This window comes from Peromyscus leucopus, chromosome 23 (assembly GCF_004664715.2).
Source record: "Peromyscus leucopus breed LL Stock chromosome 23, UCI_PerLeu_2.1, whole genome shotgun sequence".
NCBI lineage: Eukaryota > Metazoa > Chordata > Mammalia > Rodentia > Cricetidae > Peromyscus > Peromyscus leucopus.
Genome location: NC_051082.1, coordinates 11,347,976 through 11,490,007, shown reverse-complemented (window position 1 = coordinate 11,490,007; position 142,032 = coordinate 11,347,976). Strand labels below are relative to the sequence as shown.

General features: G+C 55.3%; 1 protein-coding gene across 1 annotated transcript; it reads right to left on the bottom strand.

Moving 5' to 3' along the window:
- Positions 1-35,597: 35,597 nt before the first annotated feature.
- On the bottom strand, positions 35,598-122,088 carry Rbm19 (RNA binding motif protein 19). Its single transcript, XM_028878789.2, has 24 exons — positions 121,935-122,088; positions 118,882-119,064; positions 117,842-117,961; positions 117,628-117,666; positions 117,299-117,497; positions 115,461-115,717; positions 114,037-114,117; positions 113,354-113,432; positions 111,609-111,680; positions 110,615-110,815; positions 108,331-108,461; positions 107,185-107,303; positions 106,736-106,832; positions 105,731-105,841; positions 104,940-105,140; positions 103,740-103,860; positions 97,389-97,558; positions 97,147-97,207; positions 94,875-94,954; positions 93,095-93,150; positions 92,402-92,518; positions 60,516-60,621; positions 49,508-49,628; positions 35,598-36,835 (listed from the first exon to the last, which is right to left on the bottom strand). The coding sequence occupies exons 1-24, from the start codon at positions 121,968-121,970 to the stop codon at positions 36,735-36,737; spliced, it is 2,859 nt and encodes a 952-aa protein (XP_028734622.1). The 5' UTR covers positions 121,971-122,088; the 3' UTR covers positions 35,598-36,734.
- Between the last annotated feature and the right edge of the window lie 19,944 nt (positions 122,089-142,032).

Sequence of the window (142,032 nt, the reverse complement as noted above, 5' to 3'; positions counted from 1 at the left end):
TCTCTGTAGACCACATACCCTTGATGGGGCTGGTTCCACTCCCAGGTGCTGGGACAGGAAGGGACCCAATGCATTCCTGCTGCCCCCCACCCCTCAGCCACACGACCCAAGATGAGCCAATCAGAGCTGACGGCACCTGGAGCTTTTGCTGACTTTACTGGGTTAGGGCTGTTCTCCTCTTTCGCTTTGATTAATGCCACCTGGATGTGAGGCGGGTGGGGGTTCCAGCTCCTCCAGTGAATGAGAAGACAACCATATGAACAAAGCCACTCCAGGAAAGCACGCTGCTGCTTTAGAGCCTGGACCCAGCAGGATCCCCTGAAGTGCAGCTAGTTGTCGGAAAGACTATGAACTTTTCAGCCAATGAGGAAACACATCGTTTTTGCTCAAGCTGCTTTGTCCCAGGCATCAATTACTATGGAAGCACTGTCTTAGCTGGAGTTCACCTGGAAGCAGAGCTTGAGACAAGGATCGGGTGTCGAGGACTAACCTGTCAGCTAAAAGCTTGTTGCTGGGTTTATCGCTACACTCTTGGAGAGTCTCTGGAACCTGCTGTGGAATGCAGAGGTTTCCAGAATTGTCTATGGACATCCACACACCACAACACTGCTCACTGGCTGGTGCCCACCCCTGCTTGAAGCGTTGGTCTCGGGATGATATGCCATTCCACCCAGTGATGCCCATAGCAGGCATCACTAATCAATCATGACATCCTTGCTCACTAAGTCTGGGCAGGCTGAAGCATCTTTTCTTAACAAGATGGTCTGTGTAGATGTAGCCAATATAGTAGGCTCAGTGAGGGCCAAAAGGCTCTATAATCACTATAGCTACATCCTGTATATGAACTGGCCATCCCATTTATTGATCACCTACTGTTTATGCCAGGAAGAGGTCTGAAAAAAATGCAACAGCAAGCTGCCTGAACATAACAACACAGGTTGTTCTTGGGAGCCTCATAGAACTCTGAGCAGAAGTGGGAGACGGGAGGAATGTGTGAGCCAAGACAGAGGTCACAATCATCCACGCACACATCAGGAGTTATTCTCCGAGCACTCAGTATGTCTGCATACTGGAGCTAAAGCCCTTACTACACCAGATGCGATGTCTCTCTTCACAGATGTCACAGTGTCCTGGGGAAGGAGACACCAAGCATGCGTTCCGATAAACATCAGGCATACAGATGGTGAAGGAGATGGTGGGCGCTGGGAGGAGGCTGAGACAGGAACTTCTGGCCATCTCTCCCATAGCAGCAATGCCCTTTCTCATAAATATCTTCCATCTGGTGCCTAGATTCTTCCAGCAGAGTGTGTGTGTGTGTGTGTGTGTGTGTGTGTGTGTGTGTGTGTGTGTGTCTGGAGGTCAGAGGACAACGACTCTTCTAGCTTACATGGGTTCTGGGGATTGAACTTGGGTCATCTGGTAAGTGTGTGCCAAGCACTTTACATACAGAGCCATCACATCATCCCATATACTGAGACAGGGTTTCTCTGTGTAGTTTTGGTGCCTGTAATGGATCTTGCTCTGTAGATCAGGTTGGCCTCGGAACTCACAGAGATCCGCCTGGCTCTGCCTCCCGAGTGCTGGGATTAAAGGTGTGCGCCACCACCGCCCTTATTTTTTTGAGGCAGGGGCTCTCGCTGGAACCTGGGGCTCACAAATTAGGCTAGGCTGGTTGGCCAGCAGGCTCCAGGATCATCCTGTCTCTGCTGCCTGGGGGCTGAGATTACAAGTACACACCACCATGTCTGGCTTTTCACAGTGGTTCTGGGGATTTGAACTCCGGTCCTCAAGCTTGCATGGCAAACACTTTTCAAGTCATCTCCTTGACTTGCTAAGCAAATCTTTTTTTTTTTTTTTTTTTTTGTTTGGTTTTTCAAGACAGGGTTTCTTTGTGTAGTTTTGGTGCCTGTCCTGGATGTCACTTTGTAGACCAGGCTGGCCTCGAACTCACAGAGATCCACTTGACTCTGCCTCCTGAATGCTGGGATTAAAGGCGTGCACCACCACCTCCCGAGCAAATCATTTTTAAGATATTTCTTGGAAGAACACTTTTAAATTTTTTATTTTGTTTAGTGTGCATGATTGTTGCATGTCTGTGCACCACTTTGTGCAGATACCCATGGAGACCAGAAGGGAGATATATATATATATATATATATATATATATATATATATATTATATATATAATATATATATATCAATCATGGACCTGGAGTCACAGCCGGTTGTGAGCTGCCATGTGGGTGCTGGAAATGGAGTTCATGTCCTTTGTAAGAGCAGCCCATGCTCTTAACCACTGAGCCATCTCTTTAGGTCCAGTCAGGTCATTTTAATCCTGGTGGTGTATGTTTTCCTCTCACACGGGTACCAGCCTGACCATCCCATCATGGTTCCCATTCAGTCATTCAGTCTCCCTGACCATGTTAGCTCTTCTTCCTGTGTCCATTAAGCATCCATTGAGCACCTGCTGTGTATCCGAGTGTGGCTGTATCCTTTGCGCAGACGGTAGGTACCCTGTCTTACACCATGGTGACCGAGGGAGCGGTTCCCCCCCTCCCCACCCCAATCCACGTGAGAGGATTACGAGTGTCATGAGAAGTTGCAGGTCATTTGCAGAGTTTGTGGGTTCAAAGCCCATCGTGGGCAGGCAGGAGGCACATGGAAGTGAAGAGTGATGTGAGGTAACAGGGCACAGTGGGGACCGGTGTAAACCAGAGACCTCGTGCTTTGTTGGAAAGGGTGACCACTCTTCATGTTCGGCACATGGCTGCCATGAGAAATAAGGGTCGCAGGCAGAGGGCTACCTATCATTAAAAAAAAGAACCCAGAGATTAAATATTAATATTTCCGTGGTATCTTTCGGTTTCTAAAGGCCAGCAAATAAATCACGTGCACGCACGCACACACACACACACACACACACACACACACATCTAGATGGTGGAGGGGGGACTTGACTGACTACACACAAACAGGCAGTAGCTCACACATCTTGCTTTATTTTTATTAATTTATTAATTTATGTCTTTGTTTATGTTTTTTGAGAAGTCTCGCTATGTAGCCCTGGTTGGCTCAAAAATCTCTCTGTCAACCAGACTGGCTTCGAATCTGCGGTAACACTCCTGCCTCTGCCTCTTGAGTGCTGGGGGGTTTACAGACATGTGTCCCTCTGCCTGGTCACTTCTTCTTTGAGAAACGGGGAAACGGAGGCTCCAGTTCGGCCAAGAGGTTGGTTTAAGGTTTTACCGGGCACTTCGGATGACTGAAACCGAGGTGCCTCCCTTCAGGGTCTCCCCTCCACCCCCACCCCCATGATGTTGCTGGGAGTCTCAGGCCTGGGTCTTTCCCTGCTGGGGGGCCAGAGAGAGGGAGGTGGAGGCTGAGTGTGCCCCTAGTGCAGATGCCTCAGCTTCCGGGGGTGCTTTCAGAGGCTGGGAAGTGATGATGGGGTAGTCGGTTCTGCTCTCCCCTGACTGACTCCGCGTCTCCTGGACCCTCTCTGTCTCCTTCCCTCGCCCCTCCCCTCCCTCCTATCCCGTCTTCTCTCTTCTCTATTTCTTCTCTCCTCTTCCTTCTCTCTCTCCCTTTCTTTTTTCTCTCCTCTCTTCCCTTTTCCCTCTCACCTTCTGCCCACCTTTCCCCACATCTCTCAGTCTCTCCCATCCCCTTCCCTCTCTTCCTCCCCTCGCACCCCTGGGTCCCCCCAGGCCTCCCCTCCCCTGCCCTTCTTGTCCCCGAGGCCACCGCGGAAAGGTTACAGTAAACGGGAATGAAGCCCAGGGCAAAAGTAATCAACCCGGACGACCTCACTGGGCTCCACCGCCGGCACCAGGACCCGCGCCCCTCCCCCTGCCCGCCCGCCCCTCCCCCCCCCAGGCCCCCTTGCTGACAAAAGGCCTATCTTCTCTCTGCCTAAATGATTTAAATTCTAATCAAACATCATTTATAGTACATCTCGAAGCCGTCTCCTGGGAGCTGCTCCCACATGAGTCGTTGCCATGGCAACCGGGGGGTCTTGTTTCAGAAATGTCAGATTGCGTTATTGTCTTCACACTCCTCTGATAACCTGGTCTCTCTCTCTCTCTCTCTCTCTCTCTCCTCTCTCTCTCTCTCTCTCTCTCATCACCATACCCAACATTGCATTTCTCCCGGTGAGACCCTTTCCCAGGACCTCCCCCCAAGTCTAGCCTGCAGCCCCCCCAGAGGAGAGCTGCTAGCCATGCCATCCCCACCTCTCCCCAGGCCTGGGGCTCCCCGCTCCAGGAGGAGGTCTCCGCCCTCATCTTCCGCACACGCGCTCCCCTCCAGGGGCCAGAGTGCTCCGTGTCATTTTATTTTACTAGATAGGAAAATGAGACATAGATTTTTCTGGGTGATGCGGTGTGAAGTTCTAATCTGCCCCTTGCAGACTTCTCTCCCTTTGTGGAGAGGGAAGTGTGCTGGGAGGGAGGGAGCCCCTAAAGGAGGCAGAGCTGGGACATGGGGGGGGGGGCGGCGGGTGTGGTCATTCATGCGTGTGCGGGGAGTGTGTACACATGTGGGTGCGCATGCACATATATACCTGTGTGTGCATGTGTATTTGCTCGTGTGTGTGTGTGTGTGTGTGTGTGTATGTGTGTGTGTGTCACAGGAGGTGCTGTCCCCACCCTGGCTGTTGGTGCCTACCTGTCCCTGGCCTCCCATTTGCCCATGATGTCTCATTCAGTCCCAACTCTTCCATGTCCTGCTTCACCCTGAAAATGGCCCCGAGAGACATCCCAAAATCCAGTCTCCCCACCATTCCATAGTCGGGTCAGCCGAGGTTTGAGGAGCCACAGAGGCAGCTTGTGCATGGTCCCTGGTCACAAAAGGACCCAAAAGTGGCACTGGAGCCTGCATGTGTCTCTGCCAGGCCACTCAGCAGACTGGCAAGATGTAGGGTGCGGGCGGAAGCCACGCTGTCTCCCAAAGGGAGCACGACCAAGGCCCAGGCTGAAGGCTTTGACCACAGGGACAAGGTCCTTCAAGCCTGGACTTCTAGAAGAGCTCTTACCCCCATCTTGCTGATGGAAAAACCAAGGTTCAGACAGAGATACAAGGAACCCAAGTTTGTGGTCTCAGTAAATGGCAGAGCCAAGGAGCCTGAGAGGCTGTAAGGTATAAATTCCCATTCTCCTGTCTCCCAGGATGGGCGGGATGGCTCAATCTGTCTTTGACCCTGAGAGACAGTGTCCTCATCAAGAGGGAAGAGCTGCTCCAAAGTTAGATTCAGTACCCCTTCTCCCTTTTGTTATAGGTGGGGAAACTGAGTCCCAGAGAGGGTGGGGAACTTGAGGCAGATCTGAGTGATAGGAGACTTCTGTGTGTTATGGAGCCAGCAGGCCAGAGTCCCAGCTCTGTCCTTCACTGGCTAGAGACCCTGAGCTCAGTACATGACCTGCTGGAGCCTTAGTTTCCTCCAAGTATAAAACAGGCACCAAAATGATAGGAAATGAGATTGCTTAATGGTTAATCATGTATGGTAGCTGTAGGTGTCTGGCTCAGGGCAGCCTGGGACAAGACTCCGAGGTTGAGAATGGTGTGGCCAGCATGAGCATCCACTGTGACCCAGATGTCTGCCCTACCCCCCGCCACTGTGGCTCCTTTTTTTCAGGCCCTGCCTCTGGCCATGTGGTGACCCCTGAGGAACCTCCGGTATTGGCCTCACTGGCCCTCAGCCTGTGGGATCAGATCTGCCAGAGACTCTGGCCTTCTCCAGTCCTCTGAGGGTATCAGAGACTTCCCACACTCCCACCACGCCTGGCACCTCGGCCACCCCAGATCCAGGAGCAGATGAATCGAGATGGGGGTGTACTGCCCTGGACCAAGTGGGCAATATGGTCATGGGTACAGGAAACTCAGTCACTTTTCTTTTTTCTATTAAACTCATTTTTAAGGCTTTGTCTGTGAGTACGCTGTATGTTGAACGCATCCCCACCCGCCTGCCCTTCCCTCTCCCCCTCCCTCCCCCCATAAGTCCCCCTTGTCCCCCCCCCCAGACAGTCTTACTTCAACTTTAAAATATACATTCACTCATGATTTTATGTGTCTATAAAATCTAGGAGCCAGAAATGGGAGAGAGGACATATTTGTCTTTCTGAGACAGGCTAAATTCTCTTCATAGGATCACATTTAGTTGTAGCCGTTTTTTTCTGTGAATGATGTAACTTGGTTCTTTATGGTTGGAAAAACATTCATGTAGGAATGCACAGAACCCCACTTGGAGTGAGGGACCCCTACATCCTCACTTGGCCTCAAGAAGAGTGTTTCTCACTGCCTATCTCCCTCGGAACGAGCTCCGTGCCCCTCAGTGTCCCGGTGTCTCTGTCTCTGAGCGTGTGACTGACCCTCAGGGCCAGGATACGGCAGGATAGACATGGAGAGACAGAGACGCAGTGGCTGTCCTGCCCTCCAGTGTGAGCGTGTTTGTCCAGGGCGAGGGCATTGATCGCCACCCCGGCTGCCTCTGATAAATCCCGGCCGTGGTAATGAACCTTCCCGCTCCGCACTGGAAAAGCACACACCAGCCCTGGCCCCAGCGGTTAATATTTAACTGAATAAGGGCCATAAATATGGAAAATGGTGCTTTTAATTAAATAAGCAGCTTTTAAAAGGGCCCTTGGGCTGGAGAGGCTTTTGTTTAAATATGATTGATTTGACGAGTCCTGTCCCTCTCTCTCGCCCAGGCTCCTTCGCTCATCAACTCCTGGCCCCCACAGCCCTCAGAGCAAGTGGGTGGGGCAGGGCTCTGTCCTGCTGCAGGGAGACGGCTAAAGTGTGTGTGGGAGGGCTGGGGTCCAAGACTCTGATGCCCTGCCCTCAGCTCCCTGGCAGAGATGTACTCCATCTGCCTACGGTAAGGTGCTAGCAGGCTGGCTGACTCCACCCTTGGGTACAGGGTCTCATGAAAGCTGCACCCCCAGCTCATGACCATTAGTGGTCCAGTTGGGGGTCGTTCCCTCTGTGCCTCAGTTCCCTCATCTGTGACATGAGGACCGTGGCAGTACCTACTTCGCAGGGCCAAGCCCTGGGAGATCATTCTTACAAGCAAAGCCAGGTCTGCACAGGGCCTTCTTTATAGTCTTGGGAACCCCCCCCCCAATGGTAGTTGGCTCACCCAAGGAGTTGGGGTTTTCAACTTCCGGCTTGGAAGGAGAATCCAGCTGTGAGGGGCTGTGTTAGCTCCAAGCTGCCTTTAACTCCCAAAATTTTTCAACAAAGAAGTATTAGACCCTGTTATCCAAGTGTCTAATATTTATAATAGGTATCTGCATGTTGCATTCCAAACAAGGGACCAAACAGCCTGGAGTAGCCCCGAGGGGTCCCGAGAACTAAGGTTAGAGCCAGGCTCTGCCACCGATGTCCCTAGCTTATATACCATGCTTTAAGTCCCAAGCCCCTCTGGACTGGACTCCCTGCTTTGGTCCTGACTCCTCAAGAGCTGAGGAAATGTTACCTCTTTAAATATAACTCAGACATCTTCCATGACCCAAGGTGCAGGGAAGAAAGGAAGAAGCTGCCAGGCGGTGGTGGCGCATACCTTTAATCCCAGCACTCGGGAGTCAGAGCCAGGTGGATCTCTGTGAGTTCGAGGCCAGCCTGGTCTACAGAGCGAGATCTAGTACAGCCAGGGCTACACAGAGAGACCTCCATCTCGAAAAACAAAAACAAAACAAACAAGTAAGAAACAAAAGAAAGAAGACTAATAGCGACCACAAGGCTTCCCGATTCATCCAGTCGCCCCACCTTGCATGTCTCCCCACCCACCATGTCCTTCAGGAAGCATGTCCTGCTTGTTACGGTGCAGCTTCGGCTGCCTCTCCAGCGCTGACCTCGCAGAGTGACCTCTGGTCCTGGGGATTGAACTCAGGTCATCGAGCTCAGTGGCAAATGCCGTTACCCATTAGAACACTAACTGAATAGACCGGGTCTCCTATAGGTGGTGACATTTTCAGGCTCTGGAGAGAAGAGTTGTACCTGGCGGTGCTAGAGACGAAGGGAAACTGAGGTAGAGAAGACACGGGTGCTGGCAGTCACCCCGAAGCACGTCATTTACACGCAGAAGCGTGTCATTTACTGCATTTTCTGTTTTAAAGCAGCCATCATTTTAACTCCCCAAATGCCCAACTCCCAGTCATCCACTTTTTAATAAAAAGTTATGAGCATGAGTGTCTGTCTACCTGCGTGTATGTCTGTGTGCCACTAATGTGTAGTGCGCACAGAGGCCCGAAGAGGGTGTTGGAACCCCTGGAACGTGAGTTACAGATGGCTGTGTGCTGCCACATGGGTGCTGGGAACTGAACATTGTGTGTGTGTGTGTGTGTGTGTGTGCGCGCGTGTGTGCGCGCACGCTCCTGTGTGTTGAATGCATGTGATTGTGTGGATGTGCACACACGTGTGAACGCCAAAGCAAGAAGCCATTGCTCTCCACCTTGTTACCCAGAAACACGGCCTCTCAGCCCCAAGCTCGTATTTTTGGCTAGGCTAGCTGGCTCTTGGGGTCCCCCTGTCTCTGCCCTTTAGTGCTGGGATCACAGGCATGCATGGCCGTGCCTGGCTTTTTAGACAGGTCTAGGCTTTGAACTCATGTCCTCGGGTCCACACGCACTCTTACCCACTGAGCCATCTCCCCAGGCCTTCTGATATTTTGAGACAGGATCATATGTATCCCAGGCTGGCCTTGGGCATGCTGTGGCTAAGGCTGACCTTGAATTTCAGATCCTCCTGACTGCTGAGATTACAGGTGGGCTTCACTGTACCCAGTTTACAGTCTGTGGCTCTGGGGCAGAAATGTGTCCCTTATTCCCAGGGATGGGTGTTCTGGTGCAGGGAGGAGTCTGTGACTTGAGTATTTATTCCTACCAGGTCCTATTCCAAGCGTTTTTTAGTTTTACCACAAGCCCATAAAGAAGTGCCCATGGGGCCGGGCGGTGGTGGCGCACGCCTTTAATCCCAGCACTCGGGAGGCAGAGGCAATCGGATCTCTGTGAGTTCGAGGCCAGCCTGGGCTACCAAGTGAGTTCCAGGAAAAGGCGCAAAGCTACGCAGAGAAACCCTGTCTCGAAGAAAAAAAAAAGTGCCCATGGTCAGTTCCAGTTAGCAGCTGAGAAGACAAGGCCCAGAGATGGTCAGCAACTGGTTCAAAGTCACACAGCAGCAGCAAGCAGCAGAGGCAGGGTGAAACTCAAGCAGTCTGGATCCTGAACTGTTGCTTTGAACCTTGGTCCCCCCTCCTCTTTTTCAATGCCTCCTCTTCCTACTTCAGAACCATCCGTGAGCCCAGGTATGTTCACAGGCTGCAGCTTTGGCTCAGCACCAACCAGAGGCAGAGCGTCTGAAGCAGAAACAGAGGCGGAAAGGGACCAAGATCACAGAGAAGTCTGGAAGAGCCGGCGAGCCGAGGACCCTGACTCCTCCACGGCTACATTCACGGCAACCCTTGCCTTGGGCGGATGTGCAGTGCCCAACACCACAGGGCAGGATGTAGTTCATGTCCCCGGCATCGGAGGGCTAGGCACTGGTCAGTAAAACTCCCCCCAACCCCCAAACCCCCACCCCCCACATCAGTTGCCATAGCAACCCCTTCTGGGCATCACCCCCGGTTCCTGAGCTCAGGGTTGGGGGGCAGGCAGGGCTGAGGCTGGTAGAGCTTGCGGTGGAGATGCAGAGATACCAGTGCCCAGTCCCTGGGGAGGTGCAGCAGACAGGGCACCCCTTCCTTGTGCCCTAGAATAACTGGGGACAATTGTCCTGACCTGTCCCTCCTCCACACAGCAGCCACTGGCCCATCCAGGCTGCCCTTCCACTCAGTCCCGGCTCCGTCCACTCCATCCACCATCAGGCCCAGGAACACCGGAAATCAGAGAAGCAGGGAGCAAAGGTCAGGGGGAGGCCAACTCGTTCTGGTGACAAAGAGGATTATGAATCCCCGGCTCTTGGAGCTGAGGGCTAGGGCCGAAATCAGCCTGTGATCCCAAGCGAGAGGAGGTCAGAGGTCACCAGCTGGCCCCTTTGTGTGTCAATATTAACACAAGAGTCACCTAATTGGGGTGGGTCAGTCAGCAGACTCCGTCCGGAAGCACATCAGAAGAGAGGGTCTGATGCCTCCCCCCCCCCACCCCCCCCCTCCCGCACACCGCATGACATAAGCTGGTTCCCGCCTCGCTCTAATATTGCTTCTAATGCTGCCATGCTATGATCCCCAGAAGGGGCAGCCACGGCAGCCGCATGCTTCGAGTGCCTGTAAATAAATTCCGGCTTGGTGGCTGCTCCTTAATACATTAAGCTGTCTCGGCTCACTCCCCCCCCCCACCTTATATGTCTGTCACATTCCATTGTGGCCTCACCCTGCAGCCCAGGAAACGAGGTACAGAAGGGTGAGCCGGGGGTCCGGCGTCAACACAGCTGGAACAGAGGTTTGGGGTTGGGCCCAGACAGCCTGCCTCCTGATGCATCTCTCTCTTCTCAGTGTGGAAAGCTCAGAGTGGGTGCAGAGTCACACAGCAGGTGAGTGGCAGAACTGAGCGGCAAAGGCAGACACTTCTGCCCCAGAGCCTGCAGCCTGCAGCAGTCCTGAATCTACCATTTACGTACGCATGCATGTATATATGTATGTATGTGTGTATCTATCTATCTATCTCTCTATCATCTATCTATTTACCTACCTATCATCTCTCTATCTCTCTCTCTCTCTCTATCTATCTATCTATCTATCTATCTATCTATCTATCTATCTATCTATCTATCTTTGAGATAGGATCCTATGTAGTCCAGGCTATCCTTGAACTCAACATCTGTCCGTCTGTCTGTCTATCTGTCTGTCTGTCTGTCTTTGAGACAGGGTCTCATGTAGTACAGACTATCCTTGAACTCAGAATGTAACTGAGGATGAACTTGAACTTCTGATCCTCTTGTCCCACTGGGACCACAGGCATGTGCCCTCACTCTGGCTTTGGGAGACGCTGGGAACAGACCGAGGGTTTGTTGTTTACCTGACAGGCACATCCTCAGCTCCCTCTGTGTATTGTTTTAGATTCATTGCTATTTTATTGTATGAGTGTTTTTCATGCTGCTACGGAACTAGACCTCCAGCCCCACCTCCTTTACTTTTCTTTTTAAGACGAGGTCCCACTAAGTTGCCCAGGCAGGCCTTGAACTTGTGAACCCCAGCTACATGTAGCTGCTAACACAAGCCTGGCTAGCAGAAGAAATCTTTACTCCCTAAGTTGTTTATGTCACAGCAGTGAAAAAGTCTGCCACATGCACACTGCGCTTTATCACACCCCCATCAAAAGACTCCCTTCAGGCTGGAGGGAGGGCTCAGCAATTAAGAGCACTGACTGTCCTTTGAAAGGACTTGGTTCAATTCCCAGCACCCACATGGTGGCTCACAACCATCTGTAACTGTAGTCCCATGGGTTCCAATGCCCTGTTCTGGTGTGCAAATGTACATACAGACAAAACCCATATATGTGTATATATATATATATAATAAAATATATAGATACATATATAACATAAACAATATATATATACATATTACATATGTGTATATATACACATATTACATATATTACATAAATAAATAAATCTCAAAAATAAAAAAAGATTCCCTTCACCATGCAGTCACCTGTTACCCTGACCCACTAGGCAGGGGCAGGACTACAGAACAGAACAGAAGCCATCTTGTCTTCAGCCACTTCCGCAGACTGTTCCCAGTGCTCTCAAAGGCTGCCACAGTGCCTGCTCTTTCCGGTTCTGTCTTCAGGGACTATAACAGCGCACCCAAGGTTGGGCACCTTATAAAGAAAAGAGGTTATTGAGTTTCCAGTACTGTTGGCACCAGAGCATGATGCCGGCTTGGCTCTGTGAGGGCCTCTTGGTGGATGGTGTCAGATGGGGGAATGTGGGAGGTGCTGAGAGACAGTGACCACGGCCACCAGTCTACCTCATGACCTCATGACCTCCCTTAGAGCCCACATCTTAAAGGTCTCACCTCCTGGTACAGCTATGTTAAGATTCACCGTGTGTGTGTGTGTGTGTGTGTGTGTGTGTGTGTGTGTGTGTGTGTATGGGGCAGTCAGATTCAAACCAGAGTGGGGTGTACAGGCCTCTCAGCCCAGCTGCTCGGAGACTGGGGCTAGCCTGGGCTACCTATTGGGACTCTCTCAAGAGAATACAACAAAAAGCAGCTGTCGTGGTTGGGGAACGTGGAGGAGAAAAGTGAGGATGTGGCAAAGCCAGTCACGTGGCAGAGCTGGGATTTGAACTCAGGCCCATGTCTACCTCCGAAGAACTATGACCTTCTGGCTGCTTGCAGCCTGTTTTGTTATACGTTGCTGGTTGTTGTTGTTCTTCTTCTTCTGATCATTTATTTACTTGTGTGAGTGTGTGCACATTCATAGAGCAGAGGACAAGTTGCAGGGGCGGGTTCTGGGGATCGAAATCATCTCCTCAGGGTCAGCAGCAAGAACTATCTTCCCAGTCCCATAGCTGATACCCCGCAGATCAGTTCTGAAGTGGTTCTGGGTCTGCAGGGCTGGGCATTTTCGTAACTGTAAGAGCTGACACTTCCTCCAGCCCCTGCCTCGGGCATGCCACCTGCCTCCCCTGCCTCAGACCCATTTTGTGGTGTAGTGGACAAACCGTGGCTTTCACAAGTTACTACTGAACACCTAACGACCTCTGTGTAAGAGTGTCACACAGTTCTTGTCAGAGTCCAGGCTGGCGGAAGCCTGTGGGATGATGGGGAGGTAGGGTGGGTGGAGAGGGAAGGATTTGGGAAATAGGTGGCTCTTAGGCCAGCCTTAGCCTGGTCCTCCCCGCCCCCCAGCCACACCCACCACTCAGAGTCAGGGGCTGGCATTTTGGACCCTGTGCTATCCAGGCAGTGGCTGCCTGGAGCAGTGGGGGTAGCTCAACCAGTGATCATTCATTCACACAGCCTGGACTTCACCAAAGCCCAAGAGCCTACAGAAACAGTTACAGCACAGTAGAGTGTGTGTGTGTGTGTGTGTGTGTGTGTGTGTGTGTGTGTGTGTGCATGTGTGTGATGGGTAGGGCCACCAGGGCATCCCCCACACCTGCCCTATGCCTGTGCACCTCAGCCATGGGATTTAATCTCCTGTTCCAACGGGGCTCTTCATGTCCAAGTCTAGAGACATCCCTGGCTCAGTTGCACAAGGCCCTGGGTTCGATGCCCAGTACTGCCTAAACCTGGAGTTATGGTGCACATCTGTGATCTCAGCCCCCAGAAGGTGAAGGCAGGAAGATTAGACGTTTGAGGTTATCCTCAGCTACAGAGGGAGTTCAGGGCCAACCTGGGCTACGTGAGACCCTGTCTCAATCTGGAGGTTCTTCCAAACCAAACACTTCCTGTGACCCTGTAGGCAGACATACTCATTTAGCATGTAGGGAGACCAGGAATGGGGGGGGGAGCTGCCACTCTCGGGGATTTGGAGACTATAAAGGCCACCTCTGCTCCCCAAGCTTGAGCAGCCCCTCCAGTTTTGCTGCTCTGGGACTTCAAGGTCAGTGGAGACGCGGAGCCCACCAGCAGCAGTGGTCAGGAGCGGGGAGATCACGAGGCTAACGGCCTGGGCATTAGCTGACATTTGGTTTCACGCTCTCTGGGAAGTGCTAATTACTCTCCTGGAAAGTCGGACTTCACTACACTTGGATTTTATGGACTGCTTTGGGGTTGCCATTTCCATGTGACTTCCCAAGACCACGGTGGCCCTGCCTCTTCCCGCACTCCTGGTGGCAGAGGCTTTGTGCCAAGAAAGCCGAGCTTTCCACTTCTGTGACGGGCGCTGTGTCTGGGCGGCCGGGAAAGCAGGACCTGGAGGAAGGCTCCTCGGCATACCCTTGCTCCGTCTGCCTTGAGGGGTCTGGCAATCCTGTGGCAGGAGGGGAAACTGAGGCGGGAAACGAGCCGTGGGACAGAGAGGTTCGAGCACAGGCTGCTATGAACTTGGAGTCTGGCTGACAGGCAGTCTCGGATAAACCTGCCATGTGTCCTCAGCCACACAGCCACACAGGAGCTTTGTCTGTCTGGACGACGATGGAACGAGCTAAGGACGGCGTGTGGACACAGTGACAACCCCAGGGTCATTTCAGGCCGCACTGTATGTCCTCCCCTTCCCAGGCTCTTCTGTCCTCCACCCAACTCCAGTCTGCCTTCAGTTCCCAAGCCTTTCCCCCAAACAGCCCCATTCCTAAGATGCTGTTCCATCCTACATGCGGCCTGAGTCCCGAGGCCAGGATCTCTGTCAGGGGGCAGACAAGGGAGTGAGTGACTTCTGGAGAAAATGGAGCATTCCCGTGCATACCACGGAAGTCATGTGGTAGAGAGCAACGAGGAGCTGTGTGGCCAAGGGTCCCGCACCCCACTTTATAAAAGAGGAGGTTCAGAGGGTCTGTGTTGATGGATGAATCAACGTGTGCAAAGAGCTGAGGCATTGCAAGCTCTGGGCTCGCGAGCAGCAGCCGGCTAACACCCTTGGGGGACCCTCAAAGTGGCCCGTATTTAACACAGTCCTTGCTCCCTGGGAGTCCATGGATGATGCGTGAGGACAAAGACACCCACTCCGTATGGAAGTGTAGTAACGGGAAAAGGAGCACCTACTGTGTGCAAGGCTCAGCTCTAGGTATTTTGTTCAGTCTTCTGAGTCACACTGTCGGTGGGTCTCACAACCCCCTGGTACAACGGAGGCTCAGAGACCTTAGGTCATTTGCCCCAAGCCACACAGGAGACAGGTTCGAATCCCAGCAAATTCAGCCCTGCGCTGGTTCATTTGTTCTTCTGTCCCGAGGGGAAGGGGGTGGGTGGGTGGGTGGGGTGGTAGGGGTGGAGTCTTGGAAAGAGACAGGATATGGGCAGCTGGAGGCTCTGCTCTGGAATGTGGGGCCCTGTGGACAGCAGCAACCCCGACGGAGTCCACAGAAACTTCTTAGTGGCCCGACCTGGGGTGGACTGAACAGAGCTTTGTGTCCCGCGAGAAGATGCCTCCTGGGGGCCCTGGCTTCCGCCCCGCTCCTGCTGTCCTGAATTCCAGAGGCATTCAGGTCCCCGCCAGACCCTGCAGACAGTGACATTTTACACGGTTCCCCTGTGGTCAGCGCTGGGCAGTGATAACAGGATTAGGCTGCCAGGCAGATCACTTAATTAAACTTTGGAAAAGCTGCGGCTGGGCGCTCTGGCTTCATCGCAGCTGGAGAGGAGGGGGTGGCGCCTGGAGGGGCCAGGTGCAGACCCCACCCATCACCTTCGGCCTCACTTCCAGCCTCTGGGGGCCGAGGGCCTGGCATGTGTGATACAGGGAGGACCAGACTCCGCCCCTCCCTGCCTGTCATCTGCCCCTTGTCCATCCGCAGCAGTAGCTAGGGAGAGCCCTGCGGGATCCCAAGTGGTGGTGGCATTCCATTGGCACGTTAAAGCCCCTCCCACTAAAGGGTGGAGTCTGTTTCCCACCCCTTGAGTCTGAGTCCCTCCCACCAAAGGGCAGAATCAGTTTCCCTGCCCTTGACCCGTCCACTGAGTCTAATTAGCCGCTGTTGATGCTGGGCTTTTCCCACTGCAGAGAAGGATCTATGTGTCGGGTCCTGGCTAAGCTGGCCACGTGACCTGATGTGGCCAACAGAACGTGGGGAAGGCCGATGCGCTCCTCTGAGCTCCAGGGCTTCTGGTTCCCACTCTGAGAGTAAGCAAGGACTCGACCCGCTGAAGCCACCTTCCCCACAGCGGAGGCCATGCTAGAAGCAGCTGTCAGCCTGTTGATGCTTAAATCTGAGAGAGAAGCCAGCCTAGATCCACAGAGCGACCCAGCAACCCATCACTGACCAGAGACGCCCCGAGTGAAGGGTCAAAACCAGGAGACTTGTGTTATATAAGGCTTATGGTCTGAAGCCATAGAGCACTGGGGATGTTTATTTCCCAGCAGCGTTTGCTGACTGCTATATCCTACCCTCAGCTTACCTATGAAATCCACCCTCACCTAGTCCTCTCCTTTATTGCCTCGCTTGTCCCTGGTCCTCCCAACTCTCCCATCAGGAACATGTCAGGCTCTCAAAAAACGTGTGTCCTGAACGAACAGATCAACGAACACACACAGCCCCTCCTCGTGCGTATGGGGGAGAGCGTTTAGGGAAGAAATAATGAAGAAGTGAGAGACCAGGGCTGTGCGGGAAGGTGTGTGATGCATAGGACATTACACTGGGTGAAGAGAGCAGAGAGAGGCATTTCAGGGACAGGGAACAGCAGGCGCCAAGGCCCTGCAGAAAGAGGCTGCATGGCAATCAGTAAATGAAGAAAAGCCAGAAGGAACGTGCGTTCATTCTTTTCTTTCTTTCCAAGTGGCAAGGGGGTGCTGACAACCCCTGGCAGGGATATATAGCCTGAGAAGATGGCTCAGTCACCAAAGTGTCTACCATGAAAGCGTGAGGACCTCAGTTCAACTCCCAGAAGCCATCTGGGAAGAAGTCAGACATCATGGCTGGTGCGTATAACTCCAGCACTGGGGAAACAGAGATAACCAGATCCTGGGGCTTCCCGGCAGCTAGTCTAAGCCTAATTGGTGAGTTCCAGGCCAGTGATCGTCCAAACCAACCAAACAAAAGGCCAAAGTGACTGGGTGTGGTGGCACACTCTTTTAATGCCTGCACTCGGGAGACAAAGGCAGGCAGGTCTCTGTGAGTTCAAGGTCAGCCTGGTCTACACAGTGAGTTCCAGCCGGACATGGCTCCCTTGTCTCCAAAACAAATGATGGGACAAAAAAAACCAAGGTGAACAGTTCTTAGAGAATGACGTCCAAGACTGACCTCTGATTTCTCTCAGTGTGAGACCCCGTCACTGTCATCTAGGCACAAATTTTCTTAAAAGGGCTAGTGGAACGCTGCATGGGGCCAGTAACTACTAAATTCCCATCCTACCAGGCTTCTAGGCTAAATCTCATACCAGGACAAGAATTTCATACTTTATCCCAGACCCCAGTTCACACACACATACAGACACAAAGACACACAGAGAGACACATATAGACACACAGACACTATCCTGGATGAAAATTAGATTTTCTTTCAAAGGTGACTGATTTAATGGCTGCCTGAAGTAGGCAAGATTGATTAGGTTGATTAGTAATGTCTGCTCTGGCACAGGCACAGCACTTGCATAATGTGTACTGTATGTTTGCCCTGTTGCTGTAGGTACTGCTCTGGTTCTTAAAGATTTCAAGCCTGTACTTGAACCATCTCTTGAAGGCTGGCTCCAAACTGACCAGCTAGGTAAAGACATTTCCACCAGAGAAAATTTCAAGGAACAAGTTTTGGAAAAGGGCCCAGAGATGATGTGAGAACTGTAGGGAGTAACATCAGGTATGCACTTTGAGAAATGACAGGACATCCAGGGTTGGCCCGAGGATGTGGCTCCACCCCAGATACAGATGCACAAGCCCATCAGCAGGTGAACTGGGCTCCCTGCAGCTCAGGTCTGGGGGTGTGTCTTCATACAGGATGGTTCCTGGGTTTGATAGAGTCTGCAGCTTGTTTTCAGTTGACCTTCCACAGAGTTCTCTGGTTAATCTCAAACCATGTTCCATCTGTGTCTTTCAGAGAGGCTCTAGAACCTGGGCTTAGCACTTGCTGGGCCTTTCACAAACACTTTCCCAGGTCCTCCCAGTAACTCTGGTAAACCTTACAAGCCATTCTGTGCAGACGGGGAAACTGAGGTTGATGGAGAGAAACTGGTTTGTCCAGTTCACATCCTGGCGGTGGAGCCAAGACTCAAGCTGGATGTGTTGGATTCTGGAATGTTCTCCCCTGCTCGGAACGTTTGTGAACTTTTTCAGGCATGAGAAATCGAGGCTCCTGGGAGCTCACAGGGTTGGCTTGGTGGGGAGGGTGGGGAGAGGATTTGATTGAGCTCTTATTGTTTTGTGATGTGATGTGTGTGTGTGTGTGTGTGTGTGTGTGTGTGTGTGCACTCATGTGTGTGAATGTGGGTTTTCTATGCCACAGTGTGCATGGGGGGGGTCAAAGGACAACGTTGGTGTTAGTTCCCATTTCCACTCTGTTTGAGGGGGATCCTTTGTCCTCCTCGGCACTTGCCAGGTGAGGGGGGGCCTATGAGCACAGGACTCCTCCAGCCTCCCCCTAGAACACTAGGCATCAATTTTTATGTGGGTTCTAGGAATTTGAATTCTCCAGGTCCCCGGGCTCCCACAGCAAGCACCTTGCCCACCAAGCCATCTGCCTGGCCCCATGATATTGTGTAGCGGGGGATGTGTGTGTGTGTAGTGGCGTGTGTGGTGGGGTGTGGTGTGTGTGCGTATGTGCGTGGGGGCGGTGTGTGTATGTGTGTGGTGTGTGTGGTGTATGTGGTGTGGTGTGCGTGTGTGTGGTGGTGGTGTGTGTGCGTGTGTGTGTGTGTGGTGTTTATGTGTGGGCACATGCATATGGAGGTCGGAGGACAACCTTGGGCGTCTGTCTCCAGGCACCTTCCACTTTTTATTTGAGACAGGGTCTCTCATTGGCCTGGGACTTCATCATATATCCAGGCAGCCTGGACCATGACTTCCAGGGATTGGCCTATCTCTTTCTTCCCGCCCCCTCGCCGCCAAGACATCAGACTCATGCCACAAGCCCGCTTTCTTTTATGTGACTCCTGGGGATCCGAATTCAGGTCCTCACATTTGCCAAGCGCCTTATGGACTGAGTCATCAGCCAGCCCCGATTACTGGTGTTGTCATTTTGCCACTGAGCAGGTACAGCGTGCCAGACGCACTAAACCCGTGAGCTGGGTGGCGTTGATACAGTTCTACGCTCTGAGGCGAACCTGAGGTCCAGCCAAGCTGTGACGTTCTTGCATTCCCGAGGACAGCTCTGGGATTCGGCTCTGGCGCCTTCAGGTCCTCAGCCTGCAGGTCTCATGTCTAGCGGCGGCCACCCACGCAGTGCCCTCCCACACCATGCCACCCCACAGCAGGAGGGGCTCGGGCAGCCAGGAAGCCCATTTCCTCAGAAGGGAAACTAAGTCTGCCTGTGGGATAACAAGCCACGGGGACTGGATCCTGCCTCCCACTGCTTCATGCCGGCTCCCTCTGCTCCCCTCTCCCTCGGAGGCTCACCACCCCCCATCCCCGACGCACACCCCAGGGAGAGACGAGGAGGACAGTGATGGATTCTGGCTGGGCCTCATTTTCTCCCTCCCTCCCTACTTCCCCTGCAGACGGATGACAAGCGAGAACGCCTGTGACCCGAAGAAATTATCTCCCTTTTCCTTTGCCGCATCATTTTCTGCCCTCGCGTCTGGACAAGCCTGGGTGATTTTTAGCTACAAAAAAAAAAAAAAAAAAAGAGGGGGGAAATTATCATTCAGGGGAAAAAAAAAATAGAAGTAGGCTCCGAGCTCTCTACTAGACAGGCTGTCTCGGGGCGAAAATGAGAATCTCCCATCGTGTGAACTCAGGGGGATGCAGTGGGGGTGTTCACACTTGCAGATGGCGCCGAGCACCCTGGGGGGGGGGCTAGGCCTGCGCCTACAGCGGCTTCCAGTGGTTAGAGGCACCTGCAGATTTTTCTGGGGGCGCCATATGTGGGTGCACACATGGCAGGCTTGGGGAAAGGCCACAGTCCTGAACCTCCAGTCACACCCCCAGGATGACTGAGTTCTCCATTCTACTACACCCCAAAACTTTGCCTAAGCCTGGGGCTTTCTGGAAAATTCTCTTCTCTCTCTACCCCCACCCCCCCGACACACACACACAGTGCCATATTCACGGGTTCCATGCAGCAAGTCAGCAGGCAAAAATGGTACTGCCTGGATATATAGACCAGGCTGGTCTTGAACTCATGACCCTCTCCTGCTTCAGTCCCCCGAGTGCTGGAAGGACAGGTGCACATCACCACATCTGGTGCCAACACTGTGGTTTTAAAAATGCTCCTGTACACACACACACACACACACACACACACACACACACACACACACACACACCTCAGCCGGCCACTTACCGTCTGCCCTGAGGCAACTTTGAAAGTGATGCTTATGGCGTTTTTTAGACTCGATGGCTTAACAGGGAGAATGGCAGGCAGGAAAGGAGATGACCCTGTGGGGAGGTGAGTGAGTGGAGGGGTACATAAAGGCTTTGTGAGGGGTGGGAGAGCCAGCCAGGAGTCGGGGGTGGGGGGCGGGGTGGTGGGGGGGAAGGCTCCTGGCTGGGTGGCAAGGATGGTGAGTTCTCCTCCCACTGCCGAGAACAGCTTGCCTCTTGGCTCCCTGTAGGCCGTTCCAACCTGGACGCTTAGCCTTTCATTCGTCTGCTTGAGTTGGAAGCGTCTGACTTGAGGCGTGGGGGGCGGTGGTGGTTTGAAGAAGAATGGCCCCATAGGCTCTTATATCAGAATCCTTAGTCATCAGAGAGTGGAATACTTGAGAAGGATTAGGAAGTGTGGCCTTGCTGGACACTGGCGCGGGGGGTGGGGGTGGGGGGGGTGGGGGCGGGGGAGGGCGTGTTGAGGTTTCAGAAGCCCAAGCCAGCCCCTGGGGCTTTCTCTCTCTTCCAGCTGCCTACAGATGCAGGACTCTCAGCTCCTTCTCCAGCACCTCATCTGCCCGAGTGTCGCCATACTCCCCTCCCTGATAAGAATGAACTAACCTCTGAAAGAGCAAGCCAGCCCTCACTAAGTGTTTCCCTTTAGAAGAGTTGCCGGGGTCCACAGCAACAGAAACCCTGACTAAAGACGCCTGGCCTCAGCACCAAGGCTTCTCTTTCCTGACGCCAGGTCCTGCCCACCTGCCCACCTCTTTCTTGAGGTTTCTTGGTAGTAGAAGTGACCCCAGCATTTAATTATTTCTGAGATTTTTGTGCCTCCTCGTAGGGAGAGAGAGGGAGGAGGCTTACCCTTGGGGAGAAGTCTCAGGATCCAGAACAGTTTGGGGACGGAGGACTTCATAGAGAGCCGTAGGCTGTCTCATGTGAGCAGGGACTCTGGGCTGCAAGGGGTGTGGCACAAGCCGGTCATCCCAGCCCGCAGGAGACGGAGGAAGAAGGGTTGTGAGTTCTGGTCCAGCCTGGGCTGCATAGTGAGACCCTGTCTGGGAACAGAAAATATAACACTCAAAACCAGCAAAATAACGAGTGGTCATTCTCCATCTCGGTCACCCCATAAACTTATGTGAGGAGATGCGGTGGGTACCAGCATCCAGCGCACGGGCTTCTCAATCTCAAGGGCGAGGCTGAACTGGGAGTTTGGAAGAGGCCCTCCAGGTGGTGCTGCTGAGTCAGTACCTGTTTCTAGACTGGGTGGCACATCCAGATGTCTATCTGCGTCCATCCTGGTTTTGAAGCTGAACACATTATATAAGGTGCACTGTTTATTATTTATTTTTTTTATGGCCTCTGTCTCAATTAGGGTTTCTATGGCTTCGAGGAAACACCATGACCAAAAAAGCAAGTTGGGGAGGAAAGGGCTTATTTGGCTTACACTTCCATATCATTGTTCATCCCCGAAGGACGTCAGGATGGGAACTCAAGCAGGGCAGGAACCTGGAGGCACGGAGCTGATGCAGAGGCCATGGAGGGGTGCTGCTCACAGGCTTGCTCAGCCTGCTTTCTTATAGAACCCAGGACCTCCAGCTCAGGGATGGCTGGTGGCCCTGCCCACCCTGGATGGCCTGGGATGGCTCACAGTGGGCTGGGTCCTCTCCCATTGATTACTAATTGAGAAAATGCCTCACAGCTGGATCTCATGGAGGCATTTCCTCAGCTGAGGCTCCTTCCTCTCTGATGACTCCAGCTCGTGTCCAGTTGACACAGAACCAGCCAATACAGTCTCTCTATGTAGCCTAGGCTGGCCTGATCCTGCCTCAGTTTCCAAAGGGCTGTGTGCTACTACCTGTTCTTTATGATGATGTGCCCGCCCCCCAGCCTGCCCGAGACCCTGTGGGGTATTAGACCCAGCAGGATGGAGCACCATGATGCTAGATCTTCCAACCCGAGCTATACATAGTGGAAAGACAGAAGTGATTTCTGCAAATAGTCCTCTGACCTAAGCATAGCTGTGTCTCATAATAAATAAATAGAATGTAATATAACTATTGAAAGAGAGACTTGGAACTTTAAATGGCTATCACAGCTTCCTTGGTAGAAGCAGGGGCATGTGCTTGGACATGGGCATAAGAGCACACACACACACACACACACACACACACACACACACACACACACACCACTCCAAATAAAGTAGGTATGAGGTAGGAGGACCTTTCGATGTAGACTTGGTGTTACAAGCCCATGATGATCTAACCATGGGGAGGGATTTGACTGCCACTTACACACAGCACCCATGGGTGTCTTTCAAATAGGCTGGGACACAAACCTCCCAGCCCTGCCCAGCCAGAGAGGGTCTCAGGGCCTACGGGAAGGTCACTCACCATGGTTGACCCTGGGTCACCCTGGCAGCTCCCACCCCCTACCCTTGACAGCCCCTTCTGAGAGACTGCCTCTTGGTCAAGGTCATTCCTAGTGAGGCCTGCAGGGTAGGCACAGCACCCAGAGTATTTGCTAGCTGCTGCTGCCTCCGGCGTGGACACCTCTTTCTGCTCATCTTCTTCATACAGTGCATCTCTCTCTCTCTCTCTCTCTCTCTCTCTCTCTCTCTCTCTCTCTCTCTCTCTCTCTCCCCTGGGGTGGATTTCACTCATCCGTGTCCTCAAAGCTCCTTCAAGCATAGGGTCTGTGGCTCTGGGGGACCTGGCTCTTCAGGGTGCTTGGCCATCCCTGCCCTGTGGACCCCGAGTGTGACCACCTGGTGTTCTTGGTAAAGGAGGTGAGATAGCAGCTGGGAGGTCCCAGGTCCCGCTGCCTCCTCCACAAGCCTCCTTGTGCTCCTTACTCCATGCTAGAATATTCTGGTCTGGAGCCATGAGAGAAGTGAGGGGGCAGAAACGGAAGTGAGGCCAGGCCTCTACTAGGAAGGTGTCCTGCGGAACTCCCTCCAAGGCTCCCTGGGTCAAACTCACGGGTCCCCTGCATCTCCCTCCTCCATGGACCACCTTGGGCCATGAGCCTTGTGTGGTGACCGCACTGCGTCCATAGTCACAACGGCCTCTGGGCAGGCTCCTGGCAAGCCCTGCTTGGCTTCTGGGGTCCTCCAGCGAGGGCGTACTCACACCTGGCCCCGCCAGCCAGATGCCTGCTGGTCACCGAGCACTATGAAAGCACAGGTTACAAGTCTTCAGCCCCCCCCCCCAGGAATCCCGTGGAGGGGGCCAGGGCAGATCCAGAGAGCATCATCTTCCTCTAGGAGACAAGAGGGGACCCTCCAGCCCAGTGGAGCCCACAGAGAGAGGAAGGCGGGGTTCTCCCCTCTCCAGCAACGCGCTGCCGTTATCAAAGAGGGAATTTGAATAAGGAGTAGCAGTGCCCCACCTCCACCCCACGGTTTCCAGGCGACACGGTGTCTGTTGCGGTTCGCTGTCATACAAACCCTGTCCCCGTAAGACAGCGGGTCCCACGGGGACGAGGGGCGAGGTGGAATATTTTATCAGCCGTGTACATGTGTAAGAAAAAACAGGCCTGAAAAGCCAAGCCTCGTTCTCCTGAGAAGGGGCAAGTGGGAGGGGTGGTGGGGTGGGAGGGGATTTATTTCCACCCCAGGTACAGGCTCCCCACACTGAGAAGGGTCACCAGGGAAGATGGCCACTTGGAGGCCATCTGGGAACAAGGGTTAAAAGGCATTTTAGGGATATATAATATATACATGTATATATACGTGTGTGTGTGTGTGTGTGTGTGTGTGTGTGTGTGTGTGTGTGTGTGTGTATTCATATATAAAAGGTGAAAAGGGAAAGTGAACATTTCAAAGCAGAGGCCGGGTGTGGTGGTGTGTTCCTGCAACCCCAGCTCTGGGGAAGCTGACGCAGGAGAATTGCCACAAGTTCAAGGCCAGCCTGACCTACAGAGGGAATTCCAAGGTAGTCAAGAATACAAAGTAAGACCTTGTCAAAAGAGAGGAGAAGAGAGGACAGGGGAGGGGAGGGGAGGAGAGAAGAGAGAGAGAGAGAGAGAGAGAGAGAGAGAGAGAGAGAGAGAGAGAGAGAGAGAGAGAGAGAGTTAAAAGAAAAGAAAGAGCAGAAGGGAGGGAGGAAGGAATGAGAAAGAAAGATTTGAAAGCCGCGAAATATTGGGAGGGAGACTCTTCTGAGACAGGCCATTTTCTCCATCATTGAACATTACTCGAGTTTGGTCTGGGCAGAGCCTGACCACGTAGCCCAGGCTGTCTTTGAACACTCCTCTTGTTCCAGCCTCCCAAGTGCTGAGACAATGGGCGTGCACCACTGAACCCCATCTTCACGTGAAGACTTCTTCCAGGTCTTTGGGATCCTGGATGAGGGAGTCTAAGTGGGGGCGGTCTGGCTTCTGCTGGGTGGCGGACCCGAGTCCATCCTGTAACACAGGGGACAGTGATCTAAGCAGTGTGGCCTCCCTTGGGGTTAGAGAAAGCAGGGTCGGCCTCAGGGTCACTGCGGGAGCATGAGTCGGTAGGTTGTGCCACCCGCTAAGCTGGGCACCATCCTCCAAGGGCCTCAAGAGCTAGGGAAGAGGTCACCTTGAGAAACGCTTGCTCTGCTGGCTTGCCCTGTGAAGGCGACCACCCTGCAGGTTGCCACCTGCCGAGTGGTGAGCAGATCGGCCACTCACACACTCATCGCCCTGTGTCCCCAAGGAGCCTGGTCCATCACCACCCTGCCCGTTAGGCTAGCCAGGCTGGGTAGGAGGAGACAGGAGCTCATAGCATGGTTACAGATCAGATCTGGGAGGCCGGAGGGTCGCCACACACCCCTCACTGATCTGGGCATTCTCGGGGTGAGCCCCCCTGCCCATCTAGGAGCTGGTGAGAGCTAAGGAAAAAAAAATAAGTGAAGTCAGGAGGGTAGGAGAGAAGGGAGGAGTGGGGAACCCATCTGGGCCAGGCTGCACGTTGAAATTGCCCCGCATTAAAAATTCAGCGGCCAGAGAAGTTTCCAGGGATTTGTAGTAATTAGATGACAGAATGCTGGCGAACCTCAGGCTTGCCAAAGATGTTACTCAGGGGTCAAAGACTCCACACTTTCGGCGGGGTAATTTGTAAGTGTCAATCACTCGCAGCCATCAGAGAGAAGCCGATCTGAGGGTTGCATTCTAACGAAGCTACCGCAGCCGGACCCAGGCCTGTGACACTTGCTCAGGGCCCGCAGTGGTGGCTGCCCTGCGGGGACTCAAACCCAGGCCTTCAACTTGTCCTGAGTTTCCCTCCTTGGTGGAGAGATTCCTGACAAGCTGGTACCACCCGAGAGCGAGGCACAAGCTCTTGGTGTCTGGATCAGGGTGGCCACTTGGTGTCAAGGATATATATATATATATATATAGCTTTGCACCCGTGAGCTGTGTGACGGTCTTCAGGCCTCAGTGTTCCCATCTTTGAAGTGGGGGCAAGAGGTACACGATGAAAAAAGACCCTACACACACACACACACACACACACACACACACACACACATCCGTCCACTCCCCATCTGTGCACCTGGGTTGGGCACCATGGTGTCAGTAGTGACCACGGGAGCAGACACTGTCTTTATGGGACACGAGAGAGGAGGAAGAATGAATGGGCAGTAAATTACAGTATGTGTGAGGTTGGTAGGTGCTCGGAGACAGTGACCCAGTTGGAGTTATAGGGTATGGGGACCATGCTTCCCATTCTGCAGGGTGGGACTCCCTTGGAGGCACACTGGAGCGGAGGGTCTTTGACAGATGTACAGTGAGGCTAAGTCCAAGCTGTGTGTGGGGGTGAGGGGGGCCATCAAGATGACCCCATGGCTAAGACGGAGTAGAGAATCAGGCTGGGTGGGGCTCAGTGGCAGAGCATGGGGTCTGTCAGCCAGGAGGCCCTGGGTTCCATCCTCAGCATGTTAGTTCTCATGAGGCTGGAGGATGAGGGGCAGGGTTGGCAGGGACGGCGTAGACTGAGTGTCTTTGAGGATGTGAGATTCCAAGAGACAGGACCTGTCGAAGCCTAGCTTGGATGCCCAGGGCCAGCGCTACGAGCCCTGAGTGGAGCGGGGTGTGGATGGCAGGACCAGGAATTACTCCACTGTGATCTGACTGGTCCAGCAGGTGTGAGCCAGCGGGTGTGAGCCAGCAGAGGCAGGAATGCTCTGTGGCTACACCAGTCCACCGTGAAGCTACAAAGCGACCCAGAGAGACCGAATGAAAAGTCAGTGCCGTCCATCACTCCCTCACACCTGACACAGCATCTTCGAGAAAGAGCACTAGATGTGGAGTCCAGCAGATCTGACCCTGCCCTTCCTAAGCTGTGTGACCCTGGGCAAAGCTATATACCTCTCTGAGCCTATGAACCTCATAGAAGAGTCAAGGACAGGTAGGCTGTGGGCATCAAGGCCTCTGGGGTCACAGGGTCACAGGGTTAGCCTCACTGGGTTACCTGAGCATCCCAACAATGCAAGAATTAGGAGACCAAACGCGAGTTTAGAAAAATGAACCAAAATGCTTTCAAAGACAAGGGACCGGAGCCCATGTTTCCGGCCTGTGTCTCACTGGGCAACATGGCTGTTCTCCAGCGGGCTCCACGGTCTGCTGTTTAGTGGCTTCATCCTGTCTCTGGGGATGAGTCAGGGTGAGCCCCTGTACATTCCTTTCCCTCAACCCTTCCTGACTGTTCGGCCATTTGTCCTGGGGGAGGGGCGGGGCGGAGAGAGTGGGGGGGGGGAGGTGGCTTGATTACCTCTTCCCCAGGCCTGGGTCTCCATCCCAGCCTCTGCTGTGGGTCCAGCCAGGCCGAGAAACCACTCAAGGGGAAAATGAGAAACTGCGGGGTTTCACGGGTGGCAGCGGCCAGGCCTGCCGAGCAAGGCCTCTCCAGCTGCTAGCTGGATAGACAGACAGACATGGGTGTGTGTGTGGGGGGGACCAGAGGCTTCAGACTAGAGGCAGAGGCGCTTGCGGTCCCCACCATATTCCCAAGGCACGGAGGCCACAGGTTCATTGCAGGTGCAGATAAAAGCAAGCCGTGGTGGCCAGCTGGGCACTGCTGGTTCCTTTAGTGAGTGCCTGCTGTGTTCCTGTGGGTCCCCGAGACGCTTCACCTTTGTCTGTACTCATAGAGCCCAAAGAGGTCAGAGTTGCCACCATCCCACATCGGTGAGGCCATCATGCACAGCCTCATGGGAAAGCCTGGCCCTGCAGCGCCCTCCCCTTGCTCTGACCTCCAGGGTGTCTCCCAGCCCAATGCAATGGTTTCACTTTGAGAAAGTCCGTCTTCCGGCGCCCACTGGAACATGGCGGGGACTTTGCTTTCTGTCTCCTCTACGCTGCGTCTCAGAGCTGGGTCACGTCAATAAATCCCCCCGTTTTTTGAGCCTGCTTTGGTTCCCACCATGCTCTGTGAGGACTCGCAGGTGGGACATCCATGCTGCTGCTGGAGATAGCTTTCATCCCCGCAATGGGGGGCTGGGGCCACCGACCCAGACCGCACCCCGATAGATGAAAGACTGGTTCCATCATTTCTGCCTAGCGAAGCCATACCCTTCCCTGTGTACACTAGGAAAGAAGGTTCTAGCTCCCAGAGCCTCGCCCCTGCTTTCCCAAATGGGCAGGGTGTCATTCCTGGGTCTGTAAGGTGCCAGACAGAAGCTGTCTGGGGCGGGGAGGAGGGAAGTACACAGTGGAAAATATAACTGTTGTCTGCTCCCAACTCCGGCTGACTTGCGAGCTGTGTGGTCTCTGGCAAGTCCCCTAGCCTCTCTGTTTTCTGATGCGTCACTGGAGCTGAGGATAAAACCATGTATAGCGCCTGTTTATGGGGTGCTGTTTATGAAAAGGGTTGACATGTATGTACACAGTGATGACGTCACGTAAGGATGTGGAAGAGCCTTGTCTCTAGTGGGAGAGGTGGAGGGAGGTGGCGTCATCCAGTGCCTATGATGTGCCGGGGGCTTTAGATGTCTCATCCTCGTGTCTGGAGCCTGCCCTACACGTGGAGACTTGGTTCAGAGAGGTTTGGTGACACACATAACTTGGGGGTTACCTCAATCAGGCTCAGTCAGTCTAGGGGGGAGGTGTTTCTGACCCCATTTACATCATAACAAACTGAGGCACGTGATAACCCAGTAACTTTCCTAGGGTCAGAGTTTTGTAAGCAACAGGACTAAACCTCTAGTGAATCAGATCACAGAGTCTCCAAGGGTCCTGGTTTTGGTGAGAATCTGGGGTTCCAGGGTCACAGGAAGTGCTCAGAGCAGTTTGAGGGTGGGTAACCCTCAGGGACCTGGGCTCTGACAGCACCCTCCCAAGGCCTTGCCCTCCTCCCTTGGTGAAGGTCCTGCCTGCTGGAACAGCCTGCCCAGATGACCCAACTCTTTCTCAGGGACACAAGTGGATGCCATAACTGTGGCCAGGGGCCTTGGAGTCAGTGGCCCTGGCTTTCAGTTAGGGAAGAGGTGACCTGGGGAGTCTCCCCCATGACTGATGCTAACTGGATGCTGGGAACATGGCCTCGGTTCAGTCTCCAAAATACCACACACACACACACACACACACACACACACACACACACACACACACACATACACACACACACCCATACACACACACACCACACACACACCCACACCACACACCACACACACCACACACACACACCTGGAAGGCCACAGCCCCACCCCCTCCCCAGCACAGACCCAGTTCCTCACATCTCTAGCTATGGATGCTCTAGGCTGGGGCCCCCAGCCTGCTGCCTGTGAGGGACACCCACTCCTCAGGCTTCCCGGCGGCCCCCTACCTACCCCTGCCTACAGCTCGGCTGTCTGGCTTTCCAATTCCGGCCGTATCATGCCCACACCTGCCCGCCGCCGCTGTAGCTCTGCTTCCCCAGGCCCGGGTTGGGGTGAAAGCATGGCTTATTAGCCAATCTGGACTCCTCTTTCTGTGAATTACTTGGCCTGATTGATATTCATGAGCCCACACGTCTGAGGCCTCAGCCAGCTGCCACGTGACTGCTCCTGGCCTGCAGGATGACAGGGGGATCCGCGCATCCCTGAAACACTGCCACAGTCCTCAGATGGGGGACAGTGGTGTCTTGGGAGCGGTCCCTGGCTGACGACAGCGTACTATCTCTGCAGTGGCCAGGACCTGGGGGGTGGGGCCGCACCAGGGCTTCCAGCCAGAATGACCAAGAGGGCTGGGCAGCCATGGCCTCTCCCATCAGTGGCCCCTCTTTCCCTGCTTTAGAGGTGGCTCAGCCCTCCCACCCTATCCAGGTCTTCTACTGTTCTTTTCCTTTTACTGGGGATCAGGGCTGGAATTCAGAATCAACGATCCACCACGGAGCTGGCCTCCCCCATTGTGCATGCTTGCTACACTGTCCTGGCACATGCCACACAGGTGTCATCTGTCACTTAGTTCCCTAGTCTCCGGGGATGAGGACACGGGGAATCTGGACTTCTTCCCCTGGCTTACTGTCCACTGCCTAGTTTTGGGCAGCGATCAGCAAAACTCTGCAGAAGAGACGGCTGCCATGTTTCCCTTGGACCTGATAACTTGGTTCTGGCTTGATAAACATCCTCTGGGTCCTTGGAACCATCTGGAAGGAGTGGTCCTCTCCCTGTCTTCAAGTGTGGGAGCAGCGGCAGATCTGGGGGACCTTCTTATCAGAGTCTAGGCAGTGTGGGGATTCCAGCCTGCACTGTGGTGTGTGGTGTGTGGTGTGTGGTATGTGGCCCTTAACTCCACAACCTGAGGATGGGGATTCTTGGGTGTGGCCTCCTCTTGAGAGAGAGGATGACGCTTGCTCCAGAAACTGACACTCTCCCGGTCAGAATAAAAGAAAACACTGGACAGAAAACAAACAAAAACAAACCCACAAAACCCGAAAATCAACACCAACTGCCTCTGCCCTAGCATCCACGACCCTGTGAACTTTGGGAGCCAGTGGGTACAGGGCAGAGGCCAGCAGATGCTCACCTAGCAGGGCGACCAGGAGGCAGATCTGAGACTGTTTTTTCAGACCCAGCCTGCTGGGAGATGCTGGCTCCTCAAGGGTCCCCCCCCCCAGAAACGAGGCCACAGCATCAGGGAGACAGGCAAAGTGGGGGCCCTCTGTCTCTGAGTCGGGCTCCAGAGTGAGGGCGGCCAGGCCTGGGGGAATCGCAAGAAAAAAAAAAAAATCAGAACGCAGAGAAATGAGGCCACATCCCAGACGAAGCTTTTTTAAATTCAAAGCTTTCCCTGGGGGGGATTCGGGTCTAAAAGGACAAGTCTGGGGGAATAAGATGAACTGGATCTGGCTGGTGGGGTCCCTGGGCACCTTCCAACCAGGGATGGGCACCATTTGCAACCCTTAGCTGCCCGGGGGAGCCAAGAGCAAGGGCTCTGTTTACGGGCCACCCTGGTAGGGATGATGGCCCCCCTTCCCATGAACTGCCAAGGGAAGACAGAACCCAGGTCTTGCCAGTGGAGAGCATTAGCTGGAAAGTCCACCCACACCCCAGGGGCTTGAGGAGCACCCACTGGGTCCTTACCAATGCTCCTGCTTCTAAAGTTGAGAGATAAGCCACTTGCCTAGCCAACACCTTCCTGGGCGGGGCAGGGCAAGCCTCAGATTGGTAAGTAAGAAATCTGCCTTGGTACCAGCAGAAGGCCGTGGGGGCCCCTGAGACGGCAGGAGCAAGAAGACACCATCTTTGTCCTACAAAGGGCTCACAGCCAGATGATGGGGTCCCCAGACCATGGTGTGGCGAGGGGTCAGGTGAGGTGGTCGGGGACAATGAACACTGCTCTGAAGTGGTGTCTACATGTGAAGGGCAGACGGGTTGCAACTGGGGAAGGGTGGGCGTGAACAGGGGAGCCACAGAGTGGGTCTGGTTCTAGGGCAGTGACCAAGGAGAGACATAGGCAAAAGGTGCTCTAAAATGTGTGGGAGACTGAGGGCACTCGTGACCTCAATGTTCGTGTCTTTCCTCCCCCATATCCACGCCCGCCTGTGGACACAGCCCTTTCCACTGACTCTGAAATCTTTTCTTTTTGAAGTAATGCTGGAGATTGAACCTAGAGCCCTGTGCATTTGAGGCAAGCACTCTGCCGCTGAGTTCTCTCCCCGGGCCCCTCCTGCTGACTCTGGGTCTTCCCCTGGGACTTATGGGCAACAGCAAACTCGACCCGAGAGGTTTTAAAGCAAGCTCTTGCGTTCTGACTTCCCCCCTGGCTGGCCTGCTGGAGGGACCGGGTCACCCCGAGTCAGCTCAGACAAGCAATGAGGCCTGACATGGGGAAGAGGCCAGGCAAGATCTGCAGCGCCAGCTAATGAACCCGCAGCCAAAGGCAGAGGCACGTAAGATGAACCTGAGATAAGGACAGGCACCCGCAGCCCTCCACTACACGCTGTGTCTTGAGCCACTGGGCTTGGTGATCTCTATGCATTTTCGTGGCAGTGGCTAAGTGGTTCAGGAAGGGGCGCAGAGCTGATGTTGTCGGGGATCCATAGGGGACTAGACTTCTCTAGAAAAAGCTCTCACTATGCATCCTCCATGTCAACTTGGCAGGATTTGGACTCTCATGGGAGACACACGTTGGGTGTTTCTGGGAGGGTGTAGTTGAGGTATAGCTGAGGCTCAACACCCTCCAACCCTGGCCAAGGCTCGCCACCTGTGTGAGCCTCAGTTTCCTCATCCATCAAGTGGGGAAACAGCCTCATTTCTTCAGGTGGCTGTGAAGGCCACTTGGCTTGTAAGGCCTGGCCCAGATATGGTGACCTGAAGGCGGTCTTGCCATTAATTGAACAGCCCCACGCCCATGGAACACCTACCTTCCTTCCTCTGAGGAACTATTTTGGGAAGCTGGGAAACATCCAGCCAACTATGAGGTGGGACCCGAGAGGAATGTTCATCACAAGTGGCTTGGCTCATCTCTGCAGCCTCAGTTTCCCCCCATGTGACAGTTCTCGCCTATGATTCCAGTGAGTCACTCTGTGCACTGCAGATGTCCAGGGAGGTGGTGATTTCAGCCGGAGTTGTGGGAAAGGGAGGACTCTCGAGTGCTCCCAGGAGGAGGCAGGAGCTGCGCTGTGTGCATCTGCACAGACGGATGTGTTTGTTGTTGGCTTGAGCCCAGGGCAGGGACGCCACGGCCCGAGCGGATCACTGTCAGGAAGGACGCGATTAAGGGGAAGTGGGGTCTATTAAGGAAGCCAGAGGCAAAGGCATCCTGGGTGCCTGGCGATGCTATAATGAACTTGTAGATCCTTTTATTTTGTCACTCATGGGGACGACCTCAGCCCAGGGCTTCTAGGAAGTGGGGGAGCCTGCCAGGTGTGCAGGACGAGAACACTGTCTTTGCACTGGGGGGTGGGATAACAACAGAAGAGGATTTTATAGTGCGTGTGTGTTGGGGACCTTTTCCCAGCTCTCGGCATGTCACGACTTACGAATCTGTACTGGCTAATTTTATGTCACTGTGACACAAGCTAGAGTCATCTGAGAGGTGGGGAACCCCAACAGAGAAAATGCCTCCGTTTGATGGGGTGGTAGGCAAGCCTGTAGAGCATTTTCTTAATTAGTGATTGATGGGGGAGGGGCCCAGCCCATGGTGGGTGGGGGCCACTCCTGAGCTGGTGGTCCTGGGTTCTATAAGAAAGCAAGCTGAGCAAGCCATGATGAGCAAGCCAGTAAGCAGCACCCCTCCATGACCTCTCCATCAGCCCCTGCCTCCAGGTTCCTGCCCCGTGACTTCCTTTGATGATGAACGACATGGAAATATAGGCCAAGTAGACCCTTTCCTCCAAGTTGACCTTGGTCATGGAATTTCATTGCAGCAACAGAAACCACTAAGATGGCATTCCATCCACCTGTGTCTGTCCTGCTATTGCCTGGAAGGACACTGAGACACCAGGAAACCAATCAGTACCAAGTCATAGACTCTGTATGTGATAGAGCTGAGACTCAGCTCTGGTGGTCTATGCTGGTGACTAGGCAAGAGTGGCCATAAAATCGGCCATGATGACTCAGCTCTACCATAGCAATCTGTGTAGATGATGCGTGGTCTCAGCTGGCACGGTGATGTTTGCATAAAACTTTATGTGAACAGTGTCTGGATTTGGCCCTTAGACTGCCATTGTTTTTATTTAAAATAATGCCATATTTATTTAGTAATTCTGCATGTACTGTAGGGTGGGCAGTGCCATGTTGTGAATGCCACAGGACGTGTGTGTGAAGGTCAGAAGGCAAGTTGTGGGGCTTCGCTCCTGCCTTCTATCGTGTGGGTCTCAGGAATTGAACTCAGATTGTCAGGCTTCGCGGCAAACGCCTTTACCTAACGAGCTCTAGGAGGTTCTGAGAGAGAAACCGGGGACCTCTCCTCACCACTTCACACACTAAGTCCCAAGGGCTCCTGCTTCGACCGGAGCAAGGCGTGGGCACGGGGACCTGTACTTGGAGAATGGGGTGGGTGGGCAGGTGGGGTCACAACAGCCCAGGAGTACAGGACTAGCCTGGACAATAAAGGGGAACACAGTGTCATAAGCTCTGGTGGGGCTGATGTGGTCCCGAAGGGGGTGGGAAACGTGGGGGGCAGTTGAAGGTGCTCATGTCAATGGGGCTCCTGGCAGCAGGTTGAATATATTACCAGGAAGCAAGCATCCCAATAGGCTTTAAAAGGCATTTCTGCAGGGGCGGTGGTGGTGATGGGGGATGCCTAGCTACTCCTGGTGAGGCAGAGAGAGAGAGGGAACAGGCAGACAGAACCCTGGAGGCTTCATTCCCAGGACCTGAGCGCGGGCTCCATTTCCTCCAGGCCTTACCAAAGGGTTAAAGTCATTTTCATTAAAATTTAAATTCCAGCAGGCGCTCTCTCCCGCCCCCTTCCCCGTCCTTTGAACGTTTTGACTGGCAACCATTTCATATTTCAATCTCGGCAGAACAAATTGAATTAGATGTTGAGCCCGAGCTCGGCTCTGTTGGGCAAAGCCTGAGTGCGCAGCTCCAGCTGATCCTGCCCCAGCTATCCTGAGCAGCAGCGGCGGCCTGTGGACTGTGGGGAGTGTGGATCCCCTGCATCAGGACAGGGGGGTGGCCGAGGTGAGGGGACATGTGGGGGAAAGGGCTGTCTGGCACCCGATGGGAGCATCTCTTAAATTACTTATTTTTATTAATGTGTATCTGTGTCTCTTTTTGTGTGCCACATGAGTACAAGGGCCCGCGGAAGCCGGAAGAGGGCACCGGATCCTCCGCAGCTGGAGTTGTGTGGCAGTTTTGAGTGTGGCTCATTTCGGGTGGCTGCTGGGAATCGAACTTGAGTCCCCTGAAAGAGCCGCACACTCTTTTAACTGCTGAACCATCTCTAGCACCCTGTGTGTGTGCACCTCAAGGCTTGGGACAGCCTCTGGAGTCCACCCAGCATGGAATGCCATGTCTTAAGAGAGACACGGAGGCACCTGGGTTTGTCCTCGGGTCTAGGATGGGTTTGATGACTGATGCATGAATGTGGGTCAGGTACTGTTGACTCTTCTCTCCAGCTTCTGGCATGTCCCTATCCGCTATAGGATGGCTGTTTTGATGTCTGTCCCCTACTGGAATGCGACAACATGCTGGCGCCCTTCCAGAGCCAGGGTGCTGGTGTCGGAACCTGTGCTCAGGGGCAGCGGCACGCTCCATCTCAGAACTCCACGCTGGCCCAGGAATCCCAGCTGGGCTCTTGGAAGGACTCTAAGGCCTAGGGACAGCAACATGAGGGTATTCATGTCCCAGCCACCAGCAGCCTGCCTCTGCGTGAGGAACCACAGTGTGGGGGATGAGTCTAGTCTCCTGCCCCTTGGCTGCTGACCAGAAACCATCTCCTCCAGGCCCTTGCTGGACCCCCAGACTCCTGTCTAGTGAGGCTCAGTGAGGTCCCAGGCTTGTTCCACTCACCTCTTCTGGGATCTCCAGCTGTGCTGGGCACTGGCCTCCCACAAGCTCCTGTGTGTGTGTGTGTGTGTGTGTGTGTGTGTGTGTGTGTGTGTGTGTGTTCACTGTGTCTTCCTTAATGCTGTCCACCATTTTTTCCCTTTTTTTGGACTCGGGTCTCTTACTCAACCTGGAGTTTACTGATTGGTCAGGTTGGCTGTCCATCAAGCCCTAACGACCTGCCTGTCTCTACCCTATAAAATCAGGGATGACAGGTGCACACCACCTTGTCTGGCTTCTGCATGGGCGCTAGGTACCTGAACTCAGGAGGCTGGAGGACTCAAAAGTTGCCTGCTGAGCTCCAGGACTCAGAGGGTCAAGCATAGGTGCCCAGGTCCCTGTGGACCCTGTTTTGGGAAGTTTATGCTGGTGGTGACAGAGACTGCAGCTTTCTGCCCTAGGCTATCTGTCACATGTGGGCACACCTTCAATGGTGGGGCAGGGACAATTCCCAGCCTGTCTTTTAATGACCCATAGCGACATGGGCCGTGGTTCCTGATGGTCCAGCCTTGGCGTGGCAAGCATCAATGTGACCCCTCTGTGCAGCACCAGTGGTGGAGGCTGGCGCAGGGTGACATCTGAGATGTGTGGTAGAGGGAGCCGAGCCACTCTAGGCTCTGACTTTTATTGTTAATTCTCAGTGCCCTCGGACTGTAACAAAGTGCCCGTCCCACCCACAGGGTGAGGTCCCAGCTTTGGTACAGGCCACTCTGAAAAGCAGGACCTCATTCCCTCCAAAACCGCACAGGCCGAGATTCTCACAAAAGTCGGAAGGCCTGGTGCCCTGGCTCAGAGTCCAGTCCAGCACCCACAGCCCGTGGTGAGGACAGCTCAGAAGTGGGATGAGAGTCTTCTCAGGTCTTCCTGGGTGGGATGGCTGAACACGGTGTGGCTGGCCGAGGCCACCATGCCAGTCACCTGCACTGAACTCAAAATGATGTGGGTCTTCAGCTGCACGCTCGGATGTGGTGGTGCTGGGGCTGGACAGCGGTTAAAGGGCCGTGGCTCCGGCCCCCCGATTGATGCCATGTCCTCCTCTGGCTGCTGGCGCATCGACATTCATGGAGAGGCTGTAATAGGGTACCCAGCCAAAGATGAGCTTGCGATGCCTCTGGCTCGGGGTGAGGCCTTGACAGCGCTCCCAGGGCCTCCGCCTTGAGATGCTGTGGTGACGGCACACAGTTCAGCCTGCGAACCTGGCACCCGGGCTAGGAATGTGATGCTTCAGGAGGTCTGGGAAGGGCCCTGGGTGATGAGCTGGAGTCCCTAGCTCCATCTTCGGCCAGCAAGTCCTGCAGAGGGCGAGACGGCTGCAGGAGCCTGGCTGGTTGGGGCCTGGGCGGCCGGTGAACGGGGCTGAGCTGCCAGTCCCCTCCCAGACAGGAGCTTGCTCCTTCCACGGGCTCTACGCCGGCTGTGTGTGCACCGTCATCCATCCCAGAGCCTCTGCTCCTCGGGGACAAGGAGCCGGGTGTGTGTGGGGAGAGCACCGTCTCAGAGGAGGACGCCAGGTCTGTGTCCTCATAAGGAGCCACCTCATGTGGGTTACCCAGTGCAGGTGCCCGGGCAGCAGCTGCTGAACATGACACCGGTGAGGAGTTTGCAGAGCCGATGTTCTCGCACCCAGGTACAGGCTTTTGTCTCCCTTGACCCTGACCCGAGGGAGACCGCCTGCCGAGCCCTGCCTGGCCCCAGGGCCCCGGAGCCACACACCCTGGCGGTGCTAGCTCACAGCTGGAGAGCTTGCTCACTGTCACCATCGTCGTCCCCATCTTCCAGCTGCTCCAGGATCCCATCCAACACCGCAGACCGCTTTTTCTTCGGGGGCTCTGTGGCAGATGGCAGAGAGGAGAGAAGGACCCAGAGAGGGTTAAACAGTGAAGGGGGAGGCAGAGGTGTGCGGGGCGGGCATAGGGAGCACACGAGTGGGGGATGGGAGAAGGACGCGAGACCAAACAGGACCCTGGTTAGTCCAGCCTCAGCCAGGCGCCTCTCTCCAGCCCTGCACTGCTGCTGGCCACCTCTGCGCCCTCTCCCATCCTTGCCACGGAGCAAAGGACCCACTTTAGGGAGCCAGTGGCCACCTGGGAGCTGCCTCCTTCCCACCGGCCAGAGGCCTGGCCAACCCAGGCAACAGCTGAGCAGACAAGCAGGAGCCAGCTGCTTCTGTGGCAGCCAGGGACCCCCAGGGTGTGGCTGCGTGGCTGTCAGCAGCTCAAGGTTAGGTGCGCAGCTGCAGTGCCCAAGGAATCTAGAGAGGCCTGGGGACCATAACAATGAGGGTGGCTTTGCAGGAGAGGGGTTATTTGATTTGGGCTTTGATGAGTGTAGAGGAGTTTTCCGAGGAAGGGGCAAAGGCGGATTTAGACATACAGCTGTTCCAAATGCCACTGATTGAGTACCTACTGTATGCTATGGCACTAGTATCCTCACCAACCCCACAGACAAGGAAAGAGGGAGGCTGGCTCTGAGCTGCCTGCCCTACCAGACGCTCTGCTAGTCTAACTGTCCATTCACTAGCGAAGGCCTAATTTATAAAGAGGCTGCCCACCCAAACCCCTGCCTTCAGGAGACTCCGACTCCTTGTGTGAAGCCTCCCGCCCCCACCCTGGGCACACTCACCCCACTTCTACGTGGCAGCAGATGTGAGCACTGTGCCTGGCTCAGACGTGGATGACCTTGGCTCCCTCCTGGGGGAGGGAGTGGGTCCTGGAATCCCTTCCCCCATCTCATGTCTCCCATGCTATGGGGATGTGGACCCCGCCCACCTCCTCCACGGCGGTCCTCTGACCGGTCACCCTCAACCCACCCTATCAGCTTTGCCTTTCCCTGGGGGCTCCTGCACACATGAGCTGCTGCCGCCCCCTGAGGGGGCCTGAGCCCAGCGGCCTCCCTCTGCAGATGCCATACTGCGTTCGGAATCAGCCCCAGGCCTGCAGAAGCCACGTCCTGGTCTCCCTGGCCGCAGCCTGGCTCTCCCCTCTCCCATCATGCAACAGGCCCTTCTGTGTGGGACACTGTCCCTGGCTGGGGCTCCCATGGGGCATCCAAGTGGGAGATGCGTGAAGGGAGCCCGGGGCTGGGGTGGAGGCTGTGTTGTGGGAGAGGACGGGGCGGGGGGGGGGGGGAGGGAGGGGGAGAAGACACTGGCTGAGAGCCAAGGTCTGGCAGCCATGCCCATCATGGCCGACTGTGGAAAGGGGAGGAGGCGCCCAGGCTCCCTGCGGTGTCCTCTCCTCCTCTGCGCCTCATCCCCACTGCACAATGGCCTCAGGAAATTGAATCGTGGGCAGGTAATAGGGCTGGAAATAGACGACAACCACAGAGCAGGTTCCCAGCCTGGGCGTCTGACACCCCTCCCGCTGCTACCTCAGAGGCAACCAGAGAGACGGCTGAACCGATGCCAGAGTCCACCTCCTGCTCTGCCGCCCCTCCGCCGTGCCCTGTCCCCGGGGGAAGCCGAAGCTGTCATCCTGTTGGTGAATGGTCCACGGGAGCTGGTCATCCATTTCCGGATCCCGGTCCCCATTCCTCTCACCCCAGGGCCTTTGCACTGCCATGACCTGTCTAGAACGCTCTTCCAAACTGCTCAGGGGCCTCGGATCTGTGGGGAAGCTTCCCTGGCTCCCCCACAGCACCCACATGACCTTCCGGCTCACTGCTGTTTGTATCTCTTGCTGGGGCTGTCCTGGTACCTGGCAGCCCTCAGTAAATGTCTGCTGAGTGACGGACGGACTGAAGATGGCCAGGGGACGGTAGGGGACGGTAGGGGTCAGGCTATGGCACGAGGGGCAGAAGGAAGGATGGACGAGGTCAAGAACGCTTTCCGTGAATTTTTTTTCCCACCGACTTCTCTCACACTACAGAGACCTGGGCAACACTTGCTTCTGGAGCCACGGTCAGAATCCAGCTGACTCCGGGGGCCTCTGAACACTTCCCTGCTAACAGTCCTAGGGCAGCGAGCCTTGGGGACAGCTTCATGGCACCCACTGCCCTTAGCCTGGGCTCAGGGCACCAGAAAGACCGAGTCTCTAACTCGCCCAGAGCTTTGTCCTCTCTGAACAGCTGCTCTCTCAAGCACCCAGATGCAGGGAACATCTCGCCTGGGGCTATTCCTAGCCATCAAGTCTCCTACTGGGCAGTGGTTGTTCCACACTCCGCCTCTAGGGAGCAATGGGCTGTTTGTGACGTACGACCCTCACCCCCACAGTCCCTGGAGCCCACGGGCGCTCCTTTTGCTCGCTGGCACTAATCACACTTGGGAAAGCCCTGTGTATGTGCCACTCTGCTCACACTCAGACTTCTAGGGAGGTGGAGGTGGCAGTTTAAGACCAGGTTCCTTCTAGAGGCCTCAGAGTCCCCACAACAGAGAACCAGCCCCCACAAAGGCCTGGCCTCTCCCTAGGAAGTGACTGTGACCTCAGCGTCTGGTGACACTCTGCTTGGCCCAGTGTGAATGATGGACCAGCTGCCACCTGCAGAGCCAGGAAGAGGAGCCCAGGGCTTGGGGACCAACCAGCCACTCCTTCAGCTGCGGGTTAGAAAACGAGTTGTCCAGGGAGGTGCTGGGGGCCTGGGACACAGGGACCAGGCAGTGACCACAACTCCAGGCCCCCAGCCCAACAGACTCCACCATCAGCGGCCGAGTCACCCAGAGCATGTCACTGTTCTCTGCCACCTCCTGGGGCAGCCGTGAGGACGAGGGAGTCAAAGGGTGCACCTTGCTGTGGGTCTGGCTCAAGTCCACAGCCAGGGGTTGGGGTGGGAACCCCCATTCCAATCCCCGTAGGACGGGCACGCTGGGCCCCCGCGTCTTGGCTGCCGCCACCCAGCCCCCCACTGGCCTGCCTCCACACGCAGCGCCGGCTGGACTGGCAGGAACAGCTGTGGAAACCCCACTTCCCCACACTGGAAGCCTCGGTGGGTCCCTCACCAAACAAACACAAAGCAGAACCCGGGGAAGGTGTGAAATAAATAAACGAAACAAGCCGTGCATTTTCTTGCCACGGCGCAGCTGCGCCTGAAGATAAACAACATGTGACTGTCACCAAACATCAATACCGAGAAATGAACTTGACAAAAAGCTCGGCCGGCCCCCAACAGCCCCCCAGTCCTGCCCCCTCCCCCCAACCTCCAAACACCACTTCTGCATTTCTCCAGTTCCCACCTAATGGTTTTATTTTTCAATTAATTCCTTGACAGAATGCCAGCCTGCATCTCTCCCTTCCCTGGCTGGCAATGTCGCCTGCGTGGAAGGCGGCGCGCGGGCGGGCGGCGGGCGGGGGCCTGTGGGAGGACAAGAGAAAGCGCTTCATGGGAGGAGAGGCAGGCTGGGGATGAGAGCGCGGCTGACAGGGAAAAAGGATGCTGCGAGGGGCCTGGGAAGAAGAGGCAAGACGGAGAGAGAACAGGATGGGAAGCCAGCAGGCCGGTCGCGGTCCCTGTCTGGGCTCAGTTACTGAATGAAGACAAAGCTGCTTAGGAGCACAGTTTCTAAGCTGCTGGCCATGCCTGGAACCCCAGCACCAGGGAGGCTGGCACAGGAAGATGGCCTGAACCTGGTGGTGTGAGGCCAGCCTGCACAATGGAGAGATCCCATTTCAAAGTGCAAAAAGTGACTAGCCACAAGGCATTCAAGACTTTGCCTAGCACAAGGATGAACACTCAGTTGCCTGAAGGCATGAGCCAAGATGGACAAGAAGTGATAAATATAGTATCAAGTGTTTATGGCACCTAGCACATGGCAATCACGGGGTCTGGGCTGCCAAGGGAAAGCTGGAAGACAGGCAGGGATGGGGCCCTAGGCACCCGTGGGCTTGCTGCAGCAGGCCGAGCGTGGATCTTTCCTCTAGGAACCCCACAAGCTGAGTACATGCTCCCTGGGCTCTGGGGGAAGTCCTCTGGGTACAGGCTCTCCACATGGGGCTCAGCTCACTCTGGGGCCTTTATCTCATACCACAGCCAAGCCCAAGGTCCCATGGACACTTGCCCTGCTGTGGATCCACCCTCTGAGGGTCTCCACATGGGAGCAGAGCCAGCCACAGGGCAACATTCATGCAGACACTGACTCAAAGCCGAAAAGACCCACCTCAAGGAGCAGGAATGTGGACCCTACTCTAGGGGGCCGTATTCAAATGGCCCCTGTGGGCACTGGAGCTTACTCATCACAGATACATCCCCACTGTTATTAGCCCAGAGTGAGGGACCTAGGTGGTGGGAGGTTGTGGTGAGGCCACAGGCTAACCTCTCTCCAAGTGGCCCATCCTGGGCATCTTCCTGGATATAGGTCCAGATAACTGGACTGGCCCTGTGCAAGGAGAGCCCTGATCTGGACCATGGTGAACTTATCCCAAGATAAGGAAGGGGTACACGCTAGCCTGGGGTCCTCTGTGCTTGGTCTATGTGGGTGTAGGGACCCTGTGCAGTCTGGGGAGAGCAGCAAGTGTCGAGGCAGGGAGACCTGCTGCAGAGAGAGCGAGCACAGGACGAGGGAGGCTGGCGGGAGGCGCCTGCAGCCCTGCTTGGCCTGGAGGCCTCGGTCTCCATTATCTCCCTCTCTTCTTCCTGGGTCCAAGCAGAGGGGACATGGAGGGATGTGCCAGTGTAAGGGTCAGGTGGAGCCATCATGGAGTCAGTCACACTGCATGACTGAATCCACAGGGAGCGCACGCATCACGTAAATGCACAGTGGTTCCGCAGGCCTCGCTGTGGAACGTGGGACCAGGGTGGCAAGGCCTGATTTCCTAAGAGTAGCTGGCTTGAAACTGATTTCCAGGTCAGATCTTGCAGGGGCCAAACAATGACGAATCCAATACTGTTTTGTGTTCACGTGTCACAGGCAAGGCGCCCATGGCTCAGTTAGTGGCCTCTGGTCTACGTGCTCCCCACCGCCTATCACCGGCAGCCGGGGAAGCTGTTTTCCCTGGCTTCCTCCGGTTGGGCCAAGCTGCACAGTCAGGTACACGGCGGGCCAGCGTGGACCCTCCGGTCCCCGGGCCTCCAGCCCCGCCCAGGACGGTGGCCGGGCCCTGCCTCTCCCACACCGCCCTGCGGCGCTCCCGTCAGTTTAATTCTGTGATCGATGGGAAGGAGCAGGCGAGATGGCCCAGCACAGCTGGCTTCCCCGTTAGCCCTAGCAGGGATTCGTGGGCTTGCCGGCGACGGCTGAGTGAAATGTTTGCAGAACGCACAGAACACAAGTCAATAACAATTTAGTGGGATTGGGAGCAGGTCCCTTCCTCGCACGGACAGCCGCTCCCAGGGGAGGGCGGCCGAGTGTACAGGATATTGTCAAATCACTGGGAGTGGGAGGATCTGGTGTGTGGGGGGTGAGAGGGAGGCAGGGGGTGTGGTCGGGTGACACCTGCCCCAGCTGGTCCCAAGGACCTGCAGGCTCCCAGTGCACCTTGACGGGGAGATGGGGTTGCTGTCTGGGGGCCCTCTCCGCATTCCCTAATCATCTGCATCCTGGCCAGGAGCTGCCTGGACCCACAAGGGCCCATTCCCTTCACCAGCTGTGGCAATCAGAGGTGAGCGAGAAAGAGTCCTGGTGGGTCCCTGACCTCCCCTGGCACGAGACACGCATGCTACCTGGAGCCAGGATGAAAGCTCTCTTCTTGTTCATGCCATGCCCTCCCGGGACCCTCAGTGACAGTCCCGGGTGTCCAGAGAAAGGGCTGACACAACCAGGTCTTAGGAAGAGTGGGAGGGGCCCAGATGAAGGGCCGAGATGTGGGGCTTACACAAAAACCCCATCTCCAGGGAGCTGAAGGAAGCGAGACCAGGGGATATTTTGAATAATAAATTCTGTGACTCCACATACTTGCTTGAACTCTCTGCCTGTGATTTTGAAAGCCTGATGATTATGTCTTCACGGCTAAGATCAAGGAGGCCCATTTGCAGGGGCTGATGGGGGGGATAAGGGGCTCTCGTGGTCCCTGGTCTTTTGAAAGCGTGCCATTCTGATGATGATGGAGGTGTGGAATGGGGGTTTGTGGGAACGGTGGCAGGCTTTAAATATCATCTGTATGCTGATAACTTCAAATTTATATCACAACTCAGCCTTGGCCCCTGAGCTCCGAACTCATCCATCTATGTGCCGATATCATATCCCTCGGACGTTCTGGCTGACGTCAGACAAATGGCCGCCTGCCTCTGTACCGGCCCTTGGCTTCCCAGGTTTGCTGACCGCCGAGGCGCCACCCTTGACTTCTCTGTCTTCTCTGTGTAAACCTAGCCAGCTCTCCCTTCTCCCTGAACAACCAGTCTCCCAGCTGCTCTCCACCTGCAGCCTTTGGCTGTGGCCCTGGCCACCATTTTTGGATGACCACAATGTGCCTGCTCCTCAGTGCTGCTTCCGGCGCTACCCACTGTACCCCACTCAGCAGCAGTGGGGTAGCCTGATGAGGTTAGTTTGACGGTCACCTTCCCCTCCGGTCTTCCAGGGCTTCCTTCTCCTGTCTGTTCTCCACTCTCTACCCTGGAGCTCCAGGCCTGAACACACTTCTGCCCCAGGGCCTTTGCACCTGTGGCTCCCGGGGCCTGGACTGTTTCTCCCCTAGGTCTCGGGCTGGATGCTCCCTTGCAATCACACGGGAACGCTGACCCCGTGGGAGGCTTTCTCTAGCTGCCACATTAGACGTACCCCTCCCCTTGAGGTCTGCCATACCATCCACTCTAATTTTCTTCAGAAGACCGCCAGAACTCCAATCCTTCTATTTGCTGGTAACCACCCCTCCCTAGGACTCAAACGCCACCTCCGTGAGGGAATGAAGCGAGAGATGAAGCCACATGCCTTTCCTCCCAGGAAAGCTTACATTGAGGTTGCTGGCTAGGGTGTGTGTGCATACCACTTGGGACTCAGGAACTGTGGGGAATGTAGGGTGGGAGGAAACGCTGTGTGCTTTTAGGAAAGTCAACAGACCTCTCTGGGCCCGTCTGCACCAGTAACACGGGAAGTGTCTCTCTCTGAGTGTGTTAGGCTGAAGTGCCACCAGGCTTTTAAACTGTGTGCAAAACTGTATGAGTGTTGCTGCCGCACAAAAGCCCCTAGCAAAGCTCTCTGGCTTCCCGTGGCCGACCTCATCTTTCAGAAGAATTCACAGAGCGGTGTCTCTGCAGATGCATGGGGCTTGAGGAACAGGGTGAGGCCATCAGGCTCACAACAGGGCCCTGTCTGCATGTTTCAAGTCTAAATAACCCCGGGCTGGGGTCCCCGGCTGGCTGTGCAGAGCCGGGGTGCCCACCCCTAACGTGGAGGTGGCTGCAATCAGCACCACGCGGGGCCCGGCCCATGCTAGATGCTCAGCTAACATCAGCCGCACCCACGACTGGTTTTTATCGGGGCTCATTCGTCTGCTCTGGGGACAGTCACGAAGCCAGCTTTATGCTCGATGCAAGGAAAGTCAGGACACGGGGAGGGGGCTGTGTCCCCTGGAGGACACAGGCAGGGGGAGGCGGGAGAGGGTCAAGGCACAGAGGAAAAACTGAGGCCTGGTGGTGGGCTGATGGGACGGGGGTCTGGGGGCTCTGCCCCTGCCCTGTGAGGGAGGAGGCTGGCTCAGAGAGCCAGGCTAGTGGCTGACGGGCCAGGCCTATCCCCATCTGTGCCCAGGGGCTCTTGCTGCGAGCGAACGCGCACTTCCTATCTACATTCCGCGCTGGCCAGCGCCGCCGCCGGGCCCAGTGGGCAGGGGATAAGGCAGGGGTGGGGGCGAGTGGAGAGAATGCGCCACCGCCAGCCACTTGCCATGCCGCTCATGCCTGCGTGCCTGCTCTGGAGGTGAGAGTTGCAGCCGCTAACCACAGCCCATCAAAGCCTCCCCAGCTGGAATAAGACAACAGAGGGAAGCCGAGCCGTGCTCCCGGCCAAATAAAAGCCCATGTGCCAGGCCTCCCTGGCTGTGAGCGCTTAAGCCGGGGCTGGGCGGTGGCGGATGGCTTCCAGGCCATTTTATTCTGTCGCCTGTGCTCGTGGTGACCGTGGCCTGCCAAGCCCTGAAAGCTTCGCGATGCCGCAACCCTGCTGGTTTCTAACATGCTCAGGAAGAAAGGACACAGCCAGGGGCAGGCTTTCTTCTTTCGTCCCCCCTTGTGCCCTCTTTTCACATCCCGCATGCCAGGCAGAGAAGAATAACACTTCACCTACCACAGGGCCCGGGGCTGGAGATCGGAGATCTGACTCCTGACCAGGGAGGGGTTGGGAGGCAGAGAGCAGGGGGAGGAGGACAGGAGCTGGGGGGGTGGGAGCGGGGAGAGGAGCAGATTGGGATAGTCCAGGAGTGTGTGTGTGTGTGTGTGTGTGTGTGTGTGTGTGTGTGTGTGTGTGTATGTGTGTGAGTGTGTGTGAGTGAGTGTGTCTATATGTGTGTCTCTCTATGTGTGTGTGTGTATGTGTGAGTGTGTGTATGTGTGTGTGTGTGTGAGTGTGTGTATGTCTCTATGTGTGTGTGTGTGTGTATGTGTGTATGCGTGTGTATGTGTGTGTGTGTGTGTGTGTGTATGTCTCTATGTGTGTGTGTGTGTGTGTATGTCTCTATGTGTGTGTATGTGTGTGTGTATGTGTGAGTGTGTCTATGTGTGTGTGTATGTGAGTGTGTGTGTGTGAGTGTGTGTATGTCTCTATGTGTGTGTGTGTGCGCGTGTGTGTATGTCTCTATGTGTGTGTGTGTGTGTGTGTAGAGTGCGAGAGGACAGGAGAGGGAAATCAGTAGGGAACCAAGGGGAGGACAGTAGCCCCCCTCCCCGCACGGCACCTCCCTCGGGTGACTCTTCCCAGCCAGGTCCAGAGGCCCGGCCTATGTTGTTAGCTTGCCAGGTGCCTCCCAAGCACCAGTTAGCAAGGGGCACTGCAGTGCCCGGCCATCACCCAGGGACAGAGGAGCGCGAGGAGTGTCCCATGGGACGGACGGGGGACGGTGACGGGGTGGGTGGGTGGGTGGGGGTTAAAGCAAACCTCCTTTGGACACCAGTCAGTGGGAGCCCATGGTGGGTGGCGCCTGGGCCCCTCATTCCATGCGTGTGCCAGGCACTGCCCCCTGGCCGGGGACTCAGGAGCACCAGGCTCTCCCTCTTCTCTACCCAGTCACGTCCTCCTCAGTGCGCTAGCCTGGGCCTGGGAGAGTGGCAAGACCAAGCCACGTGTCAGCTCCCTGGAGCCACAGGGCCCCGAGGTGCTGGCACCTTGTGCCCACTGTACAGATGGCAAGGCTGAGGCTGAGACTCACCAGGGGCCACTAGTGGATAGCAGGACACGCACACACACACACACCGAGTCAACATAAGGGTGCCAGCCGGATCAGCCGGTGCAAAGGCTTGGTCGGGAGAGTGGCTGGAAACTCAGGTTTGAGTTCTAGCTATGCTACAGGTAGCTGGGTGACCATGAATACGCTACTTGCCCTCTTTGAGTCTCAGTTTCCTGATCTGCTAAATGGGTCAATGACAGTATCTACATCCGAGTCCTGCAGGATTAAGAACAAGGCAGCCGGTAGCCACGTCTGGTTCCCGGCAAGGCCCGGCAGGAGAAGAGTGGCATGGTGGTGGGGGCTGTGTCAGGGAGCCTGAGCTACAGCTCAGCGGTCTCCTCCACCCAGGACCGCGTGTCTCCACCATCCCTCCCATGTCAGCGGCGGGGCTGTGGGCAAGGCATAACCCAAGGGCAGGGAGACTCCCACTGGCTGTGCTGGCCAGTGCCAAAACGCCGGTGCAGCGGCTCTGGCTACCCATCGCTAGCCCTGAGAACGGCTCAGGCCATGGTGTCGCCGGTGAGCTTGTGGCCGGGCCCCGCCTCTGATGGCATGGTCTGCAGCCCTCAGGGAGCCTTTGTGGTGGCCAGCACTTCAAGGCCTCCACCTGAGGTCTGAGTGCCTTCCTGGCAGAGCCCAAGGGCAAGTGGGACTCGTGCCCAGCTCCGGCCTGGACCCTGGATGCTCAGAACAATGTGGACTCCGACACAAATGAGCCAGTACTTTTCACGGCAGGGAAAAGGGCAGGGGAAAAAGGAGGCCCGGGCAGGCTCTGAGGCCCGCAGCCCTGTCCGGAGGACTCTGGCTGCTGCACACACGTGCAGGACAAGGTGGAAAGTGGACCGCACACTGTTTCCAGGGCATCTGCACATCTGCAGCCTTGCACCTGCCCAGGGCCTGCAGGGCAAGGCCCGATGGGAGTCACAGCCACGCCTGAGGCGGTCCTTATGGCCACCTCGGATCTGCCGGCGAGGTATCTTTATCAGTTTCATTGCTACGCCTGCCTACTGGGGCCCAGCGGCTGTGGGCCGCCATGGAGACGCCTGTCCACAGCAAGGCCTGCCTTCTGCTGCATCCTCTCACCTAGGAGGAGAGGCTGCTGGCTTCAGAGCTCAATTTATCGAAGGGGCTTCTATCCGTGCAAAGCAGAAGTGCTGAGCCTGCACTCTCCCAGGCCTGGGCTGGGTGGTGGGGTGACCACAGGGGAGGCGGGCCCGCCTCGGTCCCGGGAGAGTGCCTTCCACAAACATTTGCCGACGGGTGCATTTGGGCCTGTCGATGCCTGTCGATGCAGACAGGTTTTGTCTGCCCATCAGGACTTGGGATCTTATTGAGTTGTGAGCCCGCCACTGAGTACGCAATCTCCCGTTTCTCCGGCTCTGCATTTGCTTGGGCTGGAACGCTCCCAGCCCTGGATGGAAAGCCTGGCACCCCTCAGAGCTGAACTAAACAGGGGCACCAGATAGGAACCAACCAGTCCAGATACAAGCACACAGCACACCACAGTTGCCATGGGTGGGGGCGGCAGCGGCGGTGGCGGTGGCGGCGGTGGCCTGACCAGAATGTAAGACGGTAAAAAAACATGAGCGTACAGTGGTGGAGGCACAGAGGAGCAGAAGACAGGCGATGACTGACGCCTGATACCCAGAGGGCAGGGCAGGGAGGGGATGGCTCTCCACGCCACTCACAGCACAAACAAAAGCAGAGAGAAAGGTGCTGTGTTAATAGGGAACAGCATGTGTGAGCGCACGAGGCCCCGCCTTGAGCTGGGGGACAACCAACCAACTCTGTAGGACGGAGGCTCTCAACCTGTAGGTCGCAACCCTTTAGAAGGTCGAATGACCCTTTCATGGGGTCACATATCAGATATCCTGCAAATCAGATATTTGCATTACATTTCATAACAGTGGCAAAATTACAGTTGTAAAGTAGCCATGAAAATAATGTTATGGTTGGGTGGCAGTCACCACAGCATGAGGAACTGGATTAAAGGGTCACAGCACTAGGAAGGTTGAGAACCACAGCTGTAGGAAGGCGGCGTGGCTCTAGGTAGAAGACCAATGGAGGACCAGGGCCTGTGTTCCAAGGCTTTGGTCAGTGGCCCCAAGCTGCCTCTGCGGCTTTTAACACACTGGCCAGGGACAATCTTGCTGGATTGCTCATAATCCCCCAGGACAACGTCCCCTTCTGGTCCTCCCACCGTCCCTGGCAAGGAGCAGGGACAGATGGCTCCTGACCCCAGCCCTGTAGACTCAGAGCTCGCAGCAAACACTTCAGGGACAACAGTGGTCTCTGAGCCCCACTAGCTACGAGGATCCCTGAGGGCCCTGACGCTAAGATGACCAGGTAGGAAGAAACTGCCTGCCTCTTGACCGCAGCATCAGGGTTACTGCAGACAGGCATGTCCCAGCCTGACCCAGAACCCGGCTGTGCCGGCAAGAGGGAGGAGGGGACCTGTTCCAGCTGAGAGACTCACGAAACCATTGGACCTAAAGCCAGCAGACAATGGTGGCTGCCTTGCTCCACTTCCTGGGCTTTAAGTTCAAGCCTTGACATCATCCTAGTGAGGGGTGCACACCTATTAGAGATGAGGCCCACTGACTCCAGCCCCACAGACTCTAGCTCCCCCTGGCTCCCCATCTTTGTCCCCTAGCATCAGGCACAATGGGCCTCCTGTTTCTCACCTTTGGGGACCTTGAGCCTGGGCTGCCCTTGAAGGGAAGTGGCCAGCCCCTTCACCTGTGCCCATGGCCCTGCTTAGTTACTCTGGTGACCCAAGCATGAGGGCAGCCGGGCTCAGGAGTTCCTGGTCATCAGCTCTCTAGTCTTTAAGGCCATAGAGTGTCCACCTTGGTGAGTCAGCTCTGTGAGCACTGAGCTCAGGCAGGAAGAGGACAACCCTGAAGAAAGGCATATGGGAAGCTGGTGACCCTGGTGACCCTGTGGTTCCGAGGGCCAGCCTCCAGGACCCATTGCCGGCATCCCTGGGCTCGAGGGAGCACTTTTGGAACCTGGATCGAGGACCACAGTAGGGACCGAGGTGACAACTGCCTTGCCCTTCTTGCTTGCCTGGCCCCCACCGCCCTACCCGCACGCAAGGCGACAAGGTGGCCGTGCTGATACAAGGCGGGTTGGTGACAAGAGGCCTGGGGGGGGGCTGGACCCAAGCGAGGGCGGCTCCGCAGGTAGCCCCTGCCCCGGCTCCCAATCCCAGAAGCCCCCAGTCAGCCAGGTGAGCGCCAGGCCACTCACTCCTACCTTGGAAGTGCCTGGCTGTCTTCCTCCGCAGGGCCTGGACCGTCACCTCCGAGTCTGCCCATTCCAGGACCAGCCTGCGGCCGTACAAGTGGGTGCTGTGGCAGAGCGCATTGAAGGCTTTCTGGAGGGGGCAAGAAAGAGCAGCATGTGAACTGTGCGCGCTGCACACGGCCTCCCCCTCCCCCGTGACCAGGGGTGTCTGCCAAGGCGTTGGGGTGCTGGGGGCCCACCTACTTAATTACTAAGCTATGTTTCGGGGGAAAGAGCTACTGAGCAGTCAACACAGGTGGGTCACCTGTTCCCCATGCGACCCCAACGACGGGTTCTCCTCTCACCCAGCTGTCAGGTCCTCAGAGGACAGTCCCTCAGGGCTACTAGAGGCCCCTTTCTGCTGCTGGCTCTCTGCCCTATCCCCCGTCTCTTGTCTGAATCCGTCCTGTCTGCTTCTGCCGTCTCCTTACTGGTCCCTTGTCCACCACGGGCTCCCGGGCCCAGTTCAGCAGCACAGGCCTCGAACAGGCTCTTCCTCCTTGCTCTGTCTGCCTAGCTCCCTGCACCCCTCCCCTCCTTCTTGAAACACTAAACTGAGATACAATCCATCCATGGTCCGTGTATGCATATGCAGCCATCAGCATATGGATTCCAGAACATTCCACCACCATCTCAAGAGAAACATACACCTGGGCTGTCACTCCTCAGGTCCCCCGACTCTTCTCCCAGCTCACAGAGACCACTAACACAAGACCAAGTGGCCAAGACGTCTTTCGACTCTAGAGTGATCATGTCTGGAGCGAGGCAGACTCTGGGCGTCCTTTTTTTTTTTTTTTTTTTTTTTTTAAGAGCTTAGGCAGGTTAAGCGAACCCTCCGGGCTCAGCATCCTGAAGTGGAAGCGTGAATACACTCAGATCTGGGACCCTGGAGGATGCGCGAGATTCAGTGTGGGGTCCACAGCATGTGTGCCCATCTCCATGTGCTCGCAGACAGATTCCCCTTGCAGCTGTCTTCTCTCCACAGAGCCCTAAGGTGTAGAGGATGCTCTCGGGGCTCCCGGGGGGAGGGGGGGGATGGAGAGCACCCTGGCTCGCAGCGGGAGGACGGCGACACAGAGGCAGAAGAAGAGCCGTGAGTCTGCCCCTCTCATTGTGCTGACGCCTACAGCACCCAGTCACCAGTACAGCGAGGCCCGGGGCCGGCCGCTGCCCCTTGCCCGTGACGTGACCGCTGTGGTTGGAATGTGTCCCCTAGAAGACGCATCGGGGCCTGGCCTCGGGCACCTTGGGAGGTGACCGTGCTGGAAAAGAGTGGTTGGAGGAACCAGGTCACACTGGAGTGAGGCGGACTACTGTCAGGCTCAGGCACAGCACCACGTGGAGACGGAGACAGGGCCCGAGGAGGGGAATCTACCAAACAACCCCCAACACAAGCACCGCCAGCTGCGGTCAGCAAACGGGAGGGAGGCGCCAGTCACACTTCAGCCCACACTGTCTGGGTGTTGGGCCCTGGAACTGCCAGGGAGTCCGCCTGGGTCGTCTTAAGCTTCAGGGTGTGGGAAATAAGGCCACGGCCCTGGGCTAGTCACTGCCCTAGCGGGGTCACATGCCCCATCTTGGAAAGGCTACAGGACTTAGAGCAAGCTGTGAAGGCGGCACCCAGTGGCCACTCACGACAAACAGAATCTGGAAGGACGGGAGGGCTTGGGGGCAGGTGGGGTGGGGTGGGGTGGGGTGGGAGAGGAGGCATTAAAGAGTCGTGTGGCCTCACGGAGAGAGGGAAGGTCTCCATGCTTTGTTCTCTGCAGTCTTGAGAAGGGCCAGGTGCAGCCCGCCCAACCCCAACACTTTTTTTTTTAAGTTTAATTTAGAAGCCTCTTCCGACTGCCAGCAGAACCCCTGCCATTTTTTCCCAGGCAGATATAAAAATGCATCTGGCCCCCGAGCCGAAATGGCTCATTCGGAGCTCCGAAGCGCGGGCGCTCAGCTGGCAAGGCAGGGAGACGGTGGGACTGGGGGAGTCCGCCCCTCAAGACGGAGAGAGGAACTGGTAGGGAGTCTGGTGAGGGTCCCCGAGGAGCTGCATCCTGGGGACACGGCAGTCTGGGACAGCCAAGGCTGCAGCTGGTGACTACTCCGCCCGCCCGCCCGCACTTAGAAAGCAGAAAGAGACCCTGGCGGGGAGGCCCAGCCGTCGGTTTCTTCCTCATTTTTTTTTTTTTTTTTTTTTTTTTTCAATCTATTTCTGCTTTCTTGGGCCTCAGAAGGCCTGGCGATGTTTCTGTTCACTGTAGGAGTTGCTAATAGCCTCTCCCTGGTTCTCCCTCTCTGTACCCCTCGGGCACTTTATTAGCTCATCAGAAGGGCGTTCGGTACTCAGAGGTGTGGGGGGCTGTGGCTCGGCAGCTAGGCTACCTCAGTTCAAATCCCTGCTCTACCACTTCCAAGCTGTGTGATGCTGGCCGAGCTGCTTAAGGCCTCTGCATCCAGGCCTCATCACATCTGGATGAAGCAGCAGCAAAGCCAGGGGGTGGGGGGTAGGGGATCCAGGGAACCATTTCATCGTCACAGCTTAGAGCAACTGCCCTGCGGCAATGCTATAAGATGTGTGCTGTGACCAGGGCGGGAACAGCAGGGCCCACATGCAAAAGCTCTTGTTTTTTTCTGGAACACAGTATGGGGTTCTCTAAAAACAGCAGAGCCATCCCAGCCCTGACTGCTGAGGGATGATAGTGACCAGGTCATGCTCCTCCGTGTGCTCACTTCCTGAGCTGAGTGTGGTGTCCTCAAACTTTCCTCATGGGGTACGAACAGTGACTGGGGGCTAAAGCCAGCCTTGGGGAGCGCAGAGCACATGCTTCATGAAGAGGCCTGTCTGCCTGAGGCTTCTTAGGGAGGGAGGGAGGGAGGGCAGGCCCACTTTTGAGGGGCTTTTGGGCTGGAGCGAGGACACACCCGAGATGCATGGAAGATTCTAGGCACTTGAACGGGAAGAATGAAAGCTGCCGAAGCTTTTCCCCTAAACCTAGCCCCAGAGAAACCACCTCGCCATCTTCCCAGAGAGGCTACCACGCTCAGGGAACTCGCCTTTGCCAAAACAGCCTGGGGGCTTGTCCCTTGTGGAGCATGGAGTCCTGTGGCTGCTTTCTGTCATCACTGAGACCAACAGTCTCTTGGTGTGGCCCAGGGCTTCCCACTTCACATGAGGTAACTGAGGGTCTGCTGTGTGTTCCATCTCTCACACTGAAGCAGCGGCCTAGTCCGGGAAGGCTCTGCCACCCTGTGCCCTGCACACCCTGAACCTCGGAGCAAAGGTACCCTATCCCTTCCTTAGCTGGGACACTGCTCTCAGTAAACCAGAATCCCCTTCACTGAGGATCTTGAGAACATGTCTCCCCCGTGGGTGGATGGTCAGCACGGCTTTACCTTAAACATCCCATCAGCTTTTCAACCCTGCGTTTCTGAACACAAAGACACAGTGAAAGCACAGCTAAGGTCACCACACATGATGGTGACATGGACTTGGTCTGGCTCTGCACCTAGCACCCATGGCTTTGGGTCCCCACTGAATGGACATAGCAACCTACCTGCTGGCACAGGAGAGACATGTCAACCTTCACCTTGGCCTGCTGGGAAGCCCTATGGCCCAGAGTACAACTCAAGGGACTGACTCAGGGTTGATACAGGGAATGCCGAGGAAGAGCCACACCCTGCCACTTCCTGGTGGCTATCACCGGCTACCCTGAGCTCCATCCTGGGCACCTTGGGAGCCTCTTCCCTGGCCCCAGCCAGCACTGTCTCCCTATCTACAGAGGGGAAGCAGATGGGAGGCTTGCTGGGAGATGAGAGGAGGGAGGTGGGACTCCTTCCCACCCCAGCCTCCAGACGGCAGCATGGGCCTCACCCTTCTTCCTAAGAGCCTCTATCCTGAGTGAGGTGATGCTTCCCCCACCATCTGATCCTGGGGAGATCACTGTTCACGGTGACTCCTCAGTTCCTGGGGTATAAATGTCTTTACCTGAACCACTCTGGGGTGGACCTGCCCTGGCTGGACCCCAACTCCCATTGGTGGGGCTCTGTCTCAGGCAGCTCCTTTTGAAAGTTGTGAGCATCTACTCCAGGCCCAGGCTACCACCCTCCATTTCTCTGGCTTGGATGCCCTGTGATTGAAGCCTCAGTCCCCAGGTCCAAGGCCACGGCCTCCTGCTTCCTTGTCCTGATCCTACCTGGAAGTCAGTCTGCTCTGGCAAAGTGGGGAACCAATACAGGTTGCAATGAGGCTGGACCTGGTGGTCATCTTTTAAGACCATGGAAGGTTCTGGAATGCTGCTAGTGCAGGTTGGGTCGACCTTTATGCAGTTTCCCTGAAGACAAAATTTCTCCCAGGAACCAAAACCATTTTGTGCCCTTGGCAGGACTCCAGCCCCATGTGGTTACAGAGGCCTGGCTGATCTCCAGCTGCAGGCAGAGGCTAGGATGGACCTGACATTAGATGTCAGCAGCCTCCTGGCCCTGTCCCCCTGGCTCCTTGGGTACCATCCCTGGCAGAGCCAGAGGGCTGCAGACGCTAAAGGCATCTAAACATTGACACCACCAACCTGCCCTAAACTTCTGTGCCCAAAACCTGAAGGGGAAGGGGAAGAGGAGCCAAGTCCTATCAGGCTTGGAAGAAACACTGGGTAGTCTGCCTCTCATGGTGCTTTGCATTGCTTCCCAGTGGCCTGTACGATGGGTCAGCACACCTTGCCAGCAGCCAGCAGCTTCTGGCCTGCCCAGAGTGTGTCCTAGCTCTTTGTGTAATATGGAGTGACTTCCACAGTCCATTCTGAGAAGTGACACTGTCTTAGTCACTGTTCTGTTTCTGTGGAGAGACACCATGTCCAAGGCAACTCTTATAAAAGAAAGCATTTAACTGGGGGCTTGCTCAGTTTCAGAGGCTTAGACCATTATCATTATGGTGGGGAGCATAGTGTTGGAGCGGTAGCTGAGAGCTACATCCTGATCTGCAGGCATGCACACACACAACACACACACACACACACACACACACACACACACACACAAAGAATGTGTGTGTGGCATGGGCTTTTGAAACCTCAAGGTCCACCCCTAGTGACACACTTCCTCCAGCAAGGCCACACCTCCCAGTCCTTCTAATCCTTTCAAACAGTCCCACTCCCGGGAACCTATGGGGACCATCCTTATTCAAACCACCAGACACTGAGGAGTGGAGGGCGACCGGCCAGGACTAACAGCCACAGGCCCACTTGCAGACTGTACCTGACTCTATGACAGGAAGAGATGCACCCCTAGTCATTCCATCAGCTCAGTCCAGTCAACCTGACCCCTGAGGACACTGCCCTGGCTCAAATGACGAACCCTATAGTGGAGCGGGGTGAGGCAGGGACGGCCCCGCTGTCTCCGCAGGTCTAAAGCACCTCGGAAGGGCAGGTGTCAGGTGGCCAGGGTAAGAGGTGACAGGCGGTGCTGACCGGGCTGGGCCCTGCACTGTCCAGTAACCTGCTGGAAGTCCCTGCTGTTTCACTTTTCAACTCAGTGTGACGACCCGTGAACTCTAGGGGCAGCCGGTGACCTAAGCAAGGCAGTGGCTGCTCCTTGGCCCCAAGCATGGCTCGTGGCTGCGTTTCTACCTTCCCCTGACTCACATTGTACCTGACAGCTCTGAAAGCCAAGTCTTCACCTGGGTCTACAAGGTGCCTGGCAGGCCTCGGTCCCCACGGAGGTCTGCAGGGCTGCAGTTGGCAGCATGGCAGTGTGATCCTGCTTATGCCTCGGCGGCGAACCGGGCAGCACCTGATTGTAGGGGGTCTTAGCTCACATGTGCTGGCTGAGCCCGAGTCCTTGCCTTGAAATGCAAGCTTGGCTGGAATTTGTACTCTTGCACGGTGGTGACAGAAGCCTGGCAAAGTAGCACCATTCAAATGCCAGTGTGATCTTGCACACAACATGAACACACATGCAAACAGGAAAGGGGGATGGAACCCCGACGCCTGCGTGAGTTAGCTCTGGCAGACACAGATCTGGTCAATGCAGGATTCAATGCAGTGGGGAACCTTGGGGCCCAGAGGACTCAGCTGCCGCCCCGTCCCCCAGCACACACACCACACCATCTGTTCTCTCAATGCTCTGCCACTCCCGGAGGGCAATGTCACCAGCTCCTGCTGCGGGGCAGGGTCACCTGGGCTCACCCACATGGGGAACAGGAAGGCAGCTTTGACGTCATGGGCCACTCTGATCCTACTTGGCATTGCTTGGTTGGAACAGGAGTGTTTCCTCGGGGGTCATCCCGGCACACCCCGCTGTCCCGACACCTCGTTCTTCCCCTTGCACACCATCACGCAGCTGTGTGTTAAGCGCATGTGACTGAAGCTCTGTCCTGCTGCTCATCACCAATCCCACCACCCCACGTCTCACTGAAGGGCCCGCTGCACCACATGGCATCACCAGCCAGCATGAGCTCAGGCCATGCATCCTGTCGCTCGCTCCCTGGGCGTCCACCCACCATGGTGGAGAAGTGGGAGAGAGGAAGGAGATGCATGTGGCCCTACAATTAAAGCGACGGTTGTTTATCACAGCAGAGCTCTGCCTGCCAACGCCAGCCGCCATCGCATCTCCGGCTGCCGGCTCCCCCCGAGTGTTTATTTAAGCCAACACATTGCTCTGCTAATTGGATAACATTCTATGTGAAAATAGGCCTTTTAAAACAACAGTGTCGGTGGCTAAAACAGCTGCAACCACAAAAGTACAAAGAAGCGTGGCTCGGGAGGGAGAATTAAAGGCACCTCGTGTGGGAAACAGTTAATATTCTGGGTTCTGGGGGTCTGTCTGCTCCTCCCCTCCTTCCCCTCCCTTCCTCCAGGGCCAGCCTGGGCTATGTAAGAAAAGGAAGGTGGGGCCTGAATGGAAACCCAGTGCCTATTGGTGGCTGTCTAGCCAATGGGGACCAAATCCACCTGCCTAGGACCCCCCCACTGCCGGTCCAGGTGAGAGGGCCGCACCACGAGCTGGGAGAGGGGGAGCTGGGGGGAGCCCAGCAGTGCAGAAGGCAGCGGCTCTTCAGAGGCTCTGTGTGTCTCTACCCAGAGAGCCCTCTCCAGGGTGAGGCGCTGAAGCTGGGTAGAGGGATGCATGGGAGGGGCGGGGTTAGAGGAAGGATAGCACTTTGGTAAACCAGTGCCTAACAGGAGGGAGGAGCCTGGCTGTGTAACACTGAGCTGTCTCCCCCCCCCCCCCGTGTCAAACAATCCACCAGTACCCAGGGGGCACTCCAAAGATGGGGCATCAGAAGGGCTTTATCATCCGAGGTACCCAGAGGCCCAGAGAAGGGTGTGGGGGTGGTGAAGGTGGGTAGGATGTGTGCCAGGCTGACTCCCTGCCCCATGGCTCCGCTCTTTGGTGCAGGGCTAGGTTCCCTGAGAAATGTGGAGGTTGAGATAATGTGGGTACCTTCAGCAGGACCAGCATTTACTGCCTAGAACACGGGCCTGATCGAATGTCCTAGACAGGGAGAATTTCGCCTGCATGTCGAGCTATTTCCTGTGAGCAGGCAAGGCTCAGGCCACCGGTGCCTGTGACTGGGCAAGTAGCCCAGGCCTCTCCCATTTGCCTGAGCAAGTCAGCATCAGTCAGGGGCGGGCCCGGGGCTGTGCAGATGTGCAAGGTCAGGAGAGGGAGCTTCTGGGCTAATCTCCGCCTGATGTGGTGCACTGGGCTGGGGCAGGCGATGGGTCTGTGCTAGACACGTCTCTTGTACGGGTGGTGCCCTCCTCAGGAGCCCCTGCCTATTACCGTTGGGCGCCTGGGTCCTCTGGGTTCCGCCATGGCGGCCTTCACGGAGCCTCCTGCTGGGTTTGCTCTCCTGCACTGTTGTGTACTTGATTCAGAAGGGGTCTGCTGGGTCCCTAAGAATGTGAGGAACGAGGGACAGCCTGGAGACAGAACCCAACTCCTCATTCCAGGATAAGGAGTGGGCACTGGTGCAGGGCTCGGCCGGCCTCGGTGGACCTCTGTGGGGTGTGGCCAGGGCAAGAGCCTGATACCAGGAGCTGAGATGTGGTGGGGTGGGGGCAAGTGGAGGCTGGTTGCCCACCCCTCCGGGCAGGCGTTAGTCTCTCTGGGCCTTCCGGCCTCACCGTCCTCCATTTAGCAATGAATGCGGCAGCCTCCTGCCTCAGCCCTAGTGGCTGTCACTTCTTCCAGCTCTCTTCCCTTCTGGTTTTCCTTCTATGTCTGAGGATGGCCTGAGAAGGCCTCCTAGTGTACAAGGTTGCAGACGCAGTGACAAGCTGCTGTTCTGCATGGAGAGGGGTCTGGTCCAGGTAGGAGAAGGCATTCCACAGGGTCAGAGACCACTGGGAGAGCCAGGGGTTTCTAAACGGGCCTGCCTTCTCTAAAACATCCCGTGCGAAATGGAGGCTCAGGGGAACATGTTCCGAGAGGTAGGGGCCCGACAGGCCCCCTTCCAGCTCAGGTGGGTTCCACTCTTTCTCCACTGCGGAGTAATCCCATCCCCAAGTCGTATTCCGTGAATGATTCCATGTTCAGAGCGTGGCCACACTGTGGGCCGGGAGCATGCAGTCATGGCGGGTGAAAAGTACGCACAGTGCCACTCGGCAGACAGACGGAGGGGATCAGGGAGAGAGACGCAGCTGCCCCGGGAAACAAGAGCAAGGGACTATTGTGGGAGGAGGGCTGCAGGCCAGTGCCACTGTCATCAAGATGACCTTACTGGGGGACAAAAGGGCGCGAGTCCTGGCACAGAGGGCAGGGCAGGGGGACTGTTGGCAAGGCCGGAGAGGCCCGAAATAGCCCCGCTGAGGGGAGGGCACAGACAGTCTCCAGGGCTGTGGGTGGAGCCCTCGCTGTCCTCGGCTGCCCTCTCTCCGCCAGGAGCCAAGAATGGAAAGGGAAGGAGGGGAGAAGCCGCCACCTCACTGCTGAGGGGCTGACTTGGGATTAGGAGGGACATCGATCGGGCCTGGGTGCCGTGTGGGCCACTTGGGTGTAGCGTGCCCTGGGCCCCGGGGACTCGGGACTGTGCTGTAGGACAGAAGTGGGGGTGTGGACATCTACCCCTGGCCTGTCCCTCGAGGCTATGTGCCAGGTCAGCTGTGACGTTGACCTTGGGCAGGGCAGTCACTGTGCAGGAGGAGGGCTTCTGGTTAGGGGGCCGGTACTGAACCCCCACTTGTCACAGCCCCCCCCTAAGGGCAGCACAACCCCACTTGTCACAGCCCCCCCTCCCCCCCCCACAAGGGCAGCACAAGGAGCTGGCAGGGCCAGGCCCTGGTCTCAGAGCATCACCCCAGCAGCCCTGTCAGAGGTGAGAGGTGCAGGGAGGGTGAGTCACTTTTCCAAGGTCGCTCCGAGGGGAAGAAGGCACGCTGGGTTCACAGATAGATGGCGAGCCAAGCCGGGGGGTGAGAGACCTCTGTCAGGGGCGGAGAGGGAAGCCCGGAGTTCAGGATGCAGTGCACACACTATCTGCTGATGTGTGCACGCATACTGCTGCTCTGCTGACCGGACATCACAGGTGTGCACAGACCCGAGGGATGGATGACTCAGGGCCCCCGGGTTATGGCAATGAGAACCAAGTCGTTCTGAGCATTTGCCACGGGCCAGCGAGCCGGCCTCATAGGTCCATCTGTCGCAACCTGGAGCAGGGGTACCACCGTCAACCCATTTCACGGCAAGGAGACCCAGGCACAAGGCAAGGCCAGGGAAGGCCAAACTGCCTTCGGTGACAGGGTTTCTCTGGTCGCCAAGACCTAGAGCTTGCAGTGTGCTGCCCCTCCTGTCACTGATGGAGGAGACAGGGTAGGGCTGCCAGCTGAGGAGAGAGGACCAATGTCTAGGCAGTGAAGCAGGCACTTGGAGGGGGGTCGCGGAGATGCGGGCGGCTGCCATGCCCTGGGGACTGGTACCCTGTGCCCGTGGGACGCCCAGGCTGTCTCGGCAGCGGTTATATCCCACGCCGCCCCTGCTGCTCCATGCCGCTCCCCACCCCTGTGGCCTCCTGTAACACCACAGTTGGCGCTCAGAGCCACTCTGCTCTTCGGCAGGATGGCCCTTGGGGTGGAGGAGCCCTGGCCATGTGGGAATCGTCCCGGATGCTGTTTTCCATGGAGGAAAGCCGAGGCGATGGAAGGCCACGGCTGCCCGGGCAGCGCTCAGCACGGGGTACAGGACGGCCCAGCTGCCCTGTCTGTACAACCCGGCCTTTTGGAGCTTGAGGCCCTGAGAGTGGTTCCTAGACGTTGGCAGGATGACAGCCTGGCTGCTACCCTGGGCCCGAAGTCAGAGCCTGGGTGGGGAGAGGGGAGAGTGGTGGCGGCGGCGGCAGTTACAGGGGTATGGCAGGATGGCTCAATGGGTAAGGGTGCTTGCCTGATGACCTGAGTTCAGTCCCCAGTACTTATGGGTAGGAGAGACCCAATTCCTGCAAGTTGTCCTCTGAGCTCCACATTTGCACGCGCATGCGCACACTCACGCATACGTACCAAACACGTATATAACAAATAAGCAAAACTAAGCACAACCCCCAAGGCTGTGCCGCCCTCTGCACAACTAGGGAAATATCTACACATGTGCATGTGTGCTGCAGGAGCGGCCTGTGGTGTCATAGCTTAGAATGGAACCGGCCACAACTGGAGGGCTGAGGAAGGATCCAGGTCCCATCCCACGCACTGTTTTCTGGACACCCTTTCCATTCCTGCCCAGTCTGTTTTAAACAGTGCTGTCTACCACACTCAGCCCCAGGGTCTTTCCCCTGCCATAGAGCAGCCTGAGAAATAGGTCAACCTCGGCCCCTGCGTATGCGTGATGGACACACCAACACATACTCCCCGGCCCTCCGAACCCCAGACCCAGTGTTCTCCCTCCGAGGATCCTGGGTAAATTAGCAGAGTCAGGGGAAGAGTTGGCAGCGGGAGGCAGAGACACTCTTCCCTGGCTCAGAGGCTCGGTGCTTCTCGGGGGGAGGGGGGGCAGCACTCACCTTTGCGTCCTGCTTGGTGACGAAGTCCACAAAGCCGAAGCCCCTGTGTGCGCCTGTCCCCGTCATCTTCTTCGGCAGGCGCACGGTCTTCAGTTCCCCAAAGGTGCTAGAAGACAAAAGGCCGACATCAGAGACCAAGGCCTGCCAGGGAGGCAGGGGTTCTGGACTGAGACTCAGGAGCCAATCCCTGCAGGTTACCAGAGATGGCTGGCTTCAGGAACTCCCACCGCCCAGGCACACTCATGTGGCTCCCCACTTCCCCACCGCCAGCCCTCACTCCACAGGTGTGGCTTCCTTCTCCCTGCTGGCCACCAAGTGGGAGAGGGAGGGTACCATCAGGCTGGAAAATTTTTGGTGCCTCTCCTGCCACCTGGGGGACACCTGGACACCTGTCCTTTCCCCATGGGATGAGTCTTGCACACATTGTGCCAGGCCAGGGAAGGCCCCAGCCATGGCAAGGGGCTTGTGCTTGAGAGTCAAGGCTCAGGATGCCGGTGGGTTCCCCCGACCTTTCCCAGGTAGCCTCCACACCTGGGGCCAGGTGTATGCCAAGCCTAAGCTCACCGACCCCAAGCCACGGAATCCTTTCTGTCAGCCTAGGATTGAGGTCTGGAGATGCCTGAGGGCTCAGCGCTCGGAAGACACACAGCTCCTTCTAGCCCCATGCCTTCCACAAATGTCCCTGCTAAAGCCAGTCACACAGCATTCTGGAGCAGACTGACCAGGGAACTGTGGCCTGGACCACCCTTGGGGTGGCCCCTCTCCTCTTCACCAAACTGACCTTTGAAAGACTCTGGGACAAAAGGAATGGGCTTCCTCGGGGGTCCCCTGGCCGCACGCCCCAACCCCAATCCCTTTGTAAGGTCCATTTATCAAATATGTACGAGCGCACTGCCACTGATAAATATTTAATGTGCTCGGCATCTGAAGAGAGGTGTTATTTTTATTTGAAAATCTACACTCTCTGGTGGCTGCTAGGTCCACACATCCACACGCCATAGTCTGGGATGCTCCAGGCCAAGGACCGATTGGGTAAAGAACACAGCGCAGGCCGTAAGCACTCGCCAAATGATATAAGTTAAATATGAGGCGTTAACCCGCAGCCCTGACAGCATGAGCTGGCATCTGCTGGCCCCATTTCTGAAGGCAGGACGGTGTGTAAATGCAGCATTATGAAGCCTCAAAATGAATCGGCACGTCCAGCTCTCCCCGGCAGCCCCCCCACCCCCACCCCCACGCAGGCTGCTGGGAATGAAGCTGGGGACAAGGCCAGCCTCCCCAGGATGGGAAGGCGGCAGAGGGGAGCCTGGCCAGATTCTTTGCTGAGAGGGAGCTCTCAGCTGATTTGGAGGGGGGTCCTGAGTCTGAGCAGGTCAGACAGGAAGCCTGGAGAGCCGAGAGAGGCAAGCAGCCGGCAAACCCTGCTTTATTCTGCCACCTAAAGGCCTACACATCCCATGACATGGCCTTTGGTCCCTCGACCAGTCCCAGTGCGTCTGCGGGGCTGCCTGGGATAGGGAGAGCCAGGATGCACAGGCTTGCTCCCAGGCTGGTCCACAGAAATGGCTCATCGGTCACCCATCCTCTGGGTCACTGTTGCTGGCAATGACACCTCTGGGGACATTGAGGGCCCAGGTCCCAGGGCTTTACACCCCATGTAAGAAGGCTAGAAAGTGTGGGGCAACTAGGCCAGTTGTCTCTGACAGGTGACAGTGGAGGACACCTGGCTTTCCAGCACACCTGTTAGCCACCCCACCGTCACAATGCCACCACCCACTGTGTCCCAGCCAGTCCCTGCAGGGGGGTGTGCGCGTGGGGGAGGAGGGCTGTGTTACTTCAACAGTGGAAGAAACCACACTGATCACGCTTGTGGCCGTGGCTGTGGCTGCAGCCTGGAGCCCTACGCTTGCCCTGCACAGGGTGCTGCTGGAGTCTCTTCCAGAACGAGCCAACAACGGGAGACGGCCTGGAGAGGTGGGGCGGCCAGGAAGGAGCCATGGGGTTCATCACCTCAAGTCCTGACGGGGGGGGGGGGGGGTCCTGAGTCTGAACAGGTCAGATGAGAAGCCTGACCTGTTTACAAACCAAGAGTTCAAGAGAAGCAGCCTGGTTCTGGGGGGGACCGAGCAGGGGGTGAGCTCCCTGGCTCTGCCACAGGATAGTTCAAGCCTGTCCTGTCCCCCACAGGTACCAGCCACTTCCATAAGTGGGGCTTCTTTCTTCCCAAAACGTAACCACACGCGTGCGTGTGCGTGTGCGTGCGTGGTGTGCGTGTGTGTGTTTTGTGTGGTGGTAGCTGGCCTGCACAGAATCCAGGGCCCTAGCGATCCACCCAGGATCATGGGGGGTGGGGGAGGGAGGGAGGGAGGACCATGTGCACCTCCTTTCTGTCTGTCTGCTCTATGTCAGGGGGATGGGGAAGGGAGGCAGAGGAGGGGGTACTGGTGAGGTTAATTCCTCCCCTCTGCAGCGTGCTGTGAGCCGTGGATGCTTGGTGCATGGTAAGCAGCCGAGGGGCCGGAGGAAGCAAGGAAAATAATTAAAAGGTGGAGAGAGAAGCTGGTGAGGAGGCGGAAGGGGATGAACTGCTGTGGTCTGAGGACGTGCATCTGAGAGTGGTGAGGGAGCCATGACAATTCGGAGCCACCGTGGAACTGGGGTGGGGCTGGGGGCTGGCAGCCTTTGAGGGTGTCCAAAATGCGGGCTTGGGGTTTCTAGACCGCCAACTGAATGGCCAAGGGAACATGTGCCTGAAGACCCCAGGAGCTTCAGGAAATGGCTCCCATGGAAAGCGACTTCTAAGAAAAGGGCAAGAGAGCCAGGCCGAAGAGGAGCTGGAGAGTCAGGGTTAGATCTTCCGAAGAACTTCCCAGTATCTGTGGACATTTCTAGAAGTGTCCAGGGGAGGCCTCAGGACACTGTCATTGCTGCCAGCACCCCAGCTACAAAGGAGGCTCTACCAGCCCCCTGCCAGGCCTCTGAGACCTGCCACTCCCGATGGGACAATGCGGGGTCGATACTGTCCCCACCTCTGCTTGACGGATGAGAAAACCAAGGGGCAGAGGGCCAAAGTGACTCGGGTCCGAGGTGAGCCCTGCCCTCGGTGCTGGGGGAGAGGGCTGGCAAGAGACTGGCTCAGGGTGCCTGTGTGATGTGGGAACGTGGGAGGCCAACACCAAGGACCGCAGAGAGATGGCTGAAGAGAATTAAAGAGAAAAGAGACGTTGGGGGAGGGAAAGAAAAATCAATGAGGTACCTTTCGTTCCAAGGAGATAAGCGACATATAAATGCCAGCCATTATGAAGGTTCTTATCTGCTGGCCAGGTCTGTGAGGCCAGTTTTTAAAAGAGGCCTTTGAAGGGACTTCCACATGAACCCTGTCTCCGGGGCGCCAAGGCCACGGTCAGTGGGGAGAGGCTGGGCAGGGCCACCAGGGGCCAGGGAGGGAGAGAGGGGGACTGCAGCACCCAGGGACTCGTCCCCAGCCCGGCACACTGGGGGACGGCGCTGCGCACGCTCCCCACTGTGTAGATAATAGAAACCACAAAATAGCAATTACTGTATCAGAAGCTGTGAATAAAGAGGCCAGAGCGGGCTTTTAAACACAGCCCTCCTCCCCTCCCCCAACACGCTCACACTTCCCTAACAAACTCACACCTCACTTTTCCAATTATTTCATTCACCCCGGGTTCGCCAATTACTCCTGCACTGCGGCCCCACCCCCTCCGCCATGCTGCCACCGCCAGGATTGGTGGCCGGGTCTGTGGGTTTTCGATGACAACCGGAGTCTGTTGTGGGTGGTTCTGACTTCTTCAGGTGTGTGGGGTGGGAGCAGGCACCCATGGGCCAATTATATCTGGTTAGGTGTGCAGGGCATGTTTGCATACACAGACCGAGCTATGTGCCCTCTCCCTGTGTGTCCCCTCCCCATACAGGCTGCACCCCCTTCCCCGAGACTCAGCTTGCATAATCCTAGCCAAGAAGATGGGCTCGGGGGGGGGGGGGGAAGGAACAGGTAGCGAAGGCGAGGAAAGGACCCTGTGTAGATGGCGAGCTGAGTGACAGCCGCTCTAGAGCCTGGCGTGGACGAGTGGGTAGGCTGGGAAGTGGGCCACGCTGCCGCAAAGGAGTGGCTGGGGTGCATCCTCATCCCAAGGGTTCCTGGGGTCCAAATCCTCATGCTTCTTGGAGCTCAGACTCCCCGGCTGAGTGTGGAGTCAGGCGGGAAATTCACTGGTGGTTCTTTCTCCACCTGCGCTCAAGGCATTGCTGGGCAAGAGTTTGCTGCCACCCAAGGGACCCAGAGAGCAGCACTGTGGTATGAGCAAGAAGTGACAGAGGTAAACGGCAGGCGTCCTCTTGCCATGAAAAAGTCCTTCAAATGCGTCCCCAGCACACACACAGCAAGCGGTGACCAGCACATTCAGCCCTGTGTGCTTTGCAGTGTGCAGGGCAGCCTGGGCTATGGACTCACGTGGCCCCGGAGAGCAAGGCACTGCTATTGTTTCTGCTTTACAGAGGGAGGAGACCCAGGCTGGTCACCTGGGAAGTCTTGGTCCCCTTAGGTGACAAGGAACGGAGCCGGGTTCATGATGGGCATCTGGTCCCTAGACCTGCAGCCTGGCTAACGGTGTCCATGGCCGAACCCAGGGTGAGCATCCCAAGAGCCCACTTTTGTTGGGGTGCACAAAACCCCAGCCTCCAGGAGGGTGTGTCCACCCTACCTTGTCTGATCTCTAACCTTGCAAATAAGCTGAAGGCCACGCGCACTCCATAGCAGATTTGGGGGCCACGTCTGCCACGGACCTCATGTCTGTGTGCCAGACCCACAGCCTCAGTACTGACCTTCACCTCCCTTGTCATCCAATCAGCTCCTTCCCTGCCCCTTCTCACCGGTTAACAGTGGTTTTCCCACTCAAAAGTCTGCACCAACCCCAGGACCTTTGTACCAGCTGGCCCCGTCCGTCACTTAAACGCCCCCTGACCCGGATGTCTCCTCCTTCTACCTTACCTCTCTATTATCTTCTCAGCTCAAATTCTGCCCCTGCCCCTAATGCCCCCTCTACCCTGCTGGCCACTGAGAAGACTGGTCAGTATCTGAATAGCCGATCGACCTCCTTCTTCTCAGCTAGAAATAGAGAGGACACTCCGACATGGCAGGGTCATGTCACTCAGCTGAGTCCGAGGGACACCTCCGCCTCTCTCTAGTGGCCGCGTCAACACTGCACGTTCGGAGTGTCAAGCACAGCCCTACCCACTGTCCACTTAGGCAGTCGCGCGTGCAGGCAGAACTCCGAGTCTTAGGACGATGGATGCCCTTGGTGTAAGGCGGCTCAAAAGTTATCACAAGGACTCACCTCTACTCCTCTGAATCCAGCGACAGAGTCACAGCAGGGGAGAGGGGCCTGCCCCACACTTGTTATGGAGCTGGTCCCCAGACAATGACCTTCCCAACTATTTCCCCCGGTTAGCTGGAGAGAGAAGAGGTGGTCCCTCCAAAGATGACGTGGGTTGGGTGTGACGCCTCCGTGGGACGCATCCACTCCCACAGAACCACGGCCCAGCAAGTGTGGGCAAGCGAGTGCGCGCATGCGCATGGTCTGTTCCGCCGGCGCGATGGCGCAGGGCTGGTTAATGGAATCTTTCCCTCTTTGTCCTCGCGCTGGCTCTTTAAAGAGTGCCTTTTACACGGAGCCCTTCCAATTACCCGGCGCTCCGGCCTGGTGAGAGCCGATGTAAAAAGGTTACCCAGTCGCCATCAGCCAACACTCCCTTTCATTTTTGTCTCTTGAAGGCTGAAAAATGGCCTGGTTTCCAGGCAAGCGAGAGGAGCGGAGGGCAGCATTTAGCGTCTCTCAATAGCCTTTCACAGGGCCCTTGCCAGGCAGGTGCGGCCTCTGTATTTTCTAGATGAGAGATCCAGGGCTGAGTGGTTAAACGGAGCCTCTGCATCTAAGCCGGGGCTGAGTTCCAGGGGGTGCTCAGGGTCTCTCCTGAGCAGCTCCACGGAGGAGGGGCCGCTGGGAGGTGGCCCTTGACCTGATCGCACCTCCCGGGGTGTGACTGTGGGTAAGCCACTGCCTTGTCACGCCCAAATTCATGACTCCCAGGCCAGGCAGATGTCGGAGTGGGATAAGTCCACGAGGAGTCCTGAGTGAGGAGCAGCTGGTGGCCAAAGGTCCATCCCCACCAGGTCACTGAGCGAGCGGCCCCCACACCCCACCAGGTCACTGAGGGAGCGGCCCCCACACCCCACCAGGTCACTGAGGGAGCGGCCCCCACACCCCACCAGGTCACTGAGGGAGCAGCCCCCACACCCCACCAGGTCACTGAGGGCGTAGCCCCCACGTTCCCTGAGACTCACAGAGGTGTGAGTCCCTCACCATCTTTCTGAACCAGCCATGGGGTGGTCACCAAGCTTCTGAATGAATGGGAGCTTGTGCATGTCCAAGGCCACTGTTCCACCAGGGCAGGCAGGGTCCACTTAGCCCAGCCTTGGCCTCCAGGTGGACACTTGGACTACAGGCTGGCCATGCTTTCCTTGTAGGAAAGGAAGCTGGCGACTCAGAGTCTGAGAGATGGAAATGATGTCAACAAAGCCAAAATGCCATTAGCAGAGAGAGCTTCGCTAGATACTTCAGATGCCAGCACTGTCTCCAAGTTTGAGTGCCTCTGCCTGAGAAAATGCAGCCCATCCGCTACTTCCCCTGTCAGGCTACACCCTGACCTAATGTTTTCACGGCTATTCTCTTCTTCCTTTTGTTCCTTTTTGATCTGATTCGGTCCAAAGAATCCTGAAGGGCTGGCCCACCTCCTGAAGAAAGGTTCCCACCCGTCCCCGTCACCTGAGTCTGGGCCTTCATGGCCTTACAGGAGTTGACGTTTATACAAGAGAGGTTCTTGGCAACCCCACGTTCCATGAGGACACACAGGGTCTGCCCCAGCTGCAGATCCACCTGTAGCCGGTCCATTCAGTGAGTTGCCCTCGCCACCCTTCAGGCTTCAGAGCTAACGTGACATTCTCGGGGGATCCTACGGAGCCCTTGGGTTTGGGTCCTGTGGGCCTCACATGCCCCTGGCCAACACCTCCCTGTGCTCTCTCGGTAGACTGAGCTCTGCTTTGACCCCCGCCAGGTGCTGCAGGAAGTTTGTGGTTTGCGGGTCTTTGCTCTCTTGGGTGAAGAGCACTTGAGTTTGGATCCCACAACCCAAAGAAACGCTTCTGTAATCCGAGCCTGTGGGGCGGAGGCCAGCAGGTCCCTGGACTCACTGACCAGCCCCCTTAGAGAGCCTCATGGAAAAGTGAGAGATTGTGTCTGAAAGATAAGGTGGAGAGCAACTGAGGAGACTGGGGGTAAACCTCTGCCCACCACACATGCACATACAAACTAGAAACATATAAAGGACACAGAAATGAATTCCTTCTCTGACTATACCACCAGGCATGTTTTTAGCCACAGAGGCCACAGAGTGTACCCTGGGTATTGCCACACGAAGTCCTTGAAGGCACCGCGTGGCAGAACATGGGGCCTTCTAAGTTGTTTAACGGATCTGCCAAAGCACCCAGGACGATCATCAGGTGGGGAGGCAGGCAGGGCTCAGCAGGGCTCACACGGAGGCCCTGCACGGCTCACTTGCTGTGCACACATCAGAGAGAGAGAGAGAGAGAGAGAGGTCAAAAGCAAGGTGGCGCCCTTGCCAGCAGTGCTGTTCCAAGCTCTCCTGCAGGGACTGAGTCAGTACTGGCAGAGCGTGGCCACCGTCTCCGCGGCAGGCCCTGCCGGTGCCCTGAGCACAGGGACACGAAGAGTGTGTCCGGAGGGTGAACGGATGTGGTGCTTCTCAAACTCACGCGGCCACCAAGCCCTGTTTTGTTTTTTCCCTTTGCCCAAATGGAAAAAACAAAACAAAACAAACCTCGTGGGATGTGGTAGCGCATCCCCGCAATCCCAGATACACAGGAAGCGGAGCAGGAGCAGAACTCCAAGCTCCAGGCTAGGCTGGGCTACTGAGTGAGTTTAAGGCCAGCCTGGGCTACTGAGTTTAAAGCCAGCTGAGCGTAGCCTAGTGAAAGCATGCGTGAGAAGTGATAAGAAGGCTGGGCATACAGCACTCAAGGACCTGCACAGCCTGGGTGAGGCCGGGGGTTCCAATCCCTGGTACCTCCGGGTCATCACCACTAGCGTCTCTCAGGACACAGGAGCCGCAGACCCGGGGAGCTGTGGTGGATGAGAGATGCCCGTCAGCTCAGGCACAGATGGGCCCGGGGGAGGAGGCTTGATCCTGATATCCAGATGACAACTCTGAACCTCCAGGGGCTACACAGTGGGTCCCTCGGCAGCGGGTCCAATCCTGATGTGAGAAGCACCTACGCCTCTGGGGGAGATCTGGAACCAGGTGCCAGCCCTGCACCCGCCACCACACCCACCGTCACATTTCTGAGGCTCAGTCCGTCACCACGCCTCCCGGGGCTGTCGAATCCATGGCCGTGTGAGGAACCGAGCCAAGTGAGAGCTGTGGTGAGTGCCACCCATGTCTGTGCTGGCGCCACGCAAGTGAGGGCCTCCCTGGGGACCAAGTGCACCCAAGAGAGCTGAGACAGCAGGCGGGGGCTTCGTCACTCCTCACAGCCTCAAACACGCAGGTCTCCATCTTAGCATAGGCCTCCCCAATGTTAAAAAGACACTGTGAACAAGTGTCACCAAGAAGGTGGCCCAGCGCCTCTGCGTTCCCTGGGTCGGGTGAGCCCGTCTGGAGAGCAGGTCCCTCTTCTAGGGAGAGGGACGGAGAGGAGCCCCCTCCGGTCCAGGGTGCACACTCAGCCAGCCCTGCCCTCCACCCGGCGCAGTAATGGAGCACACCGGCCCTCTCCCCTCTGGTCTTCAGCTGCCTGGAGAACAGCTAATCCCATTACGAGAAAATAAAGTGGATAATTTAGGTTAATGAAATCGTTACAAGCGTGCAGCGGCCAGAGGTGGACGCCCAGAGCCAGTTCAGCACCCTCCGCTGTCATTACCCTCAAGACAGGAAGGGACAGAAAGGGAGGACAGACGTTTAAAGAGACAGTCAGGAAAAAAAAGACCTGGCCTTTCTTACTGGCTGAAACCAGCAAGGCTTTTTTTTTCTTTTTTTTCCTGTTCTTTCTACCCCAACTCGAGGACACCTCAGAGGTCCAGGCATTGTTTATGACGACCTGCTCTGCCACCTCTCATCCTGCTCTTTTTTAGAATGACCCCAAGGATGAATGCTGGGCTCCAGGGCACACCACTGCTGAGTTCAGAACCTCCAGCTCCCACTACACTGTCCCTGGGTGCTCGTGAGGAGCGGGATCTCCAGGCTTCCCTGGGAGCCATGGTGGGGAGTGGGAAGAGGGAGAGATGGGGTGAGCAGGGGCTGGGACCCACAAGGTAAACCCAGGGCACTGAGCAGGAAGGCGATCCTGTCACGGGCCCACAGCTGCGCTGACGGGCTCACCAAGGCTCGGGCGTGGCCACCCCACCTGCTGGCACCCAGCCACACCAATTAAGACTGTTCATGCACAGTTCTGCTGTTCACACTGCTTGGACCGGGTCGCAGTGGGCTTTGGCTGGCCACTCGGCCTGAGTGTCCGCACCTCCCACCACCCCCACTTTCTGCCCCGGCTCTCTGCCAGGCCCCGTCAGTCACTTTGAGGATCCACTCTGACACTCCAAACATAACGATGGTTGTACGCCACCAACCACGGCACTGCGAAGCTGCTTCTCACAGGCCCTACGCTCTTCTCCAGAACTGGCCACTGCCTATCCTCATGTCTCAAGTTAAGGGAAAGGAGCCTTCGGGCAACCTGGATCCTGACCAGGGATGGAGGCCAGGAGGACGGGAAGGGAAAGGAGAGAGGCAGGTCTTCCTGGGCAGGTGGAAGGTAGGTGCCTCACTGAGAGTGACAGCCAGGTCCCCTCCGTCACCCAACACTTGACAGTGAGGAAGGAGCCGGGGCATGGAAGAGGCGTTTGGCTACCTGGTGCTGCCTTCTCTGCAGGGGTACAAAGTGATGTACCCCAAGACTCAGAAAGGTCTCTATGGCTTCCTGACATTGTCTCTAGGAAACAGACTCTAACAGTGGCAGGAAGCCCTGCTGTGTGATGCAGGGAAGCAGAACCTCTAGGAAGGCTCACAATGAGTGTGAGTCAGGCCAAGAGGGAAGGAATGACAGTCACTTGCTGTCACTGTGGTCCAACTCCCACGGTGGCACAGGATGGCAGCCTTCCTTCATGTAGAACCCAGAGACTCCAGATGGAAGGACAGATGCCCAGTCAGACCCTTCCCACCCTCCTTCCTTTTTCCAGAGTGGCTGACAAGGGCACAGGGTTAACAGTGGCGGATTCCAAAAGGCTTTAGGAAGTGACAGCTGGCAGCCGCCGTTACAGTGGGGTGCACACACATTCTCTAGAAAGGTCAGACTGTAACTGGCTTTGGTGTTGTGACTACTCAGCTCTCCCTGTACCTGGAAAGCAGCCAGGACTGTAAGTATGCAGACATGGGTGACTGCTGATAAAACTTTATTAAAACACTGGAAAAACATGGCATGGGGGGCTCTGTGGCATAGGGGTGGTAGTTCCCCTGCGCTATACAACCTAGAAGTTCCAGGGACATGCAGGGAAGGGCAGGGGGCGGAGTTCAGGACAGTCTCTATCAAAGGCTGAGATTTTCAGAATCTCAGAGGGTGGCAGGCACTTCCAAGGAAACTTCTCCCCTACAGTCTTGAGCGACAAGCTGGGCTGGGCATGCCCGCTCTGAGCAGGGGTGCTGGCCCCTGGAGCCCTGAGCCAGCCAGCTTCCCATTCATCTGGAGACTTTCTGAGCAAACATATGACCTTTCACCCTGGTCGATAGGCAGCTAAGGGAGCAGAGTGCAGGGTGGGCTACCACCCCAGGGTGGCCTCCATAAACACATGCAAGGGGCTGGCATCTGTGGATCACCCGGACCGGTTCTCTTCCTCCATGTTCTGACTATAATCTAGGAAGTCTCCCTTCTACCCATCTATCCTGTGCCTCCCTGCTGACGCCTGGACAGTGCCAAAGGCAGGGGCACCTTCTGGAGAAAGCATGTGCTGACAGCTGAGGAAGCCACACATTTGCATATGCTTGGCTCTCCCTGGCTTCTCTGCCCCCTGCTCCCCCATCATGACCAGGTGCTAACACGGGAATTAGCCCCTCCCTTCGGGGCCAGAGTGACCCTCTGGGGCAGCAGGGTGACACTGCCTGGGGCTTGCTGTGAAGTCCCCGACTTCCTACTTTGCTTTACCAACCGCCCCCCACCCCAACTCTAGACATAGTTGCAAGAGTCTGCTCCTGAGTGTCCAGCTGGGGCCGCGGGACCCTGGGAAGCCAGCAGGCAAACAGAGGAAGAAGTGGAAGAGGCCGAGGCAGAGGAGGGAACAGCTCTGGGGGACAGTCTGAAGAGCTCTGGCCTTCTAGATGCTTCTTCTGACAACTGACCTAGGAGAAATGCTCCAGAACCCCCACCCCCATGGCACAGGAGGGCTTCCAAAGTCCACCCAGCCCAGCTCAGGGTGGTAAGGAAGCCTTTAGGAAGTCCTGGGGATGCCAGGCTGACGGCCGGGAGGTGGCCACCTTTCCAAACCAATAGGGCACAGCCTGTGGTGTGCCACTTCAGCATTTGAGACAGCGAAGCCGAGGCGGGGAGGAGATGCTTTGTAGAAACTGACAGAGGCAACGTCTGGAGAGCAAGCCGGAAGGAAAGCCTCAGAGGCTTCCCAGGGGCGGGTGGGCGGGCGGAGGAGCAGCAGTGATTCATGCCATCACGCCTGCCAGCACACAGGGGAGGGCGACTCACCCAGCCTGGGACAACTGTTATTTTTAAAAGTCTGGGAAAGAAAACAGTAATAAACAACCGCGTGTGCGACGGCTAGTGAGTTTTGAGAGAAGGGGAGAGCGGGAGATGAATCTGTGAGCTGCACCATTTATTTGGGGCCAAACAAACCAACACAGGACTCCACTCAGTTCTGGAGGGGAAGCGGTAGGGGCAACTGCGTGGTCCATCAGTGGCCGAGAACCAAGGATTGGGACAGAGACAGGCCCACAGAGGGCTGCCTTCCAGCAGGTGGGTCCAAGGAGCTCAAGGAGGTAATGTTAAAAAAAAAAGAAAAAAAAAAAAAAAAAAGATCCAGCTAGGGCCAGGCAGGATTTAGAGCGTGGGAAGAAAACTCAGGGTCCTGAGGCAGAAGTGAGGAGGGGATCAGCAGGAGGGGGAGGCCCTGTGGGCATTAGTTCTAACAGCACTCTTCACAGAGGTGGCGAGGAGGGAGCCGAGGCCAGAAGAGGCTGGGCTGTGGGTGTGTGCCTCGTCCTTACACCTCCACCCCATTTGGAAGAAGGCAAAGCGTGGCCACAGCTTTTCCCAAGGCACAGCTAGGGACGAGATTCTGCTGGCAGGTCTGTGGTGAAGGCAGGTCTGTGGTGAAGGCAGGTCTGTGGTGAAGGCAGGTCTGTGGTGAAGGCAGGTCTGTGGTGACGGGCGCTTTAGGGTGGCAGTGGGGGTGTTGCCAGGGGGACATAACCAATGCTTTCCCCACCCTCATGGGGCAGGATGGACGGTAATTAAACCAGACTTGGTTTCTCGGGCTGGATTGGAGTCCCCCGTGAAACAGGAGTTCTGTCTGGACCAGATGTGGTGATGGCGACTCCTGTGGAGAGTGGCCACTTCAAGAGCAGCTTTCAATCCATGCTCAGGAGGGTCTGGGGTGGGGGCCCAGGTGGAGGGTGGGGGAAGGGGGCTTCCTCTACAAAAGAGCTTCCCTACCGCCACTCTGTCCCGGCCTCCCATCTATGTCAACTATTAAATGCAATAATCTATCTGCTGTGTGCTGGCCCACAGCGAACAGACAGTTAAGGAGAAGTGAATGAATAAATGAAGGAATGGGTGAATGAAGAGCTCTCCCTAGCTGGGAATGGTGGCCCATGCCTACAACCCTAGCACATGGGAGGCTGAGACCTGGGATACTTAGTGAGACCATCTCCAACCAAACAAAACGACACAATTCTCAAAGGCTATGTTCTTGGAACCAGTGACGGGTGCTGAGGTAACGGGTCGAGACCAGGAACCCACTCTGCGGCGTAAGGAAGGAGGAGGCACTGGTCCCACCTACCTACACGAGCGAAACTGGGCCCCAAACCACAGTGACAGTCCAGGCGCTCCTCCTCCCACCCGCCTCCCCTTCCCAACTCAGGGCTTGGAGGCCGGGGCTGGTGAGATGGTTCAGTGGTTAAAAGCGCTTGCCACGCAAACCTGACCAGCCAAGTTCAATCGCTGGAACCCATGGCGGAAGAAGAGAATCAACTCCCGAGGGTGGTACGTACACACACACACACACACACACACACACACACACACACACACACTCTGTGCTCTATGGTACACTGAGGAGCAGATCTGCTCTTCCTGTGCCTCAAGTCCTCCCATCCTCAAGGGTGGAAGTCAGATGAACCACGTGACCAGGTCTGACTTATGATGTATGAGCATGAGCCTGACCAGAGGCCCGTGGCGCTCCCCTCCTTGTTGGGGTGAAACCTGAGACTGAGTGTCTGCGTGGAGCCTACCAGTGACCTCACTGGACCTCCACACCTGTGGCTGGACCACAGAGGCCATTAGGTCACACAGGCTGGCCGGAACAGTGGCTGTGACCAGCCCAGGGAGGAGAGTCTCGGAAGCTGGGTGCCAGGCAGGTGGCCAGGGGCCTCAGGAGGCACAGGGCGGAGCAGAAGCAGCTCCGTTTCTACTGTCCTTCTGTGCCTAGACAGTGGCTCTCATTTTAAATGATCGGGAAAGCGGAAAAAGCAGGGCCAGCAAGCTGCGGTCCACAGGCCAAATCTGACCTTCTGAGGACATTCCGATTACACTGGAAACCAGACACGCAGTGCATGTGACAGGGATTACATGACCCCCAACACTAAACTTTCCTCTGGGTCCTCACGGACAGCCCGGCACCCCTGCCTCACCTGGAGGTATGGTGCAGCCCGGTCTCCCTGAGGCCCAGGTGTCTCCCCGTCCCCTCCTTCCTGGAGTCATTTGTTTTCCTTAATCAGGTATTTATGAGGCCTGATGAGAGGCCAGGGAAGACCCAGTCAACCTGTAATTAGGGAGGTTTGCAGCAAGCCTCATTAGGCCTCCCAACCTTGCCTCCCAGATTCACCTGAGGGGCCTTACTTAATGAGAATGTTTCCGGGGATACCGCTGAGAGGGCCAAACCGGCATCATCCCCAGTGGACCCTGGCCCAGCTTTGCTCTGCGGTGACCAGAAGCACGGGGAGGGTGTCTCTATTCCCCAGCATACTCAGACAGATGGAAGGCAGGCACCGTGGCACAGGACCACCCTCCATGGGGACCATCAGGGGATGCAGCTATGTGGAAAGAAAAGAGCTAGGTGCTGGAGAACTCCAGACAAAACAAAACAAAACAACCCAACAATAAAAAAAGCAAAAAAACGGAAGTGAAGGGGGAGCCGGGGGCGCGGCTTAGTGGCAGAGTGTTTGCCTGGTACTCAGGGGCTCTGGGCCCATCTCCAGCACCACCCAAACCAGGAGGAGTTATTTGTATTTCAAAAGCAGTAAGAACGCACTTGCACTCGTAGCGGAGATCTCAACAGTCAGTCAGAAAGGCGGATGGCTCATTCCCTGTCCCCCATCAGAGTAAGTGCCATGGGAACATCTTTCAGGTGGCTCCAGGTTCTCTGGGGTCACAGGATCTGGGCCTCAGCCACTTGTGCCATGTCCCCTGGCATTCCGCCAGCCTGGTCTTTGCAAGTGGAGGGCAACACCACTCACTCTCAGGGAGGCGTCACCTGGCCACCAAGCCACACCTCGAGGCATCCCCTCAGCAGCAGCCTGCAGACCCTGGCTGCTTGGGAAGCCACCTGATCTACTGTCTAGCTTCCTACCTGCATGCCAGCTCTGACTGTAGGGTCTCACTGTCCCCCTGGGGTCCCCAGCCCACCACACTCCAGCTCTGTGACCACAGGGTCTCACTGTCCCCCTGAGGTCCCACAGCCCACCGCACGCCAGCTCTGACTGTAGGGTCTCACTGTCCTGACCAGCACGAGGTCCCCACAGCCCTGCCACATGTCACTCAAAAAACAAATAAAGATAAAAATCAGGAAAGATTGGGCCCCTCCCTTCTACCTTGCTCATAAAAACATGACAGACACGAACATTACTAACATTACTCAGTCTGTAGGCACCAGTGAGCATTTGGTGGTCTATATATATATGAGCACCCCGCATACTGTAAAGGCCCCACCTCCCCCCCAACTTACCACACACACACACACACACACACACACACGCACACGCACACGCACACGCACACGCACACGCACACACACGGCTTGTCCCGACGGGGTGCTGATCTAATGGGTTTGTGGGGGCAGGAGAGGGCTGGCAGCTCTTGTCCTGCCCTCCCACCCCGCCTGCCCCACAGATAATGACTTCTCTTCACCAAGTTTCTTGCGGCTGTGGCTGCGGAGACAAGTGGCAGAAGCTGAGATGGGGACAGTTGCCATGATACGCACTGTGGTAATTTAGCCTCAGAGCTTTGGCTCCTGTGGAATAATTTAACGATCTGGTGGGGAGAGAGGGAGGGAGGGAGAGAGGGAGGACAGGGGTCATGTGGCTTCACATCCCCACCTCCAAAAATTAATCTACGTTCTCAGGGCCAGTGGAGGTGCATGACCAGGGAGAAGAATGAGAGTGTTTCCACCAGGATCCTGAGAGGTGTGTGTGGGTACCCTCCTCATCACTTTTGTGGGAAACAACAGGTGAATTAGAAAAACTGTGGAGACGACATCTTCCGCGCCCTGGGTCTGTTCCTTCCCATCCAGAGCCTGGAATGTCTTTTCCTAAAGGGACAGATTGCAGAAGCCTCTGGCTGTCCCCTGTTCTCCCCTGTGATGGTCATCTTCCTTGTTAAAGGGACAGGATTTGGGATCTCCTGGGAGACACACCTTTGGATGTGTCTGCAGGGCTGTCTCCAGAGAGGTGTGACTGAGGTGGGAAGACCCACCCTGGATGTGGGCGGCACCGTCCCTGAGAGCTGGGGTCCTGGACTGAATAGAAAGGGGAAGAGGAGAAAGCGAGCTGGGCCCTGGAATTCCCCTTTCTCTGCTTCTAGATGCTCTAGCCGTGAACACACAGCCCATTGCAACCGACTGCGACTTCTCACGGGGCAAACAGGTCCTTCCTTTACAAATGACCCTTTCTCAGGTATGTGGTCTCAGCTCCAAAGAAAGTTAACTGCTCCAGTGGGAAAGACAGCCCATAGTCCCTGGAGAATGCTGGCCCCAGAGACTGCCTAGAGCCCCCCAGGCCACCCAAGTGAGCTCACGGTGGCAGAATGTGGACAGGATGAGGTGGGGACATTCCAGAACGAGGAAGCTGAGGTTCGGGGCACACACCCACCCACCCAAGGTCAAAACCATGGTCAGGGACAGAGCTGGTATCCAAATAGCCTGACCTGGTTTCCAGGCCTTTGAAAACACACACACACATACACACACACACACACACACACACACACACACACACACACACACACACACACACTGTATCTTTACCAAACAGGGACTCTGCACTGGCCCAGGCTGCCAAAGGCTGGTGCAGGACTTGAACCTGGATCTGCCCTGTCTAATGTCTCCATCAAGGGGACATCCTCAGAGCAAGTGGCTGGTGTCTGTCACAGCTGTGAGAACCAAGGGGGGAGGAGGCTGTCCTCCTGATCTAAAGCGAATCCCAGGCTGAGGATGACAGGGGACATGTGTTCCATTGGGTCAGGCTATAATTCCCTCATTACATTCAGGTTACAGGGCAGTGGTGTTGGAATGGCCTGATTTTGATAACTGTACAAACTATGGTCATTAACAGCATTTTGTTTTTACGAGAAAGATCTCTTAAATAACTTAGCGGGGAGAAGCAGCGATGAAGTTCACCCCCATATATTAGAGCTTCGTCCTTAAGCGGGTCAGAAAAACTAGCACACATATGTACAGAGAATAGACCTAACATGAATTTTTATGGTTGTTCTTGTAACTTTTCTATTTCTGAACAACAGAAAAAAAGCATGCCACCCCCCCACCCCTGCCATGTGTTCAAATCCACCCTCAGCTTTATCATTTGACCCAGTGACAGACCCAGGCACCTACGATCAAGTCTCCTTAAAGATTAAAGATAAAAAAAAAAAGTAATGATTTGTATCTTTGAGCGGGTCTTTCTCCTGTGCTAGGCAGACACCGATGGGCCCTGTAAGGTAGAGCTCCAGGGGCTGGGATGGAATGCACGCTTTTCTTGAGCTTTCTTTCATCAATGATCGTCCCTTGTCCTTGATGAAGGACAGACAGACACTCTTTCCCCGGCGGGCACCCGACAGGACGCCGCCAAGGGGCTTCAGGAGATCTGACTTTCACACCGGTAGACTCAAATGGGAATCACAAAAAGATGGGGCAGCGGGATCTCAGTACATCTCTGCTGTTTGTTTATCCTTATGCGGGTACGTTTGGGTGCCCAAGATGTACCCCTATAATGTGTTAACTGGTGTAGAACTGAGGGCATGGAGGCCCATCTGCGGGAGGGAGTGGACGCCTTCAGGGCGAGTGCCGAGGTGAGGACCACAGGACACTTGCCGGCAGGGGGCAAGGGTGGCTGGGCCACACAGGGCCAGGCAAGGAAGGCTCCTCGAGGTGATGGCCCAGCACTGCAGAGAGCACAGAGGAGGGAAGACAGTCGCAAGCACAGTGATCCTGGCACTGGGCGGCCAGGAGGTCACAGCGGGGTGTCAGTGTATGGGCAGAGAAGGGCTGAATTCCGATAGGAAAGCCAGGGTTAGAGAAGTCGCCTGTGTGTCCACTGTCACCTAGACTAAGGGTGGCCAGAGACAGCCACAACAGGCCTGTTGCCTGTCCCCGCACAGCCCCCAAAAGAGCAGTTTTTACACTGGGGAACTTGAAAAAGAAAAAAAATCTCACAAGAACACCGTGTGCCATAGGAAAAAGGTACCACGACTTTCCATCGCTTCACCACCGCGAAAACTCACCGTGACAGCCACACCCCTCCCCTCCCAGTCCCAGTGCTTTTGAGGAGCTATGACTACTGTCACCATCTGTCCATCCATCACAGAAACGGCCAGACTGGTCTCTGCTCTGGACGAACCCTGTTACCCTTGGCTGTGCTGGGCACCGCTGAGGGGAGGACTGGAAGTGAGCAGTCTGGTGTTTATGATGTGGGGTATGATGTGACTCTGTGTGTATGATATATAGAGCTGGACAGAGCTGAGACGGAGCAAGGAAGGAACTCTGTATACTACAGCTGTTTACATTCTGAGGCAGTGTCTCCCTAGGCTTTGCAGGCAGGCCTCGAACTTGGGATCCTCCTGCCTCAGCCTTTCAAGTAGCTGGGATAATGGGCCTGCATTGTTAGGACTGGCATCTAGGTTTTATTTATTTGTTTGTCTGAGACAAGATCTCGTGGTTATAACCTGGTTTTAGGTCACATCTCCATGGCTGCTGACTGAGTCTAAGGTTCAGGGCCTCAAATAGGCAAACAGGCTTATCGCTATCCCCACAGACTTAGGTTCCTCCCAGGCACAATGGCTTCCTTCTCCGTATTACATCTTTGCCAAGCTCCTTTCCATCGCCCCCCCCTTCCCCCACCCATCCCCCCTTCTCTTTCTCCCAGTGAGGACTTACGGGGCCTGTTTTTAGCTGCAGCCTTGGGATATCACATTGTGCTCTTGTCTTCCCATCTGTAAAGCTGAGGCAAGCTCAAGACTAGCAATAGAGAGAAAAGAACTAAAAGACAGAGGTTTCAATGGGTGCTGTTGCCGCCAGGGGCCTGTGTGTGGGCACCTCTGGGCTTTCACAATGACTATCAACACTACTGGCAAGTCTTGGGTGGACACCCACTCACGCAGAATACTCCTTGGGCACAGGCCAAGTTGTCCCTCTGCGCCAACACCACCGCTATCAATCCACTGCTGTTCCCCAGCAAATCCCACCACCAGCCTCCAGCCTCATGTGCCCGCCGCCCTGGAGGATGCACACGGTACTCTGGCTTCTGCTCACTAGTACAAGTAGTACCTTGCCAGGCATGACACACCAATGGCTCTGGACACTGCTAAATGTCACATTCTGAGACCATAGCTCTCAACTCTGCGGTACTGACAGCCGAGGAAGAGTCAGCACCAGGCCCAACTGCAGGAGGTGAAACCGGGAGGGAGGGAGGCTTGGCCCCCACGGGGACGTCTGAGAGGAACTGGGGACTCAGAGGAAGGAAAAAGGACGACACATGGTCCCATCGTCTGGCTCACTGAGATTACATTCTTTTACAGTGCTCTGCCTGGAGCACGGCCCCCACGGGTCCTCAGTGCAAGGCGGAGCGTGCCTGCCTCCCCATCACCACATCTGCCTTCTGGTACTGCTGACTTTTTTTTTTTTTTTTTCCAAGCCTATAAACAAAACAAACCCAACGACCAAACAAACAGGGAATTTTCAACTGCTCGGGTAAAAGGCAGCGAATGAGAAGCGTTATTTATTCCCCCGACTGGGTGTACAGAGCTTGGAAGAAACACGCAGGATGCGATTCCTACCATGGAGGGAGAAAGGCCTGTGAGAGATGGCAAAGCACACACGTTCTGCCGGGCTTCAATTATGCAGAGAGGGAAGATGAGCAGGCTGGCTGGTGGACTGGCGGGGCTCCCTCTCCCATGATCACCTCCTCCTTCCCAGGCTCCCCGGCTCCCAGACGCAGGGCTTCTGGTCTACCCTGGTTTGACCGGCTTACAGCGCTGGCAGCTGGAAGCCAGGAGTGGAAACCTCGCTAATCCAGTCAATGAGCTCTGACAAGCCTAAATGGTTGTTTGGAAGGGGCCTCTCTCATCCACCTCCCTCATTGCCCCAAACCTCAAATACAATAAATTAAATAAAACGTGAGATACGATCGGGGCCTTTTCGGCCGCTGTTTCTGGTGGGAGTCAGAAACATGTTAATGAAGCTCTCGTTTTCTTTCCTCCTCTGCGATAATGTTTGCTCTTCCTCCTCCCTGCCTCTCCTGGTTGGGGGTGGGGTGGGGTGGGGTGGGGGGGCGGGAGCTGGGGCATTATTCAGCGCACTGCCATAGGTGTCTTCAGCCAATCGCAGGCGATGGCAGCCGCTTGCACCTTGCTGACAGCTTCTGTCAAAACACTCTCTCAACCAGCGGCTCGATAATAACTCGAAAATGAGATACAAATGAGTGATTCCTTGCGTGTGACTGCGTTGACGGTCCTGCAGCCCACGGGTCCTTGCTGTGGCCAGGGAACACTACAGGGCAGCTCTGGCCTCTGAAGGGAAGCTGGCTTTAAAAAAAAAAACAAAAACCAAAACAACAACCCCCCCCCACCAAAAACAAAACAAAACAAAAAAACCCAGAAGCCAAATAGCTAGCCCTGGATGACTGTCTGAGAAAGGTGCTTTGACCTCCAAAAGGGTCTTGAGAACTGGTCCAAGATGCCCCCACCATGGGGTACTCCCTGCCCCTGTCCCCCACCCCCAGATATACTTGACATGTGGCTGGAATCTTTCAGTGCAGGCAACCCATGAGGTACTTTCCACTCGCTATGTAGAGGGCCGTGTCTGGAACCCCAGGAAAAAAAGAGGACGCCATGGCTGCTTCCCAGGATGAGTATCACCCGTCTGCCTCCCCCGTCACCCACAGCTAGGCTGGCCTGCTTCTCCCTCAATGGCAGCCTCTCACACTTGGTAGGAAAGGCACAGACAAGCCCCTGGGAGGACCAAGTGTGCGGTCGGTCCTTCTCCATGGGTCCCCGGGGTGGGCGGAGCTCACGGCTGCGGGCAGGAGGCCCTTGGGGGCTGAATCGGCCCCTCTTCCCCATGGCCAGGGCTGGGGTCCCTCTGCTTGTCATCGGCAGGATGCACCGACGACGATGCTTCTTTCCTACTTTATAAACTGCTCTGCACTGACAGGCCCGTCTGGCTATGTTAAGAGGAGCTCGGGCGACGGTGAGGCTGGGATGGGGAAAGGCTGCTACAGAGGACCTTATTTCGAGCAGCACTGGGCCGTGGTTCCAGGGAGGGGCAGGCATGAGGCCTGCACTAAAATCTCTCTCTCCTCCCTCAACAAGCTTTTATTCCCGGCCTGTGCTGGGAAAACATCTTGCTTCTTCCCACGCGAGTGACAACGCGTGTTCTCCATCAGCGCGGGTGTCACCCATCTCCTTTAAACAGCAGACGCCGGTGAAGGCAGGCTCCGTCTGTGGGGCTTGCCATGTGAGCCGAGCCACTGTAGGAGGCTTTTAAACGCACACTAGGAAGGACAAGAGGCTCTCAGCACACACGAGCGGGGAGATGCCGGTTTGGGGGTTACGTCCATCAAACTCGCCCACGGGGCCAGGGGACGAGTGCAGACTGGAACCTGGGCCCCAGGGCCTCCCGTTCCGGCACTTGACGGCTACGAGACCTCAGGCGAGTCACTTAACCTCTCTGCCTTACCGTCTCCTCATCTGTGAAGCGAGGATATCAATGCCGACCCCACCGCAGAGGCAAGTGGGAAGAGAGTGGGGAGGTGCCATGATGCACTGCAGACAGCCGCCTATGGCTGCTTTTGTGGCTCTTGCTCACTTTCCCACGCTCTTTGGGATGGGATTCACTTTAGAATGGGGGAGAAAGCCTTTAAGAGCAAAGCTTCGGCCGGGCGGTGGTGGCGCACGCCTTTAATCCCAGCACTTGGGAGGCAGAGCCAGGCAGATCTCTGTGAGTTCGAGGCCAGCCTGGGCTACCAAGTGAGTTCCAGGAAAGGCGCAAAACTACATAGAGAAACCCTGTCTCAAAAAAAAAAAAAAAAAAAAAAAAAAAAAAAAAAAACCAAAAAAAAAAAAAAAGAGCAAAGCTTCGACTTGTTGGCAGGTAACGATCTAAATTTCGACAGTGCGTGAAGGGCCATGCAGAAACTGCAGCGGGCGGTACCGTCCTGGCTACATTTACAGCAAGGAAATCTGAACAAGGGGCTGGCCCAGGAGTTCAGAGTTGAGGCTAAGAGAAGGTAGAGCCACCGGAGAGAAAATGGGCCGTGGTGTGACCACAGCCATCCATGCAATGCTCTCAAGGTCCATTCAAGCCGTCAACTGTGAGGAAGTGCTTTCTTTCCCCTCTGACTAAGCGTCCTAGCAGCCACACAGGGAGGGAGTCCTGGCCACCTGAGAGTGGACCGGCATTGGCTGCTGCTGGCCATGCTTTTCCTCCTCTTTACTCTGTGCACACGGGCGAGCGCCTTGTGTGCCCTGCGTGTTTGCTCACTGGCCACTTCCACACACGCTTTCTTCCCCTTCACTAGGGAAGACTCTCCCTGCCCAGCATGGCTGAGGTCTCTCTGCTGGCCCCGGCCCCTTTGCATGGAGATGGGCACAGGGGAAGCCAGGGAGGCAGTGGAGAGAGGAACCCGTGTGCACAGTGCCACCCCACCCTGGCACCGCAGCACTCTTCAGGAATGTCCTGCTCCATGCCTGTCCCAGATAGATAGATATTAAGTGTTGGGTCCAAGGCCAGCTCCCTGGAGGAGCCACACTCCACCTGCATCTGGGGCTGGTCCTTGATGAGAACAGATAAGCAGGAACATTCAGTGGACTCAGTCTTTCTGGGAGAAATATAACAAGCCCTAAAAGCCTAGTTTGGAAAACAAGTGTTCTGTTTGAGCAGTGTGTGTGTGTGTGGGGGGGGGGTAGGGTGGGGCAGAAGACACGAAAGAAAGAGATTTCTGGAGGACGTTGGGAATCTCTGGCTGCAGCACAGCATCAGACATGGCTGTGTACTCAGTCACGGCTCCCAGACTCCTTTGCTCCAGAGCACCCCACAATGCCCTCAGAACCTCCCTGAGTTCTCATGGGATCCCTCAGATGCCCCCTAGTCTGCAGCAGCCCCCTATCATAGCTGACTCAGTCTCACAGTGGCACTCAAGGTTCCTGGGTACACAGTTTGAGAACCTTGGCTTTCGTACCAGCAGCTATGGAACTTGAACTGTCTTACTGAGCGCTGGCGAGGACTGCTGTGTTCCCACAGGTGTGGACTGTGAGAGGCAGAGACTGACATGACTTCTCTGAAGGAGACAGACAGGCAGGCGGCAGAGCCAAGATTCAGACACTCTGCTCTGGTGCATGCCAGGGCTGCCCTAAGTGGCTGTGCAGGTCAAACACTGCACAGTTCTTGAGGTGGCCACTCCCACAGCACGGTGCTCATGGCCCCACACTGCCCGCTTTAACGGCCCCTGCTCCCTCTCTGAGCCACCTGTCCTGTGACTTCTGTGGTGACCTCCTGGCCATATCCAACTGCGGGCACAACCACCAGTCAGGCTGACAGCAAAAGAGACTTGCAGGCTTAAGTGGACCCAACAAGTATGTTGTACGAACATTTGGACTAAGGTGAAGGGCCAGTCTCTATAATTATTCTTTGTTGTTTTTGAGACAGGGTTTCTCTGTATAGTTTTGGAACCTCAATCTGTAGACCAGGCTGGCCTTCAAACTCACAGAGATCCACCTGGCTCTGCCTCCCGAGTGCTGGGATTAAAGGTGTGCACCACCACCGCCTGGCTATAATTATTCTTGATCAAAGTCTGCTGCCTGGAGAGACCCTGTACAACCAAGAGGCCAACCAGGACAGTTCTGGCCCTTCCAAGAGCTGACTACCACGTGATGAACCTGGTGAGGGCCGGCTCCCTACGGAGGCCCACAGAGTAGTGCTCACTTGAAAGCTCTGTGAGGTGGGAGGGGCCTGAAGATGCTCTGGGGACATCCCCCAAGCCATTTGGCTCCTGTTGCCTTCCACACCCAGGATGTCAGGAGACAGACAGACAGGCTGAGCCCTGTGCTGGCTCCAATAGTTACCTACCAGCAAGATCAGATAGTGCGGCGGCTGGAACAGCCACTGTGTGCAGAGGCAAGCCAGTGAGCCAACTGTCCCCTGCGGGGGGAGGAACTATCACCCAGGATACCCCAACCTCAGAAGGAGCTCTGTGTCTTCCCTGGATACAGTCTCCAGCAGGGAGGAGAAGAAAGAGGACACAAGCCAGTGCTGGCTTCCCCACAAGCAAAGGACTGAACTCTGGCAGGGTGGCAGGTGGAAACACTCTTGTAGCAGATGAACACCATTATCTCTAGTGCAAACTGTGGTTGCTCACATGTCAAGGCTGCTGCTCCTGCAGCCATGGCAGACATCACTAATCGATTGCAATGCCACTTTCTGCAAAGCCAGGCAGTCTCCACAACCCTACTACAGGATCCTAGGCAGCCACGACCAATGGGTTTTGCTGCTGCCTTGGAAGGCATAAGCTCTCTGCCATGGATGAAACAACTGCATGAAGTTATTCAACCAATGAGGGTCAAGATAGGTCAAGCAGTGGCCCGAGTTCAGCCTTCTTGGTGGTGTGACTCGGAAAAATCATACTGGCTCCCTCCCAAGCTCACAGCCAACTTCTGATACCTGAGTGGATGCCAGATAACCCCCAAACACTCCTCTTAGCAAGGGGCTGGGCATGATGGAGCAGCAGAGGAACCCGTATTTGGTACTGTCCTGAGTTCTGAGGGGGTGGGGCTCACCAGGAGAGGTAGGCTTAGAACCATGGCTATATGCACCCAACACTGCAGACCCCATCTGACTTCCAGGGAGGGTCTAAAGATGTTCTTGGACCCCACGGTGTTTGTTCCTTCACACCACAGACAATGAGGGTTGGTACTTCCAACTCTCCAGGGTGCCAGGTTCATATCCATTAGCACAGATATAAGTACTAAAGTTTATGCAGCATGTGGAAGTCAGGGTGACTTCTCTCTCCCCGCTTCTTCTCCACTGGCTGTTGACCATGGAGGGAGATTTACTCCTGAGCAAAGACCAGACTGGCTGTGACTGATCTGGACCTGGACCTTCTTGGGTCACAGACAGCTGCTGCATGACTCAGTAGCTTCTCAAGTCTTCCCCACAGAGAGCTGCCACAGATGCCACTTGCTTACTCCTGCGACAGGCAGCTCACTACTGCCATCTGTCACCGTCTGGGGTATTGATTTCCTAGTCGAAATTTAAGGTCATTCACAGATGTGCATGCAGCTGGCCTTGAACATACCACACAAAGATGTGGGGGACAGTGTGGCCCTGCACCCTGCTCTGCTGTGGGGCCATCAGATTGCAAGCCGCAGTTTCCCAGGGAAGAGAGGAATCAAGAGGACCCCAGGCACAGACTGGTTCAGGCCTGGCAGGGGCTGTGGTCAGGAGACACTGTCCATTGCACCTTGTCCTGTGGCAGTAAGGATGAGGGACATAACAAATGTTAACGTCACAGCTAATGCCCACGGATCCACCAGGAGCCCAAACCTATGCCAGTACTGGATAGAAGAACCAAAAAGCTAAACTCTGGATCACGGCCCTGGCTGAGATTCTCTTTGATGCACATGGAAGCCAGAGAGTGTGTGGGACTGAGGGGCCCTGCCAACATCATTGGCTCCACCCCAGGGGTACCACACGACCCTGCCGGCCACATGGTGCCCGTTATTGTCCTAGATCCCCTGTGTCCTGGCCCTCACCAAAACCATGTGAACACCCCAAAGTGGTCAGCACCTCACATCCAGAGCTGCCAGCTGGATCGAGCCACAGGTACAGGGAACACAAAAGGCCTTCATGGCCACTTGTGTGTGAGAGGCTACATTCTCCCAAAGGGCCTTAAATGGCCTTAGCCAATGAGATCCAGAGAGCTGATGGAAGTGTAGAGAACCACAAGGCCCAGTGGGTGGGAACGAACATTCCAGAATGTTCTGGAAGTGTGTAAGATCTGCATGGATGGGCCAGGCTGGCAGGGCATCACTATCAGTCAGGTGGGCTGACTCAACAGTGATGCCTCTACCTCAGCCACGTACAGTGGGCTCCCCAGAGGGACTGTGCCCAACACAGGAAGCTCCACCGGAGAACACGGGGAGGAGGCAGAGAATCCAGGGAAGGAGGCGACTGAGTGATAGTGATGCGTGAGTGGGCACTGAACTGCCACAGCACCACAGAGACATCGCGATCATGTAGCCTGGGATGCGGTTCCAGAATACACAGAATGACAGAGCCAATCAGAAAGTTAGTAAGAGAAGTTAGTTTATAGTCAGGCAACCGGGGCAGGGGTGGTGGGTGGCGCTCAGTGGCTAGGAGCCCTTGCTGCTCTTCCAGAGGATGGAGTTCAGCTCCCAGCACTCACATGGCAGCTCACAATCATCTGCAACTCCAGCTCCAGGAGGTCCAATGGCCTTTTCTGGCCCCTATGGGCAAATGCCCGCCCACAAAGACACACGTGGATGCATATAGAAAAAAGGTCAGACAAGTATAATAGAAAATCATAGGGAACTGAGGCACAGTCTCACAAATGTGGGCAAGTCATGGGTACGCTGGCCAGATGTGGGGTACGTGTGGGGGGCGTGAGTACTCGTACACTGGTGCTGAGTGCACCTGGGACAGAGCTACTCGGGAGCCTGCTCAGTGGTGGCATTTAGAGAGCCAGCAGGCGTGTGCCCCACAAGCAGTATGCATATCAGCCAGGACCTGCAAAAGGCCACACTGCTCCAGTGAGACGCACCGCAGCACCGACCTGTGCACACGGCGCTGTCCTGCAGTGAGACACACTGCAGCACCGTCCCATGCACACGGTGCTGTCCTACAGTGAGACGCACTGCATCACTGTCCCATGCACACGGCGCTGTCCTGCAGTGAGATGCACCGCAGCACCGTCCCGTGCACATGGTGCTGTCCTGCAGTGAGACGCACTGCAGCACTGCCCCTGACAGACTAGGACACAGCATTAACAAGCCAGCAATGGCTCACTGACCTAGCACGGACGCACCTTACGGCAGCATGGACACACTCCCACAGACAATCGTGGAAGTCCAGGGGTGGGAAGTGGTACCTCACACGCCATGTCCGCACAGGACAGAAGTCAGTGGAGAGGCCACTCTCGCTGGGTGGTGGCAGCACCAGGAACTATGTGGGGGTCATAGGGTGTGGATGTGCACTTAAGTTTGTGATCTACATACACCTCTGTATCTGGTCACGTCTGTCAACCTCCAGCACGGTCATTGGACCAAATGCCTGTCCGCCCAGAACCTGCAATCTTATTCTGATACTGGATCTCTGCAGACATCATCCAAGACAGAGAGGGAGCCGGCGTGGGGCCTGTGTCCCAAGGACCAGACACTATGAGGTGCAGATGGGCACAGGTGGGTCCAGCAGTGAGGTGGGGACACTACTGGTCCAGGGTGTGGCATCTTTCCAGAGCCAGGGAAACCTGAAGTCCCCTCCCCTCACCCTACCCACTCTGTGCAGAGCAGCTCAAAGAGCTTGAAGCTTCTAGAAAATACTGCCGGGACCAGGAACGAGTGCAGCAGAGCTCCCAGGCCTGGGCAGGGGAGGGAGGCCATCGGCTGCCCTCAGCCTTCCCTCCACTGTCACGGTGACTGTGAGAAGAAATGAGCCGACAGGGACGGACTGCACTGTCCACAGAGTGAGCACAACAGGTGTGCAGGGCACAGGAGACCCAGGCGTGTAATTAAGGGCTCCGGACACCTGTTGTGAATTGCCCATTCACACCCTAGCAGGTGGCTCACACCTCTGAGGAGGAAATAGCAGGGGGAAAAAAAGCTGTGTTCTACCTGGAGCCAGAGCCTGGCCAATCTGGCGGACATCCCTGCCCTTCAGGGGCGGTTCCAGGATGGTGGGCTCACCGCACCACCACGGAGCTGTATGACCTAGGCAACCCGCTAACCCACTCTGTGCCTCCCAAGCTTCGATTTCATCAGCATTCTAGAGTAAGGTTCTGCACAGTAGGTCTACATACGCTGAGCGTCTTCTGAGTGCCCGCTGGGCACCAGGCTCCCATGCATAGTGTGTGACTCCAGGGGCACCTGACCTTACAGTCTGGAGGGTTTTGTTCAATAAAGAGGTAACCGCAGAGGTCAAAGGGGAGCTGGCGGGCAGGCTGGAAGGAGGCGGGAGAAACAACAGTTTCTACAGTTCTACAGTGACTGGCTGGTGACTAGGGGGGCCCTCAGGCTCTCCAGGCTTGGGTTCCCTGTCTATAAGATGTCCCGTTAGCTACCCAGTCTGTAGCGTCAGCGTGCTGTCTTTGAAGACACCTGGTCCTTTCAGGAGGGAAGCAGACAGCGTGCAGGCCTGGCTTCAGCTCCAGGGAACACCTCTCAGCTTAAGAAGTTAAGTCTGTCCTCACATGGATGGCCACCTGTGCCCCACGGCTAGGGAGGCAAAGTAAAGGACCTGTGTGCGAGGGGCAGAGAGCGGAAGTGCAGGAAGCAGACATGGGCAGGAAACGGACAGCTTTGTTTCCACACTTCAGAGAAGAGGATGGAAACTTCTGGGCAGTGTGGAGGCCCCTTAGAGGCTGTGGCTGCACATTCTCCCTGCCTGTCACCACCTCGGACCCACGACACTGGTCTTCCCAAGCTTCAGGCCATGGCCTTGTGAAATCCACAGTGACCCAAGGGGAGCCTCTGGCTCCTCTCTCAGGTCTGTAGCTCTACTGGGCATGCTCTCCATCTCCATCCTAAAGTGAGGAGAGCTGAGGCCTCAAGGGCACTGCAGTCACTCAGGAGGAGAAAAGGAACCACTGGGAAGCCCAGTCTTTGGCCAGGGGGCAGTGGTGTGTGAATATGCCTTTACGCTGTGTGAATATATGTCACTGTGACTGGGCTAATAAAGAAGCTGACTGGCCTACTGCTGGACAGGTAGAGGTTAGGCGGTACTGGCAGACAAAAAGAGAGCATGAAGAAGAAGAAGAGGAGTCTCGGGAGTCGTGAGGAGATGCAGAGGAAGCAGATGAACTTTTTGTATTGAGAAAAGGAATCGAGCCAGGTGGCAGAGCAAAGATTAAAAAATATGGGTTACTTTAAATATAAGAGTTAGCTAGTAATAAGCCTGAGCTACTGGCTGAACATTTATAATTAATAATAAATCTCTGTGTGGTTATTTGACCAGTGTGTGGCTTAGATCTGGGCTTGGGAGCAGTTTGTCCCTGGAAAACGGATGCTCTTCTAACGACCGCAGACTGTAGCAGCAGGGGATGTTGGTAACTTGAAGTGTTCAGCCCCAGTGCCTGGTGCCCTCTACGGTGACAATCGTTACATGTTACGACACGGCACAGTTACTATATGCACACCACCAGTATTGGCACACACAGTTATTGTATGACGAGACACCGAGGCCAAGAGCGTGCACACCAGAGAGGCACCACTAATGGCTCAGTCTGAAGATGACTCTTAAATCACTCCTGGTGGGGTTCCCACAGGCATGGGGCCCCACAGTGCCTCCTGCCCAGGTACTGCGGGAACTGATGGAGTCCAGGGGACAGTGGGGCCTCCAGATAGGGGCCAGTAAATGCTGTCCTGCCCCAGCAGATGATGCTAAGACCTGCCACACTGGCCCTGTGTTCTCACATGCCTCTGCCCTGGCCCTCTGCAGGCCCTGGCAGGAGAGAGGAGACTCAGAACCCTCCAGATACCGCTGCGTTCCCTGGCATCTAGCACGGTGCCTCATATAATCACATATTCGCCACACAGTATCCCCACCACGACAACAAATCCTCCTAGACCTGGGAGGACAACAGATTCAAACAAACCAAGTTCTGGGCCAGGGCCCTGGAAGTCATATGCTAGCCCAGATGTGCGACCTTGGGTAGACTGTGTCTTGAGTTTCCTTTGGGCATAGCAGAAGCCCTCCCATGTCCAGGGCTGCAAGCGCCAAGCAGATCCAGCATGGCAGGCACCCGGCACAGGGCCCAGCACACAGGTACATACCTGGAATGTGGGTTGTGAGTTTGATCACACCTATCAGGAAAAGCCCCCCAAATCCTGCTCGACACAGTAGGTCAATCCCGAAGCCTTCCGTCAGTTAGTGACCTCTGGCTGGCCAGCGGCTTTGTCTAGACTCAGGCCTGAAGCGCAAGCCTCACATCCCAGGGAAGGCTCACAGTGACCCCTACTGTCCACCACTGCGATGGGTCTCAGATCTCAGTCTGCTGGGAGGCTAACAAAAGCAGGGCAGGGCCTGTCCTGGAGGAGGAGGGTTCCAGCTTCAGGGTTTATGACTGCTCAGACAGAACAATGGCGGAGAGGAAGAGACGCCACATGTAAGTACATCCGGCAGACACTAATTCCCTGTCTACTAAACAGACGTATAATGCACAGATCAAACAAAGCTCTTCCCCTGCCTTGCCGTCTTTTGTTTCCCTGGATAAATGTCATCCCCAATACACTGTGGGAGCAAGTGATGCTGTCATCACCGAGGGATGTGTTCCCTTCACCACGCACCATCCTTAGGCACTCCTTTAGATGTGGCGGCCGTGAGACTGGACTCTTTAGAAGCGGAGTCACGGCAGGCAAGCACCGAGCCAATGCTCTCCCTCCCCTTTTGGCTGACGCTCGGAATGAGGGGTCAGGAAAACCGCCCCCTCGCCCCCAGCTGTGACCCGTCTCACCAGGCACCCCAGCTCCGACATTAGAGGGAAGGTACGCTGACCTGACCGCGGCTGTGAACGCCCCCACCCGGGGGAGACGGTGGAGAACGCGGAGACAGGGGAGGGGTTTTGAAGCCGGGTCCCCAAACAGCATCCCTCTCTCTTAACCTCACAGCAAGAGTAAAGACGCAAGCCTCCCAAAGACAAATCCCTCTCCAACTTGGCGCTCCGCCTGCAGCCACTGTGCCTTACTCGCGAGACGCTGGCGGGTCACTCTACAGACACATCACCTGAGAAAGTGACAAGCAGGGGCTGCGTGCCACTGACGGGGCAGATGAGACGGGGACTTAAGGCCCATAAGCACCCTAAGACCCTAGTTGAGCCTCGGCAATCTGCATGGAGGGGTGAACTTGTCCCACTGATGTTCTGAAGACACACAGCACCCCCTTCTTATGGGATCACAGAAACGTCTCCTTCAACTTGGGGTTCAGTGCAGGACCATCTAAGCAACTTCCCAATCGGTCCTCCGGGGATCCCCTGTGAGAATTCAGGCTGATGGGGGGGGGGGTCAGGGAGATGACTCAGTGGTTGAGAGCACTATTGCTCTTCCAGAGGATCTGTGTTCTTTTCTAGTGCCCCCACACACGGCAGCTCACAACCACCTGTAACTCCAGTTTTGGGGGATCTGATGTCCTTTGACCTCTGAAAACACTGCGTGTACATGGTTCACAAGGGAAAGCGACTCACAGACATAAAACAAAAAAGTTCGGGGCGGGGGGGCGGGGGGGGAGGAGGAGAAGGGATTCAAACTTGAAAAGACCTCTAAAATCTTCCAGACCATGAGCAGAATGGGCCTGACTAAATCTAGGTTCCTGCCTGGCGTCATGGCCGGGAGAGAAGAGCCCTGCAGCTTCCCCTCTGTCCCAGACAGTCTGTCTCCAAGTCTCACCACCTGCCTGGCCCCCAAGTCGGCCTCCTATGCTAACAGAGACCATGGTCTGTGTTCTGTGTGTCGGACATCCAACGTCTTCCCCAAATGGCTTTTGCCAGAGGGCAACCGAGATCAAGCGTTTTCTTCCGTCAGGACATCAGCTCCCGGCCCTCTCTGAAGGCACTGACTCTCTGGGACGTTAGTAAATCCCACAGAGGAACCACAGGCTGCAGCCACTGCTGTCCCTCCTGACGTCTGGTGACAGCCCTGGGGTGCGGGCACACACCTGGTCACCCTCTTGCCTCTGAGAGAGGAGGCCAGGGTACTCAAGCGTCCAGGGCAGTTTGGAAAGCCCCACTGTGCTACCCCAGCACCGTCAGGCCCTGGGCGGCCTCCCAGCCTCCGGGGGGCGCTGTGCCCACAGCCCAGCGCGTGGACCCACCTGAAAAGCTCCCGGATCTCCCTCTGGTTGGCCTGGAAGGGGATATTCCGCACCAGAATCTTTGAGGTCGTCTGCTTCTTGGAGACCTGTTTCTTACGAGTGGATGTCAAGGCCGGCCTGGGGTGGGATGGAGGAACAACAGGTTATTTGGGGGGTGTGAACTGCTCATACCTAGACCGCTGTTGCCACCTTCCCCAACAAAACACACCTCCCCCTCACTTCAGGTGGCCTACGGAAGGGGCCATGATGGAAGCAGAGGAAGTCAGCCTATCTTCCACTTCGGGGTGACAGGGGCGGAAGTCACCTTCTCTCCCAAACTCCTGGGGCCCCCTGATCAATGCAGCCCACTGCTGCTGTCCCATAAGGAGGACCACGAGAAGAGGAACCCCATGAGGGAGGGGCCTTGTGCCTTCTGGGCTAACACCTTGCCCCTGAGGCTACACTCCCGGCCCCACCCGCTCCTCTATTATAAGAACGTGTCTGCATGTCTAAGCTCACTACCCAGGGGATGGACACTGACTGGTCCGGTCGGGCAGGGAGGTGGTAGCAAAGCTGACAAGTGAAACGTCAGTCGGGAAGAACCCCGGATGGTAGAGGAGTTGGGGTGTGTGGAGGCATTCAACCATCAGCACCAAGGTCAGACAAAGAGAGCTGCCACCCATCCAAGGACAGAGGAGACACCTGAGGACTCACTTAGTGGCTCGTTCGGAGATCCGCACTTCCAGTTTATGGCCGTCCACGACGTGACCCTAGAACGAACACAAAATGACCAGGCCCGGTCGCTTACCCATGCTTGCCCTTCTCCAGCCACCCAGAGGGTTTGGTGGAGATCAAGGTCGGAGACAGCTGTAACAGAAAGGCTGACACGCAGCAGGTGGCCAGAGACCCAGCCTCCTAATGCACGTCTGATCTTCCGGTGGCCCAGGGAAGCCGTTTCTACCATTAGCAGCGTTCTCAGAGAGGAGCCTGCAGGTCCAGCATGCAGACAGCTCACTCTTGTTTGCAGGCTCTTTATGGCACGTCCTAACCCACCCAAGCCACGTGCAAGCTAGGCTCTGACTGCAGTCCCCAGCTGCAAAGCTGGCGCATTAGCGGAATGACCCTGGGAAATCCCTCAGCTATCCCAGGAAATATAGCGTGTGGGGCTTTGGACGCACGATCCCTGACAGTGATGTGCACACACGCTCGTGCACAGACCAGCACACGGCATGCATACAAATGCCCGGCTACCAACTCTTGAGAAACATGAAAGAGAAAATATGGACCACCATTTGCAAAGTTCAATGTGAGTTAAACGAGGACATGGGGTGCAGGAACAAAGTAGACTTTCTAGCTAAAAAACAAACAAACAAATCCCACAAAACTCCACAAGGCACATGCCAAGCTGTGTCCTCTACCCTGCATGGCCTGCGATGATTGCCAATGCAGAAAGCTGTCTTTTTTTTTTTTTTTTTTGACACAGGGATACTATGTAGTTAGCTTATGACCTGCATATGATACTACATGGGCTAGCCTATGACCTGGTATGTAGACCAGGCTGGTCTGGAACTCAGAGATCCTCCTAAGTATTAGGCCTGTGGCTGTCTTCTTAAGCGAAGCTCAGGCCCCTCTAGGGCTGCCACAGGCCCTAGTCCACTTTGTCGTCTAGACACTTCTCAGCCCTTCTCCTAACTTTCACCTTGGTTCAAGCTAGGGTGATGTCTTGTGAGGGGTGCAAGGGTTCCCCAGTCGCTTCCGAATTATCCATGCTCCTCACAGCAGACAGGAAACTGTCTTAAAAAACAACTCAGAGCCTCAGTCTCCCACTGCCTTTGGGCCAGATGCTAGCCCTCCAAAGGGCCTATACGAAGGTCTAGCCTTCCACACCTCTCTCCTCACCTCCTCCCCAGAACGCTGCCCCCCATCCTGCCCCATCACACCTGGAGCTCCCGCCTCAGGCCTCTGCACTTCCTAGCCTCACCTCCCAGCTGCTCCCTCCTAGAGCTCTGAGCATCCAGGCATCGGCCAGGACAGGCATCGGCTCACCCTCTCTGTGTTTTCTGAAGTAGTCCCCGGGGGAGGCGGGATTTTCACGGAGTACCTGTGACCCTGCTCCTGCACGTTCGTTCAGGTCAGAAGCCTGTCTTTCCCAGCAGAGGACGGAGTGAGTCTAGTTCACAGTCATGGTCCGACAGAGTATCTGATAGGCAGACGGCCTGAGTGTGTATACTGCCCCACGTGCTGTATTTCCTGGGATATCTGAGGGATTTCCCAGGGTCATTCTGCTAATGCGCCAGCTCTGCGTCTAGGGACTGCAGTCAGAGCCTAGCTTATGGGTGGCTAACATTCCATAAAGAGCCTGCAAACTAGAGAGAGTATGTTTGGAACCATGTTAAAAGAATAAATGAGTCGGAGTGACCACGGAGGGGTGAGAAAGGCCTTAATCTTTCTTGGGCCATGGTCTCACTGAGATGGCCCAGGATCCCCGGCTTACCTGGAGCTGCTTGAGGGCTTTCTGGGCCTGCTCTGGCTTCTTGTATTCCACAAACCCAAACCCCATCGAAAGTAGCACTCCTGAGGGAAAGAGGGAGAGAGAAAGGGGGTGTGGGCGGAGCTCAGTACAGTCCAGACCACTTGTGAAGACTCTGACCCACACTTAGAGTCTCTTCCCTTCTCACACCCCTCTTCCTTCAAAAGAAGACCTCAGCTCGTGCTGAGACTTAGGACCAGGCAGGAAGGTGAATCGCAGTGGGGCTACAGGGCTGCCACCTGGGGCCTGCTTGACTAGTAACTCACAGATAACCAATACGAGAATTAACTTCCTAATCGGAGTGCCTTTCAGAGGGAGTGGGAAGTAACAGGGATGGCCATGGCTGTAACAGGCAGCGAAGCCTCAACCTGGCCAGGGTGCCGCCATGCCTAAGGCAGAGGTGAGGACAGGTGTGGACAGTGAGGCCTCTCTTCTCCTACATGCATCTGACATCTGACTACACCTGGTTGCTGGGTAACAAAGTCCGGACAGGTAGGCTGACCACGGTACCGCCGACCACACCTGGGTCCTGGGTAACAGACACAGTCCGGACAGGGAGGCTGACCACGGCTCTTTCCTGTTCTAGAGTACAAGGAGCAATAGTTGGGTAGCAGGAGCTCTGGAGGACACTCTACCAGACTCATGCCCTTAGCACACGCTTCTGTATGTGTACACCGCTGTACGTGCCAGTGTCCCACACTTGGTTTGAAGCTCCTGGAGACCAGGGATGGCAGGCATACCGGGTGCCCTGGGCGCTCGTGTGGAAGCCCACGTTCCTTTGAGCGGGACCTTGCTTGAGACATGTGCTTGACTGAGGTAATCGAGTAAAGTGAGGTCATCATAGTGCGCCCTGATCCAGCACAGGTGGGGTCCCTTTACCAACTGGGGAGAAGGCAGACATCGTGACCCACGCCTGTAATCCCAACACTTGGTAGGCTATAGCAGGAGTGTGTATTCAAGGCCAGCTTGGGTTACACGGAGAGACCCTGCCTCAAAAACAAGCTAAAATTTGAACCCAGGACAGGCATACACAACCAAAATGCCATATGGACCTGGAGATGGCTACCCACAGGCTAGGAGATGGGAGGTGGAGAGAGTGGGGGGCTGGACAGCTCCTTCCCCACAGGAACCACACCTGCCAGCAGGCACATTGATCTTGGTTTTCCAGTCTCAAGCATAATGAGATGATACATTGGTGACTTTGACCCCCAAACTAGGGCTCTCTGTCACAGCAACCTAAGCGGAAGGGTGCAACGGACCCCTGACTCTGCTGGACGTCGTCCGCTTACTCCCTAGTGGCTCCCCGCTAACATGAGTCACCTCATTTCTTGGACCCTGCCCACCCTCCCAGACCTCCTCCTACCGCTTCCTCTACAAGTTCTCGGTGCTCTGAGCCTGAGGTCTCTGCCATCTGACGGCTCTGCCTCTCTTGAGGTGCCGCCTGTCAAGAGCACCGCTGTGCAGGGTTTCTGTCTGCCGCAGTCCTCAGCACTGTGCTGTATTCACTGGTTCATCAGTCCCCCAGGGAATCTGGACACTCTGGGGACAGGTACCTTATAACTAATGGCTTGCTTGCCATCTATGGGGAGGATCTCGGGACCTGTCTGAGGGACATGGAGCTGGGTATCATGGCTATCCATCACTACCCAGGAGCATGCTGGGCCAGCCCACATGGTATCCCCACCAACCCTGCCTAACCAAAGGGACTCTGGATGGGGATGGCCTAGCCCTGCCCATGCCTTGCAGGAAGCCAGGAGGAGGACCACCAGGGGACTCTGAGATAATCCTTGGGCCAAAGTTAGACATGAGGCCTATGTGCCCACTGGCCGTGGAGGCACAGGATTAATGAGTTGTTAGAATGCTCTAGAACTTGTCTCTGGGTATTGCCCTTGGAAAACAAGAGAGAAAACCCAAGGCCAGCCATTCCTTGACATGCCTGGGAAAGTTCCAGAACACAGAGGTAAATAAAGGAGGAAGCAGAGGCTTCTGCTCCACACTGCTGCCCCTGTGGAACTGTTTCAAAGCCACTCACTGTTAGGGAAAGTTCTAGAGAGAGAAGAGCCCAGTGTGGTCAGCTGGGTTTGCCCCAAAGCAGGAGGCCTGAAGCAGACCAGGGACCAGTTCAGACAGGAGGGTGGAGACACTTGGAAAGCCAAGAGGAGATGCCTTGGTGGCGGTCCATCTCCTCTGTCACAGGCTCCCTCAGAAAGTGCTCCTGCTGAGTCGGGATAAATACCTGCTTTATTCTTCTTCTTGGACACGGTGCAGCTCTTCACAGCCCCCACTTTGGAAAACACCTGCAAAACAGGTTCCTGTCACTGGCTGCCTTCTAGACAGGTAGTCTGAAGCTGCCACCACTCCCTGACGTGAGGACCCACCCCTGAGGTGGATGAGGGGGCCCAAGAGCTACAGGCAGGGCAGACAGGCTGCAGACTGGGGTTTACATCCCTCCGTCCGTCCCCCCCCAATTTCACTCACTTCCTTCAGTGTCTCCTCTGTGGTGCTGAAGTTGAGGTTCTTAATAAACAAAGTGCATCCTGGGACACTTTCCTCCTCCTCCTCATCTTCCTCTTCCTCCTCCTCTTCCGTGTTGCCTGTGGGGGCCTCTGCTCCTTCCCCTGAGGCCTTTTCACCTTCTGGGTCGAGTCCTGGCCCCATCAACAAACAAATCAGTGCGTTACATGGAGTCACTGCAAGGGCACACAAGTCCCGGAGACTAAACAAAGCACAGAATCTGCTAGATTAAAGGGGTCCGGTCGGTGCTGCTAGGCTTCAGCAGGGGGAGAGAGAGAAGGGGGCAGGGAGAGGCATAGAGACAGGCAAGCAGACACACAGACACCCTGCTGTTGGCTCCATTTGAGAGAGAACAGAACATTGAACACAAAACTCAGTGTTCAACAGGTCCAGGCCACACTAACTTCACTTGAAATTACTATGTGAACCATTTTCTTTAACCATGAACCTAAGCAAAATGTTATTTTTCCTTAAAAACAAAAACAAAAACCCAGGGTGCTTAATGAACTTTTAGACTAAAATCCAATTTTAAAATTCTCAGAATTGCAGAACGGGGGTGAAACAGACCCTTCTCAATAACCCAGACCCACGGGATTCCACGCAAAGCCCCCAGAAGCATGATGTCAGAGATTTGAGCCCCAGTGAGGCTGGCAGCTCTCGGTCCAGCTGCAGCTGGTGGGTGGGGCTTCCGTCCCGGGGCTCAGTTCTGTCCATCTTCCCACCCTTTCCGCAAGCCTCAAACTAGTTGCAACCGAGCGTCAGCACCACAAACCCAGCCCTGTACGCTGCATGGCAGTGACGCGGTGACGCTGTCACCTCTGAGACAGTGGGAGAGGCAGGCCGTGCCCGAGACTCTCACGAGCCGAGCCCAGAACCCAGGCTCAAGCCGTGGCAAACAGGCGTGTCTCCCAGCAATGCCGCCACAGAGCGGCTGCCTGCGCTTGCAAAGCAGAGCGGCGGAGAAGCGTGACTCGTGACTGGGAGTGGGGACATCAGGTCCTGGGGAAGACTCAGGAGAAGCATGACCCTGGAGAGATGGCAGTCCCACCCACTAGCTCGCCTCAGCCCCAAAGAAGAGGCTTGTGACATCTCTAACACATGTGCCAAGACCTCGATGAGGTGTTGCATCAGGAAACACGCGAGCCTACAGAATATTCTGGAGGTCTGCATCTGAACCCTAAACCCCAGGCAGCCTCACGTTGGTGTATTGGCTCATCAGAGTCGGGAAAGACATTTTCGCAGGAAGAAAATGGCAGGGCATTTGAGGTGTGTGGCCCACTATAGAGTGGGTGTCCCTTCTTGAACTGGTCGATGTGTGACACTAGGGGAGGTTACCTCAGTGCGATCAGAAAGGTGGAGTTTTCGAGAAGAAGAAAATGCAGCTGTTTTTTAAAAACCAGCTTACCAATCCTTGCAACTTCAGTTGGCAGCACTTGGCTTTCACCCTCAGCTGGGGCCAGCAAAGGAACCGGTTTGCTAGCCCCATGCTCTATGCCCTGGCCTGTGCCACACTGCTGACCCTGCCCTCCTCCTGTCCCTGGTCCGGTCTCAGTCAGCTCTTAGCAGCATCCAGGGGACAGGAGCCTGGCATGTGTGCCTGGGACTCTGCCCTGACCTGTGCCTCGGAGCATGTTCAGATCGTCACAGGAAGACACTCTCAGCTTTAGCAACAAGCTGAGCTAAGAAAGGTTGTGGTCACTATCCAAGATGGGCAGGCCCCTCCCTTGCAGGCCAGCTGCTCCTAGTCTCAGCCTCAGAAGGCAGAGGACTTTTTAGAATGGCTGGCATCTACTCCTATGTGTGCAGCTGGCCTGGCCAGAACAGTTACAAAGGCCGCCCCAACTTCCAATGAGTCAACCTACACCCTCCCCCAGCATCAGGAAGGACACCTCACTGGAAATGCAAGACACGCTTTGGTACTACAGGCCTTCTTCCCACAGCTCAGACAGGGCTACCAGCCTCCCTACGCTTATCCCGATCCACACTGGGGCTATGATGTGTGCAGGCCACACTGGTTCTGCCAGGCACTAGCTGTGCAGGGGCCAGTGGCCGAATCCCTACCTTAGCACCTTGTCTTAGTGTGGCGTTTAATGAGACTGAGCACAGTGCACAGGCACAGGGCACACATGCATACATACGCACACACGTACACACAGTGTACATATGCACACACGCCTGCACCCAGCACTGGACTGTTCTGAAGTACATGCCTGGATATCGTCAGTGGATACCTGGGTGCTGGTCCCCCGCCTGGCGCTAGCCCCTGGCTTCTCTCTGTTCCACTCACACTGACTGTGCAGACCTCTTTGGTGACTGCCAGGCCTACCAAACCCAATCTGCCAGGGGACCTTTGCACATGCTGCCCTGCCCACTCTGTTCATCTTCCAGATCCCCATCAGGTCACAGCACAAGCATTCTCCCCGAGAGCTCTTCCTGCCTACCGTGTTACAAAGGACTCAGCTGCTCTCTATCACTCTCCTCTACCTTCTTCTTTTCAGAGTCCCGGCCCCACTGTGAAACACCTTCCCCACTGGTTCATGTCTGTGGGTCTCAAGTATGAGGGGAGCTCACCAAGCGTGGGGCTGGGCCTGGGAGAATGATCTCCACTTCCAAAACACCTGTGGAGCACAGGGCCAGCAACCACGCTGACTGTGCTTCTGAGCTGCTGTGGGGCCACAGACGTAAGCTTAGACACTGGCCCGACTACTCTGAGTCATACACTATCCACATGTGCGACATCCATCACCCAGACCCTGCAACCTCTCCAGGCTCCCCTCTTTCTCTATGAAGGGGGTCTACAAAGAGGGTCAACAGAGGCTCTGCTTGCAGAAGGGTCTGAGGAAGATCAAGGAGAGACCAGGGAATCCGCCTGCTACAAGCATCCAAGATGACTGTTTCTTGGCGGGTCTCCTGCAGCTGCCGAAGGAAAAGCTGTGAGTCCCTGTAATTCTGAGGTGACATCCCCAGCCCCGCTCCAACCCGTCTTCTCTCTGTGGGGTTCTGAGAAAGCCTGCTGGCATCACACATCCAGGGAACCTGACCTCATCCAGCCACCTTGTGCCTAACCACCAGCCCTGCCGTGAACTGCGCCGGGGCCCAAGGAAGGGCTGGAGGTGGCTTGAGGACCACGGGGATGAAAACAAGGTCTTTTTAAACACTGCTTATGCTTTAGCCCGAGGGACAAAAGCAAAACAAAAAAGAAGAACGAGAGAGAGGGAAGGAGTCAGAAAGGCAGAGGCTGGGCAAGGGCCGGGGTCTCGGTGAGAAGCTAGATGCGAGGTGGGCTACGGAGACCAGAGGGGCGCCTCCACCTCAGTCACTACAATGACAGCCAGTCATGGGTGGCCACAGGGGGTGTCACTATAATCAGACTGCAGGATTCCCCTAGCCCTCCCCACTCCAGGCTCCTGGGAGGCCCACAGCGACAGCCTGTTATCAGCAGCAAGCAGCTTTGTGGGACCTCCCCTGACTCACAGGCCTTTATCTGGAGGTGAGGGTCTTGGTTGTGGGAAGATAAAACACGCTGTTCCTCTCCCTCGGGACCCATGCGGGGAACAGAAGCTCGCTGCAGAAAAGCGGGGGGGGGGGCTGGGGGCTGGGGGCTGGGAAAAGCCTGCCCATCCCCCTCCTCCTAGCCTGTGAAATCCTAGTCTGGGTCCCCAGCACTGTAGGTCCCCGCCCAACAGGGATGCGGGAGCTGGTGGTAGCTCAGGAACAATGTGCAACGGGCAGGGGGTGAGGAGGTGGGCAGGGGGCGCAGGACGAAACTCAGAGGACTGGGGACAGAAGAGGGACTGTGTAGAAAAACAAGGAAGAGCCTCAGGAGGCCAAGACGGCAGTGACTGACGATGTGGATGCAGTGGGCTGGGCAGGGGTTCAGCCTGGTACGGCGTCCCAGTCCAGATCTGGGTGGATAGCTGGGCCCTTCTCCTAGATCTGAGGACCTTGGTGCAAGTCACAGACTGTGACCCTGGAAACCAACCCTTCCCAGAATCAGAGCCTGGTGGGGACAAGGCAACAGAGCACCAACTCCAGACCCTGGACACCGGTGTCAAGAAACCGCTCTAGGTCCAGAGAAATGTCTGCACCCAAGGCCACAATGGGTACCACTCAGCCCCCCCCCCACACCGCACCCCCACACCAGGCCAGCTAGAAGCTCTGGGGAGCTGGCTCTGTGGTAGGTGGCTACAAGAGCACTTGGGGTGATGCCACCTGGCTCCCAGCCTGTGGGTGACAACAGTGACCTTGGTCATCCTGGCGGCCATCACCCACGTTGCAGACACAGAGACAGAGCTCAGGGAACGGAGACGCTCCCCCAGCCCTGGCAAGGAACAGAGGGCTGCCCATGCACTGGACAGAACGTGCGTCTGCCTCAGAACAGCGCCACTGCTGTAACTGTCACTCAGGGTTCCACTGACCACTCACGGGCTGGGGTGACAATCACCTCAAGTCACCTTCGCACCTCAATGTCACTGACCACTCACGGGCTCGGGTCACAATCACCTCAAGTCACCTTCGCACCTCAATGTCACTGACCACTCACGGGCTCGGGCCACAATCACCTCAAGTCACCTTCGCACCTCAATGTCACTGACCACTCACGGGCTGGGGCCACCAAACACCTGAAGCCACTTTCAAACCTCACGTGTGCCCGAGGCTCAGGACACAAGCACCACCATAAGTCAGCCCTCCCTGCAGAGGGATGGAGTCCTGCCCTACGCCTACGGCTACATGGGGTGCTGAGCGCACGGGATGCTGAACACCAGAGTGCGGTGATAGCCTGGCCAAGATAGAAATGAAAAGGGAGAACCAGAGTGCAAATTCCAGTGTCTGCCAGTATCACCTGGGGGGTATTGCGTCAGGACAGGTGAGCAAAGCCACACAACATCTTCTTGGGTGGTCTCACAGGCTGACACTGCTGCCCAGCCAGGAGATGGGCCTCCTAGGGTGTGTCTTCAGGAACCCAGGCCCTGGCTAGGCTACGTTTCATGCTTGACAATGCGTGCTTGCTTTGTGCCAAAACGTAGTACCCAGGTTCAAGTGCAGTACAGAGCCAAGAGGGAAGGCAGTGGAGGTCTGGGGTGACGTGGGGTTAGAACTAACCCAGGCAGAGGTAGGCAGCTCAAAGCTAAACACTTGCAGACCATCTACCACCTGAGGTTCCAGCCTCCAGCAGTAATGGAAAACCAACGAGAGACCACGAGAAGGGACGTCTTGACTTATCATGAGCAGGCTTGAGGGAACCTGTGGTCCGACAGACAACATGCTGTCTCCTAGCAGACGCTAGGAAAGGGTATGTAGAAGGTCTCACCAGCTACACAAACCTGACAACCAGAAAGTGTCAGGGTCAAAGGGCAGAGACAGAAGTGACTTCCCATCTGGAACTACAGCCTCTGGAAGACCCTCAGTGGACAGTGAGCGGAGACGTCACTGGACCTGGGCAAGGATCCGGACCCCCGTCCGCCAACCTCGCTACCCGCCTTTCCTATTCTTGCTGCAATATATTCCTGCACTCACAGACGTTACTATACCAAGACCACGGGAAACGGTGTGGTGGCCCACACCTGTAACCCCAGCCTGTAGTCCCGACACTCAGGAATGGAGGATCTGAGGCTCAAGATCATCCTCGACTACGTGGGAGGTTCGAGACCTCCTCGAGCTGCATGCCAATGTCAAAACAAGAGACAATAAACTCCACACAACATCTTGACCGCCACAGCCCCCCACTTCACAGCCGTCTCACGAGAGTCCTCACACTTGCGGGCTCCACTGCCCAGGCTGCACCTGGGAGGTTACCCGGATGCTCCGGGCTCTCAGAGTGACAGGCACTCCTGAGCCATCAGTCTGCAGGGGAGAGCTATCCTGGCCCTGCTGTCAAGGATGCGCCCGCCCCCTCCCCAGAGTGAGGCGCCTGCCCCCTCCCCAGAGTGAGCACCCGCTAAGGGGACCGCAGCCTTTTCCTTTCCTGACCATGCAGCCATTGGACACCAGGGGGCACTGTGATACCCAAGCGGCTACAGAGGGATCATCTCTTCCAGCAGCCACCTTGATGATGGAGACAAGGTTCCCACAGCCTCTTTCATCCCGGTCAACAGACTCAAAGATTCTGTCCCCATAACCTTCCACCAAGAAACTAAAAGTTGGCCACCTCGTGTGACAGGACCCCAATGGTCCACTTTTTAAAGGGCGTTTGACACAATCTATCTGCAGGAAGAACGAAGGACATCTGGCCAGCGGCCTAATGACGGTCTCAGCTGCCCCTTGCCCTCCTCCCACAGCTGCCCACGGCACGGTGACCCCAGACTCGGCTCTTACCCGTCTCTGGCTCTGCCTCAGCTTTCTCTGCAGTCTGTGCAGGTTGGGAATCTTTCTTCTGGGGGGCTGCGCCAAAGACACCAACTGGAGCCCATTCCAGGTAGAGAGGGACATGATGAAACTGCAGAGACAGGGTGCCCAGGTTGCAGGTCCCCATCACCGAGCTGGCTGTGAGACCCAGCGCCACCTGACAGAAGCGCCTGAGGGTCAGAGGTGACAGAGCCACCAGAAGCCAGGCACAGAGCCCTTCCTGCATGGCCGGGCCCAGGGCCCCTCATACAGCCAGATGCCAGGGTATGGACTGCAGAGATTGATGTGACACTGAGGTCTATGAAGCATAAAGGTCTCAGACAGACAGAAATCCCTTGTCCTGGGCTGAATGGTGGCTTCCCAAGACACGGCCACGTCTTGACCTTGAGCCCCGAAGCCTGCGACTGTTACATATTACCTTCTTGGCAATATGAGGCAGATCCTGGAGTGAGACTGTCCTGTGCTATCTAGGTGTGCTCTAAGTTTCATAAGTAGTGTGTGTGTGTGTGTGTGTGTGTGTGTGTGTGTGTGTGTGTGTGTGTGTGTAACACATCCATAATCCCAGCACCCAGGAGGCAGAGGCATATGGATCTCTATGAGTTTGAGACCAGCCTGGTCTACAGAGCGAGTTCTAGGACAGCCAGGGCTACACAGAGAAACCCTGTCTTGAAAAAGCAAAAAAAAGAAAAAGAAAGAAAAGAAGATCCAGAGGGAGGCATGGGATGAGCAAAGGTGACCGGGTGAGACTGGAGTGACATCAATCAGGCCAAGGGCCACCGGGACCATCAGAAGCAAGAAAAGTAGGGGACAGACTCTGCCCAGCAGCTGGTGGAGGCAAAGAACCTGCTGCTTGGTGGTTTGGGCTTCTGGCTGCCAGCATTGGAGAGCCCAGACTCGGCTGTCTGATGCCACCAAGTTGGTGGCCACTTGTCACAGTAGCCCGGGAAGCTCACACCTGCTAATGTTTCTTTACTCAGAAGTCAGGAGGCAGGCAGCCTCGGGTACCGCAGTGATGGCCGGCTCATGGCCGGCTCATGGCCGGCGCAGGGCAAAGCTCCAAGAGGGAATGTGGGTTTGGGCAGAGTCTATGTGTGCCAGGCCCACGCCAGCCTGAGGGCGACTCCAGCTCTTGGTGTCTCTCTAGGGCCCCACCGAGATCAGCGGCCATACCTTGGAATAGGCCAGGTGCCTGAAGGCCTTGCGGGCCTCCAGGGGCTCCAGGAACTCCACGATGGCTGTGATGCCACCTTCAGGCAGCAGCACGCGGCCCAAGCTGCCAAAGCGGCCAAAGATCTCCTGTAGCTCCGCTGCCAGCGTGCCCGCTGGGAGGTTCTTAGCCAGGATCACAGTCTTACTTCGCTCTGCTGCGGCCTGAGTGGAAGAGATGAACGTGTGTGGGACGAGAGGACGGTCACCTCAGCATGGTTTCAGCACTGACCGTTGGCGGTGACCTCCAGGAGAGGGCCCCCATCGGGGCCCCTTGTGGACAGGCTTGGGAAGCAGAGCTGAGTGGCTGGGCGGGGGGAGGGAGCTCACACGCTGATGTCTTGCTCACTCCATGCCCCACAGACAGCTCTGGAACCACAGCTCCCCCAAATCACCCCAAGTCACACTGATTCCAATAGTCCCCAGCCTCAACCCAGACTGGCACTCCCAGGGTAGCCCCATGGGCTTCCAAAGGACAAGAGCCACATCTCAGCGCCCAGACTCCTTCCTGGCAGCACAGACCTGCTGCCCAGGTGTGGACGGCAGGAATAGCTGGGGACCTTCACTGCTGGGTGTACCCTACCCTTTGAGGGGATATTCTGAGGGGCCACTCCTCAGGCCTCCTCCTGGTTCAGGCTCCCATCACCCACAAGACCCATCCACATCTCTCCAGCCTCCCAGGAAACCCTTTCCCAGCTCTGCAGCAGCCACTGGCGAGAGCATTAAGAGACCCACTGTGTGCGCTAAGGACTCACCTGGCTGAAAGAGTCCAGGCTGACGCCATTGTCGATAAGGAAGCTGCGGACCTCCTGGACCAGCTGGGTCTCCCCCAGAGCCACACGCACAGCCACGCTGCCCTTGGTCTCCTGTGGGAGAAGAGGCCTGGTGCTGTCAGGAGGTGGCTCAGAGGGAAATGCATGTGGTCCACACCCATCGTCCTCCATACTGGAGGCTCCCAGGACCAAGACTCCTCGGGACTTGTGCTGTGAACCCTGGATCCCTTGGTCCTTTTCCAGCTTTGTCCCCATGGCTCACAATGCCCTTCCTTCCCTGGCTTTCCTCAGGTAGATGCCCTGGTGCTCTTCGCTCAGCCCACTGCCTGCAGGGGCTTCAGAGTCACCCTCCTCAGCCTCGGCCAGCCTCTTGTGTCACCTGTCACCTCGCTGAGCCGCCCACTGTGGCTATGACCTCTCATTTGCATCTCCCTCCACTAGAGGGCACCAGAAGAGCTGGTCCCCTTCTGTCCTGGGCACCGCTGGGCTCCTGGCATCTGAGCCACGGCAACGGTCCCTCTTAACTTCGGTCAGGCTGTGGCCAGTGCCAGGAAAATGCGGCCCGCTCAATTCGGCCCCGTGCCAAGTGTTAAATACACAGCTGCAGCGGACGGAGGAGGAAAAACGGTTCAGGCCGTTCTCATCCTGGGCACATGTTCTAACAGCAGTTACCTCAGACAGGCTGACTTCAGATGCCATGAAAACGAGCCCTGCCCACTTCCCCTTGCTTCTCTGGAACACGATCACTACCTCATCTGTGGTGGTGTGCTCAGTGTCCAGGGACAGTGCTGACGCACGTCTTGGGGCCGGGGAAATGACTGGGGGGGGGGGGTGGGGTGGAGCTATGAGCAAAATCAACAGGCATCCTCTGCCGTCAGGGCGACAAGTGTGCTTCCCACCTCAGGTCTGGCCTAGGACAGTTCAGCAGCTGTCCAGGTGCCGACACCTGGCCCGGGAGAGAGCTGCTATGAAATCAGCAATACTCACGTGGTCAAACACTTGACTCTTGGTGGCGTTGTACTTCTGAGCAATGGCGTCAGCTACGGCATTTGGTCCCATGAACAGTGTGTTCCAGTTGTGAGAGCTGAGGAGCAGGGGCAGGACAGAGGTCACATGGCGGCCCCTCCCTCCCCACTCCCTCCCATAGGCCAAGTCCACCAGGCCTGAAGACTAGGAGACTGGGGGTGGGGGGACACCAACGGGCTCTCAAGCCAAGTCTCAGCCCTAGCTGGGGCAGGGACTCTGCACACACTCTCTCCTACGATGCACACTGTGCTCTGGGTGGTGGGGAGACGCTGTTTCTGCTCTCTGCACCCCGCAAATGGTAAAACGGAGGCCCTGAGAAGTCAGGGACTAGGAGCGCCACATGAAAGACTGGGCCACGGGCAGCGGACCCTGGGACTGGGGCGCAGCGGCCACTGTGGTCTGACTAGGACCTGGAGCTGTTGGCTTTGTCCAGGGCTTCCTTCTTCTTCTTGTAAGAGGATCCCGGGGCATCTGCCTCCTGGCTGGCTTCCTTCTTGATGGTGGAAGGTAGGACATGGAGCATCCTGCCCTGGAGGGGATGGGAGGAGGATGTGAACACAGGCTCACAGTGTCCAGCATCGGGTCCCCAGTTTGCGGAGCTATTTGGAAGGATTAGGAGGCAGGCTCTGAGGTTGGAAAAGCCCACACCATTTCCAGTTAGCTCTCTCTCTGCCTCGTGCTGGTGGATGCAGACGTAAGCTCTCAGCTACTGGTCCAGTGCCACGCCTGCCTGTCCTCATGCTCCCCACCACGTGGTCAGACGCGCTCTGAAGCTGGGAGCCCCCAATAAACTCTTTCTTTGTAAGTTTAAGACAGCCACGTGACACAGGGGCCTGCCACTGTGGTGAGGCCAGCTGACGTCACTGTGTGCAGGAGACGCTGTTCACCTTTAAAAAGACGTAACTTTATTTATGTAGACGAGTGTGTGCCTGAGCCTGAGTGTATGTATGCATGTGCACCGTGTGTGTCTGGTGCCTTTGGAGGCCAGAAGAGGAGGCGCCAGATTTTCTGGAGCTGGAGTTACAGGTGGCTGTGTGTGGTCCGACATGACTTCTAGGAACCGAGCTTTGGTCCTCTGGAAGAGCAGGAAATGTCCACGTTTCTCTTCTGTTCTTTTTGTTTGTTCCCGTCTTTTGAGACAGGGTCTCACTATATAACCCTGGCTGGCCTGGAACTCACAGAGATCCACCTGCTTTTGCCTCCTGAGTGCTGTGGGCCCAGGAAGTGCTCTTACCTGCTGAGCCATCTTTCCGACTCTGCAAACTGTTTACTTTACAACGCACAGCTGCAGCCCCACGGCCCCACAAACCTACATCCTGTCCTGTCCTGTCTGTCCCTACACAGCGAGAGAACATGAGGTCTACACAGGTGGTGCAGGCCTAGCCTGATAACAATGACATCTATAAACCAGGTAACAATGACATCTATAAACCATGAACAAATAAGCCGAACAAGCAGCCTGGGACTAGGGCAGGTGCACGCGCGTGTACAAACACACACACACACACACCTGCTCTCTTGAGCCCAGCAGCCCGACTAGTCCTGAGCAAACTTACCTGGAATACCTGCCCGTCTACCTCAGCGTAGGCCTTCACTGCGTGCTCAGGGAACATGAAGGTAACGAAGGCAAAGCCCTTGGGCTTCTTGGTCAGGCTGTCGATTGGATAGTGGAGTTCTGACAGAGGACCTGGAGATGGGAGAGACGTCAGTCAGCCGTGGGCCAGACAAAGGTCCAGACTGGTGAGATCAGCAAATGGCTATTGTGGACCAGTCCAGGCGGTTGGGTCCCACAGGAGAGCATGGCGAGTGCTAGTCGGCTTACCAGCCCAATGTTAAAGGCAATCTGTGTGTCACCTTCAGAGGGGAGGTGGGCTACAGACCTGCTCTGCTACCTGCTCTATTTGCGGCCTTCCCTTGTCCCTGTACGGACATGTCACTTAACACGCACAGGACTGTTTGCTCACCTGTAAAGTGCCACAAGACCCCTGGCTCACAGGACGGGTGTGGGGTGAGCTGTGCTAACACGTGAGTGCAGCCAAGAGGTGCCTCCTACAGGTGGTGGCATGGAAGGACCATGGCATCACCACACAAGCTAGGCAGTGCTTCCCACTCTGAACACAGGGCACGATCATGTCCTTGGCATGAGCCTGTCTTCCCAAACGGACACCTACAGTCTGGACCACCCCTCTCCTGTCCAGTCTGGCCGTGTCAGGCAGGAGGCAGGAGGGTATGGCTGGCAGGACAGCTGTGGGCAGACTGGGAGGTTTCACTACCCTGCCTACTCTCGGGTCCTCCTCCTCCTCGTCCTTCCTTGGACCTCCCGTCTCTGAAGCTCCACACCCAGGCTGTCCTTGGAAGAGCTACCTCAGGCATGTTGCAGGTGTCACGGTCTCGGCCCCATTCAGAGTCCTGCTGCCCTTTGTGCAATAATCCTGACCCCAGGGGCAAACACGGCCCCCGTGACCAGACGACCCGCTGGCCGGTGAGTTTTCAGCGTAAGAAACCACAACAGCAGCAACAGGAAGAACAGTTTCTCTGCGCTGGGGTGCAGCTCAGTGACCAAGTGCTTGCCTATCGCACGCAAGGCCCTGGGTCCAGCCCCAGCATTGCTAGTAACAAAGTTAGCTCTGGGAGGGACTGCCCAACTGGTCCCCAAAACAAGACACAAAAAACATAGTGGTGGTCTCTCTAGCCGAGCCAGCTCAGGGTTCTGAAGGTGGGGTGGGGTGGGGGTGTCAATGAAAAGAGGATGGAATAGGTGGTCAACTGGCTGAGACAGCTCAAGCTGGCTTCGGGGGTGTCCTCGCAAGGGGAGCACATGTAGAGAGGGTGTTAACCTTTCCCCTAGTGAACTCTTCAAGTTCAGGCGTACCTTAACTCCCTGGCATAGTCTTGTGTCTTTTTTACCCCTTGAGACAAGGTCTCACCATGTAGACCAGGCTGGCCTCGAACTCACAGAGATCCACCTGCCTCCGCCTCCTGAGTGCTGGGATTAAAGGCTAGAGGCGTGTGCCTCTGTGCCAGCCATAGTTAATGCATCTACTTACAACAGCCTGAGATCCGGGCTTCTAAGGAGAACGTGCCCTTCTCCTGGGAGTGCTCACCCTGGGGGAGCACGGAGGAGAGAGCAGCAGAGGAGGAGGGGCTATCAGTCATGTCCGCTAGGACCAGGACCCCTGCTGCTGGGCTTGGCCCCTTCACTGCTAACGGGGTAGGTATTCCTGCTTCCTGTTATTCTAACTAAACCCCCGACTGCTAGATGTGCGTGCTGCATCTGAATTCTCTTTTAAAAGCAAGAATTTGAAAATGAAGGCTCCCTTTAATAACAGCATCACACATCCAACAAAAAGACCACCCTCATGCCGGGTGGTGGTGGCGCACGCCTTTAATCCCAGCACTGGGGAGGCGGAGGCAGGCCGATCCCTGTGAGTTCGAGGCCAGCCTGGTCTACAGAGCTAGTTCTAGGACAGGGAAGGCTACATAGAGAAATCCTGTCTTAGAAGAAAAAAATGCACTGTAGTACATGCTGGTAACGCCTGCGCTCAGGAGGCTGAGGCAGGAGGATTGCTGCGAATTCAAGGCCAGCCTGGGCTATATAGCTAAGATTTTGTTTCTAAAACAAACAAACAAAAAAGACTTGACAGCCAGGTGCCTCGGTGTCTCGTAAGGACAGGACCGCAGTGTGAACAGCCTGAGGGAGACACCACTCTCCCATCTACTCCACGTTCTGAGAGAGTAAAGAGAGGCCCGTCCACATGGAAGGGGTGCTGGGTTTCTACAGAGAAGCCTCTAGCTGATGGATGCAGATACCACCCAGGACCAGTTGGAAGCAGTACCCACCATAGGCAGAGAAGAGCTTCTCCAAGTCTTCCTCAGAGCTGGTGTACGACAGGTTCCGCACGAAGAGCCTCCCAGAGTCGGCCAGGTCCTCCTCCTCCTCATGTTCCCCGAGCGTGCGGCCCTGCCAGGGTGTGGAGCTGCTCTTTGGGGGACCGTGGGCCGTGGGGGCCTTCTCCCTGAAGACCTCGATATAACGTCCACCTGCATGAAGACAGGGGTCATGGCTGTGGGTGCCCGAGGGTGGCGAGCCTCCCGAGAGTCCCATTAGCCACTGCTCTGCTGCTGTCCAGAGCCTGCTGTCTCTATGTATGATCCTGTCTGCAGTAAACGGTTCCCCAGGCTGCAGCTGGATCCACTGGGATCTCACTCACTTGGCAGGGCTGCCACAGACCCGAGGAGCTTGCAGGGCCATCCCAGAACGCAGGAGTCAGCAGCTGGGTTCTGGGGCCTCCCCACTCCCCCCACTGGCTGCTCTGCCTTGGGAAGGCTTCACATGACAACCCGACCCGGGACGTTGAGCAAGTGAACCATGGCATGCACCACTCAGGCCAGGTGCCCACCCCACCTCACCCTCATCCACTGGGTGCTCCATCAGGAACCATCACCTGACCTGCTTACAGGGCTCCCCTCCCATCCTCCCTCAGTGCGACTCTTCCGTCAGTGGCCCACCCCTGCATCTGAGCCACTTGACCATGCCGGGATGGGTAAGGCCAGTGACCTCCCTAGTCAGCTGGCGTCACAGGCTGTTCTCGAGACCCGGAAAGCTGTTCCAGGGAGCCAGAGCTCAGGTCAACGCAGCCTGCCCCTCTGCACACCACTCAGGAGAAATGTGTCCACTTCTCCTGTCTCTTTCCTGTGTTCACTCAGTGCTGCTCCGGAGGGAGGGACTGTGGACTCTCTGCTCCCTGCTGGGTCCCCAGGCCCGGAAGTATCTCAGCACCAATGCGCACCGTCGGCCTAGGACGGCCCGCGCTGGTGTCCCACGCGCCCTTACCCATGTATTCCCGGTTGCACTTCAGAGCTTTCTTCACGTCGTCCTCGCTGCTGAGATCCACGAAGACATAGCCTGAGAGAGGATGGTGATAAGCAGAGTCACAGGCAGAGCTGGGAAACCTGTCTGTCACCCCCCAGGACACAGACGCCCCCACACCCCTCCAGCAGCTTCAGATCACGGGGCTGGCTGTGAATGGAGATGTGGATCCCGGGAGTGAAGAGCACGGCCTTCCTGCCCGTGCCGGCCCCACCCTGTCCCTGAACAGTCTCTGGAGACCTGCTGCTGTAGGCAGTGCTGTGACTCAGTTCAGGAGTCAGGGCCACCTCCACGACCACTGTCCCTGGAGCTCAGAACCAGGCCTGGGATCCTTCCCGAGGGGGAGCCTGACCCTGTGAGGTGGCAGAGCAGGGCCACCCTTCCCTAGAGGACTTAAGTCACATGCCCGATGTCACATGGCTGTCTGACGGCAATGCCACAATGTGGCCCAAAGGCCAAGGGTTTTCCACACGCACCCTGAGGAATTCTCTCTTCTGTTCTCTGCAGGGACGTCACCTACCCACAAACCTACTTCACAGTCTTCTGGGAGGCACTGGCCCACACCCTGCTGGACCAGCTGACGGACCACTATGGCGTCCCCAGCCCCAACCCCACGGGCCTATGCTGGAGAACACACTGACTGACGTCCCTGCGTGGCTGAGCCCCGCTGGCTGCCCCTGAGAGCGCCATGCTCCAGGCTGGTGTCTCCCGTCTGCAGACCCAGTGGGCTCTCTGGGCTGTGACACACACACTCTTCCCTGCTCCCTGCCCAGTCTCTAAAGTCCCATAAGCCAGGGGCACCACCCACAGCAGCAGCTCTCATGGAGCGGGCGAGGCCGCTCTCGGCGTCAGCCCCTCGGCTCCTCGCTCCTGGGTGACAGGCCCAGCCCACTGCACACAGGGACTGAGGGGACGGCTCCTGGGCTGCTAAGCTGGGATGGAGCCCCTTTACCCCCCCCCCCCCCCCGCCCTCTTCAGGATTAAACGTGAGGAGAATTGGCTTGGTACAAGATGTGATAAAGCCAAGAGGGGCGTTGGGGAAGAAGGGAGACACGGGACAGTGACCTGACTGTCCCTGATGCATGGGCACTTTATCCCCCAGCGCTCTGCCCAGGTGGCCTCTTCCTGTCAAGGCTGTGGATTCCCACCCCACAGGGCCTTGGCGTGGCTCTGCAAGATGCGGCTACATTCCTGCTGCTCCATCTCCCCCGGCCTCCTGGTCTGGCCAGCAGGCAGGCCCCACACCTGCCGGCCTCCCCCAGCTCCAACTCTGGCCGATCACCAGACTCTCCACCTTATGACGGCCCAGGCCAGTGCTCTGAGGCCAGGAGACCCTGGCGGACCAGAGTGGAATCCTGGGAAGACACAGCCCAAGGCCATGCCACATACACTCAACAAGGTAGAACTGTCCTCTGTCAGAGGTGCCCATGGACAGTGCAGCCAACCCTGGGCCCATTCACATCTACCAACAGAGCATGTGAGCCTGTCAGTGTAGTAGAGGCCGAGAGGGAGGGAGACACGGCCAGGAAGGAGTCACTGTGCCAGGCCACCAGACGCAGGGACAGGAGACCCTGGTCTTTGCAGATGAACTATGCCGACCTGAGGGCAAGAGACGGCAAAAAAGGACATGGGTGTCTGTAAGGCAGCCTGGGGTAGGGCAGCCTGCGGTGGGCAGCCTCGGCGCTGTGGTGCGGGCTGGCCTGCCTTACCTGTTTTGTTCCCGTGAGCATTTCTCACTATCCGAATGGCCACTGGCTTCAGGGGCGCCAGGAACTCCGTGACGTTTTTCTGGAAAGAAAAGAAATGTGTTTCCCCTTCTATCTTTTTTTTTTTAACAAATGAAATATTTCGTTGGACAATTAACAGTTAGTAACTGGACAGTTAACAGTTCTCTAATGTTTTCTCTTAGGATTCCAAGACCTTGACAACCAGACCAGGGACATAGCTCAGCGGCCGAGTGCTTGCCCCGCAGTTCCTCAGAGCAGAGAAATAAGCGCCTGTGACTGGTCTCATTGTGTCTGCTAAGGCAGGATCAACGTCCTGGATCTGGCTTAGTTGTCTCCTTCCTGGGGTTCGAACTGAGTTCCTCCTGCTTGCGCAGTAGGCACTGTGTCCACTGAGCTCTCCCTCCAGCCCCGTGCCCCCGCCCTTTTAAACAGTGAGCCTGTCTCGTGTGTGTGTGTTTGTGTGTGTGTGTGTGTGTGTGTGTGTGTGTCCCGGGCACCAACGTGAGGGGTGGAGCTAGTCTTCACACTGCCATCCCTCTCCTTCCCGTGCCAGTGCCTGGGGCGCTACTCAGCAGCCTCCACGGCCACTTGTAGCTCACTCACACCCACTTCCCCCTCATCCTGGCACCCCAACCCCCCCCCATCCCGTCTTCATGAACACACACCTCGGTGACATTGAACGGGGCTCCCCGGAGCTTCACAGTGTAGGGCGTGGTGGGTTCCTTCTTGCCGGCCGGTTTCTCTACCTGAGTGATCACGGAGAGAAAAATGGTTGGGGCGAGGACCTGATACCCACACGGCAGGTGGTGGCTGGGACGACCTGGAGCTGGAAGGGGTGCCTGCTGCTGGGGGAGCTGGACAACTCCATGAGAATCCATGCCTGCTGTGGAGGCGATGGAGGTGGAGGAGGAGGCAGCTGCAGAGTCTTTACCGCACCTGACATGAGGGCCGCATGTAGAGCCTGGCAAGCCATCGGCAAACCAACAGAGGCCTTGGCCCCCGGGAAAAAACGAGACGGACCACTGAGGCGGAACTTGCCCTGTGACACACACTGCCCAGCACTTTCCCGGTGCCCGGCTGGGCAGTGCAATTCCACAGGGGCGCTGAGATCAGGCCCAGCGCTCTGGAGTTCCAACAACTCCAGAGAGCCTCTGCTCTTGGTTTCTCCTTTGAAGCGCAAACCTGCCCTTGCTGGAACTCCTTTCCTGGCAATGCCTGCCCTGGGCTGCTGGGTACCCCCGACTTCCTTCACCACACGAACCCCAAGGGCTGCCCTGGCTTCAGTTGAAGGACGCATGCACAGTGACTACACCATAGCTGTCCTTATGAATCTGAATGACCCAATCCTGGCACCGCAGGGACACACGCCATGAGGCGAGGTGGAGATTAGAGGCCTGTGGGGTGGATGCGTCTCACCCAGGGGTGACAGGTACTGAGAATCAGTGTGGGATGTGACCTCCACTCTGCCACATGTCCTGGACAGGGCATGCTGGTCTGAACTGGCGGCCAATGAAATGAGGAATGGAGGCCTCTCTCCCTCCCACTGCAGAACAAAGAGCAGGGCAGGAGACGGGATGCCCTGGGGAGATGTGGACCCCCTTAAGTGTCCAAGTATCCTGTCGCTACAGCAGAGAGGACCTCCTGGTGGGACACTGGGGGGCTATCCTCAAGGCCTCAGCCATCTTCGAAATCTCAGCTTCAGGCCCCGCCATCTCCCAGCCATCACCGTGGGTGAGCCACTGGCCCTCCCAAGACCTGCTTCGTCACCTGTACAGAGGACTGTGACGAGAACCAGTGACTTGCCAGGGATGTTACCCAGCGTGCAGTGAGCCCTCACTGACCTCAGCTGTCAGTGGAAAGCTTCCTCACATCTATCCGTCTTGTTGCTAATACACACGGCAAGACCCATCCAGCTCATCGATACCCAGATACAACTCCAGACAACGGGCACCTTCCCCACCGGTTCAGAAGCCTAGGCTGCATAGACAATCCTGTGGGCAAGTGGCCTTCCCTCCAAGTCAGTCCCCTAGGGAAGGGGCTGCAGTGACCCTGGTGACCAGGCCCTCCGCCCTCACAGACCAACACACACCTTGCCAGCGGCATCCTGAGGTCTCCGGCTCCCAGGCTCGGCTCCCCGGCTCCCACTCTCCTGCTGGGCTGGGGAGGCAGGGCCCTCTTCTTCCTCAGCCTCACTGCCTTCTTCGCAGTTCACCGCCTCGTCTTCACTGTCCTCTTCATCCTCGTCCTCGGAGGACTCCTCGGCCCGCACCATCTTGGATTTCAGGTAGTCCATGTCGGACAGCTCCTTCTGTGTGGCCGCCTTTGGCTGCAGGCCGCCTTGTTCCTCTGGGGAGACAGGGGGTCAGCGACCTTAGCGGGCAGAGACAACGCGCCCGCCATGGCCAAGGCCCAGGCCCTGGCCCTCACACAAATCAACTCCAGCCAATTCTCTGATGAGCAACAGCTGGCGGTGAATCAGGCCACACTCGACTGGGCATGTCTTTCCACACACACCTTGCCCGTGACACATGGAGCTGTGTCGCTCACTCCTTTCACTCCCCTGGCCCACTCTAGCCCCCCCCCCATGAGATTTAGTTACATGTGTGTCTGTGTGTGGATATGTGCACAAGAGTGCAGTACCCACAGAGGCCAGAGGAGGGCACCGGAGCCCCTTGGGCTGGAGTTACAGGCAAATGTGAGCCACTGTTGTGGATGCTGGGAACTGAACTCAGATCTGGATGAGGAGTATGTGCACTCGATTGCTGAGCCAATCTCCCCAGCTCCCCAAGATCCCCCCTTTACGTTCATCTTTCAACAGTATTAAAATAATACACACAACACAGCTCACGGCAGAGGCCGCTATAATCTACTGGTTCAGCAAAATCCATGAGTGCCAATTACAGTCCTTGTCAGACACTAGGCTTCTGCGTGTGTGGTGTGTGTGTGTGTGCTGCACACCTGCCACTGTGTCCTTTGCTCTTGGTGTCCCTGGTGAACAGTACAGTTTGCACTAAAGTACAAAGGACGCCTGGTGTGACACACTCAATGACAAGGGTTGGGGGGGAGGGAGCAGGAAAGAAAAGCCCTCCTGAGCAGAGGAGGGACGGCCATCCCTCACTGCAGCCTGCATGACCCTCTGAGCACACTGTGGGGCCGCGGCTCTGTCCAGCACCCTGCAGCGGTTGCCAGTGCTCAGGGTGGAAAGTTCCAAACCCCCCCCCCCCCACAGTTCCCTCTGCTTTCACCAGCCCCTGGGTCATCCTTTCCTTTGAGCCTTTCCAAGGCTGTCTGTCTGTCTGTCCCCTACTTCCTGGGCCTCTCCACCCTCAGGCCCACAGTCCTCAGCCCAGCCGACTTTACCAGGCTGAGCTGAGTTAGTCCCACATCCTCACCGATTAACCAGAACAGCTCTTACGGTGGACCACAGCACTTAGGGCCTACGCTCTATGCTGACTGGTACTTACCAGGCACAGCAGGGCCCATGAGGACAAGACACCCTACCGCTATCCCCTCGAGCTGCAGGAGCCCTTCCTGGAAGTTTTCCCACACATGCCCTGTCCTGCCTCCTTGGCACACCGTCACCACACATGCTCCACTGGGAACTACCTGCCTCCGTCCCTCTGCTCTTACCGGGAGGTCCACTCTACGGGTACAGGGACTCTTGGGGTCTTTTCTCACTGCGGTGTCCATAGTCTCCAGAGCTGTGCCTGGCACACTGCACATGCTCAGTGACTACTGGCTGAGTCAGGTGACCAGATCTGCCTCGGGAAGAGACACCTGCAGGTGGGCTACTCATCCCTCAGATGGCTAGAGGGAAGCACCTGGTTGTCCCTTTCCTGTGTCACCGGAGAGTGTCGCACAAAGCGTCCTTGTGCCCATCAGGTCAGGGCCAGCAAAGTCCTATGTGGATCCGAGGTGCACACTCACCTTCAGGCTCCTCTCCAGCCGGCTCCTCCTCACTCTCCTGCCCCGAGTCAGACTCAGAGTCAAAGTTCAGATAGTCACTTGTTGGCTTGGTTTTTGCTCTTGGGAGCTCAGTGTCCAAAGCGTCGTTGGCCCACGTGGCCACCTGGGTCCTCTTCTGGTGAATCGACAGGAACTCCTGGAACTCGGCATCTTCCTTCAGCTGTGGCAGTGCAGCCGGGTGGGAGGGGCAGGAAGAAGGTAGATGAGGCAGAGGTTTAGGAGGCTCAGATCTCCAGCCCGCCACCCTCTCGATGTTCACAGCCTTCCCTCGCCACCCGCACAACATTCACCTTCGCCAGGTCACTGGGCACCTTTTTCTTCTTGTCGTCCTGGAAGTGGAAGGCAGACAGGGTCACACCGATGACGGGGGGGAGGGAAGACCAAAGTGAACTACCCTGGGTGCACCCACCTTCCAAAACCATCCAAAAGATACTCCCAACTCCCTGCCAGCCAGAGACCACCCTGCCAACCCTGGGCACAGGGCTGGGGGCACCGCTTACGTACTTTTTTAGTGTCTGAGGGTACGGAGCCTTGAGACGGCTGCTTGGGCTGCCCTGGCTTCTGGGCATGTTTGCTCCAGGCTCGGGGTTTTGTTGGGTCTCCAAAGGACTTGCAGAATTCCACCTGCATGGGAAAGAGTGCTGTTTTCCACAGCTGCTGCGGTACCCAGGCACAAGTGTGCCCCCTTCAGCACCAGGAGCACGGTTTTCCCAGAATGCAGTGGTCACTGACTTGCTGAGTGCATTTAAAGCGAGAATCACCCAACCTAGACATCGTCCTCCAAGAGTCATCCTGGCCACTGCCATTTCCAGAGGACTAGCTAGCTCTGCCTCCCGTGCTCTCTGGTAGAAGGGGACAGCAAATGCTCCGGTCCCCTCTGCTCAGACCAAAAGGTTAGAGCAGAGATTGGGTGGCCCAGGAAGCAGGTGACGACAGAGCAGAGACAGAACTCAGGGCACATGGGGATTGGGAGTACACATTCACCTCCCAGGCTAACAAATGATGTCGGGGAGGTGGCGCCTGCCCGGCACAGGGCAGCAGGGGATGATGGCTGTCAGGGTGACTGCTTACCACGAGGCAGGCTCAGTCACAGCAGAAAACAAGTCCAGGGTAATAGGGACAACAGGATGACCACGGGAGTGTGGGAGAATGTCAGGGACCACGCATAAACGGATACATCCCTCAGCCCCGGCACCTCAGATACACTCTCAGAGGCAGCCTCGGGAGGACACTCCCATGAGCCACCCCCATACATTCCAAGCTATTATTGGTCAGCAAACCACTTTATCCCAGTGGCATCCCTGCAGAAGTAACTGTTTCTATCCATTCTACCATAATTATAACGTGTTCAGGGCACAAAGGTCAGATCATAGAAAAGAGTACTGTGAAATTTAAACGCTTTAATTCATCAGACACTCTGGAGAGGGCCCAGGGAATAGGTAGCAGACTCTCCGGGAATGATGCCTGGGCACCTGAAAGCTTGCGTAGCCCTGAGGTAAGGCAGGCTCTCTAGGGCAGGCGGGATGGGACTCCCTCAGACTCACTGTGATCCGGGACGTGTCAATAAAACTCCGGTTGAAATGGCTCAGGGCCGCCTGGGCCTCCTCCTCCAACTTGAAGCCTATAAAGCCGAACTTGCGGAACTTGCCATCTTTGGTGAACTTGAGGCTGCAGTCGGTCAGCGTGCCGAAGGCGGCAAATAGCTGCCGGAATCGCTCCTCCTTCATCTAGAGCAGAAGGGGCATCATGAGAGGAGCTGGGGGTCCCCAGAGCAAAGGGACAGAGGAGCTGGAAGCCCAGAGGTCCTGGAGGCTGACCTGAGATGAAAAGATGGCTATCTGCATGCACGTGTTTAGGGCGGCCAGGTCCCAGCTCAGAGCCGGATACCAGATGAGCACCCATAGGCAGGCTACTCACTTCTTTGGTGAGGAAATGAGACCCCAGGGCACCTCAAATGCTCTCCATCTTATCCTGTCCCCTGTGAAGACCATATCAACTACAGCATCCATCTGTGGCTGAGGCTTGTCCAAATAAACAGATAGATGAGGGAAACTGTATAAACGGTTACCAACCATGGGAGAGAATAATGGAGCCCATTAAAGATGCTCACACCCTGATGCCCAGCACCTGGGACTGCACTGTGGTACACTGCAAAGGGGGCGTATGTCGCCCTGGCTGGCCTCAAACTAGAGATCCACCTGCCTCCTTTCCCAGCCCCACAGGCATGCTCCACCACACCCAGGTATTTATTTCAAAAAGGGGTTTTCAGATGTGCTTAAAAATCTGATGATGAGCTGGGCGGTGGCGGCACACACCTTTAATCCCAGTGCTCAGGAGGCAGAGGCAGAGGCAGGCGGATCTCTGTGAGTTCAAGGCCAGCTTCCTGGTCTACAAGATCAAGTTCCAGGACAGGCTCCAAAGCTACACAGCAAAACCCTGTCTCAAAAATCCAAAAAGTGATGAAGCCAGGCATGGTGATGCGCACCTTTAATCCTAGCACTCTGGAGGCATAGGCAGGCAGATTTCTTTAGTCTCAGGCCACCCTGGTCTACATGTCAAGTTCCAGGCCAGCCAGGGCTACTAACCAGACCCTGTCTCAAAAAAAAAAAAAAAAAAAAAAAAAAAAAAAAAAAACCAAAGAATCCCAAGATGAAAGCTGGGTATGGTGAGGCAGAGGGAAGAGGACAGCAGGTTCAATCAAGGTCAGCCTGGCCAAACAAACTAAGATCCTGTTTTTCAAAAGACCCTTCAAAACTAAAATCCCAATGAGAGAGAGCATCCTGGATCTTCTGGTACTTCAACGCCATCAGTGAAGTAGGAGGCTCAGAGTGAGGAAGACTAGATGGGGTTGAAACGGTAGGGAAAGAATCAGAATCCTTCTGGACGGAGAAGGGTGGGTAACAGAAGTAGCCATGAGTCAGAGAAGGCAATGGCCAGCAGATGCTGAAGAAACCTAAGAAGATCGGCTGACAGCCAGGTCCAGCCTTGCAGCCCACAGCCATGATGCGGTCATGTCAAAAGGTTACACACTCCATGCCTGCTCCCAGTGTCTGACAACACCCTGACCTTAGGCTCCGTGACCTCGGGGAGACGATAAAAACAAAACACCAACAAAATACCAACATTGTTTCAACTACCTTACCAAGGAAGTAATGGGAAATTATCATGCTATACTATAATGTGGCTTTAAAAGTCCCACAGTGTAGGCAGCTGGCTCCTACCTTCCTCACACCAGCCTGATTTTCCTGTGGCTCTAGGGCATCGGTTCTCAACTTGTGGGTCGCGACCCCCCCATGGAAGGACGCGCATATCAGATCTTTACATTACAATTTATAACAGCAGCAAAATGACAGTTATGAAGTAACAACGAAATAATTTTATGGTTGGGGGGGTCAGCACAACATGAGGAACTGTGTTAAAGGGTCGCAGCATTAGAAAGGTTGAGAACCACTGGTCTAGGGGCATATGGCCCCGCCAACAGCCAAAATAAATTTATTTATGTATGTATGTACTTATTTGCCACATCATCTTGCTCTGTAACCCAGGCTGGCCTCGAACTTGCCACCCTCTGCCTCAGCCCACTGAAAGCTGTACAACGGGTGCGTGCCAACACGCTTGGCTTTGAAACGAGTCCGTAGCTGAGCCTGCTCTGTCATAGTGAAACCGTGTTTTAGTCTGCTTCCTGCTGTTGCCCGTACACAGCGAAACCAAACGCAACTTGGGGGAGGAAAACGGCTTATTTGGCTTAGGGGGTCCCAATCACAGTCTGTCATCCAGAGAAGAAGGCAAGGCACGAACTGAAGCAGAGACCATGGAGGAACTCTGCAGACTTATTTGCTCAACTAGAATTTTCATACAGCCCAGGAGCACTTGCTGAGGGGTGACACCACCCACAGTGGGCGGGGCCACGTCAGTCACTCCTCAATGTCTCACAGACTCGTCCACAGGGGCAACCCCTATGGAATCACTTCATCAGTTGAGGTTTCCTCTTCCTATGGGACTTCGGTTTGGGTTAAAGTTGACCAAAGTTAACCAGCACAACAAGGAGGGGTCCTCTGAGTGCCCATCTAGTCGCCTATCACCACATACGTGAGCCGGCTTCCTCCTTTACCCGGCATGGCACGCAGTTACCGAATGCCCGCCTGCGGGGTGCCAGGTTCTATGATCACGGCTGGGTTGCCCCGTCTCCACTGAAGGAGAAACCACTGAATGCCGTTCCCGCCACTCAGGTCCTCAGGGTCACTTTCCCATCCTGTTTCCCCCAATAGTCTCGGGAGTGGGAGGGAGAACCCACGTGGATCCACCCGGGTCAACAACTGCATCGAGGGGACCGGGGTCCGAGGCATAAGGTGGAGGCTGACATCTGCCTGCAGCCGGACTGTCGGGTTTGGAGCCAGGCACCCGAGGTGGCAATAATCCACAGCGATAATGATACCGATAAGAGTCACTCTCCCTGCTTTGCAGCGGTCAGAACAGGGTCCCACCCCGCGGGGTTCCGGACCTCCGTACTCCAGCACCAGACTTTAAACTCCATCCTTCGGCCTCGTTCTCCGGACCCCCGCCCTCCCTTCCGGACCCCCCCCCGGCTCCTGCTCACCCCATTAGGGAGGTTCTTCACGATCAGTCGCGACATGGCTCCCGGGCCCCCCTCGGTTCTGATCCCCGAACCCCGCGACGCCGACTTGCCACAACTTTCACGCCACCTCACTGGGCGCCGCCATCTTTGGCGAGTCACGTGGCCTCCGCCGGGTTTCCACCCGGAAGTGGGTGTGGCCTCCTTGGATCTTCTCCGGGGAAGTCACACCCTCAAGAGGGAGGGGGAGGGGGGGGGAGAACGCAGCGCTTGCATTCTGCGCAGGCGCAGTTTCTCCTCCGGGGCCTGGAGACGCCAATGCCCGGTAAGGCCGGCAGGGGGCGCTGGTGCCCAACGCTCGCAGGATGACCGACCCCCTGGGAAAGAGTAGAGATTTTTGCTTAAGAAAAACGTTTGTTGTTGTTGTTGTTGGCCGGACGGTGGTGACACACACAGCACTCCGGAGGCAGAGGCAGGCGGATCTCTGTGAGTCCGAGACCAGCCTGGGCTACAGAGCGAGTTCTCTGGCTGTTACACAGAAAAACCCTGTTTCGAAACAGCAAAAACCAAAACAAAACCTTTTTACAAATTCATTTATTTGTTTATTGTGCATATATAAATATATATGCATATATGAACATATAGTGTGTATGAACATGTTCATATATGAACATGTTTATATATACATATATATGTATATATATATGTATAGTGTGTGTGTGTGTGTGTGTGTGTGTGTGTGTGTGTGTATGAACATGTTCCAGGTTCACATGTGATGGCCAGAGGACAATTTGCAGGAGTTCACCTGGTGGGTCTCAGGGATAAATTGAGACCGTCAGGCTTGGCGGCAAGGGCCTTTAATCGACTGAGACATCTCACCAGCTCCCTTGCTTCCTTTTTAGGATAGAGAAACTGGAGGCTTAGAGAAACTGCCAGGCTCTGACTCAATGGCTGAACGTGCCCTGTGGATATTGGTATAAGGTGTGAGTGTTGGCGATAACCACCCTGTTTCGCGGGCAGGTGAACCGAGGACCTGATGAGTGGAACAGCTTGATTCAAGTCATGTAGGTTCTAAGTAGAAAGGCAGAGATGAGAACCCAGAGCCCCATAGTGCTTACCAAGGGCTTCAACTCCAACCTTATAGGCATCCAACAGATCTCTGGGGAGCTTTTAACCCCTCACCTGCCAGCCTGAGGGTTGAGTGCTTGGCCAGACTTGCCTCTGAGGGCCTTGTGCCTGCTGCAATTAGACGGGTTTTATCCAAGGGCCCAAGAGCGTCAGACTATTCAGTTCTTAACATGTTCTTAACATGCACTTTGGAATCTTTGCTGGATCTGCTCTTAGGAGGGGAAGGTTTTAGATGGAGACACCCGTTTTCTCTCCAGAAAGGGCAAATCTATTATCATTAGCCACACTGCCTCAGCCTGCACCCCAGATCTTCCCCCAAAGCCTTGGTGATTTTCTTCTAAAAGACATTTCACTCCACCTCCCCATATCCTTTGTTGTTACTGTTGGCGGCTTTATTAAGCTAGTGTTCACATGCCACACATTTACCCACTTAGCGTGTATGATTCTGGTTGGCAACATGGCTCTTAGGGTAAAAAGGAACTTGTGACCAAACCTGACAGCCTGAATTTTACTCCTCGGTCCCTCGTAGTGGGAGGAGAGAGCCAACGCCAGCAAGTTGTCCTCAGACCGCCCTCCACTGTGCATGTGATAGCACGCACCCCACCACACACTAAATAAATAAATAAAAAGTGTACCTCTTGATGGTCTTTAGTATGTTTACAGTCTCTCGATCCTCGTCACAACCAACCTCAGGACATTTTTATTGAAAAATGTTTTTCGTAGGATGTATTTTGATCATGGTTTCCCCTCCCCCACCCCTCCCAGATCCTTCCCACCTCCCCACCAACTCAACTCTCAGCCCTTTTTCGCTCTCTCTTTAGAAAGCAAACAGGCAAACAAACTAAAACCCCCAAACAAATTAGAATTGAAAAAAAAAACAAAAAAAAAAAACAAAAAAGACAAAACACAAGAAGCCAACACACACAAAACACCTTATAAACACAAAATCAGAAACCATTACACACAAGCACAGGACCAGGACACTTTCAACCCCTCTTACAGAAGGCCGGCACCTGTCCTCATTCTCTTCCCCTGGGAACCTAGAATCTACCTCTCTATGGACGTGTTCCCTTCCTGGCTCATTTCCCTTGGCATCTTGTTTTCAAGCTCCACCCATGTCCCTTCCCAAACGTTCTTTGTTCCATTTTCCCCCTGGCTAGTGTTAGATGCCTGACCCCAGTACGTTTGTGTGTCCAACCCTCAGCCGAAGGCATCTAGATGGATCCACTCCGTGACTATTGTGAAGTGTGTTGCTGAGGACATCTGTGTGCGTGTCTTCATGTGGACATGTGTTTTCATTTCTCCTGGGCACGGTCCTGGGGTGGGATTCCTGGGTCATACGTAACTCTCTTTAGGAACTCGTGAACAAATAGTTTTCCAAACTGTTTGCATCGTTATGTATCTCTTTAAAAAAAAATCGTTATTTATTATGTATACAGTCTTCTGCCTGGGCATATGCTTGGATGCCAGAAGAAGGCACCGGATCTCATTACAGATGGTTGTGAGCCACCCTGTGGATGCTGGGAATTGGACTCAGCACCTGTGGAAGAGCAGCCAGTGCTCTTAACCTCTGAGCCATCTCTCCAGCCCATCATTATGTATTTCTGAGGGTAGCATGTACAAATTCTCACTTCCTATTCTATGATTTTCATTTTTTTTTTAATTACACCTGTCCTGATTGGCTGTGCCTGATGCCTTGCTTTGGACCTCCCTGTTGGCTGGTGGAGGTAGCCATCTTTGTCTCCGAACCCAGCCCACTTCTGCTCTCCAAGACCAGCTCCAGCACACTGTCTGAACCGGCATCTTCCTTGCGGAAGTCCCAGGTGTAAGGATCTCGTGTGTCCATCAGACTGTGAGCCTGCAGAAGTCGCTGCTGGGGTTGGGGAGAAGGCTCCGACAGTAAAGTGCTGGCCCCATCAGGATGAGGACCCGAGTTAGCACCCAGGACCCATGGACGGATGCCCGCTGGGGTGGCTCCTGCTTGGAACTCCTGTGCTGGGGAGGTCGAAGGCAGAGATAGATGGATCTCTGGGGTTCTGTGGCCAGCCAATCTAGACTAATTAGTGAGCTCCAGGACAGAAGAGACCCGGCAAAAGGAGGTGGACCACTTTCCTGAGGATGACACTGGGGCTGTCCTCTGGCTTGTACACACATACACACACACACACACACACACACAGCATACATGTGCACACACACATGCACCACACACAAACATGTGTACACACACATACACATTCGGGAATTTTTAAAATCACATTCAGCTGATTTCTAATCTGTAGCCAGGCAGCCTGCTTGTCCCACGTTTTGCTTCCAAAGAGGCCTCATCAGACCCATCTTCCCGATGCGCGCCACCAGGAGCCAGGTGGAGTCATCAACAGCTGTTAATTGAATGCGAATTGCCGGCACAGCCCGGTATATTTCAGGCATCTGGGTGGTTTGTGAACGGAGCCAGGTGGCTATGTCTGGAGTGAAATTAGCAGGAGGCAGATGTGGTATTCCAAGGGATTCAACTGAAGATAATCTCCAGGGGGGTGAGCTAGAATGTGGGCGGTGTGGTGGGTCAGCATGGCCCCTCCTGAGAGATGCCCCTGTCCTGGTCCCCTGGGACCTGTGGAAAAGGGTCCTTGGTCATGTCACAAGGGATTGAAAAGTGAGGTCAGCTTAGGAGATCTGGGTGGCCCTAGATCTCTTGACAAGTGTCCTTGGGTGGAAAAATAGAGGCAGATATGGAGTGGATGTCACCTAAGCCTGGTAGCTCCAGAAACTGGACCAGGTGTGCAGAGAAGCCTTGAGAGGGGGCGTGCCTCTGAGGACAAATAATCTTAGGCTTCTCACTAGAGACCTGAGAGAGACAGCAACCTGGTCTGGCCTCCACAGGCACGGTATTTACATGTGCAAAACTACACACAGACACACATATGTACACCTTATTTACAATATAAGTAAGATGTTTTTAAAAGCAGGAGAAACAGCACACCCCAGAGCACAGGGCCCAGCAGTCCGCTCCCCCACAAATAGGTCTCTGAAGGGCAGTGGACAGGGCAGGACCGTGGCAGCTGGGGTGGTTTCCCAGGAGTTGTGGGGAGAGAGATGGGGTCACCGCCGAGCTACAGAGGGGGTATGTGGCTGCTTTAAATGCCATGTCCAGTCTGCCTGCTCCCCTCCATTTCCGCAATCCAACCAGAATCTGGGGGCTTGGTGACTGCTTGGCCCCTGTTCTATTGCTGTGGAGAGACACCGCGGCGACCAAGGCAACTCTGATAAAGAGAAAGCATTTAAGTGGTGCCTTGCCCACAGTTTCAGAGGCTTAGCCCATTATCATCATGGCAGGGAGCATGTGGCACACAAGCAGGTATGGTGACTGAGCGGTAGCTGAGAGCTACATCCTGATCTATGGGCAGAGAGAGAGAGAGAGAGAGACAGAGACAGAGACAGAGAGACAGAGAGAGAGACAGAGACAGAGACAGAGACAGAGAGACAGAGAGAGAGGAGAGATTGGGCCTGCCACGGGCTTTCGAAACCTCCATCTGCTCCCAGTGACATACCTCGGCAAGGACACAGCTTCTAATCCATCCACACAGTTTACCAGTTGGGGACTAAGCATGCGAATATATGAACCTATGGGGGCCATGTTCATCCAAACTCACATTGACCAAGGACAGGGGTATGCAGATGGGACGCAGGGCAGGGTGAAGGAGCATCGATGGTCGACTAGAGGACGGCCACAGGGAAACCTCTAAGATATACGGGAAGACAGAAGCCAACCAAGGACCAACGGCTGTCATGTCCACTGTCCTCCAAGTGCAGGGGCAGAGGACATGGAAACAGGGCATGCGCTGTCTTCGTTTGCCATGGCTGTGGAGGACCAGCCCCCACATTTATTTACCCCAGGGACTCTTGAGGAATGAGGAATACGAGACTTAGTTAGAAATAAAGAGGGGAGGGCTGGAGAGATGGCTCAGTGGTTAAGGGCACTGGCTGCTCTTCCAGAGGTCCTGAGTTCAGTTCCCAGCAACCACATGGTGGCTCACAACCATCTGTAATGAGATCTAGTGCCCTCTTCTGGCATGTGGGAATACATGCAAGCAGAACAATGTATACAAAATAAATAAATAAATCTTAACAATGTATACAAAATAGATAAATAAATCTTAAAAAAAAAGAAAGAAAGAAATAGGGGCTGGAGAGGTGGCTCAGAGGTTAAGAGCACTGGCTGATCTTCCAAAGCTCCTGAATTTAATTCCCAGCAACCACATGGTGGCTCACAACCATCTGTAATGAGATCTGGTGCCCTCTTCTGACCTGCAGGGATACATGCAGACAGAACATTGTATACATAATAAATAAATAAATCTAAAAAAAAAAAATAAAAAGGGGAGAGAAAAAGATAAAAAATACAGGATAGCCTTGGGTGGGCCTAGATCCTTATCCACCGGCCGAGAGGTTTATTACAAAGGGCTATTTATTACAATGCCAAGGGGCGGGGCAAAGGACCTCACCCTAGCTAGGTACAGCCAAGTGTTGACCCTTACAAACACCTGATACTCAGGCCCGTGGTCCAATCAACCTCCCATGCAGTCCTGCTGGGTACAGCCACGAGGAAACCTAGTGGGCTCCAACACATGGCAGTCTGGCATTTAGACAGCTACATCTCCTGGTTCTCTCCTCCTCCTCACAGGGCACTGCCTAGCTCAGTGTCTAGTGTTCCTTAGCTCCCATCTTGGTTCCTGCCTCCCTACATCTCACTGCATTCTTCTGCACACCTTGCCCTTTCTCCAGGGGAACTAATTTCAACTCAATCAACTCTGAGACCCTGTCTCCAAATAAGGTTCTCCCATGCGGCACTCAATGTTAGTTAGGAGGATCTCAATTCCTAAGTGTTTTCCAACCTTTTTTCACATTTTTTTTTTTGAGACAGGGTCTCTCTACATAGCCCTGGCTGTCCTAGAACTCACTAGGTAGACCAGGCTGGCCTAAAACTCACAGAGATCCACCTGCCTCTGCCTCCCAAGTGCTAGGATTAAAGGCGTGGGCGCCACCACCACCACCACCACCACCACCACCACCACCACCACCACCACCAGGTTTATAGTCAACCTTTAACAATGACATTAGCCACCAGGTGTGGTGGCACATACCCAGCATGCCCAGCACTCGGGAGGTAGAGGCAAGTAGATCTCTGAGTTTGAGGCCAGCCTGGTCTACACATCGAGTTCCAGGACAGTCAGGGCTGTGCAGAGAAACCCTGTCTCAAAAACCAACCAACAGCAATTGCAGCTTCTAGAAAGGGAACAGAGAAAGTGGTGTACAGGTGGAAGACATCTTTTAAAACGTATTTATTTATAATTATTATTTGTATGTGTGCAGGAGAATGTGAGTGCAGTACCCCTAGAGTCCAGAAGAGGGCACTGGATACCCTGTGAGTCACCAGATGTGGGTGCTGGGAACTAAACATGGCCCCCTGCAAGGTCAGCAAATACTCTTAATCACTAAACCATTGTTCTAGCCCCAAGAAGACATTGTGTAGTGATTTGTTATTTTGATTTTTTAAAAAATACCAAAACAACTACTGGCTGTTTTTAATTAATGACAGTGTTGACTACATGTTGATCTATCTATACTGAAATTAAGACAGAATCCAAGTCAGCACTGATGATCATGGAGGCCATCACCAGGGCATGGGGGCGGAGTGGGGCACACAAAAACAAAGATTGTCAACTTGGCCGGACTTAGGAGACACACATGGGGGGGGTATCTATGGTTTAATTGCCAAAAGACTCAATTAAGGATGGGAGACCCACAAAAGTGGGTAGCATCTTCCCAGGGACTGGGGTCCCAGCATCCATCTCTCTCTGCTTCCTGACTTCAGATGCGCTGAGGCCGGCCGCCTCATGGTCCTGCTGTTATGCCTTCCCCACCATGATGGACGGTACCCTCAAACTATGTGTCAAATAAACCTTCTGCTTCCCAGCCTGAAGTTGTGCCCATCAGGTCTTTTGTCTCACCACAAGAAAGCAAACGGATACATGGGTTGATGGATTTTTTTCCTTCAAGGGCAGAGAGTAGCTATTCTAGGTTTGGTGAGCTACACAGTCTCTGAGAAGGAGGCTCAATTCTGCTCCAAGGCAAGCAGGCAGCGAATTTACGCTGATGTGATGAGAACACATTGTGTGCAAGCCTGACCAAGCATTGAATCTTAACCACTAGAGCACCAGGGAGTATCACTTCTACAATACTTCTATTCAAAGGTTACACTGTATCCTATACATAAATACATCAGGCCCGGGGAGATGGCTTAGTGTGCAGAGCACTTGCTGCAGAAGTTTGAGAACCTGAGTTCGAATCCTCGAAACCCATCTGTAACCAGGCACAGTAGCAGCACGTGCCAATCGCCTCAGGAGAGATCTCCTGGAAGGGAAGCAACACATGGCCAGGGGACCTCGTCTCACACAAGGTGGACGACAAACCCTGAGATCGTCCTCTGAACTCCACGTGTGCCATGGCACACGCACACCCGCACACATGCGTGAGATTAAGAAAACGCAATTATTACATGTGAACTATTATTATTACTATTTTTTAAAATTTAAAACATGCCTTCAATTCTGGGGACAACTCAGGGTCACTGTGTGTCAAAGTCGTTCGTCGACTCGGCCCCATATTTGAACATACTGAAATGTCTTTAATGAGTGACAATGAGGGACTTGACCACACCCCCAAGACCCTGTCAGGATAGGCTGGCTCAGTCTTCATGAGGGAACTCTGGGGGCTCAGCCTTCAAGTAAAGGGCAGGCACAGGCGGCTCCCCAGGTCCCAGGTTCATAGACTTTGCTTTTATTATTTTTCATGAACTGCCATTATTAAAACACGCAACTAAATATAGCCTCCCCCAGAGACGGCTCAACTCGGAAAGGTGTTTTAAAGGCATTAAAAGAAAATGGAATGCTCTTTATGAATCCCATGTCCCCACGCTGGTCTGGGAAATATGGTTGCCACATGTCCGGAAGGCCGCTCTGTTCGTGGCCTTGAGTCCCCGTGCATTAATAAGCTTGCTCACCTTAGCTTTACTGTGCCCTTCTTACCCTCCTGCCTTCCGGTCTTGCCCCCTACCCCTTGCCCCCTTTTTCCTCTCCTACTAGCATTTTAAATTGGGGGTGGGGGGCGTCTGGACCCCCCCAGATTGGCTTCTCTGACAAGGCCTCTGGAATTAAAAACAAAAACAACCCCGGGTGGTCCAAGCGCGCAGGGGGGGGTGTGGTGTTGTTGGGGAGCGCAGCCACACTGGTTCAGGAATTAATTCGGGACCTCGAGGCACCAGAACCAGCCCCAAAGGGGCTGGCTCCCATCCAGGGAAAGGCAAACACTAAAGAGAGATTCTAGAAGGGTCTAGAGAAGTGGTTCTCAACCTGTGGGTCGTGGCCCCCGGTGGGGTGGGTGTGGTGGTGGGGTGTGTGTGTCAAACGACCCTTTCACAAGAGTCACCGAAGACCGAAGACCGTCAGAAAACACAGATATTTACATGATGATTCATAAATGGTAGCAGAACTGTAGTTATGAAGCAACCACGACAATCATGGTTGGGTCGGGGTCACCACAACACGAAGAAACTGCATTAAAGGCCCAGCGTCAGGGAGGTTGAGGACCGCCGCTCTGGAAGATGGAGAAAGGGATTTCACACGAGCTCTCGGTTTCCTGTGTTAGTTGCTGTCTGTCCCAATGAATGGGACGGACCACCAGGAACCCGGGAGGGGCTGCCGAGCCCCCTTGGGATGGCTAATATTATTTGAAACTGTTATTTAGCCTGTGGTGTGTGTGTGTGTGTTGTGTCTGTACGCACATGTAGAGGCCAGAGATGGATGTCCGTGTTCTCCTGAATCTCTCTCTGCCTTGTTTTTGAGACAGGGCCTTTCATTGGATCCAGGGGCACCTTCAGCCAGGATAGCTAGCCAGGCAGCTCCAGGGTGTCCTTGTCCCCCTCCCCCACAACCCTCCCAGGGCTGGGATTAGGGACTCACTCGGCCAGCTTTTGCCATGAGTTCTGAGGACTGCAAGTTCTGTTTGCATAGCCAGAGCTTTACTATCCAAGCAGCCTCCCTTCTCTGTGAAGGTCCCGACTCCCGCTCTTAAGATAACAGGTGTCACTCAAATATCCAGTGAGCATCTCTCTCTCTCTCCTCCTCTCTCTCTCTCTCTCTGTCTGTCTCTCTCCCCGAGACAGGGTTTCTCTGTGTAGTTTTGATTCCTGTCCTGGATCTCCTCTGTAGACCAGGCTAGCCTCGAACTCACAGAGATCTGCCTGGCCCTGAGATTAAGGGCATGATGGCCCTGGTGCTGGGATTAAGGGCGTGAGCCACCGCTGAGCATCTCCTTTTTCGACAACCACATCCCACCTTCCCTCCAGCCACACACTCACCAGGAGAGGAGCAGAGAGGAGCCTGACCCGGCATCAAATTCCATCTCGGGTACTTTCTGCTGTGTGACCTTGGATAAGTCAGTCCACCCTCCCTGAAAACTTCATCTCTCATTTGTAAAACAAGACTTTTACTAACACCCACATTTTCAGGGCAGGGTGTGTGCACGTGGGGATCAGAGGGAATGTATTCACACCGGTTATATCGCAAGGCCAACAGCAGTAACCACAAAACTGTATTGTGATGCGTTGCTTATAGAGACTAACTCTCCCTAGCCTCACAGTAACCCAGGGATAGCCGTGCAATTATGGAGGACACAATGGGAGCACAGAGAGGTAAAGCGATTTGCCTGAGCTTGCCCAGCTAGGAGCATTGGTCAGAGCTGTAACACCGGAGTCCCACCCACCACGCCGTCAGTAGTTGCTCACGATTCGGCCCCAGAAGCTCCCTGTTGTACCGGCTGGGTCTGGATTTCTGTCTCCTTTCCTCTCTGCCACCCCATGGCTTGCCCTGACTCGCGAGGCTCTCGGTTAGGAAAGCTGCCTGCAATGCCACGCCGCTGCCAGCAGAGGGAGCGAGAGGACCGCGGAGTAGCGCAAACCACTCCCGCTTTCTGGCTGGAACCATCCAGACCAACAAACACAGGGCACGCTTGGTTACAGTTGGCTGGTAAATACTCCTGCAAACACGAATAGATTTGAACACCGAGCAACTGAAAGAAGCCAGAGAGCCGGCCGGTTGGGGATGGGCAGGATTTGTCATGGGATGGGCCACCAAGGGCGTGAAGGTACTCTGACGGAGGCATGGTCCCCGGAGGTGTGTGGGCATGGTAAAGGAACATCAGGAGAGCCGGGGCAATCAGGACCCGCAATGTGCAGTTCGCAGTAGGCCGAGAAGCACTTCTTCAGTTCCCCTGGGGGCAAGCACCCTCGCAGATGTGAATTTATGGGTCTTAAGTTGGGAAAAATTTCAGGAATGGCCCCAGTGGGTCTTCGTGGCATCGCTTGTATCCTAAGAGGGAGAAATGAGAAACATAGAGAAGGCCAAGCAAAGACAGGGTCAGACTTCAAGATGGCAAGGGGCGGGCCCATAAGCGGAGGAAGGCTAGGAATATCCCACAAGTGGAAAACCGGAAGCGGTTCTCAATCTGTGGGTCGAGACCCCTTGGGCAGGGCAGTCCAATGACTCTTTCACGGGGGTTGCCTAAGACCACCGGATATTTACACAGATATTTACACTGCGATTCATAATAGTAGCAAAATTAGAGTTATGAAGTAATACATCACTGTGGGCTTAACTTTGGGGCTTTAAAGGACATGCTTCTAAAGGTGTGTGTGTGTGTGTGTGTGTGTGTGTGTGTGTGTGTGTGTGTGTGTGTGGTTTCACATATCTGATCGCAGGCTTCAATTCTGAACGTGGGGAAAGCTGGGTCACTGTGCCCTGTGAGTCAGGAGTCCCATCCTCAAGGAACCTCCCGGCCATCTTCATCCTGTCCATATGCCTCAGAAGCAAGAGAGACCTCAGGATGACAGAGTATTTGATTACTCTGTAGCGGGCTTCAGGCTGCCATCTAAAGCAACAGCAGCAGCCCAAGGCCAGTCATACAGTCAGAAGAGTGGATGGAGGCCACGGAGCTGTTTTCACCTATGCTGGCAACCCTACCTTTGCCCTCCAAGCTGTGTTACCCCAGGAATGATGCTTAACCTCTCTGTGCAGGTTAAACTTCTTCTCCCTGGACCAGGACAGCACCGGAGGAGGCTTTGTGGCTCCCATAGGAAGCTGCCTTGGCCGTTCTTCATCTTCATAAATTCAGATGTATTCTGCGTCCCCAGGAAGGAGGCAGCCCGAGGCACCAGGGACCGAGTGACTGAGACTCACTGTGTGATTTCTGGGCCGCCAAAGGCTCCTCCTGGCACCAGGGACCTGGTCGGTCCTAGCGGAGTCTGCAGATGAAGAGCAGGCTCTGCCTATGAGACCTGGATACTCTGGGCAGATGCCTGGCGGGACTGGAAAGAATCTGAAGAGAAACAGTGAGAAGGTAGTTTAGAGACATGGTCTCATCCCAGCACGAAGCGGTGGCCTGTTCCTACTGAGGGATGGAGAGAGGGAAGGACAGGAGACAGGGGGAACGCATGAGCAGGGCAGCGAGGAGACGCTTGGGACTGCTGGATTCAGAAGAACGGATAGTGCTAGATCCTGTCTGGCAGGCGCTGTGATGACCCCCGACCCATCACCTCTCCCTTCCTGAACTTGCCTGTCAGGGTCCCCTTGGCCAAATCCATGTGGAGACAGACTCAGGGAGATGGGCCATGGTGTGTCCAGTCAGTGCTCACGGGAGAGCAGAAGCAGAGAGGAAGCTGGGTAGGCAGGGACCTCAGGCTGCACATTGTCATCTGCCCTCTGGGGGCTCAGATGCGCCCTGGGGGCTCTGAGCTATCTGTAGGGTCAGTGCCCAGCTCTTGGGTCAAGCAGGGACAAACGATCGGCTTGCTGTCGTGTCTTTGTGGCCAGGACTCTGGCCTCTGAGCTCCTGAGAGAGGGGAATGAATGAAGCCTGGGGAGGGCGGGGGGTCGCTGGGAAGGTGGTCTGACTTCTCAGTGTCTCCCAGGGAGCCCAGGCTTGCAGGAGAGCCCGGCTCCTCCATCAGAGCCTGCGTGGCCCAGGGAATTCGGGAAGGCTCATAACAGAATGTTGGCTTTCTGGGGGTTCAAAATCCAGGCGGTAAATTTAGAAGCTGCGTGGCCATGGATAGTCACCCACCCTCTCTGATCTGCTCTGAAGAGCTAGCCCAGTACTCTGTGCCCTGAGACACCACAGTGTCGTCTCGTAGAGGCGAACCTCCACTCTCGGTCTTAGGTTTCAACCGTGTCTTGGCCACCATTCAGCTGCGTGACCTGGGGGGGGGGAGACACTCCATCTCTCTGAGCCTCAGTTCGCTCATCTCATTAGGAAAGTAGACCGCCTGCCTTGGTTATTTGTTGAGCGGTGCTCTTTCCAAAGAAGCGCTGGGGGGCGAATTCCCGACACCTGTAATGTGACCTTTTTTGGAAATAGAGGGGGGGTCAAATTAAGACGGTGTCTCCGTGCGGCTTATGATTACATGGTGCTTTTCTAAGAAGCTGGGAGTAGTCAATCACAGAGAACACGGGGTCAACAGAGCACCAACTGCAAGGACTCTCCCCTGCAAGACACCAGGCTCAGAGGCCAGGCAGCCAGAGACACCCCCACCCCCGCTCCTCCCTGCATCCGTCAGTTCCTCCCAATGGCCGCCAGAGGGCGCCAGCCCCAGAGCCCTGCAGTACCTCCCTGTAACCGCCAAGGGGCGCACAGCTCTGTGCTTGCCTTTAGCCTGCACTCCAGGTCGTTTTAAACCACACCGACTTTGCATGTAACAGAAGCCACAGTAAGATATTCAACCTCAAACCAGGGCTCATTGCTCCTGCGTGTGCGTGGGTGACAATGCATACGGCACCGGTTGCCTGGGCCTGTTTCCTATTTAGCTCAGATGTCCATCTTTGTACAGACTCATGTCGACTCCCCCTGTCCGTGGCTGGGCTCCTAGGGGAAGCCTCCCAGAATAGAAACTGATCCACCTGAGGCTGGGCATACCCAGAGAGGCTGAGTGACTTGTCTAACATCACGTGGCTGGCAAAGAGCAGAGCCAGGACTTGCACCCAGGACTGTGATGTCCAAACTTGGCCTTTTGCGCTCCACTGCGCTCCACATGTGGGGTGAGCCTGAGGCCTGGGTTGGGGTGAGGTACCCAGCCCAGAGGGCATGAGAGAGACCAGTCCAGTTCGCCTCCTTCCCATGCTGTCTCAGGCCCCGGAGACTCTGGCTCCTCACACATACACAGCTGCCAGGGATCAAAGCCCTCTCCAAGATGTATTTGCTGTGACTTCCAAACAGACGGGTGTTAGCATGTAGCTAAGAGAAACATCGGGAGGACACAGCGTACAAAAGCCGAAGGGCCTTTAAAGTCCTGGTGATTGATGGGCCCCGCTTTGCTCTCAGGCGCTCTGGGGGCTGGAGTGGAAGAGGTGAGAAGCCCAAAGCTCTCGGAGAGCAGGGCCGAGCCGCTGGCCACCGAGGGAACACCTCCCACGGCCTGATCCATCTCTCCTGCTTGCGTCCTGAGACGCAAGCTATGTCCGGGCTATGAGCCACAGACCAGCATCGGTACAGAAAAATATAAACCCCTCTTGCCTGTTACCAGGTTGTGCCAAGTGATCAAGCAGGTCACTTCATCTGTGTCGTATCTGGAAGCCACGCCCCCTGATGAGAGCGGAGGGTTCAGAACGGGCTGCCAGGGACGCTGGGCTCTGCTCTGTGCTCCTGGAATGCTGACGGACCAAGAAGTGGAAAAGTCCGTTGTGGCGGCGGTACATGCTTTTTAATCACAGCTCTGGGGAGGCTGAGGCAGGAGGATTGCCAGCGTGGGCAAGCCTGGGCTATATAATGAGACTCTGCACTCAGACTGGAGACTCTGACTTGGCTGGGGGTGGGGGGCATGGTTGTTGTTGGTGGTGTAGAGCAAGCCTAGATCTGACTTGAACCATTGATGGCTTTGTGAACCCCTGCTTGGCCCTGATTCTCCAGTTTCAACTTCATGTAGCCCAGGATAGCTTCAAACTTGTTATGTAGCCAAGGATGTCCTTGAACTTCCCAATATTCCTTCCTCCACTGCTTGAATGCTGGGATTGATTCCAGGCATGCTCACTGAGCTTAAGTAGTGCTGGGAAGCAAATCTGGCTTTGTGGGTGCTAGACAGGAACCATAACAAGTCAGCTATACTCCCAGCCTTCTTTTCTTTCTTCCCCTTCCTTCCTTCCTTCCTTCCTTCCTTCCTTCCTTCCTTCCTTCCTTCCATGTCTCTGTTTCTCACCTTGTGCATGTGTTCCTCAACACTCACATAGAAATCAGAAGACAACTAGTAAGAGTCAGCTTGCTCCTTCAAAAGCAGAAGATTTATTTTAAATTATGTATGTGTGTCTGCACACCTGAGTGTGGGTACCCACAGTGGCCAGTAGAGGGCCTCAGATTCATGTGGAGCTGGGGTTACAGGTGGTTGTGAGCCACCATGTGGATGCTGGGAACTGAACTCAACTCCTCTGCAAGAGCAGCCAGTGCGCTTGATCACTGAGCCATCTCTCCAGCCCTGGTTCTTTTCTACTACCATGTGGGTCCTGGAATCAAAATCAGGTCATCATGCTTGGTGGCATGATGACTCACTGACCCATCTTGCCAGCCTCTCTTTACTTTTTTTAAAAGCAGCCTGGCCTCAAATCTCAATCCTCCTGCCTAAGCTTCCCAAGTGCTAGGAATATTATGGGGCATTAGGCCCAGCAAGTTTCAAACTATCAACTGGAGATTTTTTTTTTTCCTAACCCTGCTCACGAGTCTTGGGGAAACTGAAGACAGGTTGTTTCTAGTGAGAGGCCAATTGGGGCACCTATGGGTTGTGGGTCTCTTTGCTTTTCCATTCCCAAGGCTCCTGGGTTCCTGTGATGTTGGGGCTTTGGCTGGGGAAATAGAAACAAAGGCAGCAGGTACTCCAAGGCTGCGGTGAATATTCCAACATCTGCTGGAGGAAGAAGTAGAGAAAGTTACCTGCAAGTCTGCACAAACCTGGTTTACAGTAATAAAGAGTCATGAGCTGTGCATGGTAGCACAGACCTGTAACTCCAGCACTCCAGGAGGGGAGATCATGAGCTACAGCCTAGCCTGGATTATATAGCAAACTCCTCTTAACAGCATGAGAGAGTGAGGATTCTGGGATGGAGTTTAGACAGCAGAGTGCTTGCCTTACAATGCACAAAGCCCTGGGTTCCATGCCTATCTCCAGCCTGGAGTGCATGATGTGCTTCCCAAAGGCACTGAATCCAAAGCCTCACATTATACACTGAACACGTCCCCCTTCCCCTCCTGCCCCATTCTTGACCCTCACTTGATTCCTTCCTTCTTTCCTCCCTCCCTTCCTCTTTCTTTCTTTCTTTCTTTTTCTTTCTTTCTTTCTTTCTTTCTTTCTTTCTTTCTCTTCTCCTTCTTCTTCTTCTTCTTCTTCTTCTTCTTCTTCTTCTTCTTCTTCTTCTTCTTCTTCTTCTTCTTCTTCTTCTTCTTCTTCTTCGACATGGTTTCACTGTGTAGCCCTGGCTGTCCTGGAACTTTCTTTGTAGATCAGGGTGGCCTTGAACTCAGAGATCCACCTGCCCCTGCCTCCTAAGTGCTGGAATTAAAGGTATATGCCACAATGCCTGGCTCCTCATTTGATTTTTTAAATTTTATTTTAAGAATTTCTTTTTCCTTTTTCTTTTTTTAAGATTTATTTTATTTATCATGTATACAGTGTTCTGCCTGCATGTATCCCTGCAGATCAGAAGAGGACATCAGATCTCATTACAGATGGTTGTGAGCCACCATGTGGTTGCTGGGAATTGAACTCAGGACCTCTGGAAGAGCAGCCAGTGCTCTTAACCTCTGAGCCATCTCTCCAGCCCCTCATCTGATTTTTAAGAACACATAGTGGCTTTGGGTGTCCTCCCCAATGGCTATCATGGTCCTCCCCAATGGCTGTCTATTCCTTTGAGACGGCGACTCTCTCAGAAACTGGAAATTGCATTTTCTCAACTGGACTAGAGATCAGCAAGCCTCAGCGATCCTCCCTTCTCTGTCCCACTTGGAGCTGGGGTTATAGGCCTGTGTAGGACAGCTGATTGGTTATATGGGTGCTGGGATTCGAACCCTGGTCCATCATGACTATGGAGCAAATGCTCTTAACCTCTGTGCCAGGTCTCCAGAAGTCAGGTATCTCCTTCCACAATGTGGGTTCCAGGGACTGAACTCCGGTCTTTGGGCTTGGTAGAGCGTGCCTTTATCTGTTGGGCTATCTCGCTGGCTCCTTGTTTATGTGTCTGAAGGACTTGGTTCTTGGTGGCTGAGACAAGGCTTGAGTGAGTGTGGTACTCACGCTGTGGTTCAGCCAGGAGTGGAAAAGGATGCGACTATGTAACATTGTTCATGTCCTGGTCCTCCATGAACCACAGTGGATCTCTGAGGGGGATGATTCCTGGCCTGTGGCAGGCCTGGAGACATGGCTCAGCAGCTCAGAGCACTTGCTGCTCTTCCAGAGGACCCATTTCAGGTCCCAGCACCCACGTCGGGAGACGCACTCCTGTCTGTAACTCCAGCTCTGTGTGTGTGGGGGGGATCTGACACCCTCTTCTGGTCTCTGTGGGATCCCGCCCCTAAACAAAAGTAAACATATTTTTAAAAATACCCAGTGTGTGGCAATATTGTGATCAGTCTTTGTAAGCCTATGTCCCAGAATACCAAGCTGGGTTTTCATTATGTAATTTTCCTGCTGACCAGAGTGAATACAATGTAGCAAGACAATTAGGAAGTAAGGCATTTTGGGTAATTCCCTTATTTTAATGTAATTTAACTGTAGCTTCTATACTTTTGGGGAACAGTGCTGGGGTGGAATGTGAAGACTTTGCAAGTGACCCACTACTGAGCTATGCCTCCAGCCTCATATTTTTAATTTTCTGTTGATTTGAGACAGTCTTGTGTACCCCAGGATGGCCTCCAACTCACTGGATAGCTGAGGATGACCTTCAACTCCCGAGTCTCCTGCCTCCACCTGCCAAAGTGTCAGGATGACAAGTGTGTAACCCCATGCCCAGATTTTCATTTAATTTTTAATAATGTCCATGTTTGATAAATAACCCATGGGATTCCTGGCTACTTGGCCCTATGCTTGTAAGTGGAGAGCATCACGGCAGTGGGAAGGAGGGTGTGGAGGTAAGAGCTTTATGCTTGATGGGAAGCAGGGAGGGAGGAGCCAGAGAGGGAGAGGGGTGTGTGTGTGTGTGTGTGTGTTATATGTGTATGTCCTGTATGGTGCATTTATATATGTGTTGTGTGGTATGTGTATGTTACGTGTGGGTGTATGTATGTTGGTACGTGTGTTATGTATTATGAACATGACAAGATTCCTCCAAGGACCCATCCCCAGTGACCTACAGCCTCACCTCCTAAAGTCTCCCCAGACCTTCCAAAATAGTGCCAGCACCTAGAACCAACCCCCAACACATGAGCTTTGGGTGGGGTGCACTTCATAACTAGGTTGTAGCACCAGCACCCTTCTTCTCTACATAAATAGCTTACGTCTTTGAGAAAGATATATCTGAGTATGTACATTAGTATTTGGCTCAACTTTTAAGATTCTTTTGTATAAAAAAAATGTGTTAGGGATGGAGAAGATGGCTCAGTGGTTAAGAGCTCTGACTACTCTTGCAGAGGACCTGAGTTCGGTTCCCAGCACCCACATGGAAGCTCACAACCATGTGTAACTCCATTTCCAGGGGATCCAATGCCCTCTTCTGGCCTCCCCAGGCACTAGACATGTACATGGTGCACAGACATATGTGCGTGTGTATGTATGTGTGTGTGTGTGTGTGTATGTGTGTGTGTGTATATATGTATATATATGGGTATCATATATATGCATATATATTTGTCCATATATGTATGGACTAAACACTCATTTGCATAAAAATAAATAAATAAAAATTTACAAAACAATATATTAATTGTCCAAAATAGAGGAAAAACCTCTTTAAATTTTTATTTATTGTTTTTGTGTATGTGTGAGCATTTGTGCACATTCATGCATAGATGTCAGAACAACTGACACGTGGGTTCTGGGATTGTGTCACTGGGCTCGACCATCTTGCTGTTAGAAGAGAACCCTGTTTCCAGCAGAGAAGTGCCCACAGATGCCCTGCATCAGCAGAGGAGATAGGGAAGTGTTTCTCCCTGCTCAGGCCCAGCCATCCCCTCCCTGCCCTGAGGATCAACCCCAGGGCCTTGCACATGGCTGGCCAGCGTTCTGCCACTGCGCGATGCATCCCTGTTGGAGATACGGGCTCACCACGTAGCCAAGGCCGGCCTTGAACTCACAATTCTCCTGCCTCAGCTTCCAACCAGTGCACAGGGCTCACACTATTTATTAATAGAAATTGCAGCTCTTGAAGACCTACAAGGAAAGACAGATGGAGCCAAGGTCCAGAGGCGGGCTGGTGAGGGAATCATGGCTGCCCGGAAGTGCCTGGGAGCTTGCTTCCTCTGAGTTCCTGCTTCAGGGTTCGGTTTTTTGAGTCAGGCCCCTGCAACCAGCATCAACCATCCCTAAGCTTCTCCGAGCAGCGGCCTTCCTCCTCCTAGGTACCCAGTGATGGATGGAGAAGGCCCCACCGAGCCCCGCCCAGCCAGGTTCCACGTCTGTCACGTGTCTGTCCCACCCGCTCTGGGGGGGGGTTGTCTAGGCAACAGCTGCCTTTGATCAGCCCAACATCTGGGCTGACTAGTGATCAAAGATGGGGACGCTGTGACAGCTGAGACTTGGCAAGGACCCAGCCTGGCTGAATGAATGTGTGGTGGGGGAGGGGAAGGAGAGGGCAGGGGTGGAAGGTGGGGAGGAAGGGGGTCGGGGGCGTGGTGGAGTAAACCACCCAACTGCTACCTGATGGAAAGAGCCAACAGTTACGGAGCGTAGTCTGCTCCCGCAACCTCGAAGCTCCATGCCTCAGTTTCCTTTTCTGTAAAATGGGGATAGGCGATGTGGTAAAATGAGCTAAGACATGGGTAAGGCACCCAGAGCAGCGCCCCCTGCTGGTGCTATGCGATGTTGCTCTTCTCCTTCCTTCAGTACATGGAGACCAAGGGAAGGCAGAGCCTGGGATGAACCCTCCTCATTTGGAGGGTCTCTGTTTCCCCAGATGTAAAGTGAAGACCCAGCACAGGACTTTATAAACAGGAAACGATCATTTCTTTTCCCTAGGCAGGTGGAGAAACCGAGGTCTGCAGATGGAGGTCCCACAAGGAGGAAGCTGATCTGCGTTTAACCAGTTGCGTATGAGCCGGAACAGAGAGCCTGGCCAGGAGACAGGGACCCAAAAGAAAGCATCAGCCAAGAATCCTGTTCTGGTCCCCTGCACCTTGGGGTCTGTAGTGTTACCACCAGCGGCGGCAGGGAGTTTAATTTTTGTTCCTATTGTGTGGGCTTGAGGGGGTGGGGGTGGGGCAGGGATAATTCTGGCCCATACTTCTCACGAACTGTTCAATTTTTTTCTCCCCTCTTCCTAATGAAAGAAGTATATGTGTTCGTGTATGTGTGCGTGTGTATGTGTGTGTGTGCGTGTGTGCGTGTGTGTGTGTGTGTGTATACGTGTCTAAGTACATCATGTGAGTGTGGGTGCCCATGAGGGCCGGAAGAGGGTGTTGGGTCTTCTAGAGTGTGAGTTACACACACCCGTGAGCCACCTGATGTGTGCTAGGAGCCCCATGCTGCTCCTCTGCAAGAGCAGCTTTGGGCGTTCTGGGTGACTGAGCCATCTCTCCAGCTCCACCTTGCTTCTTGTGACAGGCTTTCTGGATGTTCTAGGGCTTATGGATTGGAGGAGACTGGCTGGCCAGTGAGGTGGAGGTGGGGGGGGGACGGGGACGGATGGACGGATGGACGATGACATGTCGGCCTGTCTGTCTCTCTCCAGGGCTGGGATTACAGGCACGTGCCACC

Coding starts and splice junctions, on each gene's coding strand:
- Rbm19 (XM_028878789.2), bottom strand. CDS start 121,970: ATGTCGCGACTGATCGTGAAGAACCTCCCTAATGGG. Junction 117,498..117,627: donor TGCCCAGTGACCTGGCGAAG/GTGAATGTTGTG, acceptor GCACTGCCACAG/CTGAAGGAAGATGCCGAGTT. Junction 97,559..103,739: donor TGAGGCAGAGCCAGAGACGG/GTAAGAGCCGAG, acceptor TGATGGGGCCAG/GACTCGACCCAGAAGGTGAA.